Source organism: Aythya ferina, assembly GCF_964211825.1.
Source record: "Aythya ferina genome assembly, chromosome: 2".
Lineage (NCBI taxonomy): Eukaryota > Metazoa > Chordata > Aves > Anseriformes > Anatidae > Aythya > Aythya ferina.
Window position 1 is genome coordinate 35,307,379 of NC_140297.1, and position 143,613 is coordinate 35,450,991.

The window sequence follows — 143,613 nt, forward strand, 5'->3', positions numbered from 1 at the left end:
TTCAACTGTTAATTTCCCTTTTTTTGTTGTTGTCAGTTCATACAGCACAGTATGCTCGCTGTTCTTTATCTCTTGGCAGCAAAGACTGGCAGGTACTGCTAGATGCTGTTTTAAAGGCACAGAGCATGATTACAGTACACCAATTCAAAAAAATATTAATAGCTTCTTCCACTCTAGGGCCTGCAGTGTTTTATTTGAGAGGAACTGTAGTCTAGAGCATCCCATTTAATGCAAGAAAATAGCTCAGAAATTACATTCATAGATCTCCTGTAAGCCTGCCTACCAATGCTGCTTTGTTTACTGACAGACGCTTAAGGCATTGCATTGACATGAGTTTATTTATCTATTCGTAAAAAAAATAAAAAAATAAAGAAAGAAGGAACAACAGACATATTTCATTCTGAAATGGTACCACATGGTCCTGTAATTAATTGGGCTCAACTGCTCTGTGATTTCATTTGTTCCTATTAATGTAGAGGCTTGTCAGAGCTTATAGAAAGTTAATCACTGACACTAAGACATAGAAGATATTATACAGCACAGTGCATCATTTCCCTGTTTGTGCTGAATACAAATTACTGTGCTGGGAGAAACATGAATGATGCCCCAGATCCCTCTCACCTTTGAGTGCAAATGTGCATCATTTTGACATGAAGTGCAATGCATTAACTCATTGCTACTTGCCTGCTTGGCGGAGTTAGGCTGGGGATGAATCTGACCAATTCCATGCCCAGCACAGGATGGGTTGGGTGCCCTGCGCCAGCTCACGGGCAGCTGGGCAGCTGGAATATCCCCAGCTTTGTCCTGGTGGACAAATGACAGGGGAGTGGGACTTAGATGATCATTAAGGTCCCTTCCAACCTGAGCAGTTCTATGATTCGGTGTCTCACCTGCTCCCCATACACAGACATATAACCAGGTGAGCTAAAGCCAGAGCCGCCATCCCTCTTTTGCACACAGCCTAGCGAGGCCGAGGATTTCCCTTCTTGTCCCACAGGGTTCAAATTCCTCTCTTTTATAGCCAGGAAAGTACCTGGCTGCTGGCTGCGCTGGTGGTTTGCTCAGCCTTTGAAGCCATGCCACCATGCAGCAATGAATGAACCACAGGTAATGCCAGCACCTGGAGCACAAGGCTCCCGCCTCCCTGCTCACTGCCAGGGGAGAGCGGCTGGATCCCCATCAGGGTGTCGTCTATTTGTGCCTGTGTGCTGGTCATTAAGGTGCTCTCCAAGAGACAGAAGGTTAAACCTCTTTCTTACGGGGAGGAAGGTCTGAAATTCAGGGTGGATGTCTTAACCAAGCCAGCCGTTAACTTAAAGGTAATTTAACCACACCCACCCACACTCCCCTTTTAGTAAAATAAATAAAAATATGTGTTCCCTGTGTTGGAAGAAAGGAATACTTCTCCACATCTTCTGATCCCGCTCTGCGGATTTGGGGTGGCTGGCAGTGCAGACCGGCTGGCTGGAGGGGGGCAAAGGCAAAATCCCCAGGCTGGAGCTGGTCCTGCTCCCGAGATTACAGGCAGAGCGAGTAAGAGAGGAGACAGAGAGGGGGCTTCCCTGGGGGACGTGGGTAGGGAGCAGCTCTGGGTTTTACAGCACCAGACAGAAGAGTGGAGGTTTCTCAGAGTTTGGGGCAGAAGCTGGCTCTTCAGACTGCCTTAAAACACCCTTGTGTGCAGAGAAAGCTCCCTATAAACACAGTGCCCTTTCCAGCAGGGATTTCTGCCAGGATTCTTTGCTGGAGACTGGTGTAATCGAGGACTGCAATTCCCGGCAGCCCCTGAGTTATTTTTTTTCCTGTGGCAGCTGAAAGGAAAGTAGCTGTTAACCCGCTCTGCCCGTGGGGCTCCCACCACGTTCCTCACTAGCAGAGATGGATGAAAAAAGGGATTCCTTTTTTTTTTTTTTTTTTCCATAGGAATTCCCAGCTGCTCTGCTGCTTCTCCTATGCCTTATTCCCCAACTTCCCATTTCTTCTCATTAAAAAATAAATTATCACTGAACCTTGTCCACAAAAGTTCCCTCCATCCTTAAAGGGCCACACAAGATTGGCATAGGGGTACCATGTTAAAGCTTGCCTGCTGAGGGAAAGAGGATCCGACACCCAAAGAGCAGCATTTCTGGGTGTGAGGACTGGCTGTGCTGGCTGAAGGAACAGGCCAGGAATGGGGGGAATCGTGAGGACTCTGTTAGATAATCACTTGGAGACCCCTTGCAGTGAAAGACAGCAACTCTGGTGTCCCTGATTTATTTTTGACAGCTGTTAGTCTTCCCAAAGTCACAGAAAATATTAATGCCATAGGAGGGATAATGAAAGCGCAAAGGCCTAATATGATTTTCCTCGAGGTTGTCATGAATTGCTTATGAAGCCGGCACTGTCCCTTCTGGTGGAGAGCAGCAGATGTTTGCTGTACCTTGTCTGTGCACACAGATGTGGTTCTGCTCATCAGGTAAGTTTAAAATCTAGAAGGAACCCGTGCTCCCCACAGGGATTCAGCATGAAGCATCAGCAGGTCCTTCACGTCCAATCTGCAGAAATACAATTAAAACATAACAGAACATCATGATAATGATATGGCTAAAAAAAGAACAAAATTATGGCAAGTATTCAATGCTGTGTTAAGCCATAGGGTTATCAAATATTTTAATATGCCTCACCGTTATAATTTTCTGCCTGCTGGAAGATGTCATCATGCCTTTGCTAGATGCAAAACTTCGTTGACTCATACTGCAATAATTGCACCTTCAGTCACCATCACTAACAGCTGGCAGACGGCCCATCTCCCAGTAAAGATATTGGACTGGGCAATCGCATAAAGCCCTGCATTTCTAAACATTAATTATTTTACAAGATAGATTTCAAGGTATCATGGCCCACAGTGGTCAGCACTGCCAGCATTTGTGGTTTGAACTCAGTTCAGGTTCTGACGTGTTTCAGGAGTTCCCTGCATCTCTGTGCTGATGCTGAGTGCCATGACGAGCCTCATCTGCCACCCCCACCGTCCCCAGGGGGGTGACTGATGGATGCCCCAGGCTGGGGCTGCTCCCCTCACTGCCCTCCCCTGGCTGGCGATGGGACAGATCCTGCCCGTGGGGTCCTGCCCATCCCACCCCCTTAGCCCCCACAGCACCCTGGCAATTACTGTGCACTGACCATGGAATTTTATTATACTGATTCATTCCATAAATACTGAAAAATAATTACGGCTGATTTTTTTTTTTATTTTCTGAATTGTAGTGAGGAAAAAAAAAATGAAAAAGACTATTTGCAGCAGTTCTTGGTTGCTCTTGCAAGTTAGCCTAATCCTAGAAAAGCCATTACTGCAGCAAAAGGATGCTTGAAGGCAAACTGAGCTGGCTTTGTCCTAAAGCAGTGCACAAACTGGGGAAATCTACAACAGTAACAACTGTTGGAGGAACCCTTCCAGGTGCCTCGTAGTCAGCTCTCCTGTTAGTAGTGAAGTGTAACCTGACCAAATAAAGGCACATAAAACCCAGCGGTATTTACTACTGAATAGCTCAAGTTTGTGTATATCCCTCAGGTTTGTGTATATCCCCAAATACTTATTTATGTCCCTCCTACACCTGACTTCAGCAGGGCAGGTGTCTGAAGGCTTGGGCTGAGAGCTCTGTAGCTGTATGACCACCACAGCAAAAGCAAATAAGGAATGTATTTTTACTCTTTGTCATAACTCAGATCATATGATATAAGGGACAAAATTGTCAGACAGCCCCAAACAGTATGGGAAAACATTGTGGAGATGTAAAGTGGAAATGGGTTGAAAAGGGAATTTGATAAATTTATAGGAAATAGAGCCATGGGCACCTGATAAACATGATGGCCCAGACACAGCTTTTGGCAATGGAAGACCCTATGCTCCTTACACTCTTTCCACCAGTGCTGGAAATAAGTAGATGTAATAAATGATATAACTCCAGTTTATAGGCTGCAGCCATCCAAACAATAAAGAACAGCAGCTGAAAGCCCTATTACTCTTAGAAATAGTAGTGAGAATGTGAATTAAAGTTTTTTTCTGACAGAGCTCCAGAAAGACACTTCCCTGCAGAACCTGCTGCAGGAAGCTCCACGCAGAGGCATGTGTTGTGACACCTAGGTGAGTGCTACAAGCAGGGCCTGGGAAGCTCATCACCACTTCGGAGCAATGCTGAATGTTTTCCAGTCCTTCTCTGAGACATGTAACTCTTTCCTGCACCACTAAAGAAATACTTTCCTCTGTGTATGAATTTTTGTATAAATTTTTCATAAGTTGTTTATACGACAGATGGATCGCTTGAGTCAGTCCCCCCCCCCCTTTTTTTTATAGTAAAATGTGATTTATTTTTTTTCCAGAAATTGAAAGAATAATTTTGATAGCTCTTCCATGAGATCTCCTATATTGCTGAATAAAAGGATCAGAATCATATCCTATATAAGATCAGCAAAACAGTCCATTCCAGAAGAAGAAGAGTATTTCTGGCTTTAGCTGTCAGGACAGTTGTTTCAAAAATCTGTATAATACCATATACAAATGCAGATTATAAATAGCCACATTTGGGAAAGTGTCTTTATTCCTCATTTATCTAGGGCATATGGACTAGTGTGATGATAAACTCAGTACATGCACATTCAGGATCTCTGGTTAGGCCAAATGTTTGCCTGATTCAGCATAGCATGCTTTAATAATGTAATTCAATTCTTCCTCATTTTTAATGTTATTTCAGCCCATTAATATAATTTGGTGAGCTATTATAGTTGTTACAGCTGCTAGTTTTGCCCTTAATACTGATTTCACTTATGACCTCAGTCAGAACTAGATTTAAAGTTTGAGATGATGTAAGTGAATAAGGATTATTAGATTTATTCATATGGCAATTTAAATAAGAAACTGCCTGGCTTAGAATAAACGGTAAATGAAAAATGCATGTGATTTATAGACCTGTCCATTTTAAAGATTTATACGTGGAGTAGGATGATTAAGTAAGAGACAGACCTGATTATATGAAATATGTAATTTTTGTAATGCAATATTGGAAGCAAGCTGCTAAACAGCACCAGCATAACAATGATTGCCCAAACAGCTTTTATTACAATATTACTGTACAGCTGGTATGCAGTCATGTAAACACAAGCAGCAGGCCTCCGACCATTGCTTTTCCTTGACAACTGGTAGATGGTGTTATGTTCCCGTGAAAAGCATCATCCTCACTCAGTCACTGCCTTGCAACCTCCCCAAAACAGGCTCTGGGCTTTGTCTGTCCCTTGTCTTCAGGACTACAGGGGATTCATATGTGTCTCTGCTTTCACGGGAATGTGCATTCAAGTACTCCCAAGGCTGCAAGCCAGCATTACTGACCTTCTTCCATTAAACTCTCCCTTATCAGAAATATAGAGAGGTTTCTGAGAGCTAGCGGGAGCAATCACACCTCTCCTGCAGGACCTGAGAAGGTCCAGATGCATCATCACAGAAACAACAGGATTGGCAAAAATCATTTCACTCCTACTACATACTAGAAAGGGCAAGCTATTTTTTTGCTCTCTGTTAAGCTTGAAGAGCAGAAGCAAAAACAAAACAAAACAAAACAAAACATACCTATATTGCCTCTCATGTGTTTTAAGGCTAGAAGAAGCTGTTGTACTTATTTATTCTCCCTACATGTATAATGCAAGCCACAGACCTCCATTCCTCTGCCCATCTTCCTCTTTAGTTTAGGACTGAATGAAGTCCTAAAGCTTCACCATTAATAGTAAAAGTTATTTGTGAATAACAAAGAATGGTGCTTTAACACGTTCTAGTTAGAGCATTACTACAACCTGTTGTGTTTCCTAAGGCATAGTCTGATCATGGAAGAATAAAACAGCAATGTTACTTGTGGTTATTGCGGCATTTTTATGTGTACAGATGTGGAGATTTGAAGACCGCATGGGAAATTGTGTGTAGGGATACTAGGCTCTGCCATTCTACATGAATTAATACACTTTTTATGAGAAAGCTTAATAAATGTGTTCCAAACCAGGGGGTCTTCCATAACATAATTTGCATGAAACAGAATTGACCCAGAAAATTTTAATCTAAATCCCAATCTGATTTGTATAAAGTAATTTAATTTCCTCCCTCGTAGTTATATGGATTTTATCAATTATACCAATTAAATTGTCAAGCAGATTTATTGACCAGTCATCTACAAGACACTTTCTTTGATGTACTATTCTTGTATCATCAACTGGTCATGCATGTGTAGCCTTGGTTTTGGGTGTCATCACGTGCAGCTGAATACTCAGACGAGAAGGTTCTAATAAATGAGTTGTGTGCACCAAATTTTGAAACAGGAACGAGAATGGAAAGCTCCTTGTTTTTTAATGCAGGCACAAAACTACAGGTAATGGCAGATACGATCAATTCAGATGCTTAGCCATCCTATGTGGAAAATACACATCTGATTTCTGACCTCAGATTTGGACCTCCATGCTATTATCCAAATGTAATCATTCTTGCTAGAATGCACATCCAGTTAATTTTAAATGTAAAAAGTGAGCCATAAAATTAAAGGTTGGTTTTGAACTTGGTAACCTCTGTTTTTCAGTCCGTTTGATTTTCTCTATTGCCTGGGTTCTAGACAAGTGGCAAATCTTTCTGAAATAACCTTATTATCCATCCCGAATAATTTTGTTATTAAAATAAATTTTAATTTGTCAGAACAAATTACTAGAATCAGACATCTTGCTTCCACTGAGGGAATCAGAGTGCAACTTCTGATTTCCTCATAACCTTTTCCTAATTTCCTTCTACGAGTCTGCCAAGAAAATGAGGATAATACTGGAAGAAGAGTAAACAAGTTCCATATCTTTATAGTCAATGAAAAAAAAAAAAAAATCCACAAATATGTAGTTGCTAAATAGGAGGACTGCTGTGGGGCAGATTAAAAAGTCTAAAAAAAAAAAGCAAATGTGAGTAATAAATTTGACACTTAATGGGAGTCCACGTTTGATAACAGCAGGTAAGGAATGCACAGTGGCATGCAGGCTCCTTTCCCTCCACACGTTCAGAGAACATGAGAGATACCCAATAGCAGGTTTGGTCTCTTGGGATATTCTTCTAGACTTAAGTTTTTTAGAAATACTAAGGGCTCAACAGGAATAAGAGAATATACAGTTGTATACATCTGTATACGTCTGAGAATATACATCAATGTATATTGATGTGGTGTTGGTTACAGGGACCCCCAAATCCGGTGGTTTGTGTTATCTTCTTACAGCGAGAGCTAAAATTTTGTTTTTCACCGTTGGCATAGGAAGTCTGAATTTTTGGTTCATGTCACTGTAATGCTCAAACTCTGTTCCTAAAATGTTTTGAGACATTTGTCAAAAGCAATAAGCGGCATGATATGGTAAACAGAGCTGACGTGAAAGACAAAGACCTTGTTAAGCACTGAAGAGCCACTTGGACTATTTCTGAAATACTTGGCTGCATGCACAATCTCAGTATTTTTGGTAAGCATGCCTGTGAATGTATGCTTTGGCCAACAGCTCTGTATCACTCTAGTGAGTGATGTAATGAAAGATATCTCATGATGAATACGAAACATAAGTAACAGCTAGCTATGTTAGTGCCAAACACAGAGCAAATATGCCTCCTTAGCTGCCTGATGGCTTGGAACCGTTTCCTCTTCTAAATCCGCAGCATTTCTTTGGCCTTTACACCCATTTAAAAAATAAATAAGGGAAAGAAAATGTTAATGCACAAGCTACCTCTAGCAAAGAGTGTGTGAGACTGATAGAATCATTTAGGTTGGAAAATACCTTTATTATCACCAAGCCCAACCACCCACCTAACACTAAGAGTCCATCGTCAAGCTTCCTCTTTGGACAAGCCAGCAGTGGCTGGCTGCTGACCATTGTGACAGCAGTCTGCTGGTGTCCGGCACAGCAAATACGGCTCCTGCAGGGACTATCCTGAAGGCAATAGCACCGAGCCTGGGCTGCATCAAAGCCATGCTGAAGAGATTAGGAAAAAGGAGAAAAACATAACAAACAAACAGACCCCTGATTTTCCTTTGTAGGACTTCAGCCACCAGGCTGGTCTCCCGTACAGAATAGGTGTTTAATTCAGAGGTGTGCAGGGCAGGAAGAAATCACACTTGTGCCTAAAGACAAAAGAGCCATTGTAACACGTATTTTCTATGTGGTTTCCTCCAGTTTGCCACCTGTTTTGTGTAGCTGGAGCAGCACAAAGCAGAAGAAGTAGAGGGTACCTCTGTGGCTGTGCTGGGGCACAAAGCAGATGCAATATTGTGGGATTACCCTAGGAATCCTTCACATACTTCAGGGTGCAGAAACTTAAGCAGCAGACAGGCAGTGACTACAATCCCCTTGTTTCTGAGTCAGACATCTCACCTTGAGAAAGGCAGAAATGTTTTTACTGGGTAGTTTTGTGAGGCTTTCCTTCTAAAGTTCAGGGGCAAAGCCAAAGCATACACGTCAAAACGCAGGGAGCAGCTGAGCTCTTGTCATGCAGAAATCCAGGCGCCGTTTCAGGGACAACAGAACCAAAAGTGTTATTAACCTAGCTGGAGGATGCCCTGCCAGAAAAATAATGCTTTTCATTATGAAGATGACAGTGTAACACCCTGAATGGTAGGGAATATTATTTTTTTATCTACTGCAGTTGAATACTGCAATAGGTTTGATTTCAGTGAGTGCAAATGAAAGAGAATATGGCCTTCAGTGCTTAGCCTAGCTGTAATTACATGGGGCTGTGATTTAGGAGACAGTGTCTCATTCCTTTCTCCTCATCTAAGAGTAGCTTAAAAAACTATATATTATTTAAAATGAAGTCAAGAACACCCTGGTATCATTTAAATGACCTGAGCAGCAGATACGGCAGGCAAGAAAGAATTATTATTAAATTAACAGTTTAATAAGGTGGTTCAGCATCAGACACAGTTGGAAAAGGGAAGCAAAATCAGGAGGGAGGTTTCAAGAATTGTTCAAGCAGCTGGCAATAATATAACTGCAGCTTAAGTAAGAAACCTCAGAGCTGAAATCTTCTTTCCAGGCATAACAAAATATTTTCTGACAGGTGTGGATTCCTAAATGCTGAAGAATCAGTCTTTACACCCAGGAGTGTGCCTCTGCCTAAGAGAAATCATCACTTTCCAGTTGAAATCTTCAGTCTAAACTAAGCTCCTAAAATGGCTAACTCATTTAAGACTGAAGAAAGTTTCAGAGCTATGTAACTCTTCTTGTTTCAGCAAATCAACCTGAGTCAAAATGTATTTGTCATTTAGCTGTAAACACGATTGCCAGCTGGATACTGTCTTTCTAACTGCTGTGGCTGCAAAACACAATCCAATCTCCCCCTTAAACCCTGCACCATCTTGTCTTTCAATCCTGAGTTTTGCGGTCTTGGTGATAAATTTTTCTTGGCATACCACTGCATCAATAAGTAAAATGAAAAAATATATTAAAAAGTCTTGTTTCTTCCAAGAGCTTTAGATGTAAAGCGAGCAGACCTTGAAAGCATCAAGCCTTTCTTATTTTCCTGTACTTTGGTAGTTAGGAGCCAACAGCATTACAGTGCCTCAGGCTATCAAGATTATCAAGACGTTGACTGCCTCCAAAAAATATCCAGACCTCTTATCACATTAAATATCCTTGGATCCCACAGATGTTACTACCATGAAAATAACTGCTTCATCTGAAAAGGAAATAAAAGAAATGGAAATGTATTGATTTCTACCTGTGAGTGCAAACCACATGAAGCAATGCATTTTGTCTTCTCCCCCTCCCGACTCCCAGACAAAATCAACCCGTTCCTGCTACCTCTATCAAGTGATTTTATTTTCTGCATTTTGGCCTATTTTGTTCTGGTTGAGATTGTTTCGAGGATTTCCTCCTTGGATTTGTGTGTGTGTGTGTGTGAATATCTTCTTTTCCTTGGCTTTCAGCTAGTGCCCCTGCTGGGAGTTTAATGTTGCTGGGTTTTGGTGGCTTAAATGCATTTATTTATTTATTTTATGGGAGGATTGGTCACTTCTTATTTATCACCTTCCCTAGGAAGACAGCAAGCGTTCCTCAGGTCTCAGCTGTTATTTCCACTAGCCCTGTACTCCGAGTGTGTCTGTGCACAGTCTCCTTCACACATGCCATTGGGACTGCATTGGTAGGACGAATTCCTGCTGAGCTGCAGCCTCAGCTGGCCCCCAGCTACTATGTGAAAAAGGAAGAAAGCGTTAAGGCACAGATTCAAAAAAAGCAAGCAGGTGCCTAATGCCAATCTGTAAAGAGCCACCAACTGTCCTTATACTGAAATCAGTTGATGTAAAGTAAAAATACCCACAGAAGAAGAAAGGGTGCATTTTCCTGCATGAAGGACACTGGGCCAGGGCAAGTGGCCTCCCTCACGGAGGATGAATTGGGAGCTGGATGTTGAACTTTGGAGATCTGCTGGATTTTGCACTTTCTGTAAATGAAAGAACACATGGTTTTAAAATGAATTCACTTTTTTTTTTTTTTTTTTTTTTTTTTTTTTTCTGGACGATAGGGAGAAATACACAAAGTAGGTGGGCAAAGGTATCAGTTGAAAGAGAAAACCTGGCCCATCACTTTGCGGGAGCCTGCTGTGCATCCACAGGGTGCCAGCCACAGGAAGGGAGGGAGTTCAGGTAAGGACTTGGAGAAAGAGAGTCAATGGCTTCAGATATCAGGATGAACGGCAACAAGTGAGTTACAGCTTCACGTTACTTCTTGTTGCACGCTTAACTAGTTGAATCTGAGTGGCTGACATGATGTCCAGGGGACAAAGCATTTTACCTTTTCAATATATTCAATTATGCTGTTATATGTTGAGAAACAATTGACTTCTCACCCCTGAGTATAGATATTTGTATATATCCTAGACGACAATCCATCATTTACCTGTTTCTGCTATTGAGATTATCTGCCAGAGATGGCAAGGGGACAAACTGGGGGATGAGGCACCAAAGCATGTGTGCATTACATATCCGTATGGTATAAGAGAATTTAATGAGCCTCTCTTATGATCTGTGTCCAGCCCTATAAAATGTGGCCTCCAAAGCACTACTGCAGCTATTTCAGGCTCCTGCCAAAGGATTTGTAGTAAGAGCTTAGTAAGATACATGATCCATCCAGGTACTTATGTGATGATTTCACTGGTGTAGTAACTGTGTATCTAACATAAAGAGCTGTATCTAACATCAAGTTGTGGGGGTAAAAATTTGAAACGTAGGGAAGTGGGTCCCAGGTGTGTGATCAGCTTTTGTCATTTGATTCAGAAAACACCAGATCCAGCCACTGCAGATTCATTCTCTTTTTCCCATTTCTATCCATGCAAACACCCTTAATAAATTAAACTTACTCAAAGCAAGGAGCAAAAAAATTGGAAACAAGTTAACTAAGAATATATATATATTTTCTATGCATGCGTTTTGATAGCTAACACTGTTAAGTCTGATAATTGATGCCTTTAAGCCTGGAAGGATTTTCAAGAGAGTAGTTATAGTACCATTTAAAGGATCACTTATGCTGAAAGAAGTATGAAGTAAAATTAAAACAGGGGCACCCATTAGGAAAGTAATAAAAGTGTTGTTACTTGTTTACAGTCAGAATGACAAGCAAATGGAATGGTGAGAAATCAGTCAGATAATAAAGTAATAAAGTGATTATAGTCTAAAACCAGGAGACAAATTCTTGACATTCATATGTTTGTGACTGTCAGTACCTGCCTGCTCTGAATAAGAGCCTGAACTTCAACACTTGCATTACTCTAGATGGCTGCTGCAAAGGATTTGTATTCAATTGCTTGGCCTCCATTGTAAACTCTTTTACCCTGAAGAGGCCATTCCTCCTTTTCAATGCTGGAAGGAAGCAAAAAGGCATGCTGGGGAGTAATTCACCCATCTAACGCAGCAGAATCAATACCTAGAAATTAAATAACATACTTATTAATGCTAATGCTTCTCTGAGAGACAATTATCTATGAATTACTTATCCTGATTAAAAGCATGTTTCAAAGGAAGTGTATTTCTAAATTGAAACAATAAAAAAATGATTCATGAAATATCACATGGAAGAAAATTTCCTGATATGTTACTAAACAAAACAAATTATTATCAGGAGTTAGTGATAAAGAAAGGAGAAAAAAACAAAAACAAACAAACAAACAAAAAAAAACCAACATGACAACAACAACAACAAAACACCTATGTACTAGATTGTCTTTATTTAAAAACAGCACAACACTTGAAATTGTTAAGAGTCTCCTTTGGAGTAAACGACTACAAATGCATTTAAGAGCTGTAAATGGCTGAAACGTAATCTAGCCTCATGTGCAGCTCCCAGTCCTGACACCCATACAGCCTCTGGTGATTCAGAGCTTGGTGCTCACCCAGGCTGCATGCCCTGCTTCTCCTTCTGCAGGGATGAGTCTGAGGGACCGCATACCACAGGGACCAAGTCTTCTTTCCACTTGAGTAATTCAGGTGGAAACACAACAACTCTTGTGAAGTTACTCTACTGCAAACCTGAAGAAAGAAGTCTTCATTTTTACTTCGGAACATTTTCACCAACTCAGATCAAGCCTTCACTCAGATTTACAAAAGTTGTTTGTCTCTTCTCCCTCATAAATGAGCTGCCAGACCACAGCAAACTGCTATCAGCTGTCACATTTGCTCTTGTGTTGAACTTGACTAAGAGGCTGGAAGAGATCTTTTGATTAAGGGATTTTGAGCTAAAAGAATCATGCTACAATATCATCTATATAGTGGGATTTGCATTGATTTATTAGCAAACATGCACAGAAATAACACTGACTTTGCAGATCAGGATGAGAGGGGACGACTTTTCTGTGGCCAGTGTTTGCCACGCAGAACGGCTGTGGCACTGACCAAGACAGGGCACATAAGATCTCTGATGCTGAAACCTCCTCTGTGGGACACAATTTGAGTGTAAGATTTTGGAGTCCTGAATTTCGGGAGCCAAAGAAACCTGAATACCATCCCTAAATCTGCCATACAATATTCTCTGCGTGAAGTTTATTTCCAGCCAAAGTTAACTGGGAGAGACTAACAGAGGTTTTGGTCCCTCTCCAGTTGCTCATGTGTACTGCTGAGGACTAGGACGATACCACCCAAAAACAACGGTACAGAGTTTCTATACCCTGATAACCATTTTAAATCCACCACTTTGTTAAAGGAAAATATTAAGTGAATAAATGGGCCTACTAATGTAAAGTACATCGTTGTAGTGGTTTATGGTGATCCCAAACAGGCTCATGTCTCCTTTGAGGTGAGATGTGCCATACCATGCACCAGGAGCTGGGCCAGGCAGAAGAGTGCCATATGCTGTAACACAAATATCTCTCAGGTGGTACTGGAGATGTTGTATATTGCCAATATAACGTTGTGGAATATAAGGACCGGTTCTAGTAATGTTTGTCTTTGCATTTATCCTGTGAGATGTAATGTGAAGTCCCCTGTATTTGGCTTTGGACACATAATTTATGATAGCAAAATAAGCATTGTTACTTTTGGTTACGCTTCTGCTTAAAAATCAAGGTATGTCACTTTGGCCTGGAAAAGAAGACAATAGAATCTGACAATCAGATTCCAGTTCCTTTCAATTCCTGAAAGAAAAATATTTTTCTAATAAAAAATATTTTATCGGAATTCAAGAAATAAGGTGCAAGAGAGCACCAAGAGCATTGTAACACACCCACTGCATAGCATCACACAGAATAACATGAAAAGATGAGATGTCATTTGTGATGACAGAAAACTGAGGGACTGCATCTGTTACACACGCAGATGTTGCTGAAGAGGTGACACTGCCCAGCCAGCCTCACACTTCACAAACACTAAAACTCGTCTGAGCTGTCCTGATAATGTGCAGTGGCGAGAAGCAGCAAACGGCTTTTTCAGAGCACGGAGGAGACAAAAAGTTTGGTTACAGAAACAGACGGAAAACCTCTTTTTTCTTTTTCTTTTTATCTTTATTTCTCCCCCAAGCTAACGAACTTCCAACGCGTCCCCTTCGCTCGCCGCCCTCCGGAGGCGCTGAGGCGGCGGCGCCCCCCGCGGCTCCCCTCGCCTCGCCTCGCCTCAGGGCGAGCAGCCGTTGGGGAGCGACCGTTGGGGAGCGACCGTTAGGGGGCAGCCGTTGGAGGGCGGCCGTTGTGGGGCGGCCGTGAGGGGGCGGCCCCGGGCTCTGCGCCCCCTGAGGAGCGGCGCTGGGGCGCCGAGGGGAGGAAGAGGAGGGAGGCGGCAGCCCCATGGCGGAGGTAAGGGGGGCGGCGGCGCGCCGTGCTGGCACTGCCGCGGCGAGGGAGCGGGTCCGTGCCCGGAGGTAACGCGGTGCCACGTTTTGTTCACCCAGGGGCTGGCTTTCGAGGCGCAGGAGCAGCGAGGGTTGGCTCAACCCCCCCCCCCCCCCCGGTGAGGGCACTGGCGTGTCCCGAGCGTGGTGTGTGACCTGCAGGTCGGGATTGCAAGGTGGGATTGCAACTTTCGCTTGTACTCGGCGTTTCCCCCTGAATTGCCCTCTTTTTCTTCATGCGGGCATACAGGCAGCTCAGGAATGTCAAAGAGCTGCAGAAATACGGCTTCTCCACAGCGTGTCACAGCTATCGACTTAACCCACGGATCACCTCTTGCAGGGCACGTGTATGTCACAGTCTTGTCTTTAGGCTTGCCAGTAACATTTCTCAGTGTCACTCTTCTTACAGTGCTGTGGCTAAACTCTAGCCTCATTTCATCTGCCTCCGTTATCAGTGTGGCACCTTTAAAAAGTAAGGTAGGCAATGAATGCCTGGTGGTGATGGCCAGTTTCAGTTGCAGAGGACGCAGTTCTTACTGCACTTCTGTCTGTTCGCCCCCGCTCAGACCCCACACCCGTGGAAGTGTTGTGCACATCTGTAATTTAAAGGAGATCAGCAGAGCCATTCAGCTGCAGGGACTGCTTTTCTGGATCGAGTCACTGGCAGGCACAGAGTTTCGTTATGCCTGAATAATTTATGATCTAATTTATGATCCGATACTTCTGTGATACCCTCTGCAGATAGAAAATATGCTGTAATGCCAAGAAGATGGTTTTGTGACCTAGAAGGATAATCAGTACGTCTTGAAATCTCAAGTCAAACTACTGAGATTTTTCAAGTTGATTTTGAATGATTATGAATACCCGTGCTTATTATGAATTACAGGACCTGCATCAACTAATACTTGCTAAATTTGTCTTGTATAGTAGGTTTTCGTTTTTCCCTTCCTTTTCTTTTTCCTCTCTCTCTTTTTTTTTTCTTTTTCTATTCCCCGTGTGTTCACTCACTTGGCTAATTTTTTGAAAGGTAGTTGCAAAATTAGTTTCCACACCCTAATTGTAACGGATCACTTGTTTCTGTAGAGAGATGATGAATTTCTTTGCTAAATGTAGGTCTGGATCTCTCTCTTTAATGCATGTTTTGTTTAAGTTGAAAGAATGATTGGACCAAGGCATGGTAGTGTTAAGTTCTTAAGCTAAGATATAAATGGACTTCTAAGTGAAAACTACCATGTCTGTTCCATCAGGTTTCTTTCAAAGTGCGTGACAGGTCCAAAAAAAGAAATGCAAAGGGAAAAGTTGATCTTAGTTTTAAAGCTGACCTCTGTAAGTTTGAATACATCTACTTGTGCTGTCAAAATGTTATTGCAACAGAAGAATGAATTTCAAAGTGTTCTTGCTGATTTATAACCCTTATTTTGCCTTTTGTAAAAGTATACCAGAGGTATTATTAGCCTTTCTTTTATCTCTGTTAGATCAGGGCCAGACTTAGGGCTATGTGTAAACAGATCAAAGTGATGGTTTTGTTCCGCTTGTTATTGCGTGATTGCTAACTTATCAAAGCTTTAAACAATCAGATTAATCCACTCCCGGATTCATTTCATTCATTGGGCTCTTGAGAATGTTGTTGGCAACACCACGGGAACTGGTGATTCTCATCCTTAGGGAACTGGTATTTCAAATGACTCTGGAAGACGAATGCAGATGAAAAAGAAAATGAATTCAGTGGCTGAAATAAACAGTTTGGGCATGCTGAAGTGTGTGGGATTGCTTTACTTTTTTTTTTTTTTCTGTGCTAAGATGTAACGCAGTGTTATAAAACTTTGAGCACTTAGTCTGACAATGAGTAAAGCTAACAGGTGTGTTTCTGCGTTTAGCTTGCTGCCCAACAGACTGAGATCAGCTCTCACCTTTGTATTAACTGTTTTAATCAAACTATTTCATTCAGCCCACCTCTGTAATAGAAGTTTGCTAATAAAATGTAAACTCCACAATGCTTTTTATTACCTTGGTAATAAAAATAACAAAATACATTTATTCTGAAATACACCTTTTAACCAGAAAAATAAACATATGATCTCAGTCTTGCTGCCTGCTTTCTTAGATGGATGTATTTAACAGGGTCACGAAAGAGTGTTTGTACCAAAGCTGAGACAGAATTAAAAAGTTTCTTATTCTGAATTCTATACTTAATTCACTGTCCTGCATTACTGCAGGTCATAACAGATGGTTTGTAGATCTGTTCATAGGGCTCAGGAAATAGACTGTGGTCTTGTTTTTTTAAGGAAGAATTTAAGTTGGAACCACTTACACCTTAAATGCTGACAGTGTATTCTGTCTGTTTGAATTCTGCTGTTGAAAACCTGTTTTTGTTGCCTGCTCACACAAGGAGGTCACATTGGGTAGGTTATTGACCTACTCATACAGGTAAAGACAGGGAAAAAATAACCAGACATTCCTGTGTGCTTGCAAATTATTATTGGATTGCTCAAGGAATGAGTTGTAATGAAAATACTAAATTGAGACACTATGTGGGGATGTACATTTTAAAGTTTTAAGCATAGAAAAAGCAATAAAACATACCGGGGGAAAAAAAAAAAAAAAAGACATGCAGCTGACATGGGATGTAGGTGTGATACCCATGGGAAAAGGAGATAGGCTATCCCACAGGCATGCAACCTGGGATGCTGTCCATACCCCACTGTGCCAAAAGAAGGCTGTGATCTTCTTAGGCTTCCTACTGTAAACCTGCCCTGACAACGCTTCTCGAAGCTGTCAGGTTGAGCCACAGGCCCGTATGCAAAATGAACAAGATGGGTTTTCCAGAGCAACTTAGAAACTGTGCGTGTAGAAGTAGTAGGCCATGGTGCTACAAGATGTGTGTAGCATAGATAGAGGTCCAGTGTAAATGGTAGTAGTATTAGCAAAACCATAGAAAGTCGCAAGGAGCTTGTAGTACAGAGTCTTGGCCAAATACCTTGCAAGAGTGAAGAGCTGCCCTGCTTGATTCAATACTTTTATACTTTTTGCCCCCTGTCTATCTGTGTACAGATAGTTCATGTGTATATTAATGTGTCTGTATATTTATGCAGACATGACGTGAAGAAAGGGAGTATAAAATTTGGATGAGTTCTTTATCTCTCAAGGAATATACACGGGGAATAATTCAGATTACCAGGGATGGACTATGGAGCTCTTCAGTTTATCTGTGGCCTGAATCTCATTGGAAAAACACTTTTATTTTCCAAATTGCATGAACCCCTTGAACACTGATGCTGCCCACGTCAGCCAATGAGCCAATCTCTGAGTGAGGGCAGCAGTTGCAGTGCTCGGTCATTGTGCAGTACAGTACATAGGGCAGACTCCAACTTGGGGCGAGACAGAGAAGGAAGTCTGCCCCCACCCAAACCAAAAATATTTGTCATATGTGGATGCATTACATTCTGTACAACAGATCCTGTAGCCCTTTATAAGGGCTGAACTCTGGTGCTAGGTTGAAGATTGTCTGCTGTATTTAATACTTAACAGCATAACGTTGCTGTTGTTTATAAACTAATAAAGTTAAGGAAGAAAATGTACGGTGAATAATTGTTATTGTTTGCACTGTAATCACTATGTTCATATTTTGGCAAGGCATTTTGAGCACGATATATAAGACCTTTTACAAGCGTAGGTTTTTGAACACAGTGCAAAGGCAGAATTTCACAGTATTAAAAATGGATTGGATGCAGTGAATCCGTCTTGGATTTTGGGCACCATTTCAAATATTTACACTGACTGAGAATACTTTGAGATACATTGTTGTTGTTCTGTTTTGTTTTCTTGGAAGGTATCAAAACTTAGTTTAAAAAAGAAAAAAAAAAAAAAGTAGAAACCAGGTAGGCTTTTTTTCTGAAAGCTTTTCTCCCTTTGAGAACAGTCACACAGAAGAACATTTTTTCAATTTTATTTATTTATTTTTAACTTTTTAGAGAGTAGGATATAATAGTGTTGCTGTGGAGCAATATTACTGTCTGCAAGTAGATGAATGGCACTGGTTTGTGCATTGGATGACTCTTCCATATTAGCCAGAACTTACCTAGGTTTAATAAGAGAGAGTGTGAAGGGCTGAGTGATTTCAGAGAGAAGTGGGCTAAAAGAAGAACCTCACACATTTGAGGTCTTTGGAGATTGTGATCTTGATTTTCAGTACAGTGTGCTGCAGAAAGTACGAGGGTTTTAAAAAGTCAAGTCACATAGGTGGCCAAGAGGAGTGTCGCCAAATGAGTGTTGTGGGGCTCACTTATACCACCATTTTCCTGGTACCTGGAGATAGGGGAACATATTCTGCGTGCATAGTGTGCATGAGAAGTGTACATGAGAGGGGATGAGGGGAATAGCATGCACGAAGAAGAAAGAATTAGCATGATGAGCGTGGATAATAGAAGAGGAATTATGTATGGTGGGAAAGGAGATGTCATGATGCTCACATCTCAGAGGAGCTAGGATATCAGACTGTGGATTTTAACAGCTCTCCTTATTCAGATCCTATTCAGAGTTGGCAGGGCATTTGTTAACTACAGTGAGATGGATAACTTGAGAAAGTTATGAGCTGGGTACCTGGAAAAGTATATTAGCCTTCAGGGATCAAAAGAAAGACGTCTGAAAAATTGAACTGAGTTGTGGACAGTTTTATCTGAAGGGGTGTTCCCTGAATGCTTTTGTGTTTATTCAATGCATCATTTAGTGATTATGTTGTATTAATGAGGATATACTACCGATGCAGCCTGCATAAAGGTGGAGAAAGTCTCTTATAGAATGCCACTGTTGACCACAATAGAAAGCGTCTTGGGACAGCAAAGGCATAAAAAGAGCTCTTTTTTGTTTGTTTGTTTGTTTTTAAACTATACTTAGTCTGGAAGAGTGACTGAATAAATGTAATAACCTTCATATCAGGCTTACTGTCAGAGGTGTTGCATGCCTTAGGATGGATTCAATTGCTGTTGCAAAAGCTCAGCACAGGACCAAATAGAATGTGAATGTGGTTTATGTTCTAGAAGTGGTTTAGAAGATTGATATTTAGGGGATATCAAACCACCTTCAAGTCAGCTTTATGAAAACTGATGTCTTAATTTAAATTAGTGATACAATTTGTGTCTGTGTCTTCATCTGATACCCATCTGTGCCTCCATTCTGGAAGTAGGCTGGTGCTAATTCCGTGTATGTGTTGAAGATGGAGAGTGCAGAGTATGTCTGTTTTATAATGTCCAACATAGCTGAGCCATGCTCTGTAAAGTTTTAGTGCTTTAGTTTCAGAAATGCATGTGGCTAGGTTCTAACAACTCTCTGAAACAAGTAGGACTGTCTTTAACTGTGTGCATTTGTTTGCAGCAAAGGTAGTTATATTAGGGTTTAGAATAGACATCATGGAGATTTGACAGGTGCCACATTTGGACTCACAGTTCTGCAGTTTGATTTACTTAATCGAATACATTATTTAGTTAGCATGGCTTTAGTGTCATTTTTAAGCCTATCCATATACAATAAAAATATAATAAATATTGCATATCATAGTAATTTTTATTATGTGGGGATATTTGGTGTTTCCAACTGCCATTCCACCTTTCTTGCCTCCTAAAAGCTGGTCACATTTCACACAATGAAATTTACTCTTCTGTTCCCAGGTATTAAGGGTGTTTTAGAGCTCATTATGAATATAGAGGGACAGCAGAGTACATTTTGCATTTTAGCTGAAATTAAGTAGATATCAATTTATAAGATTAATTATCATCACATATTTAAAGCACACAAGCAAAGAGCAACATCAGTAACCCGAGAGCTGCATGAAAATCATATTTAAGTCTACAAGGTTGTAAAGTACATGTAAAACTGCTGGTTATATTCCTAGATGCTGTAACCTTGCTGAACTTGTACTGGTGTGTGACTGTCTTTTGAAAAGTTACTTAATGGTTTAAAATGTGGAAAAGATCACAAGGCCTGTGACATCTTTTCAGCTAATACCAAAGAGCGTGTGCCAGTTATATAGAAAAGTGCAGCTCATAAAGGAGAAGGGATACAAGTTCACAGAAAAGCACATCAGGGATCAGTGACAGTAATGGAGCAATTCTGTTTGAAACTGGATAAATAAAATAAGGAAATTGTAATTTGAAAATGGGTAATTAGAAGACAGCATGTGAACAGAATAAATTAATAATCAGCCAGAAAAAGTAGTGTCCTCTTGCAAATAATGATAGTCATATACCTTTGCACCAGTGCAGCAGACAGTTGTAGAGAGAACTCAAAATCTCACTGCGGAAAACTCCTTGTGGGCTAGTCCACCCTGCCTCCTGGTGTCTCCTGTACACCAAGACAAGTCACCCTGTGTGCTCTGCCCAGCTGCAGTGAGGTGTTTCTCTATCTTAGGGAAAGATAGTTCAGATATTTCTATGCACTTGTAGCCATGAACTGTGTGGTTTTAGCCCTGTTTGCAAACTGCATGCTTACCAATAGCAGACAAGAGCTTGTTTATGTTTTCTGTTGCATCTAGAGGGGGATCTTATTCATCTGATCCAATGCATTGCAACAGACCTGTTCATATTTTGTTATCTTTACAGGTGCTGCTCCTTCCGTTTTATGTTACAGACAGCAAATAATATATGGATGGGGTGGCAAGGGGAGGAGATAAATGCAGACAGTCTGATGTACTGTGCACCCAATTTATACCGAGATCAGTACTCCAGTGCACTTAATTGGAAACTGAAGTCTTTATATTTAACATAATAAGATGTTTTGGAAAACTGCTGGAATAGGCAACGTTCTTCCAATTGAAGCATAGGTTGGGCTACCCATAAAGTTGTAGTTCCTCTCACCCCTGCATTGATTTCGGGGCCACCTTAATTAGCAGTTTTGATACAAATAAATATTTTTCATGTTTCAAAGACTCACAAACTGAAACTGATAGTTGACTTGTGGCAAGTCATATCTCAGGAAAAGGGCACAGCTGGAACCCAGCCCTCTGTCACATGAGGCTGATAGATAACTCACTAAATCAGACAATCTCAGATTGTGTTCTGTAGCCCAACCAAACAAGTAAATGACAGAAGTAAGATCAGAGTTTGAGATACTTGGATTTTTTTATTTTGTTTTATTTTATGTACTGTAAATCTCCTGTCTTCTGCTTGTGCAGAAATCTTTCCAAATGTAAGTAGAAGTGTCTTCAGTTACTGTTTTAGTTTGTAAACAGCCTGCTGTGCGTAAGGTGTGAACTTCCACACCTGCTGTTGTAATAAATGTACTTGGCTGTAATACTAAGCCTTCCACAATCAAGAGAGAAGAGAATTTGTTGTCTTCTGTGTGCAGAGACTGACTGATGTGATCCTGATCTAGATTTTGAGCTCCTGGTGATTGTATTATGACTATTTCTGTTTCTTCTGCTACCATTAATATGAAATAAGAAACAGGACAGAAACACAAGGTGTGGCAGTGCAGCACTGAATAAGTGGTGTTTACACGTAATCCCTTTTTGTCATTAGATGTATATTCAGACTGAAAATTAAGCTATCTTTAAAGAAATGCTGTATTCAAGAACATTCTATGGTTGTTTCTGGAGGAGGCCTTTCTGTTCTCCCCATAGCAGCAGCCCAGCAGTCATCCCAAGCGATACACAGGCTTGGAAAAAAAGCATTCAGTTGCTGAGCAGTTTTTTCCAGCTGTTTTTCCTCCACTGGGAAAGACTAACATCAAAGAGTAAATGTTTAGCAGCATAATCCACGAGATTTTTGTTAAAAAACAAAACTAAGTAATGAAGAGGAAAAGCTTCCAGTTGTGTTATATGATTTCCCTGTAGAGCACTTCACTGAAATGACCCAGAAGTTCAGAAATCCAGGTTTCCTTGTGATGGTGCTGGGAAGTACTGTCTCCATTGTATACTTCAGCAAATTGACTTGTGAGGGTTTTGAATGATCTGTGGGGCACACTGTGGGCTTTTTACAAATTTCTGCAAGCCTTTGTTTTCCCTGGTGTTAGAATAGATTCGTACCCCTTGTCATCTTAATAGAATCCATCAAGTTGTTATCCATATACTTCCTCTGTTCAAAACCTGTGCTTACAATTAGGTTTTGAGGCATCACGTTATAGATAATAAGTTTCTTTTTCCTCCATTTACCTCTTAATCAGCCAGTAGGGTGATGGATTTGCTGTGTTATTCAGGAGGTGAATGCTCGACCTTACAGCAGCAGCTTTCTGTGCTGCTCAGCTCAAGAGGAGCTGTTTAAGGTCTTTAATAGCTGTTGTCCTTGACTTATTTGTTTTTGATGATGATGGATTTTATCAGTTAGGATGATAATGGAGTATATTAATTGAACAAGTATTAGGACGGTGCTTTGTAATACTAAAGACTAGCCCTGATCCTGCAAATGCAGTTGAAGGAATAACTTCATGCCTACGAGTAGCTCCATTGGACTCATTTAAATGTTTGCAAGTAGCTGGTTACTGCGTACGCAGCGTCTTCTGTAGTGAGTTCCCTCTCCTGCTCCTTTACTAGATAGAGGAGTACTGCATTTTTGTGTGATTGTATTAGAAAAGCACATTTGTTTTCTGAGATTCAACAATAACTCAACTGGTCAATTTTAATTTCAACTGGCAAAGAAGACTCGATATATTGGAATAGCATTTTTAGTAAGTAGAAATTGTGTTGGGCTTTGTTGAAGGAAAGTATTTCTTACATCAGAGAGAGATGAATGGCCATGCATATCTATTTGTTAGAAATGACTGCTTATAAAATTAAATGTCCCTTCTTATTCATGAAAAGAAATTAAGAACAAGTGAAATAAAGAGTTTAAAAATGCTAATGTTTTTAAAAATAAATATTTGTAATAGAATTAAAACAAATATTAATTTATTCTCAAATGTTATTTAACTCTGAGTCTTATTTTTAGAGTCTCGTGTTATATTTATGAATGTGTTTTGTATGAAAATAATTGAAAAAATCTCATACACGTTTTGATGACTGTTACAACTGCAGTTTTTATATAGTTTAGGCTTTGATCTTGAGAAGAGAGGACATTAAGTCATTACATTTGCTGCTGTTGAGAGCTTTTCTGCAACGGCCATAGCATTTTCCTAGGAATGTATAGAACTAATGCAGAGTAGCCACCTGGTTTCCTGGCTGCCATTCCGCAGTCTCACATTTTAATAGCTCAGACTTGCTCTTTAAAGCTGGAATATGACAGTTTTGCTTGTTTGTTTTGGTTTTGCTTGTTTGTTTTTTTTTTTTTGCCTTCAGATATGCAAAATGCTTAGCAGTGATCCCTTTTCACTCCAGCAATACCCCAGCCTTAAAATAATAATAATAAAAAATCTCTGCCAATACAACTGCAGATATAACTTGAAAAATGCTTCTGAGAACACTAAATCAGAATAAATTCATCCTTGGAGATGAAAAAAAAAAGTATTTTTCCCTGAAAGAAGAGGAGGATTTTGCTAACTGGTCATGTTTCTAATTGCCTATTTTAAAATTCCATCACTTAGTATGTAACTGGTCTGGATATGTTGTTATGCAATGACATCCAGATGATACTGAAAGCCTAGACTCCCCATGAAATCACAGCATGGCATGTCTGTTTCAGAATAGTTTGTTGCCAGTGAAGTTGTTTATGTTTGTGAGATGTTTAAAAATTAAAAGTGTGCTTAAAGATGAGTATTGTTATTGTGTTTCTTAATAGGACTTTTATTTTTGTCTTCAGGATGTTGATTTGAAAGCATGTCAGGAAGCTTTGGATAACTCTTGTCCACACCAAGAAAATAACCAGTTGAAACTGGAAAAGGAGGAGGAGGAAGGAGACATAAATCAAGTAAATGATGAAAAAAAATGAAAGAAGGGAAAACTTTAAAGTGGAAGTAATGGAGAATGTAGATTTTATCACTGAAGTAAAAGTAGTGCAAGAAACTGAGTAAATGGTTTGAAAGGAATATTTGATTTCTTTCATTAGGATTTGGAGGTGTCCTTTGCAAGGACAGGAAAGGAAGACTGACTTACGACTTTATTTTTTAAAATATGACCTTGTTCACCTTCCTGAAAATCTCCCTGTTCCAGTATAGTTTATATAGTTGAAATATTCTAAAAGTTACAGAAAGTACTTGTAACTAACTAATTACTCTATTAATTTTTTACATCATGAAGGTGATGTGTGTATGTTTTTTGTTTTTGTTTTTTTAATGCAAACACTTGAGACATGAACACTAAATTACACTGCTTTCGCTATTTTTGTGAAGCTTTACGCTCAGTTACAGAATGACATTTGGGAAACTTCATTGTTTGGATCTGAAGGTACGTATTGTAACCAGAAGTTAGAAAAAGAATCTAGTGTTGTTAAACCAAAACAGATGCCCTTCGTCTTTTGTTCTGTCTGAAGGCTACTATGCAAAGTGTTTTCTTATTGAGTCCTTATGAGGGTTGAGAACATCAGATCTGGTTTTCTTGTCAGCCCCTCTGTTCACTACTGCCCTGGTACTTTGGCTTTTTTTTTTTTTCATCACGGTAGTGGGTGGTGCAGCCCCAAAGAGAAGGAAAGCTCCGTTCTGCTTATTGGGGCAGAGCAGGGCGCTATTGCCATGGAGTTGTTCTGCTAAGTGTCTCAGCGGGATGAAGACTTGATAGTGGGGTTTCAGCTGGTGTGTTGCAGCTGGTGAAATCCCAAACACCAGCTGTTCGGGGCTGGAGTTAGATGATCTGGTGGTGTTTAAGACCAGGTTAGATGAGGCCCTGGGCAACCTGATCTAGTGGGTGACATCCCTGCCCATGGCAGATATGTTGCAACTAGATGATCTTTAAGGTCTCTTTCAACCTGAGCTATTCTGTGGTTCAATGATACACAGCTGTGGTCTTTCCTGGACTGTGTGTTTGGTTTTTGTTTGTTTGTTTTGTTTTTACCTTCTTTTGTGTAAGATAACTGTGTGCTTTACAGAGTGTTTCTGTTTTTTCTGTCACAGAGCAAGAGCAACCATGTAGATTTCCCTTCTGTCCTTAGAGGATTATTTCCAGCTTCTGTCATAGCAGACAGAACATGTGCTAGAGGTAAATGTGTAAACATGTGTATAACTAATGGATTAGAATACACTCAGTGGTTATTGGATAATGATTTACTCTGTTTTATCTAATTAAAAAATGGGAAATATATCAGCAAATTAATACAGTGAAACTTACCTGAAGAATTTAAACAAGCTACTTTGTATAGCAGCTGTCATTGGCTTGACTTGAAAATTTTCCTCAGTAACTTGTTGGGATTTGAAAACTACAAAGTCCTGTCTTTCACGTGACCTAATGTTCAAAGTTGGATGGAACTGCTATGGTTTACTTAATTAGTTCAGCTAATGATTTCCTTTCTGAAACCTAATACCAATTTGTATTTACATAGCAGGTCTTAGTGTATTTCTCTAACACAACACTAAGTTATTCAACGCTAGTAGCTAATAAGCGCGTGCAGACAAAGATTACTGTTGTATGTACTTGACCCTGTGTTTATGATGAGAAAAGTGTCTTCGAGAACAAACCTATCTTTACTACAATTCAGGTTAATCAGCCTTAGCAGCAAAAGCATTTTATTTACTTTGTTTACCTTTTGGGTTTCTGGTACTATTGTTTACTTTCTGGATGTCCATCCTCACCAAAAGAAAAATAGTTATCTTAATTGGAGGTACCCTCTTCTCCCACAGCTCATAGCTGCAATCATTAGCCTCGAAGCCAGTCCCTACATTGCTTTTTTGCAGCACTCCTGTGGCATCTTACATATGCTTCCTGTTCTAAGAGCCTTATAGGTTCATTAGTGTTTTCCATACAGTTTCTTTCTTACAGCTGGAACACCTGGTCTTGGGAATCTCCAGGTTGGATAGTGCCTCCTGCCCCATAAATTAGCTGCCTCCTCTGTTCAATTTTGGTAATGCATTCCACATTATCGGGGCTCAGAAGTTTGTTGGTACAGTTTTCTCTGTTCTTTCCATAATTCAAAAGGAATTTGGCTGTAGCCCTTATGCAGTTATAACAATACATGATTACATATTTTATTTAAGACTATCAGTGCACTGCCATCTTGTGACAATTTATCTGTTGAAAATTGAATGCTTGTTTTTACCAGGTAGCAAGTTTTTACACCGTGGGGGATTTTTTAGGTATATTAACTTGCTTTTAAAAGAAATAAATTCTTAAGAAATGCTTAAATGAAATTATCGGCTCTGTCTCTCAGACTACAGGTGGCCTAGGAAAAATACAGCAAGACTTCCTTCTGTTACCTGAACTCCCCGTAAGCTTAGAGAACTTAAGACATTCTGGTATTTGCAGTGCATTGTTGCTTTCCTATGGAAAGTATGATTTGTGATGAATGTTCAGTGCATTGCAGGCAGAAAAGCGTTCCCCTGCACAGCAGTAGGGGTGCTTAGTTATGGTGGAATCATAGCATATGGTTTTTATGTGATGTATTTACAATCTTTGCTTTTTTTTTTTTTTTTTTTTTTAAATAAGTGTATTTTATGACTGCTTGTCAGTGGGTACCCTGATGTAAATTTGTGCAGTGGTTTTGTATTTCTAGGAGCCAGAAACTCTAACACAGGCCTGCAAATGGGGGACCTTAATTCTGCTGCAGTATTCGTTTATTGTTTGGACTTCAAAGCTGAGGAATCATGTAGCAGCTTTATTTTTGTAGACAAAAACTGAATAGTAATTCCCAGTCAGAAAACAGGTGCAGAAGGCATGAATAACATGGATTTGAGGGGATATTTCCTTCAAATGGATTAGTAAAGAAGTTGAGTTAAAATCTGAAGATGATAGACCTGAGTTAAGAAGTAGCTGAGCCAAATGTATTTAGCAGCTCCAAAAGCTTTGAGAAGAAAAGCAGTGACACCATGTCAGCACAACCTTAAAATCAAGTTCCAAACCTCTTTCCCTCTCTTACATCACTGTGCTCACTAGTTAAGTTCTGCAGATAAGCTCTTTATCCTCATTTTAACATTAACTTTCTAACACTGGGGCAGCTTGAACCAGCTCACCCTGGAATGAAATGATGATCATCTGCCATACCACTGCCAGGAAAGGGGCAGGGCCAGCAGCGCTCCTAGAGTGACCTTTTTGTAGATCAGATGTAATACATAGGCTGCAGTTTGATGTGCCTTTAGCAACATTTCCATCTCTACCTCTCCCCATTCATCAGTCCTTGCTGCTCCTCTTCCTCACATAGAATCTTTGAATATCCCAAGTTGGAAGGGACCCATGAAGATCATAGAATCAAACTCCCTTCACATTTCTTCATTTTCTTTCTGCTTTCTCGTGCCATATGCCAACAGCGGTTGTGTTTTGTACATTCATGGTATAAAAGATCCCATTTCCCAGTAATTTTTAAGGCAGTTTACTGGAAGATACTGGAGCATCACCAACAGCTGTGGATTGAGAAACCAAAGTAAAAATAATACTGGGGGGAGGGGGATAACGAGGACACCAGGCTTCAGATCAAAATTACATAGAAGAAAAATGTGTTTTAGGCCCAAGTACTTGATTTTTAACATCCAACATCACCTTATTTTTTTCTGTTATTGTTGTTCAGCAATGAAAGACAGTGTAGCTTAAGTTAATTTTTAGTGAATTTATACATTTTTAGGAGAGATGCTGTGCTTTAGGTTTGTTCAGAAAGGTTCCACTTTTCCTTTGAGGAGAGAAGCCTAGGAGACTGTTGCATTTTTCTCATGTACTTTGTTCTAACTATATGCAAACGTAACATACTAAATAAGATTACAACTATTGTGGTCATTCTGCAAATAGATTCTGAAAAGTAGTTAGTACCTGATTCAATACTCTCTTACCTCTGCAATTGCGTCATTCCCAAGCTTTTTGAGGATGAGGTGGGTGATAAGTTCCTATTCTGTGACATTTACTTATGTGCATTCCATTTTTCCTTTCCTTTTGGATACCTTTCCCAACACAAATACTTCAGGTTTTCTCTTTAACTTTTTAAAACTGGTATTTTGTAACTACCTAATATTTTCAGTTTATGGATGGCGAAAAACACTTTTTCAACACCTATCTTTAAACAACTGACTAGAATTTAATTTATTTATCTGTACATGTAATGATGAGGTTCCACTTCTCATAATGGCTTTGAATGAAGAGATTTACCTGTTGTTTTTGATGTTTATTTGTGCTACAAAAAGAGACATTTATCCCTTTACATGCTTATTTACAATAGCTTATCCGTTTCTAAAAGATGGCCTAAAAAAAGTCAGACATGTACTAGTGAGAAAGGAATGTTAAGAGGGATACTAGTTTTTGAGATGTTAAAATCATCATTAAGAAGTAGGTAGCAACACATACTTCTGATACAAGCAAACCCCATAAAAGTGGTATTAAAAGACAAGCTCTTAGGGGATGATTGCAATATAGCAACTTTATGCTCTGGCACGTTAAAGCACGTGCACCCACCAAACAGAAAAACCAACCATACATGTAATATTTTAAATATGACACGGTATCTCTCAAATAAATGAACTATGTCTTTAGCATCTAAATAACGTTTGCACTGCCGTTCACACTAGTGAGCAGCAGATGCAAAGCAGGCAACTGGTATTTTCTAAAAAGGAAGCAGTGCCTCAGAGTGCAAAATACAATAAATTACCAAGATTGGTCACTTTGAACAATTTACCTTTTGTATTAAAAGATTTGTTTGTGTATGTGGGTATCTGTTGTTTTACTGCTCAATTTTAACACACCTTCAAATTGATAAGGGAAGTTCAAAGGGGAGTTTTCCATCAGCAAGGCCCTGCAATTTCTTGATGTTAGTTAATGATCACTGTGAGGCGTATCTGTGCTTGCTGGTACTTACCAGGACTTTCTTTAATCACTAGTTCATGAACTTCTGCCAAAATCCAGAACAGGTAACAGATACATAGGATTAAATATAAGTCTCACTTCTAGAGCCAGATATTTTTTTTTAATTTTATATGTGAAAGTCATCACGGTTGTCATCTTAGAATTAAATGACATGCATAAGAGGCATTTCAGACTCTATGCACCTAACCTTTCCAGGACCAGGTCTTAAGGTTGATTTCCTGGCCCCTGTGCACAAATTCTGATGGTTATTAAGTTAGTCCCATAACTAAACCAGAAGCCCTAGTATTTCTTTCAGGACCTCACAAAGCAAGTCCCTACTATAAAAAAGGGAGGGAAAAAAAAAAAATGTAAACACTGATGCCTGCTCCTTCAGTAACAGAAGTAGAGTGGTTCTTAGAACTCCAGCAAAGGCAGCCCCTAACGAAATGAAGCATGCATCCAGCTGGGTAAGTTACATGGTTAAATTTGGGTACATGCTGAAAATAAAGAAGCATATTGAACTCTTACAGAGAGCAATACTACTAATCAAAAGCAGTGTACTACAGCTCATACATACAAAATAAAAGCCCAATTCCACTGGTTCCAAAAATACCTGTAAGTTTGCAATTGGAAATTAGCATGAACTGACCTTAGCCAATTCCACTTCTATTATTGATCAACAATTCTGTTATTTACCAAGTATCAATTTGTAAGAACTCAGCTAGCAATGATACCCCTTTACAACAGCTCTCAAGTGAATTATTGAGTGGACTGCAAGTTGTAACCTTCAGGTACATACCCCCAGGAAAGACAAAATTATAGGCAGAACTCAGAACAAGCTCCTGATTTTTTTTTCCTTCCAATTAGTAGGTTGCCATTAATTTCACTTAAAAGCTGCCAGTACATCTCTGAAGTATCTTCCCTTTCTGCAACTAACCTGTCACTGACATGGGAGTTTCATTAAAATCACTCCTATGGTAAAGCAGTCTCTATAATCCTTGAGTGCTAAAAATTTGTTAAATTAATCATGGAAAGTAGTATATACAGTTAGAATAAGGTCAGATCAAAGTATAGAGAAAAACAATAGATGGTGGGACTGGACTTCCTGCATTACTGCTGGTAGCAACACTTACAGGCACTATGGATTATTTGTCAGAGGAGAAAAAAAGACATAAGCATAGTACTTTATTAGAATGCAGTGCCCTCAGAGTTATGAAACCAAGGCCGAACACTTAGACAGAGGAACACTGCAAACAATCCCTCGCAGGATACAGCCTGCTGCCCCAACATTGCACACACGTTGAAAGACCAGTAGCAGTACTGCAACAAAGTGCAGCTTTAGCTTCGCATCTGTGTTTTATTCAATAAACCTTTTTTTTAAAACAGAAGATGAATCTTATAAATTAAGACGGTTTCTGCAAAAGAGCTTACAATCTAGTTTTAGGTCTGGTAAACAGGAGTTACAAACTTCAGAGAGGAAACAAAGGACAACGCATCGATGTCAGTTTGAAAAGTTTGGTACTTGTTCCAAAGTACACACGACCTATCTCAGAGCCTTCCTTTGTTTTCCATACCAAGAATCTTGACAACTGAGTATGTAGAGGCCTATTAATGAGGCAACAGGACACACGGCACCGGCTTGTAAAGAGAAACTATTTATTATAGGTAAATCAAGGACCAAGATGACACACACAATGAAGCCTTTGATTACTGTAGTGTACCTTGTAAACACACTGCAACTTCAGTGATGTAGTACTGCTACAGGAAATCCACCAAATATATGGGCCACTCATTTTCATACAAGAATGTCTAGATAGTGACCAAGAGCGAGTGCGCAAAGGAGAAGAAAAAAAACAAACACGTATTGGTGAAAACTTCAATGAAAGAGCAATACTAAATGAACTTAGCCACAAGCCACCCTGTTCACACAAGGTAGCAGCATGGGAGGTCACACAGTATGTTGGTGAACTACACGGTCCCCAGTCACTACTGACCCAGTATGTTCATAGCAGTCAGTGTCAGACACGGTTTCAACTGTTCATTTTTTACTGCTGATAAATTAACTAGTTCTTGCTTTCATACATTTTAATAACCTCTGTGAACACAAACTCCTACTGCAATGCAAATGGACACTGCTAGCTACAAAGCAAGAGGACAACTGTTAAAAGGGACAGTATGGCTTCTGGCAAGACAGGTCAACAGGACATGAAAGGGGGGTCCCAGGGAAGCTCCTTGCTACCAGTATCATTGTATGAAGGAGAAGAGAACCTGGCATCTCCTTCAAGAGAGAGAAGGGAATTAAAAAAAAGTAACAACACTTAAAGATTTCATTTGCCTCATGCATTCTGCTTTGAAACAGAATCAAAACACTGAGGTGACAGGGAATGAATGTACTGCTTCGTTATGTTCTCTGCTAGTCATCCTCTTTCCCTAACGCCAAGTTGTCAAAATGAACTCTGCTGACGGCACTCTTCAAAATACACGTGTCTTTCAGGGTTTGGTTTCAAAGCCCTTCCCCCAGCCCCCAGTAATATGATTTCATCCCCCAGAAAATACGCATGTTAATCAAGACTAAAAGAATGTGATCTTCCCTACACATGACGAAGTTTCATCCCTACTAATTTTATAGTATCCAGAAAACTCTCTCATTTTCTAAGCAACTTTCAATGCAACGCTTAAAACTCAAATAGCAGGGAATGTGAACAAAATTCAACTTTCATTGTTAATAACTGAGATCACAGACAACCTCCCCCACCCCAACAACAAGTTATATTGTCTTGCACGTTCAACTTATTTGCGGCAAAGGTTTGCTTTAGCAAGCTGTGGCTACAACTGACAACCTGATTTTCTGTTTTCTTAAAGTATTTCAACATACCAAACAGCAACATTACTTTCCATTTTCAAAGTGAAGTTGAGTCTATAGAGGGACATAAAACCAACTTATCATAAATTAAAAGAAAAAACACACATTATCTAAAAATTAAGGAGCGGTAATTGACCAATTCAGTTTTTATTCAGAGTTGCTAGCTGTATTAGGTCGACTCAGTGATGACACGTCTCACTGAACTCATCAGCAAAACACTGATTTGCTTTAACTCTTACGCACCAAGAAAAAGAAATCAAGGAAGTTTTAACAGTAAGACAACAGGAAACTTACTCAAATGCTCCAAGCTTTCAAGACTTCAGACATCCAATAACTTAAGTTTTTGCATGCTACTACCCCTAGAGATAATGCCCATTCCCAGTAGATGGAAAGTAAAACATTCACATGGAAAATGTAACATACATAATTAAGGAAATTTGGAACCTTGTTGCAAAGCTATTGAAAGAGCACACACATCAAACAGAAAGAAGAATTACTCCCCTTTGAAGTACTTTTTCAGTTAAGTGATCTGAATGTGGACTTGTCAACTGTAAAGAAAACTTCCATTAACTAGAATCTAAGTTCCAGGAAAGAAGGCAAATTCCTAATGAACTGGTCAACTCATTCTGCTGGAAAGAGCAAAGTAAAGCAGATTTTGAACGTCTTCATTTTCTGCTTCCGTTGCAGCCCACTGGACACCTATGCAAATATTTCAAAGTTCAACTTAAAAAACATACCAAAAAATATTTTTGAATCATTAAATAGTACTTTTGAGTTATATAAAGAACGTTAAAGACATCACAATTCTACTAAGCATATACATTTCAAGTTTAGAATAAATTATGCAAGCAATACATTCCCAACTGGAGCTCTCCCAAGCTCATGCTTGTTTTTTTCAGAAGATGCAGCTATCAGTAATACAGTTCTGGTACAGCAGGAACTCTTTTTTCCATTCCGTCTTTCACTATTGATGCTAAAAACTCTTTAAAGGTAAGAAGGAAAAAGTTATTCACCTAACACATTTTGATGAACTGTCTTGTGGTTAGTTTCATTAACAGGAAAGGAGGAGATATTTTTAAAATTTGGTAAAAAAAACATAGCTATTTTAAAGCAATTTTGTCCAAAAGCAAAAAATAATAAGCAGGTTTCATGTGTAGCACTGTTTCTCCCAACAGAGAACAGGTGCCTGTGTTCAGAGGTACAAGTTCTGTGCATACACTTGCCAAATTAATGTGGTTTTTAAACCCACCTCAAAATGGCATGTTTCGAATCATGGAAGGTCTAAAAGCTGCACATCAACATTATTTAATGTTAGACACACACTAAGTTTTATTAAGCATTACACTAGAACTATTTTGGTATAAAAATACTTTATTTTAAAGCTATGAAAGTTATAAAAATATGTAGTTAAACCTTCAACTCACAGAATGTTTGCTATTTTAACATTAGTAATTTGTTTCTCCTACCGAATCTGGATTTTATTCGAAAGGTTTACAAGACAATTATTACTATCATTTAAAAAACCCAGCATTACAGGGAGCTGTACTAATTGTGATATTTTATCAGTATTCATTTAACCTCTAGGTTTTTTAATGAAGGCAGCAAAAACAACTATTTTCTGATGATACAGAATTTCTTATTTCTTGAAGCGTTTCTGTGGTTGACCACTTCTTCATTAGTTACCTGCAGCATGGCACCTTCCTGCCAAAGAAAAAAAAAGTGTATCTGAAGATGTTTATCACATATGTCTAAACCAAATTACCAATAGGGGAACTTCAGCCTTTTTTTTTTTTTTTTTTAAAGTAATAAGCAGTTCACTGGTGTGTCTAACACAAAAGGAACAGGACTTCTGTTAGCTGAGTCCACGTTCTTCAGTAGGTAGTAGCCTGTCAAAGGCAATGGAACTTTGAAGTTAGGGTGTGGGCATTTGTTTTGTTGTTTTTGTTTTGTTTTCTTGGTGGGTTTTGTTGATTTTAATTTAAAAAACAGATCTAGAAGAGTATGCCACCCATACTCGGAATAACTCATTAGTTGGTGAGTTTTCATTAATTTGAGGAGCAAACATTGAATGCATTTGCGAGTAAGGCTGACTGAATTTGGCACTAAGGTTTATTAGCTGCAAGAACTATAAAAAATGGTGGAAACCTCATCATTCTAGCCAAATTCCAAATTAAGTAATTACATTATACACTCATAAAATACCACCTGCAGTTTCATTTGAAGTTTTCACTTCCCCTCCTAAAGAACTGCTTATGCAGTTGCTATAAGAATGGACGACACATTCCTTCACAGAGGCAGATGTATTCTGTGGTGCAATATTTTTTCCTTACACGTAAAGTCTAAAGTTACTTGGGAACCTTCAGGATGAAATGTGTTATATAAAATAGATTACAGTAGACAAGACACATAACAACATCGTTCATTTTCAACAGCACAGAGCTACCTTCATTGCATTACCTTGCAACCACCATAACGCATAGACTCCCAAGAAAAATAAAATGTTGCAGGATGCAAAAATAAAGTTGTATGATTTAATTAACTTGTGACCTACCATTTTAACTACCAACACCAGGGATGGAACCCTTGCAAAGCTTTACTAATGGACACTTGCAGGTCTCATTTGTTCAACTGTAGCAGAGTACAGTGGCAGCAGTCTATGCTTGTCCAGGGTTCATATCATAGCTAGATTCCAGTAGGAAAAAAATATGTTAAGTAGCTGAAATTAACAAAAATTTGTTTGTAAAAAATTTAATAATACAAGAAAACAGGATTCACAAATTTCTCTTCAGTTGGTAATTGTTAACTCAATTTATTGCTATGTTAAACTACATAATGATAATCACTATACTGAAAGAATACTGTCATATAAAATTAGTTTCTCATTTTTTGAACAGTAAGAAAGGAAAAAGTAAACAAGATCTTACCTAAAGAAGTTTAACTGATGCTTAGAACTAGTTTGCTCTACACCCTCAGCCTTCGTTGGCATCCTTATAACACTACCGTAGTTAAAGCTTTGCAGAAATACAGCGCAGCTTTTTAAGACTGGCTGAACTTAGTGACGTTTTCAAGAGTTCTCTTGTACTAGACCTGTGTCCCTGGAAGAGTACCTCGCTGGGGATATTTCCTTTCCTTGCCATTGAAGAAGCAGCATCTAAAAGATCTAAAAACGTGTTTCTCCTTGCAGAGATATCCCTTAAGTTATCTAGATATTTAAATCTGATCATTTACAGACAACATACTTTTTTTCTGACCAGCATTTAATTTTACATGTACAACAATAAGCTTTATATTATTTGTGGGACCTTATGCTACCCACTCCTTGCCTTATTTTACAATATTAAAAAAAAATCTAAAATTACACAATATTTCCTTTAGAATTATTTTATTAAATCATAAATGTACAACAGCTTCTTAACTCTACACACGCACTTAAATTTTTAAAAGGAAAACGTTATGTCTTATTACACCATGATCCTGGCTAATAGCTTTTCAAAACTTTGAGAAAAATCTTAAAAAAGGTTTCACATGTCACCTGAAACTTACAAATTTAACATTATCAAAGGAATGCTTCTACACTTACAAAGACCACTAGAAAGAAACAACAATTAAAAAGCTAAGAAACTGTCTCAAAGGCATTTTTACAATCCTTCCTCCACAGTAAGGTAATGTTATTAAATAATCCAAATCCATTCACAAAATGGCTCTCTGCATCTGCTCTGGTGTCTTCTGCCATATCACTGCATATTTATGCATGACTGAGATAAGTGTTTCCTTAACATTGTTATTTCGATAACCTGAAGCTGTTCTGTTACCTCTGGGCTCTCATCCTCTCCTATTTATACAGTGAAGCCTGTTTCAACAGAAGTAAAGAGTAAAAAAAATAGGTTATGAAATTATTCATCTAACCATTTTTTAAAGGAAAGATAATATCCTAAAAAGCTTTTAACTCCTGCAGCTACTCTCACGAATCACTGCAATTTTAGCATTTAAAAACATACTTACCCATGGCAAGCTTGCAGAAGCTCAATAACGGCTCCTCCCTCCATAACCACCACTTCCTCCACTGCCCCCTGGACCATAGTTTCCTGCAATTACAGGAAAGCAAGCAACAGAAGAGTTACATCTGTACACTTCTCAAATTAAAAATGCTTCTGATCACTCTATCGAGATTAGCATCCAATTTACTTCCAGAGATATCCAACTCAGATTTTACATTTCACTGTCTGCACCTTACTAACACCAAAATAAACTGCCAGAGGAACTACAGGTTGAAATCTTAGATTCAGCAGGGCCACATGTAATTTAATGCCCTGTACTGTCTTGAGACCAAGAAAGGGTTTCTTCTTTCAGTTTCCATTTCACAGGCTTTATACACCATATTAAATAACATTTAGACAACTAAAAGCAGGAAATGACAAAAAAGAATTGGCACTAAAACGAGAGAAACAGGAAAAATCTCAGGAAGTTTAGTGAACATTATTAACTGGAGTATGAAGTAGACTATGAAGAGTATGCAATGAAAGCAAAGATAAAGCTTTCCTACCAATCTTTACAGATTGGTATCTGTACAACATGTTGTAATAGTTGTGGGGGAGGAAGAGGGATGCATTTTCCCCAGTACATGCTTTACAGTCCAAAGAACTGTAAAAAAAAAATTGTAGCCAACTCATATAACTACACAGACAAAAAACAGGTACTGTGCATCTGCTAAAGAATCTAGCTATTAAAGACTCTAGCTATTTTTACCTATCAATCTTCCCTCCCACCTCCCCAAAGAGCCAGAGCTTGCCCCACTCTGTTTGGCTCAAAGGCAGGTCAGGACACAAACAATACCTCCACCATATGGTCCCCCCATGTTCCTGCTGCCACCAAAATTTCCACTCTTCATTGGACCATAATTGGATGGCTGCTGGTTGTAGTTTCCAAAATCATTGTAGTTTCCGCTTCCGTAATTGCCTGCATTATTAACACAAGAGTAGAAATGCCCAGATAAGCTAAAACATGCATGGGATTATCTCATTATTATACATTTTAATAAAACAAGATTGTACAATGATTCCAGCAGCATATGAGCTGCTTTTTTTTTTTTTGTTTGGAAAGTTGAGCTTGCTAACCCCACCCATACACCTCCCAAATCTCAACCGACTTGCACTAATTTACAACTGAAACACTTGATCCTTTCAAGCCAGTAGGTTACCTCCTCCATAGTTGTCATAACCACCTCCATAGCCCCCACCCTGGTTGCCATATCCAGGTCCTCCTCCACCGTATCCTCCTCTTCCTCCTCCGTAACCAGGACTGCCACCGAAGTTGCCACCTATGACAATACAATCCTTTAAAATAAACCTTTCAGTGTAAAAGGCAACTCAATTCTAAATGGAGGATATGTTTCTGTTTACAAGTCTACAGAGGAAGAAAAGGGTGGGAGTTTTATGAAGGCATGTATCCAACTCCCACCCTAACTGAATTGTGAGTGAAACCCACTAGTCAGACTGCCTAAAGCATCAATGAAGGGACTTAAATCTCTTTTTTCCAGACAATTTAAGAAATGCTGCCATTCTAAAGAAAAGGGCATACATAGTCATCAAGATGCATCTTTATATGGTAAACCATATGGTTGTGGTGTGAGCCAACACTTAGGTGTGCTTCTTAAAGCCAACAAAATAGCTTTGGCAATTGAAGTAAGTTTTATATGAATAGTAAGTGAAGGTATAAACATTTCAGAATGAAGAAAAAGAATAAAACTGGAAAAAAAAAGCAAAAACAAAACCCCACAACAGAAGTAAACTAACCTCCAGGTCCTCCACCATATCCATTATACCCATCACCAAATCCACGGCCACTCCCATATCCATCTATTGGAGGAAGAAAAAACAAGTAATTTGGTACAGGTGAATTTAAGTGAATTCTTTTATTATCCAACCCCTATGACCTTAAGAACCAAATCTCACAGACACATGGATTTAGAAAAATGCATGTCAAACACCTCATCTAATCACTCCTCTACCTCTTGCATTTGTAAAGGACTGAAATCCATTTGGACCTAGCATACACAAGTTAGCTTGCACATAATTTGCATGTTCAAGAGAGAACCCCTCCACCATAGAGCTCATGAGTGCCACATATGATTACAGACACTAAGTCTCTGAATTCCTTAGCAGAATCACTGAGTTTAGGTTAATTTTGGCATCTAATAAAATTCTTTTAAAATTAAGTCACTTGAGTTACATGAATAGCCACATAGTCAATTTGCATACTATGCAAGAGGTCTACAAGTTATTCAAAAAAATTAAAAACAGAACAAAACAAAAAACACAACACTTTAGCAGTTACAGCTGCATTTAAAGTGAACAGAAGTAGCTTACAAAGTTACCCGAAATCTGAAGGATGATGTAAATGAGAAAAAAAGGTGCTACAAACATGCCTGTCTTACCGGCTCCCCCTCTGAAATTGCTGCCAGGCCCTGGACCAAAGTTGCCACCACCTCCACGTGCATCACCAAAACCAAAGTTCCCTATTAACAGTTGAAAGTTTTAAAGCAGTGAAATCACAGGAAGCGAACACAAAAATGAACTACAAAGCACTAAGCATTACTTGCACATACCTCCTCTCCCACTCCTAGAGTTCTGAACTTCCTGCATTTCCTGTCTAGAGAGAGCTTTCCTTACTTCTGCATTATGGCCATTGATGGTGTGATACTTCTGCACTGTAACCACAAGAGATAAAATACGATGAGCACTGAAGTGCTCCTCTGGAAACAGACAAGAACCGCCAACTACCAAAAATGAAGTAATTTCCAAATTAATCCATACACTTCTCATCATTGTTTTAAAACCTTGAATGCCAAAAATATATTTAAACAAAGAATCCAGTACTTTATTTAATAAGTGTTCCCACACAACTCAACAGAAATATGACATGGCAAACGTTCATGCATTTAAAAATTTAGCTTCATACAATTACCATGACTGTAAGCATTAGTATTATCAGATGGAACAGTGACATGAAGATTACTCACATACGATTTTATCCACAGGATCATGGTCATCAAATGTAACAAATCCAAACCCTCTCTTTTTACCAGACTGTCTGTCAGTAATGATTTCAATAGTGTCAATTTTTCCATATTCCTCAAAGTAGTCACGAAGGTGGTGCTCTTCAGTGTCCTCTTTAATACCACCAACAAATAGTTTTTTCACAGTGACATGAGCACCAGGTTTTCCAGATTCCTGTTACAAGAATACTCCAAATTACCACAAAGAAAGGCAATTTTTTCAATTGCTATTTTGCCAGGATTTCAGGCATGCAATACTAATAAACTAAAACTTTCAGACACTGAGGTATTTCTCTTACAGCGTATGTCCCTAAAACCTCTTTGTAGGGTGGAAGGCAATGCTTTTACTCTCCCAACCTGCATGAAAGTTTTGAACGCCCTGACAAAGACACATTCAAGTGCTACTAAATGCCTAAAGGTAAATAAAAAGCCTTCAAGTAGATTGAGAGAAAAATGTGAGACCAACTGCTTGAAAGAACTGAAGGTATCCAGTAACAAAAAATTAAAAATTGTGCTCTAGTTTAATTAAAATGGAAGTGCGTCAGATTTCTCTGTCCACCTCCCAACCAGCAGTGAAGCCCACATTCCACATCTCAACAAAGCTTCAACTACAGCAAATCCACAGTCATGCTCTTCAGCCTCTCCAAAATACAAATACACAACTCCTTGCATTCCTTTTAAAAAATAATGGAATTAAAAAGGAAAAAAAAAACAAAACAAAACAAAAACTTTGTTTTGAGCATTACATTCAAGCCACTGCAGTAGTTAAGTATGACAGCCCTAAAGCTCGTTAGCAGCTTTGCGTGTATAAACAGTATGTACATACACTGCTTTAATTATGTTTTCCCAAATACTAATTAACCCTGCATTCTTCAGGGAATGCGAAGAAAACTGGGATCGTTAATAATAGAAATGTTTGTGTTTGTTTCTGTTTTCCCTGACCTATGGGGCACTTCATTCAATTCCACTTCATCAATCCAAATACATTAAAAAAATGGTTCCAATACTACTCTTGAACTGGTTAAATCCTCCCAGAGCTCTGACGAGGCAGTGAACAGAAGTCACTTAGAATCTGTACTTGCTCCTCAAGTATCTCTGTGCCCCAGTAACCCAGCTGAAAAGCCTACAGGTATGCTACGCTGCCTTCCTGTGCACCCACCTCATTTATAGCCTGGAGTTTAAAACCAAATATGCCTGAAGCAAAAACGTGAGTAGTCCCTAAGTTGATTTTGAATACTACCACTGGGGAAAAAAAAAAAAAAGTTCCTGCACTATATGTTGGTCACTTCAGTCACCTTTGAAGAATACCCAGAAGACTGACAGGAGCTCATTAATTTAAGATGTAGTAACGATTCCAGAGAAGAGTTGGTTTGGGATTTGCATAATTACATTCAACACGTTTCAGCTAACAATACTTTCCAGACCCCAGTTGCACCCCTTGCAGACATGATTCACAACCAAAATAACTAAGAATTTACTATAATAATAGGGGTTTATGTAATATAGTCAATTAACAAACCAAAACCGTGGGAACCGTGCCCCAGCCACACCCTTTAACCAAGAGCACTTAAGCCCAGACAATTTCAAATAAGAACAAAGCAGAGGTTTGTTTGTTCTTATCTGTACTCTGACCAAAACAGAGGTTCATTTCTCAAAGCATGAGGATCTGCTTTCAAACACGTATTTACCTCTCTAGCCACAGCTCTCTTAGGCTCCACCACCCTTCCATCAATCGTGTGAGGTCTTGCAGCCATGGCCGCATCAACTTCAGCCATTGAGGAGAATGTTACAAAACCAAACCCCCTTGATCTTTTGCTTGCAGGATCCCTCATTACCTAAAAACAATGAGCAAGTTTAAACCACATCTACGTGTCTCATGTGAAGCTTAACAGTAACGATATTTGGAGAAAACATACAAACCTAATTCAAGTATTTCTTGGTTTCAAAATACATATGAAGCAGCAAGCTATCAAGGACACAAGCAGCACTGCTTAGCATCACAGAAGTTCAGAACATTGCTCATTCTCTACCAGTAACTCAGAAATGCTGCTAACAAAAACCCCATAGCTGTGATGCATGTTTAGATTTGTATTTGCTTTCTCTGAACTCAAGTATTTCTTTCAAACTCCCCGGAGAGCACACTTAAAAACTGGCTCATGAAATACGGATTTACTGCTTCCAGAACAAATTCACTGGAACGACTTCTGCAATAGAAAAAATAAACGTAGAGAAGGTCCCAGGCTGCAGAAAGCCATCCTCCCCAGGTTCATGGGGCTGCCTACCATGGTATCAGCTTTCTGCCAAAGGTTACAGATCACACTGTTGCAGATGCAGTCATGCTCTATGTGCTAATTTCAGTGTCATCACTGGAAGTGCATTTTGAACAGTTGTAACAAGTGGTTGTAAAACGAGAAATTTTACAAAAAACAGATTGTGAATGCTTGCTAATATTACCAGCAGACTTCGCAAGACGAAACCTGCAAAAAGCTTTGATGCACTGTTACGTATGAACCAACTGTACGTACACTGAAGAAAAGTGCACGCCCTCTTTGTTAAGTTGTTCAAAAAAAACAACTCCCCATTTTTATAATTTCTACAAATTCCATGTCATCGCTGTGCACTAATATAACTTACCACGCAATCTGTAAGCTTGCCCCATTGCTCGTAGTAATTCCTCAAGCTTTCCTCTGTTGTTTCAAAGCTTAAGCCGCCAATGAACAGCTTGCGGAACTGCTCCTTTTCCCTCTATCACAGAGAAAACGATTACGTTAATGTAATTTACAATACTTGCCTGCACCAGCATAATCAGACAGTAAGAAAGACCTTCTTAGAAGTCAAAAACTTTCACTAGGAGATGTTTCCCAAAATTAGGTTTGGCTCTTCAAAGCATTCTACCAGTATTCGAGAAATTAAGCAACATACACGATTCTCTGGGTCCAACTTTATGAAACAGATCTTAATAATGTGCTTCTCTTCCCATCTCTTCCTCCAAATATTAAAAGCAAAGGGCCAAATTTAAATATTTCCAGGAAAAAAGTCCTCCCAAAGACCTGTATTAGACAGCTTTTAAAACTGTGTTGGAGAAAAAAAACACTCCAAAGTACCAAAGTGTCCTTATTAGAAATAACAGAAACCCATTTGCAAATTTTTTGCATTTTGCCTCTTTTTATTCATTCAATTTTAAAAATCATTATGGTTAAATTATTGCACATGGATACTATTTAACCAAGGCATTAAAAATATATAAATAAATATGGCTAAATATGTTCTCAAATGGGTCACTGATTCATATCTCCTCATTAATTACTAAAATGAAGGAAGCTGGACCACCTGTAAAATTTGTTTTGTATTCTGAACCGCAGAATGAGTTAGTGCTAACTGCATCCCCTCTCAACATCAGGGATATCAGAATTCCGTGGAAAAACTACATTTCCCTTTATGGGTACAAAGTATGTTTTTAATAAAAGACCATTACATTTCAGAGCAATTTTCATTGAACTTAGTTATGCTGAATATCTACAATGACAATTGTATCATTTGAAAAAGCCCAAGACCAATAAGAAGGTATTACGTTTACTATTTTGTATGCAGTACTGTAACACAAAAACATCAGCCTTCCAACCCTCTAAAAAATATACTAAGAAGATATCACATCACTGTAACAGGAATACCACTGTATCACAGATTTCACTAGTCCACACGTCAAATACCAAACTGAAAAAAAAAAAAAAAGCACTGAATATTAACCCTCTTTCACAGAACGTAATAATTTCATAATCTTGTTTGATGGAGTCAACTGTCCTGCCAGGTTTAATCCCAAGAGAATGCAAATGCAAAGATCGCATCAGCTTCATATTGGTTGGTCACTCTAAAAACGAAGAACGTTTGCCTTTTTTTTTTTTTTTTTTTTTAAAAGTAACATCTAGTAAACAAGTGCGGTGCACAAATGCTTTCAAAAGCATTAAGCCAGCCCACAGAAAGACCAACATGGTTTCTGAGGTTGTCAAAGGTAGGCATGATGTAAAAACACGTAGCATGGAACAACACCATTACCAGAGACAACAACATCCCCTCAGTTTTTGTTATTGGCCTATTACCAGCTGACAAGAACTCAAACTGTTATAAAATCCATTTTTTTCCTTCCAATTAACTACTACATTTGAGAAAATTCTATTTCAGTATCACTTAAAAGCACGACATCCAACAGCAGATTCCAAGTATTTTTTCTTCTAAGAAACACGCAGGAAGCTAATACTATCTCCTCACCGTGCAGATGACTAAAATTAGATCAGATTGAGTTTTTAAGCAACAAACCCATGCTACATGAAGCTTCCTTTCATATCATCTCCTAAATGGAATAAAGGAAAGGATGCTGCATACCACACTTGGTCTGAAGCCACACCATCATTTCTCGTTTGAGCAGACTAGCAGAGAAATTTTAAGCAATGATTGCTTAAAATGTCAAAAAAAAAAAAACAACCCACAACTAACTGCCAAAAAACTTCCTCTCTTTAAATTGCTCCAGTACAACTGCTTGAAGATTAGGGACTACTTTCTAGTTTCCTAGGCCCACAAGAGACACTTTTCCCTATAAAATCAATTCTTTTATATCTAGTAAAAGAACTAGGATAAAAAGGGTGAGAATTAGACAAAATTAGAAGGCGTAGTGATTCTTCCAATAAGTATTAGACTTACTTTTAAAAATATTAATTCAATAGCTTCAAAAACTAAGGCCATCTTTGAGATGGCTGTAACAACTACACTTGCTTTTTAGAAGGCAAACATATACCACACATTACTAATAAACATTAAACAGAGTAGCAAACCTCTGGGAAGTTCCTAATAATCTGTCACAGAGCACATGCTCTACCTGAAGCAACATCTAGACACACACAGGTCTGAACATGGCAAAAAGGAAATTCAGTGCTTCTTAAATGAAAACCTGTGTGTGACAATGTCCTAAACACGCTGTTCTGCTCATACACATGCACAGCCGCTCAATGCAGAGGGGCTGTCTCAACCATGTCAGTTTTAGGAGACTCTGGCTACAGTCTGGGATTGAACTCCCATGAGGGTCCAGTAATCTTCGATAATCCTAAATTTATGCTAAAACGGTAATAAGCCTGGAAGAAAGTATGATTACGCCAGTCCCTCTCAGAATCTTGATGAAAGCACTGAGTCAGTAAAAAACAAAACAAAAACATTAGCCATTTCCCACACCCCCCAGTATAAAAGCTGGAAGAAAGACCTCCTTAGAAGTTTCCATAGTACATGCTGTGGCAGGAACAGAGTGAGACAGAAAATATCTTATGAACTCCTTGGCATCTTCGTTAGTTTGTGTTAAACCTTCTTTTGTAGCCTTAAACCGACGCTTCACAGGACTGCAAAACGTGAAGCCCTTACTGGAAAATTGACCATCAGAGCAGTGAGACGCGTTTCACGCAGCAGTAACGCGTGCACCAACACGCCGAGCTGTCCGCAGAGCTCTGCGGAGCCGGGCCCCGAGTAACCACAACGGTTAACGGCGGGAGGTGGGTGGGATCTCGCAGCAGCTAGCGGCCAAGCCCGCCAAAAGCCCGGCAGGCCCTAAGGAGAAGGCTCTCCCGGCTCTCCAGCCCGGGCAGCAGCCCCGCGGCCCCCCTCCGCCATGTGGCGGCGCCCAGGCCGGCAGGGCCCCGCAGCCGGGCGAGCAAAATGGCGCCCGGCAGCTGCCGCCGCCCGCAGCCACGGCGGTGCGGCGGGAAGGCGGGCAGGGAAAAAGGCAGGGATGGCGGAAACGCCGACCCCTGGCGAACACCCGGGGCGGCGGTGAGACCCAGCGCTGCGGGTCTGTGCGGGGGAAGAGCCCGCAGGAGCCGCTCCCCGCCCCGCAAACCCCCGAGGACCGCAGCGCCCCCCCCCTCCCCTCCCGGCCTCCCGCCGCCATTTTCCCCCTCCCCCTCAGCGCCGCCATTTCTTAGCGGCGCCACCGCGGCCCGGCCGCGCCTCGCTCCCTGACCAGCCCCCGCGGCCGGGCCGGCAGCCACCGACAAATTCCCGAGCCCGCCGCCCGCCCGCAGATCCACCGCTCCCTCCTCCTCCTCCTCTTCCTCCTCTCAGGGCTGCGCGGCGGCGCCAACGGCCGCTTCCAGAACCTTCCTCGCCGCTAACGCTCCCCCGCCCCCCCCCTCTTCCCCGCTGAGGGAGCTCGGCTCCGCTCCCCCCCCCCAAACCAAGGCCCGGGGAGGTTCGCTGGGTGCCCCCCCGAGGAGCCGTCCCGCTGAGGAGCCGCTCGCCGCCCTGCCCACGTACCATGTTCTTCATGGTGTCGGCGTTCCTGCCCGGGAGCACCGCGCAACCCGTCAGAAATGGCCGCCCGAGCTGTTACGTAATTTGAAATTGAGCTCCGCGCACTGCTAGCGCCCTCCTCCTCCTGCCTGCCGACGGCTCGGTTTTAAAAAAAAAAAATTAAATAAAAAAAAAAAAAAAGAAAAGCTCGGAGCCGGAGCTTAGATATCTCCGAAGGGGCAGTGTTTCTGCGTAACGCCCCTCTGTGTTTTTATCACGTAATAAAAAGTCATGGGCTCCGCCAGGAATGGCCGTCTCCGGAATGAGCCGAAGGAGCCCTCGTCGCCGAGCTCATCCGCTTCGGCACCCGCCGGAAAGAGCCGAAGCGCGGCCGGCGGACCCTTCGCCTCGCTTCGGCAATTTCCGGAACGCTCCGAAGCGGGCTACGCGGCCGCTCGGCTCCCGCTCGGCAATTTCCGGAGAGAAAACGCCGCAGCGCCCGTAGACCGCGCAGCCCGCTCGGCAATTTCCGACGGCGGACGGCACCCGCCAGGCGCGCCCGAGCGCCTCCGAACCGGCTCGGCAGCGCGTCCCGTGCCCCCCCCCCCCCCACCTCCGGAAATTGCCGAAGCGCTGCCCCTCAGGGCTGGGGGGGTAAAAGGGCCTCACCCCCCCCCACACACACACAGACACACAGAGAGCGCGGCCCCTGCCCCTCACGGCCGGGCGCCATCGCGCTGCGGGGGGGCACCCTCCCTTCTCTTCCCTTCCTCCCTCCCTGCCTCTCCACACGCCCCGCGACAAAGGGTGAGTGCCGGCACAGCGCTGCGGCCGCCCCCCGCTTCCTCCTCATCCTCATCCTCCCCCCTCCCCGAGCGGCCCCCCGGCGCCCCGCCGCCCTCCTCGCCTCCCTCACGGCGCCGGCCAAAATGGCGGCGGTGGCGGTGCTGTCGGGGCGGCCGGCCCGGCCCCGCTCCTCACCCAGTCGCTCTCCCTGTCGCCGCGAGGCATCTTCCTTCTTTTGGACGCCTGGCGCGGTCCTGCGCTCGCCCCCCGTTGGAGAGACGTCTTGGCCCCCCTCCTGTGCCGGCGGCGACGACGGTAGGCAGCTCGCAGCTGGCGCGGAGGCGGCGGCGTGCGCTCTGCCCCCTCAGCCGCCGGCGCGCTCTGCTCGCCCAGCCCAGCCCTGCGCCGCCGCTCCCCTCCTCCTCCTCCTCCTCCTCCTCCTCCTCCTCCTCCTCCTGCTGCTGCTGCCGCCGCCGCCGCTGCTCCCTTCCCCCCCGCCTTCCCCCCGCCCCCCGCCCCAGCCCCCTCGGATGTCGCTGCCGCCGCCGCCGCTCAGTGCGCGCAGGGCGAGAGCCGCGAGGAGACGGGGGAGCGGCGCGGCCGAGCACCATTGAAGTCTGTATCCTTCAGCTCCCCCCCTTCCCCCCCCCCCCAAACCCCGCCGCGGGGCCGGCACCCCGCTTCTTCCCCCTTTTTTTTTTTTAATTTTAATTTTATATTTATTTATTATTTTTTTTCACCCCCCCCCCCCCCCTTTTCGGAGGGATCCGCGGCAGGCCTCGGGAAGGGAGGGAGAGAGGGAGGGGGGCGGCCCCGCGGGCTGTGCCGTGGGGGAGGCAGGAAGGAGCTGGGGGGGGTGAGGAGGAGGAGGAGGAGGAGGAAGGGGGGCGCCGGGCAGACAAAGCCGGAGCCCGCCAGCTCTCCGAGGGGCGGCCTCCGCAGCCCGGCCTCCGCCAGCAGCCTCCGGCCGGGGGAAACGTGGCGGGGTGGGGTGCGATGGGACCGGGGACGGGGGGGGGGGTGCAGCACCCCCCCCCCCACCACCACCACACACACACACACACACACACACACTATTTCCCTTTTTTTTTAATCGTTATTTATTTATTTTCCTCTCCGTTAGCGCTGTTGGCTCTTCCTCCCCCTTCCTGCCCCCCCCCTGCCTTTTCTCCTTGCTTGCAAACGGGGACGAGGCGAGCCCCGGGAGGGCCCCGCTCCCAGCGCCCCCGGGCCCTGCCGGCGGGGAACGGGGCGGGATCGGGGAGCCCGGGGGGCTTGGCCGGCCTCGGAGGGCTCCTCTCTCTGCGCCTTGCCCAGGCGTACGTGGAAAATCTCAAGTTTAGGAGTTGGCAGTGGGGCAGGGACACAATGCACGCCGAAAAGAGGTGGCCGGTGATGAGAAATGCCGTGGAAAAGGGGATGGATTGTGGCCGACACAGGTTGAATCTGCCCAGGTTAAATCTGCACACCGTAGCTGAGCTGGTTTTGGCGTAGGACCTCGGTTCTTGCAACCCTGAGATTCAGAAGGCAACGTTACAGTTGCATTAAGATAAATACGTGTTCATCAGCACTCACTCCCACCTAAGAGTGATGGGTTACACTGCAGATGTGTAGCTGCTCCCCCCCAGATTCGCAGTTAACACATCCAAGCATGTGTTTTAATTAACTGCTAGAATCTGAACTCTTGTTCCATTGGGTTTAAGGAAATAAGCATCCCTGATGGTCCTCCCCCCTTTCCCTAGAAACATCTCTGTGCCTTAGTAGGCCTTGGGAAAAGCCTTTTTTCCAACCATATGTACCACTTTGTCAGTGTCATTTAGCCTGGCTAGGTAAAAGTGTGTTGCTGGGTTATGCCAGACAAAGTAGTAATCTACTTTTTGTCCTGGATTTAATCCGTGTTAGAAATGTTATATGCAATGAATACCTGGGGGTTGGAACAAGGACCATGCTTGTATTGGGATGCCTTTCTTTGAGTAATGTAAACTTCCTTTTAATTGTCATGCATTTTTCTAGTAAAAGCTCTGCAAGTCTGCAATAAAAATGGCCTCCAATAAAACTACATTGGTAAGTTCATGCACACCTAAAGTATGTAAGGATTTAATCAACATATTTTTCTTCAAACTTATAACTTGGCATCTCCATTTAAAAGATACATCCACATCTCCCCTCCCCAGCATTGTTCTGACCAAAATTTCAGATCCAGAAAGTAAGGCTACTAGAAAGGACATTTATCTTTGGCTTTAACAAATCTGCCATTTCTGCAGAGATGCATTGGGAAAAAGACCAAAAAAAAAAAAAAAAAAAAGCTCTGCACAATTTCATGTGTCCTACAGTAGAAAACACTAAGGATTTTTTTTTATCCTCCTTTCAGGATACCATGTAATTTATCATATACGTAAAAATGAAATGAAAGCAATGTATTTGTTTAATTTCTTCCAGTTTATTCAGAAAAAACTAATTGTCTGAGAAAAGGCAGTCCTTATAGAAGAAAAATAACTATTGGGAAATGATGTGGTGTAGTTAAGATGCCCTTTTACATGATTGTTAACAAATAACAGTTTCTTTGAATTTCATAGGAGCAGAGATTATCAGATGCCAACCCCTCCTGGACCACTTTAATGATGCATTCATGGATCTCAAGTCCTGTAAAGCTTTGCTTGATGTTAAAATATGAACTTTTAAGGGCAATTGGTTGCAGAAGTTGATGTAATTGCCGTTTAACTAGATATTTTGTATATATGCATAGATACACGTGTGTGAAAGAACTGAAAAAAATAGAGCATGAGATGCATCCAAGGTTGGTTGAGGCAGGGAGCTAGGGAAGAATGCACACACACACAAGTCACCATTTGGGTAGCAGAACAACTGACTTGCAATGCGCTCAGAAGGCCTGTTCTTAAATTTCCTAAAATGGTTGCTAATTGACCCAGATTGAGGCACGTTAAAAACTTGCATCAACTCATGGCTTCACAGTGCAGCACGGTGCTTGCTTTACATGATATGATAAAAACAGCTGTAAGGATTTCATCAAGATGAATGTCTGAACTTTGTGTCAGTAATTGATGGCCCCCTTTTCCCTAATTTGAGGAAGTGTAGTGGTTAGCCAGCTCAGGGAGGAGGTGCCTCAGGGATGGGAACGAGTCCGTGAATGCAGTATTTTTAATATTTTGATGTTGTTCAGGGTTTTGCCGCACAGGTCAGGAAAATCAGTTATGGTTCCCATGGGAACCGTAACTAATTCTGCTTCATTTTGTAGTTCATGCGAAACCTACATATATTAGGGGATAGCTCAGCTCTGGAACTGTAATCCTGATTTTGTTACCTCCTGTATCTTGAAACACTTCACCACAACGTCGTGGCAGCGTTCTCATACTGCCCCTCAAAGAAAGCGCGATTATCCACTGAGGAACATCTGTATCTGGCACAGGTGGCTTCTGAATGCAGGGTGGGAAATGTGCCATAGATGAGTATCCAGTGGTTAAGTGCCCAAAATAAGGCTCAAAACAGGTCACCCTAAAGAAGGGACCCTTCAGGGCTATATTGGACATTTCTACCTTTAGAGTCAGCTGCTGCACTTGCCTGTAAGCTGAGATTTACATGGGCTTGTATAATCTCAGAACTTAAAATTTTTAAAGAACATTCAATATTTCTCCAGGCACTGCAGTTAAATATTATTAACTAGGTTGAAAAGGCTCAAGAAGGCTCACTTCAGAAAGTAGTGCCGTTCAGAAGATGTAATTAAACCACTAATATTTAAAATGAAAAGCAACGTACCCTTGACATCGCTTTTGCTTACTGAACTTCAAGGGAAAAAAAAAAGCAGATCCCATAATGTTCATTTTCTTCTATGGAAGGTTATACAGATACTTAACGGTCTTTAAAAGTTTTCAGAAATAGAGGTTACTTTCATACAGAGGTCCAAACCATTTAAGCGACAAGAATGAGTGAAGCTGAAAACAGTATTAGAAATTATTATATTATTCCACGGAATTAGAGAATTTCAGTCCAGTGGAGAGCACAGATTGAGATGTTCCACTTGTAGCCTGCTTGCTTCATCGCCAATAATTAGTATAATGCCATGCTATAGTGAGTCTGTGTCACTTTTTTCCTGCTTTTTTTGTTGCTGTTTTCCTCATCTCTACCCATTTCTCTTTTTAATACTTTAATTTCTCGAAATAAGTAGCCTTCTTAGATGAGTTGGGCATATTCATGTTTTTATTTAATTTCGGTCTTGCGTTCTTTTTTCATGTGCAGGCAAAAAAAAAAGCCAGTGTGGTTGAGTTGACGCTTCTCAGACATGAATACTGTCTTCCAAAATACACCTGGAGTGTGCAGGCAGTTAAAATCTGATTGGAAGTACATGCTCTGTTTTAAATAATCTCGTCTATACTCCCAAATCGAAACAAGTGTCACACAAATTGTATACAGAAAATTGCTGTTTGAAAAGGAAACTAGAACCTTTTCCTTGCCTTACTTCGTTGTTTGCACCTTCAGTTGCAAATCAGAGTAAAGGTATTTTGGGGAGGGAGAGGAAAAATTGATTACAAAAAAAGGAAGAGCACAAAGAGTAGGCTTTGGAAAGACAGCATCAGCTTCTTCAGTTTACAAAAAGAAGACAGTTTTCTTCGCACCTAACCGATATTTTTTTCTGCCTTTCACCACATCAAGACAAAATTCAGCAAAGTCGAAAAATTAGTTTCAAAATTGCTTCACGGTATTCGCAAGCTAACCCAAGTTAATTCTAGAGAAGGCTAGGAAAATGCCATAAACATCAGTGATCCATGATTTTTGCTTGTTTGCTTCTGATGGGTAGGAAGTGTGTTAGTGAGGAAGTAGTTTTCATTTAGGGTGCTGCGTGACTATGTTTTTTGGAGCTTAATAATGCTCCCGTTAATTTATGGCTGCCATTTTAACAATTTCCCTATAAGGAGCAATCCAAAATGGCAACCAAACTTTTTTTGGTCTGTTTGTGCTCCAGAAATGTGATATGGCGATGTTACAGACCTGTTCCAACCTTTTCAAGACTACAAACAAGGAAATTCTGAAATGTGTCCTTCTATAACTATTAAATTGTGCCTTATTAAACTGGGAATGCCTTGAGGATGATGTGGATGTAATATTTATTTTAAGAACTTTGAAGAATATTATTTAAAGTATCAAATGTAAACTTAAAACACTTAAAAGTTTTTTTTAAGTTAGCAAAACTTCATTTACATGTTAAGTGCTGTACTTTAAGTGTAGCTGTCTTAAAGTTTTGCGCCTTTGTGACACCTGAATGTAAGTTACATCGGTGCGTGGCTGAGAATGAGGAGGGACTGCAGTAGTTGAATGCTCCTAGCATGCATCCTGGAGCATGCACCCCGTTCAATAATTATCACTCATTATTGAATACTTGTTTATAGTAGCACTACATCATGAACTTTGCTCCCATCAGCTTCTCCTTTTTTGGAAAACGTAGTAACCACCTTTTTTTTTTGAGTAGCATCCCCTTTCTGTTTTATGCATTTTCACAATTCCCTTATTACTTTTCTTTACTCTGCCTTACGCTGTTTCTTGCCCTCTGCCCTTTCACAGGCGTAGAGTTAACTTACAGAAGCTTTATAAAATTTCGAGCATGTAGCACTCTGGGAATGAAATTTATAAGGGGAGTGGAGGCACCAATTGTGTGGACAAAAATATTTCACCTTTATAAAAACTGCTGTTAAGTGTTGGGTATCTCGTTAAGTGACTGAAGAAAACCCAAAATATTAACATGTCTTGCTCAGGTTACCCGACCTCATGCACTAACGTGAAAAGAGTCTGAGCTCCTGGCTGTAGTGTAAATAAGTACCCCATTCCTTGCTGTTTGTTGACCAAAGTTGGATTTGGCCAGTGAAGTAACTGTGTGAAGCAGGAGAACGAATAATGGCAATCTGAATTTCTTTTGTAGCACAAAATGGGAAAGAAACAAAATGGCAAAGGTAAAAAAGTTGAAGAGGCAGAGCCTGAAGAATTTGTTGTGGAGAAAGTCCTGGACAGACGTGTTGTGAATGGAAAGGTGGAATACTACTTGAAATGGAAAGGATTTACAGAGTAAGGCATTCCCCAGTATTTTTTTTCTGATGCAATGCTAAATACTAACCATCTGTTTGAAATAACTGCGTGGATGGGGGGTTGGATGGTGGGGGATGCGTTTTATAGAGTGGAAAGGGGAGGACATCCATAAACATGTATTCAAGAGGGGCAGTCGAGTATGAAAATAAGATAGAAGATATCTAGCCTAGTGTTTATGCTTCATAAAAGTGCTCCAGGGTCCCTGCTAAGTCTTCAGTGATCATTCTTTTGCCGTTGTTCTTTGATTTAGCCTGTGTCAATATCTATCAAGGTAAGCTAGACTGACAGTTGTCATAATATAGGTATACTTACACGTGGGGTAGAACGAATATTGTTTCTGAGAAATAAATGTTGCAGGGGTTTAAACTGTAGGCAGCTCTGAAGTGGTGCATTCAAGGCAGATACTTTGCTTATAGTTTACTTCTTTGAACTTCTCTCGAATTAGGTGAATTTACCAAAGGAATTCTCTGGCATGGTTGCCTGAATTAGACATACCCAAAAGGTAGCTGTCAGTCTCTTTCCCAGACCTTGTGTAAGCACAACTGTGCTTTACCGGCTGGAAAAAGGGGGTGCATTGAATGTTTGTTACCTAGCATTTGAAAATAAGTAGTTAAGTGTGCAGGTCCTTTATTGTTGCGTAGCTCTCAAAGCGGTTGCATTGCAACTTTCTGCAATTCTGTCACCTAAAATCTGTGTGAAGATGAGCGCATAAACAGCAGTGTGTTGGCATGCAGGGGCCTTGTTTAAAGTTGCAGAAATATGTTTTAGTCACTGAAAATAATTTGTAGATATCTTGTTCGTGCTGTAGTACTGTGTCAGTATTTGTGTGTGAGGACTTCTGATGGAGTGTTAATTCTTGTAGGGAACATTCATGGATGACTTGAAAATAAATAAAGAAATAAGAATAATAAAGTACATACTGGAGCATTTTCAGTACCCAGCTCTGGACCTGGAGCTCTTTTTCTCTGTAGTCAGCCAAACAAGGGAGATAGAGTTAAGCTCAGAGACAACTTTTGAGAGCATTTCTGGTACAGAGAAGGTTAGATGTATATACTTATACCACTTACAGTGGGTGCTGTATATTCTTTGTTCTCCTCAAGTCTTAGTTTATGCTCTTACAGCATAGTTGGTTTGCATGGACAGTCTTTAGGGAAACCAGGCAGGGAGTCAGTTTAAATGGATGGGTAGATTTTGGTAGGTTGAGGGCTGAATGTCTGAGCTCCCACCAAGATCACAGGACTTAACAGAGCTGCTTATTCTGTACCTTGTGTTTAAGAAGAGTTCAAAAATATTCTTCACGCTAGCAGAGCTTACTTCTTTCCATCTTCAAGTGTTCCATACGTGAAAGTTGTGAAAGATGATGAGAGGCATCCTTACTTAGGTTTAAGAAAGATGACTTAAGTAATGAGAAAAAAGTGGCTTGCTTAAGGTGAGCCATGTGGCTAGTGCTGTGTTTTTCTTCTTTTCCTAGTTTTACATAAATGTGTGTATGTTTCAGTGCTGACAACACGTGGGAACCTGAAGAAAACTTAGATTGTCCAGAGCTAATTGAAGCTTTTCTGAACTCTCAGAAAGCTGGAAAAGAAAAAACAGATGGTGCCAAAAGGAAATCTTTGTCAGATAGCGAATCCGATGATAGTAAATCAAAGAAAAAACGTGATTCTGTAAGTATATGTTTGTGCACTAAGCTTCGTTTCTCCTGTGTCTCTTCCTGTCTGTCCAATCCCTTGCCCTCAAAATTCTGTTATGACTTGGAGAGTTAGAAACAAACGTGGGTTTAAAACTGTAAAAATTTCACAGTATCTGGAACCGTGGTTGGAAATTGTAATGATACGTAGCGGTCAATGAGAGTGTCAAAATAGTGGGTAAAAGATGATCACTTGCCATTCCTCTATATGACCAAAAGTTCTGACACTGTCCCTTGATGCTTGCTGAATACTTAAAAGCAAGACTGGTTCACAAACAATGTGAAGTGGGTCAGTTTGTATTGGAGCAAAGTGCTCATGAATGGAACGAGGTGAAGTTGTGTTCTGGCTCCTGTATGGTGAAGTATATGCTTAAATAGGTGAGTGGAAAGGTGGCAAAATGTGAAGACCAAGCAGTTATTTAGATAATACTGGACTTGATGGTGGAGAAGGTGTAGAAAGGGTGGCTGAAGAAAACTTACCTTTACGTAAAGGTCTGGGTTTTGCCTACAGTTTAAATGATTGAACATAGTAAGCTTAGTGCTAGTAGGTGCAAAATAATGTACATATTAAAACGTGTTCAGAACTTCCCATTTTCCTCTTTAAACTTTCAAACTATAAAAATTTGAATCAGATCTGGTTGGCAATATCAGTGGTTTACTGAAGACAGCTGTAGGATGTGTGCTGTCAAAAATAGGTGACATTCAAAGGCATCAGAAGGAATATTGACATACAGAAAACAAAATATTATTTGTAGTATTTAAAGTCAGGTGTGTGGCTTGACCCAGTGCAGTAGTGGTCACACTCTGAAAAAGGATGTTGTGAAACTAGAGGAAATAATAAAGGAAACAGGCGTAATATTCTGTACCACTGCTGCGATCTCAGTGAGCCAAGAGGAGTTGAGGTATTCCCTGTGGGTGCAGTTGCACAGTTGGCTCAGGCCAAGCCAAGCGCCCAAGTCTGTTGTTCTGCTGAAAAGGATGTGTTCTTCCCGCTGCCAGGACTGCATTTTGGCTTTGCCCGTTTTGTTGCTTTTCGTAGCCATCCTTGTTTTTTTTGTCTACTATAAGAATTTTAGATTGCTTGTTTCATTTATTGAGCATTCAGAAATAACGGAGAAATGTTGGTGTAGAATTCCTTTATTCTTACTCCGCATCTGAACGCTTTGACCTGAAGACCAGTCATGAGGAAAAGAAATTGTCATCTTCAGGCAATTATTATATGTAATCATAGCTTTTGTAATAATGTAAGGCTGTGCTTTGTTTTGTTCTGTTATGCATGCAGACAAATGCATGTATCTAGCTCTAAAGCCAAAATACAATTTTATCTTGAACTAGATAATGATCTTCTAACTTCTCAATAGGTTGATAAGCCAAGAGGGTTTGCGAGGGGTCTTGATCCTGAGCGGATAATTGGGGCTACGGATAGCAGCGGAGAGCTCATGTTCCTCATGAAATGGTAAGTCCTACATCCATAGTTCGGGTCCATACTACAGGAGGGCAGGCACTTAGCTGGTGAAAAAACTTCATTTCAGCAGCCAGATGCGGGTGGTCTGCTTATTAACCTTGTGTTTGTAGAAAAACAGAACTTGTGCAATCATTCAGTACTTACTCCCCCTTTCTTCCAGAACCAAAATGACTTCAGGTTCTCTTGATTCAGTTATACAGAAGTAGAAATTCAAAAGAAAATATGGAAAACAGGGATAGTTGTCAGAATAAAACACAAAGGAAAACATTAAAAAGGAGCGTATTTTTGTGTAGTTCAGTTGTAATTGATTAGTTTTTCCATAACTGATCATAAGCAAAAAGCATAGATGTATGTAAGCACAAAGCTGGTTTGTAACATCAGCATACACTTTAAAAAGGAGCCTGAAGCATGTCAAATTGGAATGGTTTTTTGTAACCCCAAGACAGCACCAGGAATGGCAGTATAAAATGCAGCAAGTTACTTGCATAAACATTTAATACAATTTGGATGTAAATAGCACCTCTTAAGACTGATGCTACTGCGTTTCACTTTGAAGTTTTGATTATGCTTTAAAAATAAAATTAGCAAAGTTACACTTACTTCATTATGTACTGCAATTCGTAACAGTACGAACAGTTGCCTTTGAACAGCATTTTCCTTAAAACAGAAAAACCTGGGAAGGAAAGGAAGATACAGCTATGAAATCTTGCCATTAGCGTGGAAATTCTTAGAGCTGCTAAGTTTCTATGAATATGTATGCTTCCTGAAACCCACTGTTGTAAAATAAAGTGCCCTGGTATGAAAATAAGGTACTGGATTAATAATTATGCGTTTTCTTAAACCCCCCTCTCTTCTACATCAGGAAAGACTCTGATGAGGCAGATCTGGTGCTGGCCAAAGAAGCTAACGTGAAGTGTCCTCAGATCGTAATCGCTTTTTATGAGGAGCGACTAACTTGGCATTCATGCCCAGAAGATGAAGCACAATAATTGTTTGCATTGCTTTTTTATATATATGAATATTAAAACCTGAAATTTGATTTATTAGCAATGTGAGAAGCATACATTCTAACAAGATTCAAATTTGATATTTTTTTGAAGTAGTGTGTTTTGCATCAACAGCAAGTAAATAAAAGCTTTCTGCAACTTGTTTCATTTATCATGAGAGAGCATTTGATACTACTACTTCCTCCATATTAGGTAAAAGCTTTTATAAAACATTCATAAACTTCCATAGTTATTACAGAATCATAATGAATGTCTAAACAAACTCACAGATGTTTTGTAGTCTTCTATACTATTGATGTGCATGTATCTTCTTTACCCAAACCTAGCCCTTAAAACCTGTAGAATCATTCTTTTTAGTATTTGGGATCACTTGGTCCCAAGAAGACCAGGTGAAAACTAACTTTGTAGTAATTTGAATGTTATCAGACTGTATATTGTTTACTTTATTGTAAATACTGGTGAACAGTGGTCAATAAAATAGTTTTATATTCTTCCTTTATACTGATAGGCTGTGACTCTTTTGAAGCGGTATGATATTTCTGAACTTTTGATATGTTAAGCTCTCAATTCGTAATGTATTTAACTGTAAGTTGTTTTTGGGGGTAGATTGATTAATATTACCCCACTGCTATTCTCTAATGACAATACCAGACCAGTACCAGGCTGTGGTTCTCTATATTTTTGGTGAACAATGCCTGGGGTATAATTTTTTTCAGTCAGGAAGGGCCAACTTTTTTGTGCTGCGAAATGAATGTGCTTTGGTACTTGTTTAAGTCACAGATAGCAGCCGTGCTGCCTGAGTATGGCTGTTGGTCACAAGGCCAAGTGGCCTCTGTGGTTGTATTGGGGGAAAAAATAATGATCTGTTGACAGCATCAGCCTTTGCTCTAATTTCAGGTCTTAGTACAGGGCTATACTATAACTAGCAATGGTTCAGGTAAAATTATGCTTCAAGCAGTGGCCTGAAAATACTTACATAGCCCTCTGCCTTTAAAGTTTAATATTTTAATCAAGATTCTAAGTCATGTACTTTAAACGAGACTTTGTTTCTCTCTCTGATTGAATTTTAAAGTGAGTTTATCATCTGCTCCTTGGGGAATGCCCTCAGAAGGGCCAAGTAAGGGGTGGGAAACTCAGGAGGAAGAAAGTTGCCTTTTTCCATTCTTCTTCCAGTTGTCATTCCTGCTTTTCTTCTCACTTGCTTTCATCTATGCTTGTTCTTTAATTTGTGTTCTGATTACTATGGCAGAGTTTGCCTTGAGCTTTGCCTCTTTGTATCTCAATGGCCAACTTCGTTTCAGAATTCCTCTTAGTTTTAGAGTTCTGACTAAAATGATCATGTGATGTGCTACTGGCAGAGTCCTAGGAGAGATGGTTAAGATTCTCTCAGTATGCTTTCTTAGAAAGTTTTTTTAAAAAAAAAAATGTATAAAAAAATTCCTGGAAACCCTCACGTGGTATTTTGAGGAGCAAATGAAGGAATTTAATCTATGCTTGATGTTCTTTTGATAGAGTTTCATAAATCATGACTAAAAATACTTGTTCTCATGTAGTTTCAAAAGCCATTTATGTAGTGAATTAAAACTTGTAAAACACTTAATTGCAGTTAAACACGGGTGGTTAAACTGATGCTAAATTACCTTTTTAATATGTAACTGCCTTATCAAGATTTTTTTCTTACTGAATTTGGGCACAGTTCAGTCACTGTGGCTGCGGGAAAAATTTGGGATCTGTGTTAATGTGGGGGTTCCCTTATTCCAGTTAACGATAAATTTCACTGCTTAGCTACCTTCTCTTGCTTCTTCCTTTGACAAATCACCCTGCATCTGTCACATGTGCAAGTCTTCTACAGAGTTCATGGCTTAATTCTTTGGGGCCTCTATTCTTAAAGCATTTCTTTTTACCCAGTTGTCTGAGAAATAGACTAAACAAGAATCCTAAAGCAGCATGCATTTTCCTGCCTGTTTCTTCAGTATGAAGTGGTTTTCAGTTCCGAGTCTTAAGGTAGTTATTTTGCAGTTTGTGTTTGATTGTCTGAACTTTGCAGTTTCTTTACGTTGTTTCAAGTGTGGATATCAAGTTCATAAGAAGTTGCTGATTTGAATCAATATAGGTTAAAAAGTCAATTTATTGGTTATTGTAAGTGGTAGACGTAAAGGTTTTTGTTGAAAGGTTGATGCTCAACAATTTGTAACCTTTAAAATGTGGTTTTGCATCTAGGTACAGCTTTTACATTATATTTGGTTCTTCCTTCTGACTATCCGTAAAAATGCACTGTATTCACGTTGAAATACTATACGGCTTGTTACACACTTAGAAATTTAATTTTTTACATTATGCTGGTAGAAATGCTGACTGGTATGTTTCCTTTTTATTTCCCCTCAATTTGTGTCAAACTGCATTTTGACGGTAATGAAATGCAACACTTTAAAGTTACAAGTTATGTAAAATTATGCTGAATGTGCTGGGTACATATGCAAAAAGACGTTATCAAATGTTATTAATTTAAAATTAACTGATTAAATAAATGAAATATCTTCTGTAGTTAGTGAGTTGTGCGGAGGTTTCTGCTCATTGTCCTTCCTGATACCGAAACAAAGATTTCAGGCTGTCTTTTCATGATCCTTCTGTGTTGATGCTCCTGTCCAAACCAAACCAAAAAAAAAAAAACACAACCCACCCCCAAAGCACCCCCCACACTCCCTAGGAAGTTGTATTTGGTTGTCTTTGCTCCTATACTACCCCTCTCCCTGAGTGAGGAAAATACCCTCGATTTAAACACAACCACGCTGTTGTTTGTTGAGAAATTTTAACTTCAGTTTTCCAGTTTGGATCACTTCATTAGCTGATCCAGTTTGGATCACTTCACAAGCTTCATTTTGACTGGTTTGTTCCTTAGAGAACTAATTGCAGAACTGCTGCTAAATGGAATGAAATGAATGTTTTTAGTATATGCAAAATAAGCAACCAGCATTGCAAGTTAATTCTATCAGTTCAGCAGAAACCAATTTTATGTGTTTAATGATAATTCTGGATTCGTGATCCAGTTCTCTAAAACTGCTTGAAGTTTCCTTAATGGGTTATATCCATTTAGGACTCACTGTAAGTTGCTGTAATTTCAAGTGTAACCAGAATATTTTTTGTTTAACTGCAAGTTATTATTTATCTTATTATTTACGCACCTAAATTAGGCTCTAGCACTCTAAAAGATTGTTCCTCTTCCCTGTTCTAAAAGCTGCCTGCAACACCCTCAGCATTTTCCTTACCTTTGATGTTTTTGGTTTGGAATCTCTTCACCAAGCACCACCTCCTTTTCCTCAGCTGTTGCATGTAACTGATGCCATGAAGATGTGCCTGCTCTGCTGAGGGAGGCCTCTCAGCCTGGACCCCTAAGGTGCCCTCAAGTTTTTGAGGTGCCTCCCCCCCTACAAAATATCCTGCTGCAAAGACTGACCACACCTCACACCAAAGTGCACCAAAACTGTAGGGTCAAGCAGAGCCACACTTCTGATGGTTTATTAAGATGTGTCGCTGGTAGCTCAAGGAGCTGTGCCTCAGCGCTTCGTTTTGCAGAGTGAATACGCTGACTAGTTGCTTTTACCTTTCTCAAATGTATGCTGTTCACAGGCACGTCCAGTTTAACAGTGTTTTGCTGTTTTCCCAGACTTTGGTTGTGGCAGCACATGAGGCACAAGTGTTTGGTGGTACCTGCGGCTCAGCGGGACCTGGGAGGAGGCTGCAGAAGCTTTGAGCTTTATGATGCTCGTGCTGCTGTTAGGACAATTCCAGCCAACAACTTGGGTAACATCAGAGCTTTTTGAAATTCAAATGGAAAACATCTCCAAAATCCATCTCAGGGACTTCTATCAAAGCATTCAGGGCTCATATTTCAAATAAGTGGTAGATGGTGGTTGGGGTTTAACCCAGCCGGCAGCTAAACACCACGCAGCTGTTCGCTCACCCTCCCCCCTCCCTCTCCGGGATGGGGGAGAGAAATGGAAAGTGAAGCCCGTGAGTTGAGATAAAGACAGTTTATTAAGACAAAAATAATAATAACAATAATAATAATAACAATAATGATGATAATAGTGCTAAGAATAATAACGTGTACAAAACAAGTGGTGCACCACCCGCTGACCAATGCCCAGCCTAGCCCCGAGCAGTCCGGCACCCCCACCATGGCCAGCCACCCCTATATATTGTTTAGCATGATGCCATAAGGTATGGAATGCCCCTTTGGCTAGTTTGGGTCAGCTGTCCTGGGTCTGTCCCCTCCCAGCTCCTGCTGCACCCCCAGCCTACCCGTTGGCAGGACAGAGTGAGAAGCTGAAATGTCCTTGGCTTGGTGTAAGCACTGCTCTGCAACAATTAAAACATCAGCATATTATCAGCACTCTTCTCATCCTAAGCCAAAATGTAGCACCCTACCAGCTACTAGGAAGAAAATTAACTCTGTCCTTTCTGAAACCAGGACAATAGTTTAAACTAAAAGCAGTACATGCAAAAAAGAAACATCAATTGCAGGCTCAGACAAAGAGCCTGCAATTGATCTACCCCCATACAAAAAGGAAGGGTGCTTTTCTTCCTTGGAAGGTGCTGTGGGATTTATTAACCTGGTGAGAGAATCGGATATGATTCCCAGTGTTCCAGATGGCACCATCCAGTTGGGAGCTCATATTCTGAGGTCTAAAGACGCTGGTGTTGATGGCGTGGTGTTGGAGAATGCAATAACTTACTGCAATGATTTTTTTAATTAGATGATGGTTCTAGTAAGTGGTCAAGTACTTACATTCATTGCACTGTCTGCAAAAAGAATTTTTACCTGGTGAAAAGATAGCCCTTCTGGGTCTTGTACTGGAAGGCAGGGTTAGTTTTCTTTATTGAATGTACCAATCACTCCCATTTTCTGGAGCAGGGGAGGCATCATTAGCTTCTGGATCTCATTCCTCCCTCCCCAAAATGGTTTCCTTCAGGTGCCCTGTTCTGCACAGAGTTGAGATGTGTGTGTATTTTTGCTTCCAAGTCTTCATCAAAAAGCACTGAGCCTTGGTCAACAATCAGAAAGTTTTGTCTTCACGTAGAAAAGACGTAATACTGAAACTCAGACAGAATGAGACAGCTAATTTTTTTCTTTAATATCTGAAATAAAAAGAATGCTTGAACTACTTCCCCACCTTTTAAAACAACAATCAAAAGGCAGGGAATTAATTGTGTTGTTGGTTTTCCTAGATCCGCAAAATGCTGCTTACACCAGATATATTGAGAAGCTAAAGAACTGAAACTACTTGCTTCTTCCATCGTTGAGCCCTGGTAGTCTAGGCAAGATGCAACATTTCTGAACAAAAGCCAGATGAAACACTTCCATTCGCCTGAGTGCCACTCCAATCTTAATAATTATAGTATTAACAAGCCAGGTGGAGGTGTTCAAAGATTTGCTTTAATAAAATAATACATTGTAGGCCTTAGATTTAAATATATATGTATATATTTGGGAGATTGTATATCTGCAGAATTCATGGGCTGCCCTTTGAAATTCTGTAGTTTTGTCACAGACCCTAGGCTGTCAGTATTTTGCTGATCACTGCTCAGAAAATGTATGCTATCCCCTCAGATTAGGAAAAAAATAGTTAAGCATATCTTTTTTTTGAATGAGATGCCGACTTGTGGGGTGGTTCAAGATGCAGTGTCTGGGTTTAAGTGTGTAACCGTGTGGTGATTCAATAGGTGGCACTCCAGGCTGAGCTGGGCATCTGCCTGCACCCTGTCCTCTCCAGCAGGTGGGGTGCCTGCACCCCTGCTGGCTGGGGAGACCCCGAGGAACCCAAGAACCCATGATGGGGAACCACAGGAGCTCTCCAAGCGCACCTGCTTGTGTACAACCCATAAGGTGATGCCTGCTTGTGTATGACAGCCATTGGAGAAGAGGGATTGTGAAAGTGGATATTTCTGTAGGGCCTTCTCCTTGTGATGCTCCTCTTGGGACATGAGTATCAAAAGTGGAATGGGAAGCAGTGCCCTGAGAATTTCAGAGGTGAACAGCAACTTCCCTCAAGGTGGTTCCAGGCACTGATGCCCCCCTTCAGGAATCTAACCCTGCTTGCTGCTTACTGATCAATTCGCTGCCAGTAGATCAGCAGTTGGAGCTCCTGTCGTGAAGATTTGTGCCTCCATTAAGAGGATGTTGTGTTCGTTTAGAGGGAAGTAACTGGGCCTGGGGAATAAAGGTCGTATTATGCGCTCAATATTAACTGCTTAGTTATGGTTCAAGGTTGGAATAAAGAGACGCTGTTTTTCTTTATCCCTTGGCAGACATGCAACATCCATGCTGAAGTTTCCAAATGTATTGTTAGGATGAACAATGACTAAATGGTAACATTTAAATACAGCAGCATTTTGAAACTTGAATAAAGATGTAACGTTAATAAATGTTACAAACCCTTAGCAGAGAGAAGATGTTGTAATGGAATAGCTTACCCCACCAATAATTCTTGTGAGAAATAACAGCTGCTCAGGGTGGATTTTGTGAGAGCCATGGCTACATTCCTGCTGCCGGTTTCATAGCTGGTATTCACATTGATGGTGGTGTGATGTCCTAAGAGATCCAACTTACTGCTTGCTCCCTTGGCATCTAACTGGCTTTACTGAACTTTTGGGCAGGAGAGCGGAGCTGTTTAACTTCATCCGGGACAGCTGTGGAGTAGCAGCAGACAGCAAGCATGGGGACTGCAGGGTAGCTGTTCTGTGGCAATGCTGAGCACTGGGAGAATCTGTTTGCTTCCTGAGTGAGAGCAGCAAAACAACCGCAGCAAATGCTGGTAAGCAGATTTGGGAAAGTTTCTTAGCAGTTGGAAATGTTGCCTCCGTACAATGCAGATATTCCAAACTGGCTGAAAGATTTCACGTTGATAAATCGCTCTCTTTCCAAGAAAGTTCTCATGCTAAAATAGCGCTTGGAACAGTTCTGACTGAAAAACTCCCCATCCTTTTGCAATACATCTGGTAAATACTGGAGTGGACTCACAGAGCTGACCTGCTGAGGCAAGGCTGGGGATGCCACAAAGTGGCTGAAGAAAAATGATGCGCAGAGCAGAGGGAGCTTTACCCATTCAGATGGAATGGTTATGGCATATACTGGGGATGTTACGTGGAAAGAAGACATAGGGAACATTCCTCATGTCTTAACATTATTACAAAAATGCTGCAATGCTGAGACCATTGCAGGCTTAATTCCTAGTCCCTCTTTCAAATGATAGATATTAGCTTCTCTTAAAATAAAGATAAGCTTTTTTTTTTTCTTTTTTTTTTTTAAGAGGCAATCTGATTTGTTAGGCAGTGCATTACAAAGGCAAAACTGAAGTTAAAGGCAGTACTAAAACTTGAATTTGTGGAGGACAATGTATGTACATAAATCTAGCGGTACTGGAGAACATTTCAAAGACACAATTACAAACTCAAGAGATACTTTGTAGTAGTGGAGAAATGAAATTCAAACAATTGAAGGCCTCTCACTCTTTCTTATCATCCTTTGTGTTACTTGCTATCTGAAACTGCTGAATTACAGCAGTACAGACTGCTCACTGCCTGCCTCTATTTTGAATACAGCAACTTTATGGGGAAAAAATCCATGCAACAAGACTTATTTCCTTGCTTAATTGCGCTAATGAAGTGAGAATGGCACAGAGCAGCATGGAAATATTTATTTGAAATTGTAGCAAGTTCACAAGGGAATCCCCTGCCGCAGGCTGATTGAAGACAGGAGGCATTGCAATCCTCCTTACTCACATTACTGCGCCAGCTAATCCTAAGGCCAGACCAAAGGGTTTTGTAGCAATTTGACTAGGAAATTCTTACCACTCTTTCCACCACAAAAGTTCCCCTGATATCCATACTGGTGATTACAAGGTAATTAAAAAACTAAAAAAAATATATTTTGAAATTTGGGATCAGAAAAAAGTAATTTAGACATAAGCAGAAACTGAAGAGTCCCTCAATTACTTGAAAGCATATCTAATTAAGTAACACATCTGTCACAGAGTCTTTGGCCTTAGCTTATTTGGCCACACAATATAATGAATAAACCTCCCATTAAAGTCATTAAGAGCAGACAAAGCCACGATGTGCACCCTAGGACTTGCCTGCACAAGAAATAGCTCAGACCAGGTACAGCAGAGGATCTATTCTGCAACACCTCCTTAGGGGAGCACTTTTTTTTTGCCATAAGTATGCATTTGTGTGGTTTCACTTAATACACATGAGAAGTGAAATATGTTAAAAGCAAAGCCATCCGTCATGTCAAACAAGTGCATCTATGTGAGGAACTGGTGCACAGTGCCTGCTGGGCTTTGAATTCCCCACTTGAGATCGTTTCACAGTAACCACCTTATATAGATCAATGCAAAGTAGCACAAAGTGCACTGCTCCTTCATTGTAAATTTACAAAATGAAGGAAATCGACCCACTGAATGCATGGCTTCATGATGAGGTAATAGCTAGCCAGAAGCTGCTTGGGGTGCTGAGATACTGCTGCAAGTCAACCATGCAGCTCACAAAGTTGAGTCTGCTGATTGCCAAGAAGCAACAGTAGTTCGGCACCACTTGCACCCTAGAATGTGTTTTCTGTCTGTTTATGGGACAATCAAAACACCATTTCAAATATACTAGTGCATATGATGTAAATTTTATCACAAGCTTAAATATTACATAAGCATAACTGCTTATTCCATACAGACTTGAAAAAAAATGGCATTTATTCAGTGCAGTGCCTTTAAGGCAATGGATGCACTTCTCTGAAATGTGCAGAGAACATGGTCAAGAAGCAGGGTGAAGCCTGCCTGATGTAGCTGTGCTGAGCAGGAGGAGATAGCTGATACACTTGACTAACTGCTGAGAGACTAAACGAGACCCTTTGAGATGAACCAAAAATAGAGTTTTCTACAGATGAGAGTAGTACCCTCATATGAGAGTAGTACCATTCTGACTACAGTTATGTCTAAAATAAATAATACAGCCTTGTCAAAGACTTCATTAAGTTGGCACTAGATAAGCTTCTATCTATGCTAAGGAAAGGGTGAGTTATACTAATTTGCAATAGCTTTAAAACAGCATAATACATTATTAACAGGAATTGTACCAGTGTATTTATTCTGGTTATATTCTGGTTTATTCTGGTTAGCCCCCTGAATGACAGGTACAAGAGCATAAGTCCATGAAGACCATGCAATAGGGCTAAGGGAAGATAATGGCATGAGAATTCTTGCAAAGTAGCAGGAATCTGCTCTTCATGCTGTGGAAGCTGCCCACAAACTATGATCGCAAAGTAAGGGAATGCAAGATGATAGCAGTCACTTAAATCCTTCTTGTTGCCTGCTAAATTTGATAGTATGATATGGCATTTACATGAACCAGCACCAGTTATTGTAAATCAGCTAATGTGTGGTAACTGTTCAGCTGCTGGGTCTTCAACACAGATTTAAGTCCTGACCCTTTGCAGTCAAAGTACCAGTGGGAAATATTCTTTCTTCTCAGTGTGTGACTAGAACAAGCATACATGCTTCAGCTGTTATGAAAAGTGGTCACTTCCCCAGTAACACCACCGTTCTGTCAATAATGCCAGGCCCACTAGGTCTTTGTCTTTCCAAACCTGCTTCTCCTAATTACCTTGCTGTTCTTAATCTTCATTTGTAGCCACCTTGCTACAGCTTCTCTTAAAATATTCACTGCCAACTTGGTCCCTCCTGTCTGTGCTCATCTCAGATAAAAACCATCAACCAAATGCCTCTCAAAACTACTAATTCCTCCTGGCTTTTTAGTGGCTTCCCTTCAGGCTTCCCCTGGTTCCCCTTGCTAGTTACTTTCAACTCCTTTTGCCTGTGGGCAACAAGAAGTTTTCTCAGCAAGTCATTGCATGGACACTGCCTGGAAGACTACAGCAGAAGTCATGGCAGCGGGGCAGCCCCACCTCTGTTCCTCTGGCTCTGGGTGAGGTTTCTGCACAGGCTTCTGCAGTGTGGTGAAAATTGTAGGTTAATCTGCCAAATGAAACAGATGCTCGTTTAGAAGTACACATGCACAATCTGCTCAGAACAGGTCTCCCTCTAAGGCTGATAAAGGATGGGTAATCTTGTCATCGTTTTTCAGATGTGGCATAAATAAATAAATGGCGCATGAGGATTTTCTTTGCATCAAAAGAAAAACCAGAATACAAATAGAGGAAATGGACTTACTAACTGAGAGTCCTTGGACTGGTAAAATTGCAAGTTTGTTCTTGTTCCACCTCTTTTTATGAACGTATCAGAACGACGGTGGGGAGTGAAGAGTAGTCCGTATGCCTTTCACATGCCACACAGTTTCTGTGCTTACCAAATGGCCAATGGCCAAAAGAAAAAAAAAACACTATCATTTACAGACAGTCTGACCCAGATGCCTCCCTCTTGAGGTATAAAATTGCCCTTGGCTGCCTTTAGAGACACTGGAACCCAGATGTTTTCAGAGGACAAATTAAATCATAGTCAACCTGAAACGTCTGAAGATTTTTGTATCTGCCCCAACCACAGAAGCTGGGGGACTACTGAACAACCGCCATACGCATCTGTTTCAGAAGCCAGCAGAGAACCAGAAAGAAACTAATGATGGAAAAACAGCACCTGAGACACTTCCAGCAAGCCACTGTTTTACACTATTATCATCTGCTCTGAAATAGTCCTAAGTATCGAGCAGGATTTGCAGGCTGTATATTTTGTGGCTAAGGCATTTGCCCTGGGTGCTGATTTTGTCAGCCTGGTGAATCTGTGCAAATAAATACAATGACTCTGTGTTAATCTGTTAAACCTGACCTAGAAAAACAAAAGCAAACAGAACCAAAATTGGCCAGAAATAAAGCGAGGAAGCAACAAACACCTTGTAGGAAACAAAGTTAGAGGGGAGAAGGGAAAAGGAGGCCTGTATTCCTCTGCTGCTATCAAATGTGTAAAGGAGGAGTCCCTTTAAAAATATTCTTGTTTATTTCATGCTGGCTTATTTGTACTTCAGAATGCCATGCAAGACTTGCAGTTTGGCCAGCTAACTCTTTGCAACAGCAAGGATGGCAATGGATTGTAGCTCTTCTTGATGGTTTTCAGTTTTTAATAAAGCATTTGGTTTCTGCTGGAGTTGAAAAGACAGTGCGCAGTTTTCACTAATTGTTCTTCTCATTTGATATGTGCCTTCCTGCTCACTCTAGAAACAGAGAGGCCTTCCATTTTAGCTTGTCTTCACATGAGATATAATACAGAAAATTGGAACTATTTAAGGGGGAAAAATTGAAACACAATAAACAGTCCTTCCTCATGGTCCATGTGAATGCTGATAATACTCTTTCTCTCCCTCCCTCTTTCCCTTCCTCCCTCCCTCTGTCTGACCCAATTTTGCTTGAGCAGACCTTGTTTTCCTATGGCAGGCACCTTTGAGACTGCAAACTTAGCAGATGCTGCTGAATACGAGAGCACTGCACTCAGAAAATCAAGTTTAAATCTACTACATTAATGGCATTAAAATTTCCAGTGTACTAATAACTTGCTTGTTCTGTTTTCATCTAAAACTCCCTTAGTTTTGCTCACATAAAACCCAAGGCTAAGGGTTTCAATCCTCCAGCAACTTTAGGTATCAGCGCATCTGTCCAACCTGCTTGAAGGAATGCTGTGTTCTTGGATACAACTATTGAAATCTATTTGATTGCTTACTGTTATACATACACATAGAAAAGGGCTAAAAATTACTAGCACCAGCAAATGTGTTCATTTCATGCTTTACTGCAAACAAGCTAAAAAAAATGAATAAATAAAAAAAAAAATCAATACTTGCCAAATACAAAATGACAACATTGTGAAGGGAAAATTGTTTTCCACCATAGAACACAAACAAATAACAGGAAATATTGGAAGAGCTCCTTTCTTTCTTCTCACTCTTCTCTTAATCCTTACACCTCCCACAACACCGAGGCACCAAGCATCTTTTAAAACTGCAGCTCTAGTTCAAGGAAGGGTATCTGGTGCACTCAAGAATTTTGTTTTGCATCTGAAATTATTTTTTTCATAATGTGATCAAGCAGTCTGGATCCAAGCAGTCCTGCAGCATCTTCTGGGTGTCGAGCTTCACCCCAGCCTAGGGAAATAGCTGAGGCCATAAACATGGGGCTAGCATCATTGTGTTTTAATCACTGTGTTAGCACGCGGGATGGCACCACAGGAAGAGCTCTGCACTGCACCCTAATTTGAGCGGGAGAGCAGCATCCACGCTGTGCTTGCTTGGTCGGGTTTGTGTTTCTAGGCTGCTCCATTTGTGGCTGGAGCACAGCTTCCTGCTACATTGCAGGTGAAATGTTTCCTCTGTGTGTCCTGGGGATGCTCCACCAAACAGGACAAAGAGGAGGAGAGGAGGTCAACCTAATTTGCTTCAAAACTATGTAACTGAACTGCAATAAAATGCTAACATAGACGCACACAGGTTTGCCCTTCTTAGGCAATGAGTGTCACAGTTTTAATCTGAAATAAGTTGAACTGATGTCACGATAGCAGAGTAGTACTTTATTTCAGTGCAAATTTTAAGAGCTATTGTAGAATCAAGTCCCTCTTGTTTGGCTGAAGCAGGGAGAAAAATATCTTATGCTTCAGTAACTGGAATTGATTTATTACAGCATTAAGGAGCTGTAGGTGTAGAAAGAGAAATCCCCTCAGATCAGCGGGTTAGATAACGTCAGCAGCAAGCCTCCACCGTTCACACCAGCACCAGAGCTGCATCCCTGGGAAGCTGTCAGAGAAACCTTGGTGGAAATCATGTCATGGCACACCACCACTGGTGTGAAAACAGTCGGGACAAAAATAGCATGAGAACTTTACAGAAAACATACAGTTATTTCCTCTATGCAAATTCAGAACTGGCAACAGAACTAGCCTAAGTCATCACTTTCCCTTATTTACACCCATTTTAGACTCCACCCCTCTCATTTCTATCCCTTTCCACAGTATATTTATTCTCTTTTCCCAGTCCTTTTGGTCTTTTTTTTTTTTTTTTCTATTTTCCCTCCTGTTTTCTCAGTCTTCCCTGGTGTTTTCCTAGGATGCTATATTTTATACTAATAGATTATTTTTTTTCTGCTGCAATTATCCCAAATTTTGCTTGTTGAATTGAAAGCTGTTTCCCCTGCTGTAGATGCTCTGAGTAATATCCAATGGGTCCCTCTGGATCTCTCACCAGACAGCATTATAGAGCTCAATGCAAACTGAGAGCCTGTTTTGCTGGCAAGAGGAAGAATGGAAAGGAGTTGGAGCATATGGCCCCAGTCATCCATGAAAAAGTAGAGAACGGAACATAAAATAGGAAATTTCAGTGCAGATGACTGAGATTAGGAAAATTTTGTGGGTGTATTGACAAAATTAAACTATAAAATGAATTAAGTAGATCCCCCCACAAAAGAACACACTTCTTTGAAGAAATTAATCTAGGAGGTCTTGGACAGATCTTCCATTTCAGAACCACAAAATGTAGATGTTGTGATGATCAGCGGCCAGTCCTTTTACATGTATGCTCTCCTGCTCACCGCAAACAGTCATCTTGGTAAGATCTGATGTTTTCCAATCTCCTTTCTTTCCTGGAAAATATCTGCTTACCATACCCTTATGGAAAGAGGTAATGCAATATGACACAGAAATGGGACACAACAACAAAAGCCTTAAAAAGGAATTGAGCACTGAAATGGTATAAACAAACAGTTCAGAAGCTTGAACAGAACTCTGAAAGAGACGTGTTCCCTATCAATAATTACTTTTTTTTCCTTTTTCATTAAGAACACTTGCTTGTACATCTTCTGTTGCTAAATGTGACTGTATCTAATTGGGATTTTTTGCTAGCGAAATTGTGTGGCTTAGAGGCAGCATTATTTCACAAATGTATTGAAATAACACAGAGATTTATAAATCTCATTGATAATCATCTTTATTATGTTAAAGTGTAACAGGAACTTGCCTTCTGAAAACTAGTTTATACTAGCAATCCTGCAGAAAGCTATTTGATTGCCAGCTAGCCTCGGTCTTCCTTTTTCATTTCTGTCTTTTCTGTCTGGCCTTTCTTTGTCAATCATTTCTCAGAACCAAAATGGTTTATTGGTTCATTGTCGAACCAAAAGTTACAAATGTTTCAGAACAAAAAGGTCACTGCAGACAATTTTATGTAACACTTCTGGAATTCTCTGTACTTCATCATTATGAATAAGTTGTTCATATTGATCTCTACATGGTTCTGTACTGTTTTGCATAATGGCTCTTATCCAATAAAGTTTGGGGTATTCTGCTGCAAGACAAAGTAATAATTTATATTTAATCCCAGAACTTGCTTCATATTTTCACATCTTATGGGATAAATCAACCCACAGATTACATAAAAAGACAATATTCTATGTTTTTCAGTATTTAGGAATGAAGTAAACATATATTCAAATCACTTCTCCTTTTTAAAAATCAGAGAAGTTGCTCAGATTCTTTGGTGATTCTTTAACAGTACATAGATAAGAAGAGTATTTCAGCACTTCGGAAGTAGAAACCCTTACTACTTGTTGTAACAGAAAAGTAATACCTTCTACTCTAAGTAGAAGGTATTTTCCTAAGGTGCTTTTATTTATTACTCTTAAAATAAATTCATCTCACAGAAAGAACCTTAGCTTTACCTTCCTGGCCTACTCATTCAGAGAATTCCTCCTGACAATAACAGGGGCTCAAAGGCCCTCTTTGTACTTTGTTTTTGCTTCCCTTTACAGCAGTAAACTGTATGTGAGCAGAGCTATTCTCTGCTAACAGAGGGCAGCTGCTCTGACACAGCCCCTGTCCAGTTCAGTAATCTTGGTTCTGCTCCAGAACAGAGGTCCAAATGAGTTGTATATTGGGACTGGCTGCTGAGCCATGCTAAGTCCTCAGACGTCCCTGGAAATTGGCATAGGCCAGAGGTGCACAGTGCTGCTCCAGCACCCAGGAGTGTCTTCCAGGACTGCCGATTCACAGGGAGGTTGCTGCCTGCAGATCTGCTCTCCCTGCGCACATCGGGAAACACGTCCAGGAGCTCCAAGTCCTTCCCTGTGTTAGCAGGTGGAGGAACTGGTGAAAAAAAGAAAAGACATGTTTATCATTAGCAGCAAGAGACCAGCATTTCCCGATCCCCCTAGGCTCATTAGGGTAGCTTTTAGAAGCCAAATTGAGCTACCTTAAGCTCCTTTTTAGGAACCCAACTGCACTACCCAAGGACGGGCTATTGCAGAGATGGGGCACGAAGTCACAATGCTGTTTCCAGGCCCATCTCCAATATTTCACACAATATCAAGCATTAAAATAAATAAATAAATAAAGAAAGAAAGAAAGAACTCTTCAAATGATAACATCTAGCTCTCAAAGATATGATTGGGGTGAAAAAAAAAAAGCGAAAACCCCAAAAAATGATTGATATTTTGATTTCCTGAGGGAATAAACATTCAGGAGAGACTTCATTCCTCCTCAAAAAGATGTATATATATATGTGTGTGTGTGTGTGTATAAAATTGGGTTTATCTGTCCTAATTACCATCACTTCTAACCCCTTAGCTAAAAGGCCCCCAGAGCACCTTTCTTTACGCGCCCCACGCCGCAGCCCAGCTCCCGCAGGCCCCCTCTCCACGCCTGCGCAGGGAGCTTCCCGGCAGTCCCAATTTTACCTTTTTTTCGCTCATTTTCGGGGCGGGTGTCCCCGTCCCTGCCTCCTGCCGAGGGGACGGGCCCCAGGTGACGGCGGCGGCCGGGCGGGGACAGGGACAGGGACAGGGACAGGGCCGGGGGCCGGGCCCCGGTGCCGCTGACGTGCCAGGCACCGCCCGGCCTAGGGGCGGCTCCGGCTGCGGTGGCTGTGAAGACGGACACACGGACAGACAGACAGACAGACCGACAGGCTGACGGACAGACCGACAGACCGACGGACAGACAGACCCAGGGTGCGTTACCGAGGCTTGCTGGCGGGGGGGGAGGGGAGGGGGTCGCTGCGCCCCGAGGTGAGGGTGCAGCGCCGGGCAGCTGGGCGCTGTGTCATACAGATACTCTGTGCACGGAATTACGTGTTACATAAATATATGCTGTATGTATATGTATTAATGCATTATAATGCATTATAATGAATTTTTCATGCATCGTATTTCTCTTTGTGTTAATCCGGAGACGGCCTTGTTTTTACTCCTCATCGCGTGCTGCCGAAAGCGCTGAGGATTTGGGGGAGCGTGGGAAGCGAGCTGGTGGCGATACGCTTAAAACATCATAAAACCTGTAAAAGGAAGGAGGTGCCAACAGCAGCTTTTGTGCTGCTGGCTTCTGCCATGGGCAGGCAGCGGAGCTGGGCACGGTGACCTGCGGATGGAGGCATGGAGGGAGGGGTGGCTGCCTCCCTGCTTCTCGTCCCGCACCCGCCGAGCTGGCCCGGCATCCTCACAGCCCCCCAGCTGTGTGACACTTCTGCTGTGGGACCGTGCTGGGGCCGTGCTGCCAAATTCTGATGGCACACAGAGCACAGAGTGGCACCATGGAGGGTTAGGGTCTGGCCCGTGCTTGGGATCCCCGCCTGGCCCACGGCCACGTCCCCGCTCGCCCCATGTCTGGTCCCTTCCTTGGACATCGCGGGAGGGGAGCAGTGGCCTGGGTTTGTGTCTGCCACTTGTGTGTCAGATGGACAGGACCTCGGGGTAGAGGGGACATTCTTCCTGTACCTGTGGGGGGAAACTGAAACCGAAAGTAATGCAGGAAAAGCCTGAGTGACCCAAGCTGAACACGCCATCCCTCAGAAAAACTGAAATACTGGTGTCTTCTAGGTGCAGAAGATGAGAGTAACACTTGTGATTTGAAATCCAGAAGCATGTTGCATATCATGGATATTTTATTCTTAGTCTATGCAGGATTTATCTTTAATTAATTTCAATTTGAAGATCTTATATTGGTGTACCATACTTGTATGAACATACTTCTAAGGGCTTGTAGTGTACGTGAACTTTATTACAGACTATTATGACTCTAAATTTTATTTGCGGAAATAAAATGCTTCCTTTTTTTTTTTTTTAAAGCAGAAATATGTTCTGCAAATATTATTACTAAAGTACTAACAACATAACCTCTATGATGCTCTACTGTAATTAGAAGAAAGTAGCACCTAGAAGCCTTATTTATTTACTTGTGCCCTGTGGTAGAAGCGGCACAGACACAGGCAAACAGGCAGTCATTGGTCCCAAAGAATTTATGAAATAAAAGGAAAACAACAGACTTTAAACATAGACCAAAAAAAATATTTGTTTAATAAGATACCTCTTAATGTTCAGACAAGTGGAAAACCCATTATAAATTACATGGGTGTCATAGCTCCTATTTCATTTATGTCTGTTTATATGGCCTAACTGCAGTTATTTGCTGGGCTGCTGGAATTAATGATTAATGCCTCTTCACCAGTGAAAAACAATATTTGCCAGCTAGCAGATACTCCTTCCTAAACTCAGGTGTTTTGTGACAGAACCTGCCGCAATAATTCTTACAGCTCCATAAGATAGTAATTGATTTCCATGCTGCATTTTTCTTTTTCTCATTTTTCTCTTTAAAGATGTGCTTATGCTTCAGTCAGTCAGGGTTAGCCCGGTAGAAAGCTGCAGCAGAACCACCACAGTGTTTGATGAAACATTGCCTGGATCCCATCCCGGCAGCCCTTCAGGTTCTGTTTTTCCCCCATTCCCTGCCTCGCAGGCAGAGCTGGGTAAACATTGCCCTTACTCTTCAAGGCCTCTCCCTTTGACCTTTCATACACTTAGAAGTTGTTTTCAGTTGTGCGTTTCCATGTTAGCTAATGAAGAGCAGCTCTTCTCAAGGCAGCACCTGGACACAGCTCTGTACATCCACTTGCAGCACAGGGGCAGTGCTGGGGTCTGAAACCAGCAGAGCAGTGCTCAGCTGCAGGCTCCGAGCGCTCTGGGGTCTCCTTTCCGAAGCAATGTGCGGTATAGAGCAAAAACCTCTTGGCTGTTTGCTCAAACAGAATATTTCTCAGGCACGGGAAGGGATGGAGCACTGAATCATCAGCTGATAAAAACGTGATGTGAATGCTCTTGGAGAACTGTCACCATCCAGCGGGGACCGGTGACATGGTGTAAGGTAGTAGCGCTGTGTGGGTGAGGACCAGATCATAGTAAGGGCAAAGGTGACGTTCCTAGACACTTCTACACAGCTCATGCTGCTGCTGCACGTGACACTCTTAAAAAACAGCTTTTCCTACCCGGAGAGGATCATGGCAGGTGCTGCTTTGAAATTTCCTGCGTCCTGTTCCCAGCTGAGCAACCCTGCAGCACTTCTTGCTGCTTCCCTCCTTTCCCCTGCTGCCTATTCCCCCTGCACACAGCAGCATTCCCGCTCACCCAAGGGCTGCACCTGCCCTGCCAAATATGCTTGCTTCACCTGTTATTCTGCTATTCCTCTGATTCTGGGTAATAAAACATTCATGTCAAGAGCACTGGTATAAAAGTCGGGCACTTCTGACAGTAAAGAGCTGAATCATGCTGTCAGCCCCATTTCAGTCAATTTTTGCTCAGTACTTTTCCCCATTACCATAATTTCAGGCAACTGAAACCTTTGCTTTTATCATTCAGTTTTATAATTTATTCATATGAAAGAAGGAAACACTTCTCTGGCATTTTGTGTGTGTGTGTGTTTTTCTTTTTTTTTTGGCAGTGATGGTGTTTTATTTTGTTATTTTTAAAATTTAATCCCAAAGAAGGCACTGAGCATCTGCTCAGCAGCACAGACTGCTGGAGGAAGCTTTCCTTGCCTCCTGGGAGTTGACAGGTAGGATAGGAAAGGTGACAAATGCAGTGCATCATGTCTCTGCAATGTATCACATGGATCTTACTTCCATGCATGTGGTGCGTAGAATGCATAGGCTTTTGTTTTTTGTAAACAGATAAATGCAGGATCTGGTTAATTTAGGATATTGTGATTATTTTTCCGCTTGTTAGACATTTTGTATCTTTTTATTATCTAAAGAAACTAACTCAGCAACTTGTTTTGTTTTTCTGTTACTAAAAATACTAAGAGGAAAGCACAGCTTTGTGTCCTCTAAGAATTTTCTGACTTGTTGGCAGAATAACTCTTGGGGTAGAGCAGCAAATCATGCTATATTTGCTTGTTCTTAAAAACAAACAAACAAAAACATAGTTAAAGAGAACTACATGTACAAGTATGATGCATGCTATTTGGCACCGGGCCTGTGTATTTGTAATATTACTTGCTAAATCTGCACAGTGTTTAAGAATAGAAATGCTTTTAATGAGCTTTCCCTGGCTTGGAACAAAAAAAAAAACAAACCACCCCCTTGATTAATTTATATGGTTATGAAACATTCACGATTTGCATACAGAGAGACATTGGGAAACAGGGAAGCAAAAATAAAAGCTTGTCATCTCAGTAGTGTCTGCATGAGTGGTCACAGCACTTGAGCACAAAGGCTGTCACCATGCTCTGCTCCTCAGCAGAAGCTCCAACATGTTCACAGCCGTGGTCAGCAGCTCTTTGGGCTTTTGAAGTCAAGCCCCTGCAGGAGGGGAAGAACAAGAGGAGGGACTGCAGAGAGACCTCAGAGCCAAGACCCCCTGCAACAGTCTGAGCACAGAGACCGAGCCTCGTGGTGGGAGAGGCTGCAGTGTGTAGTGATCTTCATGCACGTGGCACCACATTGCCTTGACACAGGTGACTGGGGCCATTCAGGGGCTGTCCAGGGGGACCCAGATGTCTGTATGAGGCTGGTGTCATGGCACTTGACCAGCAGCTGGTCCACCTTTTTCTTGGGCAGCAGCTGAAGAGTAAGTACAATATCTAGTGAGCATCCACAAAGACACTGAACACTATATTATATATATACATATATTTAGGTATCCAAATCCTACTTGTCTGGGTTTCTGCAGGACAGGGGGATTGTTGGGAGACTTAAGAGAACAAAATACAAGAAAAACATTGCAAACGGTCCTGTACTTCCCACCATGTTACTTGAATGATTCTCATTCAACTTAGAGAACTTCAAAATGATATTTCTCTTCTTGAGGTCTAATTAGTGGTAAGTCTTCACAGAAACCTTAAGTGCCTGAAGGGTTTCTGGTCCCAGAGGAGGTTTTCTAGTCCCAGAAAGCAATTTCCTCTTGGCCTTTGCTGGTCATGTTCTCCACAGAGTGTGTGCTAAAGAAGCCAGTAGCCCGTGCTCTGTCTGCCAACCTCTTTGCTTACACTGTGCTCGCTTCCAGCTCTATGCGCTCCTTCACTACTTGGGGGATGGTTGTGTAAATAATATCGATCCTTGCTTGTTCTCTTCTACCAAAGGCCTGTCTTTGAACAGGTTTCGTCTTGGGGTTGGTGTCGTGCAGGTTGGTGTCTGTGGGCTGGCAGGGTTTGCTGGCTGCTGGCCCTTCAGCACAGGTTCTTTCAGATGCCTCCCTCAGGACGTGACCCAGGAGAGGTACATTCATCGGTAGACCTGAACCTTGCTCAGACCTTTACTCAGCATGACCCTGTGGGTCTGGCCCAAGAGGAAGGGCTCAATCACTTTGAAAGGCATTTCTTTTTGCTCCAATAACTTTGTGAAAGCAGTGTTTGTGACTGACACGATGGATTGCCACAGAGTGCTTCGGCAGGGTGCAAGTTGACTAGTTTCATTTGTTTAAGAACAAATAAGCTAAGAATGATTTTGTTACTGCAACTGTTGTATTTAGAAAGAGAATGCAGTTTGCTTTTGGCGTTGGCTTTTTGTGCCGAGTGGTATGAAGAAATTCCCGTTCCCTGGTATTTAAAAGTCTTGTGGCTTGAGAAAATTACTCCTCGCTCTCCCTTTCTTCTCTGCCGGAGAGTTGTCTTGCAAGACACACTCACTCGGAGGTATTTTGTACTTCATGGCAGAACAGGTGCCTTTCTCCTTCCTACAACAAAGCCTCCATTTTGCTGCTGAGCCGAGGAGGAGCAGCACACCCTGACCCTCCTGTCAGCAGGCTCCTGGCGTTCACGTTGCTGCCCCTCCTTTCCCCCGGGGCCTAGCTGCTGGCCTACCTTGCCGCAGCAGTCACAGGGTTATAACTCGGGGCACTCCATTAGCCTCGCCATTTTAATTGCATAATGGGGCCGTGTGGGTTTGGGTTAGTCATGACTTTGGTACCCGTTTGACGAGATCTTCAGCCGCCTTCCTAGAGGGTTAGGCTTTGTTTCCCCAGGAGCGGTGTGCTTCTTCCCAGAAGAAATTAAATTCTACTCAGGAAGCATTCAGAAGCAAGGCTAGAAGTTGCGTGCTAGGGTTTGTTTACAGGGAGAAGGGAAATAGCTATGAAATACGTAGCTGTGGGCCTCGTGTGCTGTGGAGCATTCTGGTAATACCAGAGCCCGTGACACACTGGGCATCCACACATATAAACAGTCCCATCAGTGCGCGGTGTCATTGCGATCATACTCACACTGAGAACAGCCAGATAGCCTCATCTCTCATGGTGTGGAGGAGCACAGCCCAAAGTGCCCTGATGTGTATCCAGATGTGAAATATTGAGGCCTGCATGTGATGACTGGGACACAAGTTGTTCTGCTGCCTGAGGATTTACAGCTTCCTTATGTTTGGTGGGGACAGTGAGGACTGGTTGCTGCGTAGCTGTGTGGGGCTGAATCAGCAGGGCTGGTGGGCAGCCAGGAGGGGAAACTCGGGGTAAGATCAAAGCCCCTTGTCTCCCATCTGTAAAGGTGGGGGCTGCCGTGAAGATGATGGGGAAAGCAACCGGGTGGCTGGCTTACGTGGTCCTTCCACCTCCCAGACTGTGACAGTGGTTTGAGGCAGTAAGATCCAAGAGTCACAGGTTTTATAGCCAAAATGCCCCTTTGGGGGATTTAATGGAGAACTGCTTGACACAAATCCTTGCACAGAAACTAAGCCTTCTGACTAACCTTCTGACTGCTGTTTCACTAGTAATCACAGGTGGATTTGGAAGGAAGATCTCTTTGGCCTGCTGGCGAGGAAGAGAGCAGCTAGCCCTCTCAATGTGTTACACTATAGTATATGGGTAAAAGCAATGGTTTTACATGGTTTCAAAATTGATTCTTCCATGTTCTCCAGGCTCTTCAGAGCTGGGGAACTCCTTATCCAAGGCAAGCCTTTTGGGTTAAATATTTTTTATTCTACTAACAAGTCTGCTTGGAAAAAATGCAGCTTTGGCATTTACAATCCCAGCAATTTAACTGACTATGAAACCAGGAGTTTATTTATTTGTCCTGTTTCTCCAGGTATATGTCCAACCTCTCATAAAAGATCCTGCCTCTGCTTATAGCACTCTCTTGCCAATGTTCTTAAATGATGACAGTGATGACCACTAGCATGTTTCTGGACATAGCAGAATTATTTTGACCAACCGAGGATCACCAGACCTTCCGTAGTTATAACCCTGGGTGCTGACCGGCTTGCCCTAACCATCTGAGCTGTGAGTCTGCAGGCAGTGTGGAAAATGATAACGGGTTTCGGTGTATCTGATACCCATTGACTGGATTTTTAGCAAAGTTTAATTCTGAGGAGTGCTGTTATTTCCATGGCTGTTAGCCATAGCAGCCTGATTGCATCAGTTATTCAGGAAAGTTTCTGGTATGGGTTAGGATGGATACCCCCTCATCCAAAGAGGATTCCTCTACTCTTTTCCATCTACAGTGGACACGTGGCTGCTGCTGCCCGTTTTGGACCTTTCGTAGCTGAGTTGCTTTGGTTGCTGTTTGGTTTTGAGATGTGTGTTTAAACAGTGACCCTGAGCTGAAAGCCATCGTTCCCACAGCATCCTCACCTTTCTTTGGGGCAGCAGAGCTGGGGAGGAGCTCATGGGTGTTGGCAACTGCTAGCAGCCACCAGACGGATGCTTATTGAGGATTTGCCAGTAAGACCACGAACTGGGACTTCAGTTATGTCCAAACGCACAAACCAGGCTACAGCTTATTTAACTAAAGGTGTGATTATATAAATTGACGCTGTTGTTCCAGTTTCAGAGACCTTCTTCCATCCGCAGAGGGAAATCTGGCCATATATGCAAACAGGACTGATTGCAGAGTTGAATGAGTGTAATAACCGCGTTATTTGTGTTTGTCATGTCTCCTGTTCTTCTCTCTTAGCTCCTGAAAGGAGTTTTCCATACTAGAAGACTTCTTCCTATGCTGATAGTTGGCCAGGGGCTGATGCCAACCTTGTGAGGTCATGGTGTAACAGTGGTAAGAACTGTAATTGAGGTGAATGTACCCCAAATGACATCGTAATATTTAGTAGGCACGTAGAAATGAAAAGCAGAAAATCCAGTGGTAATGGATGAATCACTGATTTTCAGTCTGAATTTCTTTTTTATTGGGCATTCTCGTGAATAACTCGTCCTGCCAAATGCTGTTTGCTCCTCAGAACTGTCTGCTTCAGTAATGAGTAAAATTATTTAAAAGCTATTTGCTTCCAAAACATAGTTTTCATGCAGCAAAAGGCTAGCAGAGTTAGAGATAGAGAACAAAGCCTGTTCAACAAGCAAGCTGCCCAGCTGAATTCACCTTCAATACGTTATTAAATAGTTAACTATAAGTAAATCTAGCTGACAAACTAGTGCAATGTACGAGTGCAGCAACACAGATGCAACACAACTAAGTTTTTGCAGTAGTGATGGGCCATCTGATGAGCTCTTCAGTGGAAGAGAGCATGCATGAGTTGCCCCTGTGTTAGGGACTGCTCACATGTAGGACATCCAGCTGGATCATTGTAATGATCTCTTAAGGGCTCGGTCATCTTAAAGACCTAAGAAACACAGCATTTTGAACAGACCTGATCAAAATGCTTGGTGAACTTGCTATATTGGCTGAGTATGTATCTTCCCCGCTGCTTTGAGCTGCAGTTATTGAGACTGTTCAGGATTGATTTGTCTTGGGGAATAATTACCTAACTGATAATTTTATTTTTGACTGTATCTGTGCTCTTGCACGTCCATCTCGCCAGGTGCACGTGATTAGATTGGTAGTTTTTATGCTGTGGTTGCAACCAGGACTGTCACTTGTGCTTCACTTTCTTCTTTAGGGACAAGAACAAACACCACCACTTCCTACATGTGACCAGGTTGTGCTTCACAAAAATAACGGTTTTGTTAGAATAAGGAAATCCCCAGCAGGAAGAAAGCCAACACAAGACATGTTGTGATATCTATCAGCAATTTAAGCAGCAAGAGAGCTTGACAGTAGAGAAAAATCATATGATAAGTTAAAAGCATTTAAAATAAGCAAAAATGAGAAATTTCTGCCACGTGACATTCAAAATGTTACAAGGAGTGAGTCAGGAAATAAAGGGTCAGGTGATGTCAGCATTTGCATTTATGAGACAAAAAGAAATGTTGCAATAAGCCTTTGTTGTGTTTGCTGATTTCTGTTGTGTTTATTCAGCAGTAAAGCTTCTATCAACCCATCTTTCCTTTGGTAAGTAAAACTTAGCTATTGCAGAGTGATACCTTGGGGAAGATGGTATTTTTAGGGTAGTTTAATTTGCTTTGATGATATAAAATATTTAATTCCTATAAGAAACATGAAGTTCTGGAAGGAAGCAAACCATACATTCTCTGAACAGAGACCCTTTTCCAGAAGCAGCATTTAAGATTTTACGAGACACGATTTTAATCAGTGTTCTGGAGTCCTGATACTTCAGCATCTATCAGTTTTTCTTAGTTTGTAGAAAAGGGATTTGCAAAGTTCCCTAAAGCAAGGATATTTATTAAGAATTTATCCTGAAGGTCACCGACACTTCTATTCGGACTGCCTCATCTATGACTGGCAGTCTGAAAACACCCCAGCAACAAACCCTACTATTTGTCACGCTGCAGAATCATGTAGTGTAGTTTAAGCTTTTTATTACACACTACTTACTACACACTTCCCAGATCTTTGGGAAGAGTTACAAAGGTAGGCCAACGTGGCAGACCAGCTTGATATGCTGCCCAGAGAGCACAGGAGTCTGAGCTGAAGGAGAATTTTGAGCAGTCCCCACACAGTTTCTGGAAATCGTGACAAACATCAGCCCTGAGTAATAACTAGTTACCAAGATGAAGACTGGCACATACTGTCCTGTCAGGGTCTTTCCCCACAATTTCCCCTCTCTAGTCATTGCCTAAATCTGAATCTGCCAGAGTTATCCTTATCAGTATTTTCTAATGGGAGAAAAACGATGTAAAACTTGTTCTGGGATCAGCAACCCACTGAAGCTGCAGAATATGTGTGAAGTCCTTTGGGTGAGCTGCAATAATACGTCTGCAATTAGAGACTAATAGGAATAGGAGAGTGAAGAAACCCAATGCCTCCATGTACTGTGAATGCTTTTCTTGGTACTTCTTCCTTGTTTATCTTTAAGCTCTTAGAAGCTCCAAAGAGCCTTGACGTGTGAGTCATTCTGCTGTCCAGCAGTATGTTATTAAGCTCATGCAGTTCAAAGTGTGCTATAATATTACAGAAACTGGATATTGGTGACCTACACCTGACACTGTAATCCACGTTGTGTATTTATTGTGGAGGGTGAAGGGGAAATTGGTACATTTGGCTAATTACTTGATTCTCAAGTTTCTCCTGAATGAATGAAAATTTCTTTCATAATTGTTTTTTTAAATGGATCAAATTCATTCTCTGGATTAAACAGGTCTTAAGAGCTGGGAAGATTGCAGCACAACAGAGAAAATGGCAGCATAGTATTTAAAGAGGAGTTGTCTTCTACCTGGTGGCCGTAAACGAGCAACCAAATGGAGTGAAATCCTGTAGGGGAAGACCAGTTAACTAAGCGTCTTGACAGTGACAGCTGGAGGTCAGAATTTGAAGCACAGCCACAAAGGCATGATTTTTGGAAGTGCGTATTTTTATAGTGTTGTGGTTGGAGGGAAGGCCTACAAATTCTGCTGGTGATTCGGAAAGCTCTTGATCTTTTAAAAGCTCTTTAGATGATGTCCGTGTGTCCTGCTCAGCAATGAAGTGACTGCTGCTTCTGTGGTGCCACACTGGTGCAGTGGGTACTTTTAGCCTGGGACATGAGTTGGATTTGCTGGAGGGGTATTGAATTTTTGTGGACATTGCTAAGCAGTCTGCAGACATCTGAGCGCTGTGCAGAATTAAAATAAAATGCTTATGTTTTTCATACGTTTTTCACTTCTAACAAGCAGACCTTTAACAGTGGTTTGCAGGAGGATGGTGAAGCAGGTAACTAGCATGGTTTATGAAAGGAAGAAGGATGTGCCATGACCTGAACAACCCAAGGTTACGGTCTTCACCCTCCTGTGTATGCACTTTGTGCAGAGGAGAGCTCATGACTCCTCACCTGAATGTTGTCAGATTGACCCCAGGTATTAAACTGGCTGGACCAGGTGAGCTAGAGGGTGTCTGCTCACTCTGGGTTAGCCTGAATACCCAGGGAACAGCTTTAGAGTAGGATGCAGAGGAGGTGAAACTGGCTGCAACACAGGGTGCTGGTGGTGGGCACGCCTGCCTCTTGTAACACACTTAAAAGCTAAAAAATGCCAACGTGACAGTGCTGAAAAATGAAGATAGCTGTTTTGTGGCTGGATGGTTTTGCATGTCAGCTGGGCTGCCTTGCTAGGTGTGCTGAGATTGCTAACTTCAGCCCATGACCAGAGCCACTGCTGCCTGTCCATAGCTTGTATCCCTCCTGGGCTCCTGCAGCGCTTTGGCTGTGAACCATCCAGTTTGGTCTGGAGCAAAGGGCTAGTCCGGGGCTGGGGTTTTCAGCTGATACGACTTGTGGTGCTTTACTGATGCACACCCGTGCTCTGAAAATGGAGCCCCCTGCTCTTCCAGAAATGTTTGTACTTCTGATGTGTGTTGCTGATTCCCATCAATGAGAGCAGTAGTTCTGTGATGATGATGACCTTGTACTCAAATCCTGTAAATGCCAGGCTATGTAATGATGTGGCCATCACAAAATGTTATTTTTTTATGTATTAGCATATGCTACCTTCACACAGTTTTCAGAATATTTTCTCCAAAACTAGGAAATAAGCAGTCAAAAGTTTCTTTTTCTTATCCTCTGAGGCTCCACCACAAGTCACCAACTAAGTTGCTGCTGGACTAGGAGGACATTTCAGTTGGTAAATACAGTATAGCTGTTGTTATATTTGTTCCATAAACAGGTTAATGTTGCTTTCTGCTGCTTGTTATCCTTTAATCTGAAACAGCTATAGCAACCTTCTTCGATATGGTCATTTCTATATGGCTGAGTCTTCTGCAAATCCAGCCCATTCTCCCCAGGAGAAATCTGCATTATCCTATTCTAAGCCTAAGTGCTACTTACACTTTAGCATGGAAGTATTTCAGTTTATTACGGTTACTGATAAACTCTCCAGAGCTAGCATCTTTCTTTATTACAGCTCTATTCTTCATGTCTTTCCCTTTCTTTCCCCCATCACCTGCATGTTTATTTTCCTTACAAATCCAGATGGATGACATACCTTTTGGGAACAAGACCTAAAATGTGGGAAAGATCTTTATGCATTTAAGGATTTAATTGTGATCTCTCTCTTGGTCACCTGAAGCCTTGAAAGCAAGTTTCATTTGATACTGGTGACAGAACAACCTTGGAAGTGCAGCTGAGGACTTTGCCTGCAATTGGATAGGACTTTCGGTCATGACCAAGGCCTAAAAATAAATCACTCTTCCCTCCTAAAGCTTGAGGGCGGATATTTAGCTGTATTTTTAGAGATAACCAAAGGTGGGTGGCTGAGTGGATGGATGGATGGGTAGTTCTTGAGCTGAAGATCAACACTGGCTACGTGCCATTACCGGGCAATCCCAGAGCAGACAAACGTGCTGCCTGTGCCACTACCTAGCAATGGGCTGGTGGTGAAACCTCAGTGCAATGAAACACAGCTGCTAGCGAGGCAGCCGGGAGGGCTGTGCTCAGGTATGAGTTTGGAGACCCCGGTCCCCAGCCTGAGTCAGCTCCCAAGGCTGAGAGCCCCAGGTGCCCCTTGCTCGGCTTCATTTGCGCTGGTCTCATGGCTCTGTCATTTACTTTGCCTCTTGCTTGAGTTTTAATCTTTCATTCTGGGAATGTGGGCGAGAAGTTACTTCCTCCTGTGAGAGGAGGAAGATGAAAGGGTATTCCTCAGTAATATAGTTTCTTTTAATTTAGATATTAAAATATAAAAGCAACTCTAATATACGACATGATGTATAATACTTAATAGTACTTAGGTATTATCCCTAAGAAAAACACTGAGGCACTTGTTTTGTTTTGTTCCTGGTGTTTGTGTAGTGTTTTTTCTTTTTTTCCTTTCTTCTACAGGCAAACCATCCTACCCAACCTTATCGCTTTTGGGTTGTTGGTGTTGGCAGTTGTGAAGCTGTTCCCTAGGGGTTTCTTTGGTTATGCAATTAAGGGCTGTCAAAAACATGCACTGATAGGAACAGGTGTTACATTAAGTCTATGAAACTAAGCAGTAATAATAATAATAATAAAAGTAGATCAGAAACAGAAGAAAAACTTACTCAAAGTGACGTTTTTTTTCCAGTCACAGTACAAATGTTTATCAAAACCATACCTACCGTTGACTTTTTTGATTCTTTTTTTTGCAGGACTGGTTCTTTTCTCTGCTGATGGAATTTTTGTGAGTAAAAAGACCAGCAATCTTCTGCTTGTCTTTTGAAAGCTACTTCTCTCCATCACTGGTATTTTGGGTAGGGTTTTTCTGTAGCCAGACACATCTTAAGCGGACAGTTGGACTGTTCTGCTTCACCAACTTCTACTTACGCTAAAGAAGTCCTAAAATACCAGTCATGCTATCCAACCAAATACTTAATTCAGTAGGTTTTAAACTGCCTGCAGGGTGATTGGGGTGATCTTGGACTTGCTGAAGTCAGTGTAATTAAAAAAAATGTAGCTTTGGTGGGCTTGCATTGAGGTTAATCCCAGTGGAAGTTGCTATGTTGGCAGCCAGCCTGCCTGTAGCATGTGCAATGGAAGATGCATTTTGCTGTTCCAATATACACATTTTTAAAAGCTGTGAATGAGGTTTTGTATTTCTTTCCTAAAGCAAGAGAACCTTTGCAATTACATTAGCTAAGGGTAATATTTGCAGTGCAGCAGCTTAGAAAGTTTCTTCCCTTTTGCATCCAGTTTCTTGGTTTGTTGTAGGTTCTTGTCTACTCAGACAACGTATCTGCATGTACAGCCAAGTACCAGGGTGTGCTTCTGCTTCCTCTAATTCAGTTTTTCAGATTGCTTGATGAAAAAATGATGTGTTCTAAATATTTTAGGAAGCTTTTTTGGTGGTGCAATGCTAACTTTAGTCATTAAATATTTAGAATTGCAGTGGCTGTTTGCACTTTAAACTCTTCTTTCTAACCAGCACCAGCCCGTGACTTGGTCATTAGGAAGGAGAAGACAAAACCCCATGTGTTATTTCAGCCCAGTCATTTACTAACAGTGTCAGGAATGAGCTATTTGGGGCTTGCATAATGACTTGCTTAAATCAGTTAAGAGACTGAAGAGAAAGAGGCTGCAGAATCTGACAGAATAAAAATATATAACTGGGAAAAAAATGAGTTGCCTTTAAAAAAAAATACATTTGGGGGGGGGGAGGGGTAGAACCAAAAAAAAAGTTATTTTTTTAATTTTATTTGGTTTAGGTAACAGGCAGAAGCAGCCCTTCCTCTGGTGACAGCCTGAGGCCTGCACAGTGCTCTCCATGCCGTGGGCCGAAGGAAAGCTCCAATACCTCTGTGTTCGTAACAATAAATGATGAGCCAAGTTCTTGTGGCCTGGTTCAGCTATTTTGTGCCACTTAGCCATGCCAGATAGCTGAATATCTAACTTGATTACTTTTCTGAAGGGCCCTTGTCATGTTTGGCACTGCCAGCAAGTGTCAGGGTGCTCTTCTGCACCTCCTGCCCAGAGTGTTGCCATCACCCTGCAGATTAGTTAAGCATAAAGCCATGGAGGAAAAAAAAAAAAAAAAAAAAAAAGGGAGTTTTTAGTATGGTTCCCTGTGTTTTTATCAGTGAAGTTCCAGCTACAGAATTCAAAGAGCAGAAATAAACTGGTGGCCTCACCTTTATGGAGATGGGAGCTGTGCTGGTGGCACCCTTTCTGAAGCCTGGCGTGTGGACATTTGGAGTGAGAATATCCTTTTTTTTTTGGTTATAACTGAGCCTACAGGAATCTGACAAAGATGCGTTTGTTTCAAAAAGTAAATAAATTGTAAGGCCAGGAAATTGAGCGTGCATATGTTTGTATTTTGTTAACATAGGTAGAGTTGTGTTTTGACAGCTAGGTGTGTTTCTAAGAGGCATTGAGCAAGTATTGAGTTGGGCTTCACCTAAATACGTAATTATGTAATAATTTGTGTGTTTCCAAGCTCTGTACAGCTAAGCCTAAACCTCCTGTATCTCCCCTATTCACAAGTAGACGTTTGTGTAAGAAACCTGCAAGTTCATCTTTCACAATAAGAGGGTTTTGCTCAGTTGCCCTGGGTTGAGGTTTACCTGCCTGGTGTGTTCCCAGAGGGGAGCTGTGCTCTGGTGGTGCAGGAGGAGGAGGAGGGAAGCTTTTGGGTGTGTTTGGTTTGGAAAGGGGAAGCTGGCATTTAAAAGCTGATGAGGAAATTGCACAATTTTGTAGCTGGGGGGGGGGGCAGTGGATGTGTTACCTGAGGATGACTGGGTGGCACGTGGGAGAGGTAAAGGGGAATGGCAAAATGCAAATCCTTTCCCCCATGGCCATTGTATTTACACAGGAGGTGTGTATGCAAACCAGCACTAAATAAATCTGCCTTGATCTTCCCTGTGTTATCTATCCTGAGCAAGCTGGCTGCTTTGTGCAATGGCAGAGGTAGTTAAGATCTTATCAGGATTTCCAGTAAAAGAATGGATTTAAAGTGCAAGTTAACGACAGGATTTTTGGATTTGGTCTAATTATGTACTTTACCCACATGGAGATTTTAAAACCACAAATGCTGTGAAATTTAGCCAGAGTTTTAGCATGCATGCAGTCTCTGCTTTTCTGTTTCAAAGAAGCGACTTAGAGAGGCTTTTTGATTCTGCCAACTTCATGGATTTCCCGAGGAAACATCCACAGCCCAGCTAACAAGGATGGCACCGCCTTATAGTGTCTCCCAGACCTCGGCCGTAATCATGCAGACCCGTCAGGGCACAGGCAGTGCTGCCTCCGCTGCATTTTCACAAAGGATCAGCCAAGGGGTGTCTGCTGTGGATGCGTGGAGCTCTTGGGAGCTTGGTGCAGAGCATCAGTGCCACGATGAGCACTGGGGGATGGCCGGGTATGTTACAAGCAGCCCCAGAAAGGGACTAAGCCAGTGCTTCTGCCACAGCTAAGCAGAGAACCTGCCCGTCATGAATCAAAAAGGCATGGAGATGGGATCATTTTAATGAACACATTCTTATTTCTGTTGCAAATGTGTTTTTTGCCATATATAGGCCTGAGTGTGGCTCTTCCTACAGTTTACTGATGTCTAGCAAAAGCGATAATGACCTTTTAAGTAACTCTTAAATGGCATGCTGATGTCTGTTTTGTTTTTCAGATCAATTTTTATTGTAACATAAGACATTGAAGATGACACCAAAACACGAAAAACAAGTAAGTGACATAACCTTTAATAAAAAAGGATTTTATTTTGATGGTTGTGGAGTGTATTTCATTGAGATTTACAGTTTGTCATCTGTCAGATTAAGTAAAATAGTTGGTCATGGCATTTTTTTTTTCTTTTAACATTTACCAATAGCTGTGTACCGCATAATTCCAAGGAAAGCCATCTATTTCTTCAATACAGCTGACTAAACCTGAAGTCAGACTGACTTTTCTTTGGAGTATCTCCACTTAAAATGCAGTGAAGTCTCTGGAGTGCTCAGATGCTGGTGATTAAGATGTGATATATAAAAGAGGTGAAAAGCTGGGAACAAAGCATGGCATGATGCTCCACCTTGGGGTAAACACTGAGAATATCAGAGTTATGCCATGCTATAGTTCTGACAGCGGCCCAGTCCCCAGAGTAGTCCATGAGTACTGCAAGATAGAAAGGAAAGGAAAAGAAGTTTCTGTGGCTAAACAGACTGAATTTGGTTTGTCTTATATGCTGTTTCCAAACTGACTTCCTTGAAGCAATTTTAATCAACACTTTGCTATGCCCTCAGTTCCACCATTGGCTTTGAGACTGTCTGTTTGCTTTTACTTACACAAATCCATCGTACCATTGGCTGCCTTCATTTTGATGTGATCAGGAATAGTTAGCTGCCTGAATGACACAGTGCAGTCTTCTTTAGTAGTTGCCATGAACATCCTAAGGAAGATCCTGAAAATCCTGTAATTCTTGCTCTTTGGCATTTCTAGGTCAGGGTGTTCCAGACTACTCAGGAGGACCCTTTGACACCAAATGACAGTTTCATGAAACCTGTCATATTGCTTTCTTCATTGAAGAAACATGCAGGAATTTTTAGAATTATAAAAAAAACAAGACAGTCATTTTAAGGACTGATGATGTAATCGCTGTTACTGTCAATGTTTTAAACTATTTTCAGTAAAATTTGCAACCTAAACTTTGTATCATATTAAAACAAGAGGACTGAGAAGTGAAACCGACTTTCTGCCTAAACCGAGAAATGCAGTTTCCTGCCCCCCAGTCCTCTTAATTTGAGTACATGAGGGCTGATGTTAGCCAGAGGAAGACACTCGGACAGGATATTTAAACCCCACCTGATCCTACTCTGAAATTGCAGTAAAGGCAGCACTGCAGATTTTTTTTTTTTTTTTTTTTTGTCTGGCAGTGCTGCCTGGGTAGAAAAAGAAAACACATAATTGGTGATTTGTAACTTCCAGTGTGGTTATCTCATTTTAGGACCTGAATTAAATGAAATTAGAATGGATCTAGGTAGTATATGGCAAATGGTGATTCCTGCTTTGCAGGCCCAGGTCAACATGTTTGATCAATGCCAGTAAATGAAGTGGGTTTAATCAGATACAACTAATAAGGCTCTATCAAATACTCACCTATTTTACCACCATTTCTTTTGATATTTGTATTTATTTAAAATTTGTGATGCAGAATTAAGATGCAGATAAGGCCCCATTGACTTAAGTGTTCTTAACTTAAGTGTTCTGTGACTTAAGTGACAAACACAGGAGAAAGAGACCTCAAAGACCACTCACGTCCATGAGAGACAAAAGCCTTTCATTTGTGGCAGTACCCATGTCTGCTGTCACTGGTGGGGCAATACTAATGCATAACTGTAGGTAAAAGTTTTCTGAAAACAGTAATTGTTATTGAAAATAATATTTTGCTGTTCAAACCATTCAAAGTCAGAAACCACTTAATTGAAATAATACATTAAAATGAGTTTACAGAAGCATTCAAGGATACAAATTGTTTTGCAATTAAAACATATATGGATGAGTCTTTGAATGCAATGAATTTACCAACAAAATTAAATCAACAGTAGCATTCTGTAGTATTGTTTGGAGCCAGACTTTATCCACGGCCCACAGGGAAAACAGGTTAATAGGACTAAAGAGCAAACCCTGCAGGCAGTTTTGAGGAAGGATTCCTTCGAAATGCACATCTGCTACTTGCTCCACTGCTGTGGTTCTTGTCCTCAAGAACCACAGTGATGCTTTGTTTCCTCCTTTTTCAAGTGCTGTTGAGTAGGCTCCATGACTGGTTTGTTTTTAGCAAGGCGCTAATAAAATGCTTCCTTTTAATCAAGGAACACTAAGAATTGTCTGCTCCAGCTAATTGCTAGTGTGTATCCCGGCCTGGAAGTCAATGCAGAGATGCATAGGAGTGTGAGAAGCTGGACTCACCTGGCACGCAGAGAGAAGACAGTGTATATATTCCATGGAGGTACTGCTGTTTTAGATAATGGAGTTGGATTTTAGGAAACAAGCTGGAGCCCTGGCTCTGCTACAGCTGACCCTGCAGGGATCCCTTGTTCTTTGCTGTTTGTTTTAGCCCAAACCCAGCTCAGTTAATTATGCAATGGTTACAGCAGTCTAACTCCTGATTACTGATTTAGCTGGGAATCTCTGTATGAGCTAATTATTGCCACATAGGAAAGCCACGTACTTGAACCAGATATTAAAGTGCTTAAACTGACGTGCCCCAAGGTTGTTAGCACATTGCAGGAAGAGTTAGAAGCAGCTGACCACTGGTGCTTTACAGGAGCAGCACCTTCTGGACAGTCAGTCTTTTACCACTGCTACCACCAGTGAAATCAGGAGAATTGGCACTTTGCACCTTTGATATTTTGGCTGCCATATGGTTGTGTTGGGTATTTATATTCTAAATAGCAGAAATAATGTCAGTGTTCACAGAAAACTAGCATATGCATGTCTTCTTAGTTTAGCTTTGTGTGCTGTTAAATCCAAAACTTAGCTCTCAATGTCCCTCCCAGGCAGTTCCTTCCTATACCTGTGGCAGTAGCTCCCTTCCAGAAGTGTCTAAGCCTTCTTCAGGAGAGGATTTAATGAGCACCAGCAAATCTGCACAGGCTGGTCTGGACATTGCTGAGTAACTTATTGCTTGACCTGTAAGCTTGTTCAGGGCTGATAAAGAAGAAGCTTTCAGGGCTGATAAAGGAGATGCCTTCTGCCTCTCTCACCTGCATGCCAATACTGGACAAATATAATAAACCTCCTGTTGCACCTGGTTAATATGCTGGGGGCTATATCTTCTCTTACCTTCTCTTTCTCTTTATCCACCAAGAGGGTGGCTTAGGGCATTCACACAGGCCAGGAAATACTTGTTTTCTTCTTTATGCTTTAATTGTCAAGCTACAGAATATTCTGGAGTGATGCACTGCCAGTTCCTTCAATATTCAGTGGATCAGAGAGGAAGAAAGTAAATGACTCCCCATAAGTGACTCAGACACGCATGTGGGAGAGAAGGACTGGGATTTCAGTCTTCTCTCCATCAGTCATCAGGTATTTTTTAAGACATAATGATTTGAGTGAGGCTTGAGCTCTGATTTCCAGATGAATGTGGACCACAAGTATCATAAGTTGCACATTCTCTTTTGCTCAGCGCCAGCAAACTCAAAGTTTAAACAAGTCATTTTATCTCAGCTGTTCATTTCCTACCAGCCTTACTATTCAGCATGCATGGAGGGTAGGTCCCAGTGTGAAAAGCCCCATTTCATTTGTGGTTGATCCTTTTACTACTAGACAACCTGATGGGAAACTCTTTTTCTAGGATGCTTTATGGAAAATGACTCTTTGGAGGTTATTGACTAATCTGACGCGTAACAGTGGCACCGTGGAGCATGAGGCTATCACCTGACGCTGTCCTGAGCACACAGATTTGAATTAGACGCAGCTGGAATGAATGAAGCACATAATCTTCCAATGCAGGATTATTTTTATTCCTCCCTCTCGTGGCAGATTGTTCCCATATTAAAAATAGATGTTTCCATGTCAGATTTCCTATTTTCCTAATGGGAAAATAAAAAAAGACTTCTCAGAAACATAGCTCTTGTGGTCAAATTCTACATATCGGAGCTTTTAGCTTATGCCTTATTTCTGAGAAATCCCTGGCATTGTTGAAAAATATCTCCAACAGGAGATTTTTATTTTTTAAGAAAAAGTCTTCTCTTTGCTTCAGCTGCTTTTATGGAATACTCCTCTTTTTGGAGAGGAACAATTCAGTCTTCAGTGCCTGTGTCTGCATGACCTCAGTACTGCCCTTTTCCTCTGTTGGCAGCACTTCTGTCTTTGTACAGGACTGTAACTATGAGAGGTAGGTACCCACCAGACCTCGGGCTCTCTTTGGCTGTTTTGTCTTTTATTTTTGACCCTAACAGCTGGGACTGCTCCACTTCTTACGGACAGAGTCGTGAAGTGCCCATGGTGCCATGCCTAGGCTGGCAGGCACAGAAATCGCAGCCATGTTAGCCTTGAACTAAGAGGCACATCCAGCCAGAGAAGCTGCTCGGCTTATTCCTGTTTGCCAAGTAGTGATGACTGCTTCTTGTACTCATGTGTTTGCTCTGCTTGCACGTGCAGTAACTCTGCGGAGTTGTTCTACATGAGAGAGACATCTCTTTCATTTTTTTCTCAGTCATCCTCAACAGAATTCCTCACTAATTCAGTTTTGGGGCAGATGTGAAGTTGCTCATGAGGGTATTTGGGCCAGTGTGATGGCTGGAATCCAGATGGAAGTTATAGTGCTAGCAGTTTGGATAGGAAATGTTTTGCCTATGAATTTCACAATTTCCAGGGAGAAGGAATAAACAGAGATGCCACTCACTAGTAGCTTTCTGTTGAGTCTGTATAGTTCCCAATGCAGGAGGCTTCCACTGCCAAGTTTAGGCACTTTGGGCTGTCAGCAGTAAATTCTGGTCTGCATTAGGCATTGCAGAAAACATGCTGTTCTTGCATGTATAATAGACATGTCCAGAATATTGTGTCCCTCAGAAAAAAAATAAAAATATAATAATAATAATAATAATAATAATAATAATAATAATAATAATAATAATAATAATAAAACACACAGGCAAAGTATGTATAATGTGGTGTCATAGTTAGATCTGCAATTCTGGAAAAAACAAGCTGAACTGGGAAGGAGAAGACACCTTGAAAAGGATTGCAGCTGATTGTAGTAAAACTTCCCTGAAGCTTTGGTTCTTTTTGGGTTCTGCTTCCCCTTTTGTAAGGCTGGCCTGCAACACAGTCTTGTGATAGAAGACGAAGCTGGTCTTCATGTGTTCTGTGGGTGAACAGTTCAGCCTCGCCCATCCCAGGTGAACAGCAGCTTACTTGAAGACAGATGCCTACTAAAGGTATCCTGGTTTTTGTAGCAAGTTTGGGAGGGAGGGGAGTATATTCAAAGGTAGTTATTACCCAAAGATGCTTTATCTATGTAAAGTTTATGACCAGTGGACTGAGCTTACAAAAGCTGTCTCCCAGGGGAATATTCTGCCACCTACCTCTGCTTAAGCCCTAACATTGCCTGTGCATGAACATTGGCCTTGTACGAGCTGGTGGCTGTGTAAACGCCTTTTGTGGTGTCCACAGTAGGCAATTTGGGCTGCTTGGATTCAACCAGTGTTGGTATCCCAGTGGGGTTTTGTATACAGGACAAGGCTTAAAGGAGGAAGGGTGGTTCATGTGTGTAATATGGCTTTTCCAGAACAGTAGAAAGTGTAGCAAGAACTGGAAGGAGAACTTGCTGGATTCACGATGGCTGGAAGGGAAGTACTGGAGATCTTGAGAAAGGCTGGACAGTTTGGTTTTCTTTTCTAATTGCTTAATGCCTGTCTTGCTTCATTCTGACCTCAGTCTTGGTATCCATCAGCAAATGAAGGGGGAAAAAACAAGCAAACATCCAGTCTTCTGCTGAGATTAAGGTGTTTTAAGTTGGAGCTCATGCTGACTATATTTGAGCGTGGCATCTTACTGCAGTGCTCTGCTGTAACCATAAAACACTTCTACTTCTGGGGCAGTGATTTGCTACCCAGACACCCGACTACCACAACAAGCACAGTGGGTCTTATTTCTTGTATAGGTGGAGCCTGAAAGGTGTTTGACTTCTGCAGTATTGAGACCTGGGGGCCATTTAACTGGAAATTGAAAGTGCACAGGGTTTTGTGTGGAAATCACGTGGCCCGGAATCATTTGCAAGGCATCCCATTACTATCCCATGGCATATCCAATAGTAGCTTTCTGTCATAATACTTTGGTATAATAGAGGTTTTAAGGGAGTAGTTTACTTATTTTGACCCCTTGGAAAGGAGAAGGTTGCTTCGAAATGAAATAATTTGAGGAATTTAGGCAACAGCAAGCATAACGGGAAGATGATATGGCAATGGATGGCAGGAAAGGAACCCGAGGCTGGGCTGTAAGCAGGCTATTTACAGTCCAGCTGCAGTAGCTGAGAGGAAGAGGAGAGCAATGTCCTGCTTGAAGCTTCCTGGCATAATTGTGCTTCTTCTGGCTTGCAGGACTGATGCACTTGGGGCTCAGAAAAAAAAATAAAAATTTAGAAGTGTTTGTGGCTCTGGGAAGAATGAGACACAGGGAAGGAGAAGGCTGGGGAAAGACAAAAAAAAAAAGGAGAAAATAAGACTGTAGATATGAAAAGTTGTTGCAATGGGACCGAATGTATGCTATGATGGAAACTGAGGTAGGAGGAAAAGGAAAACTGGACTGAAAATGATTTTATATCCTTTGTTTGGTGCTCAGGATCTGCTCAGGAGGAGGAATAACTTTGTCATGTCTCCCACTGGTGTCGTTCTGTTAGCAAAGGCCTGACCCTCAGCTAGCGGGAATGGTTGCAACGCTGTTCTTTGGTTCCTTTTGTACCAGGTTGGCACAGGTGTAAAAATCTGCAGAGAGTGCAGAGCAGAGGAGAATCAGGCCTCCAGGCTCTTCAGTGAGGAAAGAAGCAGCAGAGGTGATGGGAGACTTTTAAGCAAGCTTTATTTGGCAAGGAACTCCTGACAGACCCCAAGACGGTACCCAGCAATAGTGCAGAAAACACCCCTGTGACTAAGAGCCAGGCTATGTGAGATAAAACTTGGGGCTCCACCAGGCCACAGGTTCCTCTTCTCTGAAACAGTTCTGCCATAAAATCAGCTGCTCCTGCATGCTAAATGATTGAATGGGGACCACAAACACCTCCCTGCCACATACAGAGGGCAATGACCAGTCAGGAAAATGCATCTTTTCCTGTCAAGGATGTCCTCGTGCTCCCCTCCTGCTGGTCTGTTCCACGTTTGCTGCTGGTGTGCGTGGTGGGGAGAGAGGGTGGGGGGGACCTGGCTGAAGAGTAAGGGTTTTATTTGTGACATTCGTGGTTTGGAGACACATTTTGAGATCTTTCAAGATCAAGATTTCTTGATTTATGAAAAGAGAGCTGCTAAAAAAGCATGTTATTTGTCAGAAACTTTGTCCTATAGTTGACTCCTGTACCTGGATTTGGAGCACAGCGCCTTCCTCTCAGCCAAAATATATCTACAGCTTAAAAGCATTTCGTTAAGTCATTATTTAAGTGGTTGGCTTAGCTCTTTGGGGTAATCATTTATTTAGACAATTGGATTTGGGCAGCCTGCTCTTTCCCTGTGGAAATGACAGGTAGTTAGAGGCACTTTCAGCCTTCATATTTTAAAGAAACCTTTTCCATCTTAGTATCAACACACAGGTTTGCCGTGTTTGTTTTTGATACAGGATTTCATGTTGTTATTAGCTGATAACACTCAGAGGCATGTGATTCTTCAGCTGCTCCCAATTACTATTAATGATGCCTAATTACGTTCCAGTAATACCCACAGGCCTCTCTCATTCCTTCAGGATCACTCTTAAGTTGTTTGGGAATGCTCTACGTTGTTATGTAAACATATGATTTATAAGGAAATAGGCTAGATATGGCAATTTCTAGGATAAATATTCTATGTTGTCCCCTGAAAATGGAGAATGCCATATTTTTCCTGTGGGAAAAGTATGCTTTTCTTGCTGGAGCAAGAAATTTTAAGTTCAGAACAAAGTCAGGTCTTCAGCCCTTTGTGGAGGTACTGAGCACTTAACTCAGATCCCTGAAATTGATGGGCTTGAATACTTGATTTTAAAAGAGGGTAGATAAAATGACAGAAGAAATTTAGGGTCAAATAAAATGTTATATGAATGCTGAATACAAGGGTGGGAAAAGCCCATTTTAATGCCTACCTAGTTCTATCTCAGATGCGTGACTTGAACGTTAGATTTTTTGTTTGTAGTTACCGAGATAACCAACTCTCCCACACACGAAGCATGTATATAACTTCACAGTATTACTTAATCTGAAATATTCCTCTTCAGCTAGCAGTTTGGCAAAGAATTTCCTGGGCATGTGGTATAGCTCAGATGATTCATTACTTTTTGCTTCTCCTTTTATAGGGTTGCAAAATTCAATAAAACAGCAGTTCAGCTTTTAATCTGAGCACAGTAGTTTGTGGAACAGCAGAGCAATCAAGAGAGTCTTTCAGGCTCCCTTTGTCTTCTGAAATTAATTGCTTGATTTTTATTATGCACTTGCAGGAATTTGTTACTGTCTTGGTGCGAGACCCCAGGACACAGAAAGAAGACTCATGGCATTCTTACATCGACTATGAGATATTTATCCATGTGAGTATAAAAACATCACTAGAGATTCTTTGGACTCGTACTGCTGTTTCTGTCTGAGCTGGGGCTCGCTTCGGGTATTAATAGAATTTCTTTACAATGCTTATGGGAGACTGCAGGTTATTATTCTCCTTTTAACAGCTGAAATGCAGTAGAACAGGTAAGGGTAGAGTGGCCAAAAAGACCATGCAGAAAAGTCTATGAAAGAGCTGGAAATAGGACCTGATATTGCATTTACACTTGCATTCCACTGTGTATTGCAACAGGCGCTATTCTTAGCTTTACTCATCAACTAGAAGACTGTCATGGTCAGTGATATCTTAACATTATAAAAGAATTTTGATGTTCAAGTGTTCACATTGAAAACAACTTTGTTTTCAGATAAGTATCTGATTATTTTTACTTTAAATTCTTCTTGACTCTTCTATTTGCCAAGTTACTTGGTGATCCAATGTATTTGTTTTCATCATACCTTGATATTCATGTTATACCACCTTAGTGGTGATGGTATATGTCAATTAAGTACATTCAGGTTCATTATTGTAGTCCACCATTTGTTAATGGAGTGCACTTAGAGTCATGGTTTTCTTTTGTCTTAAACCTGTCCTGTACATCATTTTATTTTGTTGATTGTTGTCATTTGGTGGGTGATACATGGAAGGAGTTATCCTAATTTCCTAAATTTAGATTCAGGTTTTTTAACTATAACGTAAATAAATTTTCTGAAGTGCATCAGCTCTCCAGCAAAGAGTTGGAAAGCACCAAGTTACATAGTTGATGGTTTGGCACAAGGCAGACAGAATTTCCCTTCTGTGTGGGAAAGCTAAACACTTGGTGTAATGTGAGCAAACAGTCAAATGATTGCTTGTTCAATATCTATCAAGACAAGTACTTTCACCCTGTGCGGCAATCAGCTGTTAAATCTCTGCAGCGTGGTGTAAGTACTGATACGAAAGCAATTACATTTTTGGCTTCTGCTAAAGAGACATTCTGTAGATTTGTTGGTGGGTGGGGTAGACGTTGGTGTTTCTCAATAGAAGTGTATTGCCATCTTTCTCAGCAACTGCTAAGTTGGGGTGAAGTCACTCAGACGTGCTGTTATGTGACTCAGTGCTGGGCATCCCAGAAGCTGACAGGCAACATCTCCTACCAGAACGCTGCCAGGACTACCAGAACACTGCTAGAGACCAAGTCTGGGTCAGTCCTACCACCCAGGTTATTATCTGGGTTCAAAGTCTTGCATCTGCCAGGTTCTTAGAACAGCCGGATACCCCTTCTGCCCAGCTCCTGGAGTATTTGCCTTCTTAAGCTGTGAGGTAGCCAGGATCTATTCTGGAAAGCTGGCACCTTTGGGCCCTGCACAATCTGCATCGTGTGCCTGTGGAAGAGCTGTGGCTCCTGGCAGGCTCTTGAGGGCTGGCTGGACTGCAGGCAATTTTATAATGGAGTCCTGTCTGGGAGGCTGGGTTTCGCCTAAATGTATGCTCCATCGGAAAAGTTGGAAAAAGCATCTCATTTCCATGAATTGTTTCTCTTTTGATGAATTGGCGTTTTCTAGTCGAGTAGTAGTGTTCTGTGGGAAAGTTTCCAAATGCTGCTGCTTGCAGAAAGGAGTTATGTCAGTTCAGATTTAAGGAGGATCACGCACTGTCAGAACAGCTGTTTGCAGGATTTTAACTAGAAAACTAAATATGTTTTTCTTTTCTTTTTTTTTTTTTTTTCCCTAGCAAAGTTTGGCACTGTCTGCTAAAATTTTTCTTTCTGAGATTTTTTTCTTGTTACTGCAAGTTGTGCCATGATCCTTATCTCTTCCTTTAAAAAAGGAAAAAAAAATAAATCACTGAGAAACTGTAGAAACTGTCATCAGTCCTGTCTGAGCTAAAGCATAGTCCTTAACCTAAATTGAATTAATTATCAAGCTTTCCATTGGTGTGTCAAGGGTTAGCATCTCAGATGCTTTTTGATGTCATGCCTGCATTGCTTTACAAGTAACCTTTCTTTTTCAATTTCTCAACAGACAAACAGTATGTGCTTCACAAGGAAAACATCCTGTGTTAGACGACGCTTTCGAGAATTTGTTTGGCTTCGGCAGAGGCTTCAGAGCAATGCTGTGCTCATGTGAGCAACTTTTTATGATTGGTTTGTTTCATTAGATACCTACTTAACAATCTGTCAGTAACACGTGAAAGAGGAGCATTGTTTTACCTTAATTCTGAGAACAGTAAAAATGAGAACTAGAAAGTATCCTGCATTTGTACAAGTGCATCCTTGCAGTCGTACAAGCTTATTCTGTACAAGGCACTTTCTCTGCTTTAAATCCAGAAAAAGTGATTTGTACTGATGGCCTTTGTTTGGTGAGTCCCAGTTTTAATTTCTAACATATCTGAGCTGCTGTTTTTCCTTTTGCTACGTACAGGTAGCAGAAAGGACAATCTGGGCAAGGCAGACTCCTAGGCAATGTTGAGCTGAGGTTGTTCTGCTTAAACTGACTGGTAACAACAGCACAAGTGTACCTAGGATGTGGTTAGGTTCTCCAAGGGCCATAAATGACCTAACCAGGCATGTCTGCAGGCCTAACAACTGGACCAGAAAAATCTGAGTTATTTTTCCTTTCAAGTTGTGTCAGAAGCCCCCCATTTTCTTAACCGTGCATTCTCAAATTCAGTTTCCTGAGCTTCTGGAACATGGCTCATGAATTTCAAATGCTTGGGGTTGGCATTGTCTTGCAGCATTTTTCTCCGCTGTTTCAGTTTTGGTTTTAACTGTGTGTTTGCTTGTTGTTTATAAAGACAGTTACCCGAATTGCCATCTAAAACTCCCTTTTTCAATATGAACAATCCGCATCACGTGGACCATCGTCGGCAGGGTCTGCAAGAATTCCTGGAAAAGTAAGTACAGCTTATCGCAGAGATGTTGGCATTTTTATGATGTCATCAGTTTTCCGATTGAACATAACTCATCTCCGGTGCGTGAGAGCCACCTTGTGGTCGTCTAGATAGGCAACTCATTTGGTTTTATTTTTTGCTTTATTTGCACAAAGTCATATTTCACATACATGCCTTCAGCTCTGCCGGTTGCACGGAAACCTCAACTTGGGCTTTTCCATTGTGTTTCATTGACTGATTAAAATTAATAGGTTTGGATTTATATTGAATTGTGATTCAGAACTAAGGTTGAAAGGTCCTTCATAGTGATGTCTATTTATAGCTTCCAAGAAAGAGCTAGATGTTCTTATAAAAGAAATAAACTTCTTTCCATCTTGATATTCATGGAAAATGAACACCTTTCTAATGAACCCTGTGGGCTAAAACACTGTGGGCTTGGGTAAATTCCATAGTGAGGTCTCCTAACACGTACACTTCCTATAATGCCAATTACTGTGTTTACCAGTCCCACTGACATAAACAAGCTCTAGCAGCTGTGATAATTTTCACTACAGCTGCATTCTGTATAAGATCATTCGTCTGTGTGGTTATGTAAAGGGGTAGTGTAAAGGAGCAGTGCAGTCTTAGCTAGCCTCTGACTTGGGTTACAAGGAGGCACAGTGTTAGTTTTAGTACTGCAATGCTGTAACCCCTTTATCATATGCAGTGGCAGAGACCTTGTCGGTGTAATCTTCTGCTTTCTCTGCCATTCTCTTGATATCCTGCCACTGCTGCTATGAGTGCAGATCTGTTCAGAGTTGCTACAGCAGGAACTATGAGCGAGTTTGGAGGTTGTCTTTAGCCACTGTTTGGGTTAAGGGCATGGTAAAGCAGAACAGAGACATTTGTCTTCTTTTATTATCAGTGTTTCCATGAATCAGAACTGCGTAAGCAAAGGAAAAAATAATCATTTAAGTAGGTTTTAGGGCTTGTGGTCAGGGGGCAGGGGGAATACTGGGCCACTGTTTCTCTACTCAGTATGTTATAATTATAGGTTTCCATAACAGACGATAAATGATTGATCCTAAGGCATGCATGTTAGGCTCAATAACTGAAGGCAGGAGGAGCTAGCCATTGTGGGAGCTGCAGGAATATTTCTGTGTACAGTTATATATAGGATCTGTGCCAAAGGGATGGTCGCTACATGCTGGTTGAGGACTTACAAGATGGGAAAGGAAAGCAGAAAAGGATTAGTGTTTATTCTTCACCTCACAAGAGAAAAACAGTGAACTAGTGATGGTGCTTCTAGGAGAGAGAGCACTAATGGCCAGTCAGACCACAGGTAGTTCAGGTCCCTGTGTCTGAGCAATTTTTAGCTGTGCTTACACAGCCTTAGGTGTGCTGCCCCACGGAGCAGCGTGTTTTCAAAATCACTCACATATTAAAGTAGTAAAGAGGCTCATCTGTTAACACGGGACAATACTGCAGCATCAGAAATATTTACAGCTGCTGTCAGTGCTTCAGAAGACAAGACACAGAGGTAGATTCTCTAAAAACAGATCATCACTCTCCAATTTTGTGGATGTCTGTGTCTTAAATGGGTACTGACAGGAGAAAATGACAGCGCGTTGAGCATGTTACCTTGCTGCTCTTAGTCCAGGAGTGAGAAAAGAGGCATCTCTGTCGTAAGGAGATGATTTAAATGTTTGAACTTGGATGCCATTTGGAAAGGTGTCGGCTTTTCTCTCAGCCCGGGGGAATAGTTGGAAGGAATTTTCAGAGATACAGTAGTGTTGTGATGAATTGGCTTGGCAAATTATGTGCCGTACCATTGCCCTCTGCTGGCTGGCATGTCTGATGTACTGCTATTTATAGAAGGCATCTTTTTAGTTTTTAGTGGCTGAACTAGGCTGCCATGATGCTTTTTTTTTTTTTTTTTTTTTTTTTTTTTTTTTTAATAAGTCTGAACCAAAGGTTGTGATTTCTTTCTCTTGTGGAACTCATTGATGAGCGCATTGTCTTTAAATCTTGCATGTGATCACTGCTGATTTTGGACTTGCTCCAGCTGATACCGCTGACACCATCCCACTTCTTCTGCCTTTACATATTGGCAGTTTATATAGAGAGTATATATATATAGCTTATGCAAAGGCAGAAGAAAAAAAAATGTATATAAAAACATATAGACAGACTTGATTTTACATGAAGTCCGGGTATGGATGCTACAAGTTCTCTGGTGTGGCAGCGACAGGGGAAGGCAGGACCTCCCTGGTATATTGGGAAGAGAGTGGGAAAGGAGCCAGGACGCAGTTGCATTGCTCAGAACCACAAAACTGAGTGCCTCATTCCCCGCAGCAGTGGCAGCAGTCATCGTGCACAAGCTCACAGCCTTTGCTGATATTTCTTTGTGACAGAGGGAAGGAATTGGATCCTAACCTATGTGTATCTGTCAAGGTGATACAGGAACCCAAGCTATATTCAGTACACTGTGAGAGCATCAGGATCCAAGCCATACCTGACAATGGAGTTCAGATTTTAAACCCTTTCTGTTCCTGCCTGTTGCTCAGTGTGAGAAGGTTGCTGCAGCCTCTGCCAGGATGGTAGCCACATGCCAGAAGTGTCAGTTCCTGTCTTTTATCCTGGGAGCACCTTCACATCACCTGTATGTAGGCAGCTATAGAGTCCTCTTGTCCTCCTTCACAGAACTAGGTAGCACGCTGAGGCACTTAGAAAGGGCCTTTTTGTAGCTTCTTCATGCTGAGCATGCCGACAGCTGGAAACTAAACCAAAGCCTTAGAGTTTGGTGAAGCCTGGAAGTGGGTTTTGAGTTTTGGTTTGGCTTTACCACACAAATACAGGGTCGGACTTGCTTGTCGTACAGGTTATTATCTCTGAATGATGAAGAGCTGTAAGGCTTACTTCTTGTCTGGGCATAATTTAATATTTCAAAAACCCATTTGCATTAACGGAAGCCAGCCAGCCCATTTTCAATTATGAATTACTTTGTAAGAATAAGGAAAATGATGTGTGTTTTTTCTGGTAGGTATCCTCATGGATTTGAGGATAGATTCACTGGAAAAGCTTATTCTTAAACTGGAGGTCAAAATTAAAACTACCTTATAATACTGGGTTCTGTAAGATCCCGTTTGCTTTCAGCCCTGTTTAGCTGCACAGGTTTAACTTTGCGATTTAGATTTCCTGCAGTCCCACAAGCAGAAGCTGGTGTAGGTGTTGAGAAGTCCCCATGGGGACAGGCAGATGTGGAAAGTGGGAGACTGGCTCCGAGGAGGATGGATCCCAGCCTGCCAGGGCCTCAGAGGCTCCTTCGTCAGCGCAGAACAGGCAGCAGCACTGGTGGCCGTGGGGCAGGTAGGATTTCCTCCAGTGGATGGTGGCCGCCTCTTTCCAGTGGAGCTGTTCCGAGCAAAACCTTGAAACTATTTCCTCTCTGGCGAGGGAAGCAAATCCATTGAAGTGAATAATGCTTTGCAGGCATGTGTCGGTTAATTCCTAAATGTATTCATTATCAGATCCTAAACAGTTGCTTCACAGTTGCTTGCTATCAGTAACATTTCCTCTGTTATAAAAAATGAATGAGGAGACACAGTAGGCTTTTTAAAAGGAGGAAATGAAGCTTTGTTTACTGCGGAGCCCTGCGCTCGCTGCGAGAGGCTGAGCGGATGTTCAATAGAGGGCACCACAGCCCAGGCTGTGATCTGTTGTCTCTCAAGTTTTATTTTCCCCTTTCCCTCGTGATATGATGTAAATGGGCAGAGTAAATTTGTTGAAAACAAAATCGGAGTGTTAACCTTCCACACACATACAAGTGTGCATCTGTCATTGTATTAGGTTACAGTAGATACAGGAAATCTTTAGTTAGGATTAAGTTGTACTGTTCGGCCATATGTTGCTCTCCTCCAGCAGAGCAGTGTATAATATACCTAATAAAATCATGTTGAAGAAAACCAGATTTTGGACCCTGTCCAAATAAGACAAAGCACATGTTTTGTCTTTTGTAAATGCTCTGTTGTAACATGGGGAAGGAGAAATGCTCCTCATGTACTGCCCGGCGTTTCCTCAAAAATGACATTATTTCTTCGGGTTGGAAAGTCGCATTTTCTGCCCTTCTTCTTTAAAGGCCTAGAGATCACGGGCGTTTACTGAAAGCTTACAAACAGAGATCTGCATGGCCACGAATAAAAAATGATTTTATTAACTGTAATTCAAATGTAGAGCCTTATCCTGCAGCCCCCTTAATCACATAAGCAGTCATTATGCATGTGAGCAATCTGGCAGAGAGGAGTGAGATCTCTGACAAGTAATGACTACTGATGTGATGAAGACTTGCAGGATTTAGCCTTGCATTCTTATTCTAGGCATGCATAAAAAGTCTGCTGTTCCCTTGAACGCGGCCAGGCAGCCTGTAGGAGTTAGCAGAGGGAGCCGTGACTCCTGCATCAGCATGGCTGCGGGGAGAAGCGACGCGACTCGCTGCAACGGCGGCTCGGCACTGACACCCGCTGCAGTAAAACTGCTCGAGAAACACTCTGCTACTGGTTGCGTTCAAACCACACACGTGTATCTGAGTATTAACATCAGGGCATTCAGCCTTTCCTCCTGCCTTCTTCATTTTGAAGGCCTTGGAGCCAAACCTGCTTTTCCCACCAGCTCCCACAACGTGTCCCTGGGACAGCGAAGGCCCTGAAGGGTGACTGCTGTACCAGCACTTAATGCCACCACAGCATCTGGTGACAAACGTGTGGTCGTTTCCTTGCAACGGGAGCATATCCAACAGGAAAATGTAACCCTTACGGATAGCACAGCATTTATTTTTCATGTTGATCGCTTGAAGGATGCAATTAAAAAGCGATCCAACCTGTTGGTTCAGGTGAGGGGGGGAAGCAGAAGTTATTTTTTAATTAAAAGAAGGAAGAAATGTTTCAAGGGTATGTGACTGGGTGAAAGGTGTGGGTATATTTGCTTGCAGGAGGGTTTTAAATGCATTGCAGAATGCTTTGTGTGTTTGGTATCCTCCAGCCCGCCCCCAAAATGTGCATGTGGGATTAGCCTTGTGCACATTTAATTTCATTCCCTCGGTTTCCCTTCACTCTTTCCACCTCCAGATGGCACTGTGAAGCAGAGAAGAAAATGACTGTGAAATAATGAGTCCAATGTAAAGTAAAATTGGAAATTGAATTATAGCTGCAGAAAAAGGACGGTAGCCTTGAGGTCCTGATCAGTCTGTACTCTTATCACTTTTGTTTGCTGTTCCCTGTGTTAGGTTACTGCTGAGTTAATAACACGGCTTTAGCAGTTCAAGGCTTAGCAGAATTGTACTGGACATGAAATAAAGCTAAAATGAATTTGTGTCCAATATCATTGACATTAGTGCTCATTACTTCTCTGGTGTAATGCCTCAAACCATCTAAAATCAATTTTAAAGATTACCCATTATTTTATAAAGAAAATAAAATACATTTCAAGCAGCAACAAAGCTGTAAGTGTGGTGTAATCTCATGAGCAGTTAGTTACTCGTCTTTTCGCTGGTTGGCAGGAAACTTTTGAAGGTAGAGGAAGAGGAAAATCTGTGAAACTGAATGCCATGGGCAGAATTTAATATCTTGGCTTTTGCTGTGTTACTTTGTATTAGACACGCAAATGTTAGAATTGCAGCAATGTGCATCCCCTCACTGTGCTCCCAAGCCTGGGAAAACTAGTAACTCATAGTTACTCCAGAGTAAGCTCCAAGATGTTATTTTTTTATTCTTTTTTTTCTTTTTTTTTTTTAAGAGGAGGAAGAGAGGGAGGAGAAAATTTACTCCTCCAAGAGCATAAACTATAAGCATGGATTTATTGTGTGGGATGGTTATTTTTTCTTTTACTTTTTGTCGCAATGTTTGTCGTCTTTGGGAATTTATGTTTATCAAGAGTCAAGGCTGAGATCCTCTCTTAGTGGCCAGTGAATGATGACTTTCCAAACTATTCATGGGGCTGTTGCTGTCAAGGTGTGTAGACTTGTAAATTCTGTGCTTTGGATCATTTTTACTCAGCGTTTGGTTGCTTCTTTGACTGCGAAGAAGTTTTTCAGTGTATTTAAACACTGCATGCATTGATTTCACGGGGGTATACTCTATTTGCTATATTTATTTTAAAGTAAAATTGCGAGACTTTATATAGGATTAAAAAGACTAAGGTGGTATGAAAATGTGTTCGAGTTTTAGCAAAATCTGGTCCTTCTGAGACTGAATTTTACACGCACCTGGTAAATCATTAGACTCATTGGAAGATAACAAAGTTTGAATTATTTGGCTGGGAGTGCGTGTGTGTTTTCCTAGGCAAATGTGAGTACAGAAATATCCTACGTTTTCAGTTAGATATCTCTTATTATTTATTTTGATTTGACAGAATTTTATAGGCTTAGATAAAGTCAGACATTTTTTAGTATATTAATTAAATGTTGTTGTAATGTTGGCTACTTTAGAGCCCGGATTTCAGAATGTATTTGTATTTTAAAATGTTACAGTCCAAGCACATCATTAATCTTTTTTGATAGAAGGAACTAATCAGTTATACATTTCATTTTAGTTGGAGTACCTATCAAATGCACAATTTCTTACTGCTTTTACTACTTCTTGCATTAATGTCATTTCTTGTTTCCTCTTGCATGGTGTGATGACTTTTTTTGGGTAACTACTTGTAACCTAAGTGGGTAGAAATAGGTAAATAATGACTCTAATAGTTATGGTTTGCTTAAAGATATTTAAGTAATTTTCATGGAGAATTATTTGACATGGTTATAGGCTCTGATGACTTTTAGTCATACAAATAAAAAAAATTACATGTACACGCAAGCAAAAAGTCTCTTGTTATATATTCTGGGATATATGTATTGAATAATTCCTTCGGTAGATAAATGCTGCAGGAAGGTGGCATTTTTTTTTTTTTTTTTTTTTTTTTTTCAAAATAGTGATAATGATCTGCAGTTTTCACTCCTTGTAAAAGTACCTCTACAACTTTCTGTGTTACTGGAATGTGTTGTACTTTCTTCACTCGTACTGTATTTAAATGCTCTGTGCTAAATGTATTTGAAGACTTGGCTTGGAATATATATAAACCAAATATGAAAATGGACTTTGAAAAGCATAGCTAGAATGAAATAGTATTCAAGGTTCCCTGAAAACAGTTTATAGGTGCATTTAAAATATCGTTCAGTATCAGCATTTTCACTCTAGCTTAAACGTGTGTATCTGTAAAAGTGTAAACAAATTTTGGCGAGTGTCAGCTCTGTTGTTTACAGGTATTTCAAAATCCTGGCACTGAGTGTGTCTGAAGTCCTCTCTCTGTGCACGCTTCTTTCCCCCACCAAAGAAAAAAGAAAAGCTTAGCCATTTTAAAATGTATATAGACAGTTATCAATCAGAGAGCAAATTTTCATAAGAGTATATACCTCCAACTGCCTAAAAATCATTAATTGATCCATGTGGTAATAACAGATGGTTAAATGGGAGAAATGTCCTTGAAGTTATTCTTATAGCAGATGTGCTTAACTATTAGCCTCGTGTTTTTACTCACCTAAAACTCCAAATAACGTAGTAAGCAAGTAACACACACCTAATCATTTTAATATGTTCATTACCTTCTGCAACTGATTTAGGATTCATATAAAAACTTAACAGTACAACATCAGTTAGAATTTGTACTGGTAAAATGCTTCAGAATGCGTGTGTGTATCTCTATAAAAACATTTCGCTTTTCTTTTTCTTTTTTTTTTTTTTTTCCAGGATTCTACAGAATGCATTATTGCTTTCAGACAGTAGGCTTCACCTCTTCCTACAGACTCAGCTAAGCCCAGAAGATATGGAAGCTTGTGTATGTGGACAGACCAAATATTCTGTCGCTGATGCGATTCATAAGTTTGCCTCTTTGAACAGACGTTTTCCTATAGAAGATGAAGAGGAAAAAAAAGGGAAAAACGATGCAGATTCTGATTCGGAGAGGTGATTTCTGTATTTCCTTACTTTCTGAGATTATATATACATACACACGCGCATGCTTCACTTTTTTGTTGATGTAATACTAAGATAATGAAAAAATTAATTGACTGAGATTTTATTGAGCTGTGACAGCTCATCATAGAAGTCTTCACACACACCTCCACACTGAATTAATGAATGCAGTAGAAATTCAATTATCTGCATTCTGATTATGTGAATTTCATTTAGTCAGACTTGAATTATTCGCGTTTAAATTATCTTGCTAAAAAAAATATCCAACTGCACTCCAAATGGCTAATTAAAAGTCCAAATTTCCTGTCTCTCTTTGTGACTGGAGATAATTAAAGTTCTCCTCTGTTACTCAGGCTTTGAGTGTGTTGTGAAAACCAATTTCCTCCTTTTTTTTCTTTTTTTTTTTTTTTTCCCTCTCCCCTTTTCTGCAGTTCATCCTCCGGGCTTGGACCTAGTGATGACAGCATTTCTTGTGGATGTAAAGCAAACCCAGCTTCTGAAGAATCATGAAAAATCATTTCTGTATTCCTATCCCAAGGACAGCACAGAGTAGTTTCTGATGTATTTCCAAGTTACGTATGCCATGTAAATGCAACTTATTAGTAACACGTACCTAAAGGACTCGTTGCCAATACAACCATATGTCCTTAGAGAATTTCCCAAACAGACCTTGATGTTATTCCTTTGATTTATTATGTGCGTCGATTCAGGTCTACGTGTTTACCTATTACATTTAGTTTTCTGTAACTGTTAAAATCTCAATATTGGGTCAGTCATGTTCCATTGACTGACATGGCTGTGAAAATATTTCTCACAGTGAGTGCATGTCTTAGATCTGGAAAAATAAAGATAACTTAATTCCTCAGCTTGAAAGTTGGTCATATCAAATATATTCAAAGCATCTTTTTGTAATTTGCAACAGAGAAGTTTCATCTTTAGAAGTCATTTGACATTGGTGATGAAATTACATACCCCACAAGGTATTAACTTTTTCAAGTAGCTCAGCAACATCAGCAAAACAACATTTGTACAAACTATATGCTGCTGACAATTTGAGATATAAATATATCTTCCTCGGGTCTTTCTGTAATGTTTATGGAAAGCCTAGTTTTATCGCGTATGAGAACTGAAGGCCAAAATTCTTGAGTACGGTTGCTTAGAAGTTGGAAATGTTAATAAAAATGACATCATTTCTGGGGTTGCTGAAGATTCTCAGTTCCCAGGGAAATCACGGGTACTCATTCCCAGTGAAAAATCTTGGATGAAGTCCATTAAGACCAGCGGCTGAATTTTCCACTGGCTACACGAGGGCCAGGGTTCCGCCCGATGTGCTCTAACTCCGGGCACCTCCACGAAGATGTCAGGAGGGATGTTGTAGTTCGGCGGCTCAGATGGAGGCTCTCTGCCACCCCGAGATGATGATGATGATCCTCGTGCAGCTGTAACGTGCTGCACAAACGTGGGCCTCCAGTCCTTGGGAATAACTGGAGCTGCTGCTTGCATTGTCGCTGTAGTTAGCACGTTGTGATGCTGATTTTTTTTTTCCCCCCCACAAACAAAAGGCAGGCTCGAGCACAACGTTGCAACCACCAACGCTTATTTTGATTAAACGTCAGTTTTGTTCTTTATTGTTAACAGCAGCTGTGCAGTGTCTTGTCCCGGGCTCTGTCAAAGGAGTATGTTTCACTGTGGTGTTGTATTTATATTTGACATTTAACTGCTATTAAAAAGAGCTAGGGGATCCGGCCGCCCCAGCGCAGCTCCCGTATACTTCAGCACCCAGCCTAAAAATGGAAATCCGTATATTTTTTAAGAAATACATACGTTTTTTTAGAAATCTGTGGATACTTTCAAAGAAGGAACGTTTTAAGCCCGTGAATTACAACAACAATAGATTAATAAATGGCCACCTAATAAAGGGTAGCCTAGGCATGTGTGGGCATGGTTTTTTAAAGCATCCAGCTGGGAATTTGTGTAATTTTAGAAACATGTTTTAGTAGCCTGAGGATAACATCTCTTAGGTAACTGCTTTAAGCCACTGTTTTCTGTTGATGGTAGCACTTTCGTAAGATAAATACCCCTGTTTCTTTTTGCTTAGTCTTATTGAATTGCACAAATGTATCTATTCACCATCTCAGCTTGTGTGCGAGTTAGCAGCAAAGCTATTTTAATGCAAAAGGGATAACATTTAATTAAAGCAACAAGTTATCACTAAAAGTAGCTTAAAAATTGCTATTACTGCCACACGGAGATGGTTTGATTGCTCAATTATTTTTTTTTAAGGTGGTAAATTGCTAGAAAAAATCGTTTAGAAAATTTATTTAAAAGATGGGGAAAATGTAAAAACCAAAACCTGGAATTGTATCTGAGAAATATATTAATGCTTTTATTTAACACAGGACTTGGGTAGTGTTTTTTATTTTATTTTTAAAAATTTTTAATGATTATTTTGTTTTAAAAGATGGAGCTAAACGATGCACTTTACAATGCTGCCCTGCTACCACGTCTGCAGTATCTGACACACATTGCAGAAACGCAAGGACTGGCCAGCCTTTGGGGCTATTTTTGTGCCATTCTAGGAGTTGGTCTGTGTTTGTGTGCTGGCATGTGTTTTCCAAATGGAGATGTTTCTGAAATAAATATTTGTTTTCTAATAGCTCTGTTGTTATTCTGTTATTTCCTTTGTCACTGCTCAAAAACCAGAGTACTGTAGCAGAACTTTCTTCCTGCCTTTGACATAAATTTGTTTAAATATTTATCTTTTGGATGTTGTTTGTGTAGCTAGTAGTGCTGGAATTTTTCCTTTTAAAGGGGAAGGAAAAGCATTCTATGTTCTAGTATTTATTTTTGCATCAACTGCATGTAAGGGCACATAAATGCTTTAGGACATCTTAATTGGGAACATTTATATGCATTATAAATTTACAATTTAAATATAAAACATTCAGTGTCTTCTGTGACTTGAGTGATGTGGTGACTTTTCAACACCATCATGCGCTTTGATTTTAGGAAAACACCAGTGCTATTTTGATTCTTATTCCTTAGTTTTGAATGATGCTGTTTCCTGCTAGTTTTTTCAGACAGGCTGAGCTCTGGTTTGCTGGTTTCGTCTCATTGCTGTTGCCAAGTTCACTGAATGGCAGTAATTCTGTACTCAAGTGATTGCACTCAAACGCTGTGCTTTATCTCATGCGTACATGTTATATTCTCATTTTATGTGATGATTTCTTGAAAGTTTTATTTCATTAAATCATGTTACTATTTTTATCCTGTGTCTAAACCTGTCATTAAGGTTTCCTTTTTTTTTTTTTTTTTTTTAAATGAATATCCCATTCTCTTCATGACTTACCCTGTGTAATTACACTTCAACTATTTTTGTGATGTGTACATACGTAGTAAGTTGTCTTTGGTTGCTTGTTTTTAATTATTTTTTTTGTCTTTTCTTGGTGAAATAAAAATAACTCCAGTCACGTATGCTATCAAATTGTGTAACGTGTAACTTCAGGATATTATGAGCTAGTATTGAGCAACCTGTTACTTATTTGGGGACATGAAATACGCTCTCTAGGAAGATGTGAAACCGTCCTAGGGAAAGAAAATCCTAATTGAAAGAGGGTGGAGTTTTGTAAGCATTAAGGAAGTTTATACTCTTAAATCCTACTATGTAACACGGCAATGCTTTGTGCCCGAGGTTCTTTTATTTTTGACGTGTGATATGTTGCAGTTATTTTCGGTATGGTATTTAAACGATAGAGGTACCCAGCAGTTGTGATGTGTCAAAATATAGGATATAGATACCTATATCTGTATCTCTATAGATAAAGCCAGCATGTTCGGGGTGAATGGAATAAAGCTGTGGGTGTTTCTTTGTAGCTGAAGGATGAGGATTAGTGGAGGTGTCACTGCAGAGGGTTTCTCCCCGGTGGGTTTCACAGTGCTGCCCCAAATGTAAATCAGGATTTCCAGTCCCGGGCTGGTTCTCTCTGCAGAAGGCCCCAGTGCTCGGGGGAAGAGACGATGACAGAGCCAGGGCATGGCTCAGATCGGCTGGACCTCGCAGCTCCTTCAGCTCCTCTGCTGCTCTGTGCTGCCCTGGGATAAAACCTCTCTGCCTGGGATGAAATCTCCCCCCCCCCAGGATAAAGAAAAAGGGGGAAAAGGAAAAAAGAGGGAAAGAGAGGAAAAATAAATTAAAAAAAAGGGGGGGGGGGGGAGAAGAAAGAAAGGAGAAAGGAAAAAAGAGGAAAAGTTAAAAAAAAAAAAAAAAAATTGGGGGGAAAGAGTAAAAAAGGGAAAAGGGAAGAGGGGAATGGGGAAAAGGGAAGAGAAGAGGGAATAAAAGGGAGGAAAAAGTAGGGAAAAGGGGGAAAAGAGGTGAAAAGGGAGGGAAGTGAGAAATGGGGGAAAAGAAAAAAATGGGAAAAAGGAAAAAAATAGGGGGAAGGGAGAAAAGGGGAAAAATATAAAAGAGGAAAAGGGAAAAAAGGAGGGAAAGAGAAAGGAGATAAAAGAGGAAAAAAGGAATAAAAAAGGGGGATAAAAAAATGGGAAAAGGGGAAAAAACGGAGAAAGGGGAAAATTAGGAGGGAAAAAAAAAGGAAAAGGGGAGAAGGGGGAAAATGGGGAGGAAAAAAAAAAAAGAAAAAAGGGTAAAAATGAAAACAAAAAAGGAAAAAAACACCGGGGGACGCACCTAAAATGGGGACGAGCACGACCCCGGCAGGCAGCGCCCCGGGCCCTGCCCCCCCCCCCTCCATGCCCGCGTCCCGCCCTTACCTGGTCCCGCCCCGCCCCGTGTCCCCGCGTGCCCCCCCCGCGCGCGTGCCCGCCGCCCCCCGGGGGGAGGGGGGGCAGGCGGGGAGCGCGGCCCCGCTCCCGTCACCCGTGGCAACCGCTGCCCCTGGCAACCGCGGGGGGGGCGCCTCTGCGCGGGCACGGAGGGAGGGGGCGGAGACGCCGGGCCCCGCCCCGCCCCGCGCCGCCCCGCCCCGCGCCGCCAGGGGGCGCTGTGGGGCAGCGGGAGCGGCAAGGGCGGGGCGGGGCCGCGCGCGCAATGCGCGCTCCCTGAGCGCGGCGCTGCGCGGGGCCGCGGGCTGCGGTGTGCCGCGGGCCCCCGCCGCCATCTGATCGGATTTTGATATTTTTTTCCCCTTCTTCTTTTTTTTTTTCCTCCCCTTTTTTATTTTCATCTTTTTTTTTTTTTTTTCCCCTTTCCCTTTTCTCCGTTTTTCCCCTTTTTTTTTTCTTTTTCGCTTTTTTTTTTTAATTTTCCTTTTCCCTTTTTCATTTATTTTTCTTTTTTCTTTTTTTTTCTTTTTTCTTTTTTCTTTTTTCTTTTTTCTTTTTTCTTTTTTCTTTTTTCTTTTCTTTTCTTTTCTTTTCTTTTCTTTTCTTTTCTTTTCTTTTCTTTTCTTTTCTTTTCTTTTCTTTTCTTTTCTTTTCTTCTTTTCTTTTCTTTTCTTTTCTTTTCTTTTCTTTTCTTTTCTTTTCTTTTCTTTTCTTTTCTTTTCTTTTCTTTTCTTTTCTTTTCTTTTCTTTTTCCTTTCTCTTTATTATGTTTTTATTTTGTTTTATATTTTATTTCATTTTATTTTATTTTATTTTGTAATACATTTAATTTCATTTTATTTTGTTATATTTTATTTAATTTTACATTATTTAACTTTTATTTTATTTTATTTTATTTTATTTTATTTTATTTTATTTTATTTTATTTTATTTTATTTTATTTTATTTTATTTTATTTTATTTTATTTTATTATAACATTCTATTTTACTTTGTGTTATTTTCTATCCTTTCATTGTTATTTCCATGACCCAATCTAGCTGTTCCCACTCTGGCAGGGGGCTTGGCCTAGATGATCTTTCAAGGCCCCTTCCACTCCCTATAATCCTGTGAAATTTCTGTGAAATATTACGTCATTCTTCCTACGTATTTCACTGTACCCTATTTCATTACCCCTGCACGTATCTATTCACAGCATCATGTCGGGTCCTGTCCCAACAGGAGCGGTTTTGGGGAGGTCCACATGGCACCAGGCACCCCCTCAGCCCCCCAGAGCCTCCCCATGGCACTGGGGGGGCCGGGGTCCTGGTGTCACCACATTATGTAAGGCACAATCCCGCCCGAAAACGCACAACGAGTCGGGGAGGATTTGTGTAATTAATTGACCAGTCTTAACCTGTTATCGTGATGTAAGGAATTTGGAACTCATTAATTTGGGCCCTGACAGATTTCATATTAGAGCTGGCAAATATGGATTGAGCCTCTTATTCCTGCAGCAGCTGGAGTTTCCGTGACAGTGAGGATTAGTGAAGAAGACCTATTGCTGGAGTCAAGCTGCCTCTTTTGTAATCAGCAGCCCTGCTTGGCGTTACAGGGGGAATGGGAAAGAGGAGGAAAATAAATACAAGAACAAAAAAATATGAAAAAGAGAAATGTGCTTGTGCATGGAGCGGAGCATGGGAGGGAGAGGAGGGTGAGTGCTGGCGGTCCTGTGTTGGCTGGAGGTGATGGCAGGGGGCTGTGCTCTGCTCAGGGCTCCCGTCCTCCCATGGGAGGCCTGGGGTGAGGCCTGGGCTCTGTGCCATGGCCTCTGCTGGTGGCTTGGTCCTGGGCACGCGGTCCCCAGGCTTCCAGGAGGCATCACCATGCTCTTGCTGCAGGGGGTACCCACTCCCAGGCCAATGCCACTTGATGGCGGGGGGCGTTTTCCCTTTTCTCATCGTTTCTTTGCTCAGTGTGTTTCAGTGATCTCTTCATGATCACTCAGATCCTCTTGTGGGTCATTTCTGGATAACAGCTGGGGGAAGAGCACGAACAAGGAAGGGGGTCTGGCAGGAGAACCACAGCCATTCGAGGCAGTGGTGCCGGGTGCTGGCTGAGGACAGAAAGCAGCAAGCGGGGCTGCGAGGCCCAAATCCCCTGGACAGCCTCACCCAGGCCCCTTGGTGCTGTCTCCTGCCATCATGCTGAGACAATTGGACTCAGCCACAGTTTGGGGTCGAGTGCTTGGTGCTGGGACCTGCTCATGCCACACTGTCCCCTGACAGGAGGGCGAGCCCACCCGCGCATCGCACACAGCCAGCAGGCGATGGCTGGGCCAGGCCTTGGTCAGCCCAGTCTCTGCATGTTTATGACCAGGAGTGGCAAAGCACGTGGCTTCTACAGCAGCTACACACTTTGCTCTAATCCTCCTGTTAAAACGTTGATCAGGCAGAACTAATTTCCATGTTAAATTAAACGCGCCGGCGTATGTCCGAGCTTAGCATTGTTTAAAAGAACCAAACAAAGCATTTTAAAACTCATCTGGGTATTGTGATTATAAGCGTTTGTGCTTTGGCTTATTCTTTCCATGGGTATATTTTAAATATGCCAGAGCGGTGTAACTTGTCAGTGTCACCCATGATTTTGGTGCTTGCAAAATAAATAGTTAATATTCATTACTAGTAGTGTCTTCCCCTCCTCTTTTGCTTGTAGGTAAGAGAACAGTCGTCAGCTGCGATGGGTGGTTGGTCTGACCCTTACACTGATTTTATTCTTTGATGCTTATTTAGAAAACAAAGCAAAAACATGATATTGAGAACAGAGTACAGAAAACAATCAACCAAATAATCCACCACAGCTACACCTTCTGAACAAAACCATCTTTGCTTCGTATGGTTTGTACCTTGTCCCAATACAGAAGGCCTGGTTCAGTTTATGCGTAAATGCAAAATGCAAATATCAGAGTAGAAATGGTTAAGAAATATCAATGGCTGGTTCAGTTGAAGTCAATGGAAAAAAACATTGTGTTGCTTACACTGAAGTTGAAAAAATGTTGTCTTCTGAATGCCATTCAGATTAAAAATGACATTCTTGTTTGAACCAATAGGTGGCCTTTGTGAATGTGTTATGGTTAGTTTTTTTTTTTTTTTTCCTGAAAGCAGAAAAATACCTGCTTTGAATTAAAGAACATTTTCAAACAGTAATTTCCAACTGCAATTAAAATACATTTCTGTTTTTGAAAGACAATCAGTAGTACGTGAAGTTCTAGATTTATTTCCTACTATTCTAAAAATTCACGTTTTTGGTGTACTTATGTGTACTTTAAGTCCTGAGTCCTCAGTGCATGGTAATGGTTAATAATCATAGAACCGTTTAGGTTGGAAAAGACCTCTTACATCAATTGCTCTATGTGAGCAATACATACTTAAAAAGGTTTACTGCAAGGGAAATGTATCCAGTAGCCATAGGTAGGTAAGGTCTCTTAAAAGCCTGGGTCAGGTGAGGATGTCAAACACTTGACCTCGGGGCCCTGGTTTCCTCAGAACACCTCTCATCTGGGTCTGGACCCTGAGATACTTTAGCATCTCATTCCCTGCACTGGGTTTTCATGGATACAGGACTATTTCTTGCATTTGATTGCCAAATTCTGGCCTTGTGTGTTTGCCCTTGTGAAGGCAGTGTGAGGCTGAGAGCCGGACAGGTGCCCAGGGAAGGAAGCATTGCTCTGTGCCTGAGGTCTTCTCCTGGTACTTGCTGGTGTCTCGCATCCAAGAGCAGATTCAGAGGTTTTGTGAACCATGGCTATTGCTTCAACCAGTTCCTTGAGATGAAGGCCGTCGGGTGATAACATACAACTTGGTCTTCACCCAAAATTCTCACCATAAAACTGGTCTTTAATTCAGCTGGTGGGAATTTTGAGGTCTTAGCATGGGACAGGATTTTACCCACAAATCCAGTGTTCACACTCGTGTCTGTATTTGTTGCTTATGTTCATTTGAAGGCTCCATGCTTTCAATTATGAGACTGAAGTACCCAAGGTGTGGGGAGAGCTATTTTCAAAGGCTACCTTTTGCCTAGGGAGGCTGTCTGTAGAGATATTGTTGCTCTGACTCATCCTGTGAAGGAGACCATCACTCCCCTGCTATGTCTCCCCTTGGGTGCCCCAACAGGAAAACAGCTCTGTGCATGTCCACCTTGGGAGAGCAGTACTTAGCCCCAAGAAAGTTCTCTGGTGGAAGAGTAAACTGTACATATCAACAGAATGGCTTCCTGTTATATGGCAAAAAATGCCTTATATGTGTTATTTGTAGGAATCTTCTCCTGTTTTCCCCTCTGTAGAAGATTCACAGCTTTTGCTGTTTGTACAGGCCGAGGGCACTGGGAGGGAAGGTGGGGTGTGGCTGTCTGTCCATCCATCAAAATGTTGCAAACACAATCACACAAGAAAAGGAACTCCTGAAGCAAGTTTGACTTTTGGATGGCTTGAATTTTGTTGGGAAGTCAAAGCAACCCCTTGGCATCACAGCCTGCATATCAATGGCTGGATGTAGGAAGTCACTAATTCTTCTGTGTTTATGATAAAGTTTTCCTGCCTGAGGTCTCAAAGTCCTTTGCAACGAGGGACTAATTCAACCTTGCGTGCCATAAACAGGATCTGCTATTTTACAGCTGGGGAAACTGAGGAACGGCGAGGTGACGTGCGGGGATGTCCGGGGGATCTGCTGCAGACAAGGGAGGAGCCAGGACCCTTCCTCTCCCCTGACGGCTGGGACCAAGTGCCGAGCTCCTCCCAAAAAGTCTCACCCTCACCATAGGCACGAAGTGTTTGGAGGAGGTAGTGGCAGGGCCCTGGTTTTTGATGTTTGACTTGAAACACCTGAAAGGAATTTGCTTCACTCTGAACTGCGGCGCTGGGAAACCAAACTCCCCCAGACATCTGTTGCATCTGGAAGCTTGGGCCTAATTATCCCTCAGGTTGCAGCATTCGGGACAGAGATTTATGCCCAGTTTGGAAAAAGAAGGGGGTTACTCACGCGGCTCACTAATTAAAAAAATACAGTAAAAAACAGAGGTGAGAAGAAAGAGGCAATTAGGGCCTCTTGTTTACGGCGGTTAAATAGGCTGCACTGACAGGATTTTCTCAGAGGGAACCATGCAGCAGTGCCGCAGTCCTGTTAATGTTGGTGTTATCATTGGAACTGGACTGAAGGAAGAAGGGCTGACACTGCCTGAAAACTGCAGGACAGATTGACAGATTTTGGCTTGCTCTTTCAGTCTTGACTCATCCATCCATGAGAACTTATTAAAATAATAAGTTCTGCTGGCAGGGGTAAGGCTGTTTGTGTGAACAAACGCTGCAAACCCAGGCTTTAAACTTGCCGTGTAAAAGCTGTGCTCCCTGTTCTGCTGGTGCAGCTCTCCTCACACCCGGAGGATGTGTTTTGCTGATGGGAAGCATGACATGGCCTCCCATCCCACTGTAAAAGCAAGTGTCAGAAACTGACTCCAAAGATTTTTAAATATATGTTTTTTCTAGATTGCTACAACCCATTTAATTAAAACCAAGACGAATCTTGTAAGGTTCATATTTTCCTTTCATATTTTGCTTTATATTTTCTCTGGATGGTGACGGGAATTCTTTGCCAGAAGGCCCTGTGAGCGTGCGCCTGGTTCTGTGTTGTTTGTACCAAGTGACGGTGACTTCTGAGCAGGAGGCGAGCACTGTGCCAAGGCCAGAGCATTGTGCTGTGCCTGGAGCTTTAGGGGCTCTTCCCTCCTGCCCCGCTTCTTGCTAATCACAACGGCTTCCTACAAGGCATTTATCAGCCCGGGCCACTGCCTGTAAATAAGCAAGCTCTCGTCCTTCCCAAAAGCCCCAAGTACAATGTTATCTTTCCTCTTTCCCACAGAAGAGACACGTTAGGAAATGCCTTGGTTTAGTTTGTCCCTCCTTGTTCCTGGATGATGCTGGAGCCATTGTGAAAAGGCGAGGCTCGCATTTCCTTCTGAGGATGGCAAATGCATTGACATGCGGGATTGATGAGCTGGATGTGCGCTGATGTGCCGCATCCTGCTAGCAGCTGAGATTTCTGGGCTTATGAGCCTACAAAGCATTTTGCTGGGCTGTGAACCGAGTACTTGGGATTTCCCTGGGTAAAACCCAAGAAAGTGTAGGCCTGGCTGCTAAACTTAGTGAAAAATGGCTTGGACAGTCAGTGCATGGCGTCGGTGGTGATGTGCTTGCCCTCATGGCCATCACCCTCTGCAGCACCTGGAATTTCTTTGGAGGCATTGCCCCAGTTCCCAGCTGTGGTATGGGGTGATAATTTGAGAAGGAGGCTCTAAAGATATAGATTCCCGAAGTGAAATGTAGCTCCCAGAGAATATCCTCCACAGCTCTCCACTTCTGTGTCCTTCCCAGCTGGGATGGCAAGGAGGAGCCCAGGGTCTTGCTGTCCTCCACATCCCTGGGCACCTCCATGGCTGCGAGTCATGTTGGGGATGTGACCTGAGGCTGGGTAACCTGCTTCTGCTTGTCCCCTCCTTGCAGTGCTTTGATGGGGTTTTTCGAGCAGCAGTTCCTCAGGGAGCAGTGCTGAGAGGCAGCACCATCCTGGGAGCCACTTGCCTGTTTCTGCCTCTAGATCGTGTGGTGCTGGGTAGGTTGGAGGAATTCAAGCTCCCCTCTTGCAGAGGCAGGTATTGACACAGTGCACGTGCAGAAACTCCACAGGAAGATAAAGGATTTTTTCTTTTCTCAAGCCCCTGCTCCTCCTGCTACTCCGCGCAGCGCTGGCTGTGAGACAACAGCCACCTGAGGGCTGCAGCACCGGCGGGGAATATTAATCAGGCCTCCAAAGGGCTCGCTGCCACCTTCAGAGGGAAGGTTTCCTACAAAACTCCCGGGAGACAGGCGGAGAAAGCACTCCCACCAAGAGGAGCGGTGTCATCCCGTCGCATTGTCCACGTGTCACCGCGTGGGGCTGACGCGCTGCTCTCTGCCGCTGCAGCTTGTGCTGCTGGATGTAATTTCCGTGGCTGAACATCTTTATTTCAGGTTTGCATCAAAGTAGTGACTAGTTTGACTGTGCCTAACAGTTCCCTGCTTGTGGTTTAGGTAGCAGTCTCCTTAATGTGGAGGTTAGTTATATGCTTGCTTTCCACGTTTGTTTTTGTAGCACACCATGTATGAAAAAAAAAAACAAACATCTTCCTTGCCATATTTCCACCCCAGCTAAGGGGATGTGGCTGTGACAAGGAACCCAGAAACACACCTTGTCAGTGAGTTGTGAGCACGTTGAGCCCTGCAGCTGAGAAGAGGAGAAGGCAGAGACAGAAAATCCCAATGCGGACGATGGGGCTCGTTGCTCCCGGGAGAGCTGGCGCCGTGCTGTTTGTGGGGCCGACCCATGAGCTGCCAGGCATCCTCTCCCCAGCCCAGCAGCTGCCCCTGCAGAGCCTGGCCTTCGCTGCTCTTACCTCCGTGTTCGGGGAGACAACCCTTGGTTGGAGGCAGGAGGCTGCAAGCTGGCTCTGTCAGCAGATGCTCGCCGGGCAACGTGGGGCTGGCCAGCAGCTTGCCATGCCTTTTATTGCCCGTCCATCCCTCCTGCACGCATTTATATAGCTGAATAAGCTCAGTACTTTAGGAAGTTTGACTAACGTGTCTATTGCATCATCCAGACATAACTTCTAATATGGAAGAGTGCTTTGGTTTTGTGTTTTCGAGCAATAAATCCCCAACAACTGCTACATAAGGCACAGGGAGTTTTTGTTTCATTTTGTTTTCGGATTGAAACTGAGACACTGATGTACATGAGTTGGCCTGTTCTGAATCTTTGTCATCTTAGACAGCCCTGCTTATTGCCAGCTCATTTCACTGAGATCTATTTCAAATCAACTCATAAATTATTAATAGTACACGTGTAGGTCAGAGCGACACTAACCCTGACAATCACACCCTAATATTCTCTCTTTAGCATCAGAAATAAGAAAGGAGATGTGAATAATCAATATTCAGCAACTGAGGTACATCTCATGCAGATCTGCTGTATGCACGTAGAAAAAAAAAAAAAAAAAAAAAGAATCAAAAAAGAAAACGAAAAAACAAGGATCTTTGCAAAACCTGTCAGGCTGGCATTAATCTTGCATGATGAATAATGTGGCAATCTATGAATTTTTAACACCTTTAAAATGATAGAATCGTGGGATGTGATATCCAAAAGTAAATTTGTTCAAATTGGAGGATATTCTTGATCAAAAGGAGATACTGAATAACGCGTATAAAAATATTGAAGCACCAATTTAATTTGCGCAGCAACCAAGATGGTTTGTACGGGCTTGTGGCTGGGAACAGCTTTCCGTCACAAATAATTCGCCTGAAGATTTAATTATAACTCGGGGCTGAAGCGGGAGCAATCCCAAGAAGAGACCTGGCTCTGGAGGCCCCAGGTGGCTGCTCCTGCAGGGGGGGTGCACCTGGAGGAGCAGGAGCTGAATTTTGCCTGGTGTTTGCAGCAGGGCTGCACCCCAGGGGTGCTGTTCACGCAGGGCTCCTCTCCACCCCCAGGCACTCAGCGCAGGGCAGGATCAGGCCCTCGTGCAGCTGATGCTGCCTGGTGGGAGGGGGAGAATTTGGGGTTTTAGGCTGACAAAATGAACTGCTAACGTGTGGGAAATAATGGGCTGGGTGCTGTCCTGCCTGAAGTCAGGATGAATTTGCTGTTGACATTCCTGGGGACGGGATCAGACTTTACATTTGAAGTCACGTCCCTCTGAGGTTTCCTGACAAACACTAATGCAAAATGTTTCATTTAGGAACCGTCAAAAAGAAATTACTAACCTTTTATGCTTATTAAAATTGCCGTGTGCTTTCCTGGAAAGGGACTGGATAGCAGCTGGACATTTTAATTTTCACTCTATGCAAAATAAAAATGACAGTAGAGAACTTTGCCTATTTTTTAAACCCTTCTAATGAAAGCATTTTATTTTGTTTTTATTGAACAGAAAATACAATGTGTTTGTTTCCCCAGATTTGAGTAGAATTAACGTGTATCTGATTGTTAATATTTGATCCTTCTTTAATTATTTATGATATCAAGGAATGAATCTGTCAAGTAAATAATGAAATGCGTACATGCAGCATATGTAATTAGGTTAGGTGCATAAATCCAAAGTGTTCACTTTATAGTTGTCAGTGCAAAATTTATTAATAATGAGAAATGCTAAGTGAAGAAAATCCCTAACAGTCTACTCATTAGTGTAGGTTAGAGCAGTTGCCGAGAAGGAAAGTTACCATCCCTCCCTCCCTGCATTTCATCACTTCAGGGTGTTAGTAAATCGCTACCCATTCTCCTCGTCACTGCTTTATATCTGTAATAAGAACAGTCTTTAAGTTGTGCTGGGAAGGTGTGCTGGGTGTCAGGCTGCAAGCAGACAGCCCTCAGCGCGGAGCTCTTCAGCAGCTGCATGTCATTTAAAGCCAATGCACAGCCCAGGTCTCGCTTCCTTTTGGATACAGGAGCTCCTTCGGCGTGATCACGAATCCTCCCGAGCTGCCCAAGGCCAGTGGTCACAGCCAGGAGCTGCCTGGAGCTGGACTGCATGAGCCAAACTGCTGGATTTGGCAACCGGGCAGTGGCCCATGTCACCCTCCCTGCTCCTCGCTTGCCGTCAAGTTGTTCCTGCTTTCTGCAGTTTAAGGAAAAAAAAAAAAAGTCCTTGTTAATAAAAAACAAAGCAAAATTAATCTGCGAGTTTGTGCCTCTTGGGATCCTGGGAGGATGCATGAGATAGATGAAACACCTGTTTGAGAGAGAGAACTGCCATTGTGGGACCATGAAGAACATTCCTCGGTCCCAAAAGGTATTTTTCAGAGCTCCCACTCCAAACGAAGATTTGATTGCTAAATGTATATTTAAAACAATATTTCAAGATCATTTTGAAGCTTATCATTAGCACAAGCTCTTCATGGGCTAATTCCCTACATCCAAAGACAGGCATTCACCCCAGCTTGCTTTAGATGTCGAAAATTAGGAATCTCATCTGAATTAGTCACCTGGGCTCCCTGCACAGCCATTGAGACCCATGATGTGCTAAGGCTGCTGCTTGAGGCTAAGCCTAAGACACAGGAGGTGAATTGCCCTCCGGAGACACCAAGGATCTCCTTGGACTGCAGAAAGCTCAGGCTGGAAGCCCAGCTCTTGGGCTGTTCCAGGAGAGGAACTGAACACCATGCTGCAAATCTGTGCTGGACCCAAATTCCATGGGGAGATGAGAGGGGAGGGCATCACACCCTGGCCCTGAGGTAGCTGGAGCTCTTGGGGATCAACCACAAAGCCATAGCAAAGTCCTCACGCTTGCTGCACCTCATTTTATTTATTTTTCCTTCAAAGCATTAAAATAAGAAGGACTAGGCTTGCTGATCAGCAGAAGCTGACCTCAGTCTGGGCTGTCACCAAATGCCCCCAACCCGAAGCTGCTCTCCTGTATCCCTCCCTTCTTCTGCTGGCCTCAGCATCCATGCAGCTCTGCAGGCAGCTGCTCTGAGAGCTGATTTGGCTGAGCACACATCTTCGGGGGGTGTCGCAGGGTAAGCTCTCATTTTTAGAGCTCTAGCTGACCATGCAGCCCCGCCACCACTTAGTGCTGGCCCAGGGGAGAAGGTGGGAAGGGAAGGTAGGGCTTGCTGGCGTTGCGGGGTGGGAGGGTCGCTGCTGTTGGTAGCCCTGCAAAAATTAAGTGGGTTGTGAAATCGAGCCATGAGCGAGAGGGTACTGACAGCCCTTCATTACATTTTGCATCACACTGTTAGATTTTAATCACAACGTTTGGGATCAGAATCACAAATCCTCTTATCTGCCGTAAGAGCTTCTTTCGAGCTGAACGTTTTTATGCCCCATGTAAGATGCAACAATATTCATCTCTGCTAGCCAAGCTTGGAAATGCATTAAACTGCCCAACCAGAAAATCGGGAACAGGCATTTAGTGATGCAAAATGGTCATTCTGCAACCTAATGCCTAGGGGACAGATCAGTCATCACAGCCTCCCACTTCTGCCTGAAAAGACCAATTAGGTGACTCTGCCTATTCAACTATCAATACAGGATTGCTCCCAACAGGATATTCCCCCGTGCTTTCCCCAGTCTAATTTTAAATTACTCAAGTGCCAAGACTTCTATCGCTTCCCTGGGGTGACCATTACACAATTGAAGGCCTCACGGTGAGGAAATGTTTCCTGATATTCTGTCACAATTTTCCTATGCTCAGCCTCATCCCATTTTGTCTAGTTACACATTCTTGAGCAGCTCCGACTTCTTTGACGGCCACGGCGCTGCAAAATATAATGACAACTAATGCATTCTATTTTGTTTTATTTTATTTTATTTTTGCATTATCATTCTGTTAGGCATTAGACACAGGAAAAGTCAGTCATCTCCACCGCTGGCATCAGCATTGGTGCTGTTCCAGCGCTGAGGTGCCCTGATCACCCAGCACCAAACAAAGCTTCTGGGAGAGGAACTGCTGCCTGCGCACATCCTTTGAGGAAGGATGACAGAGGCTAAACAAAGGGAAGTCGAGAAAGAAAACAATCAACCTGAGGTGTTACATACTGCCGTCGAAAGGGGAATCTACTACTCACATTCACTAGTAATGAATAATTAGGATGAAACTGCTCATGGGAAAAGCTTACAGCTTGGTCTGTAGGTTTTGGCAGTCAGGTAAATGCTGGAGCACGGTGGGCTGTGGCTGGCAGGGGCGAGAGGCAGCTCTTGGGTGCCCTTGCCCAAGGGAATTGGACCTGGACTTATCCTGTGCAGCAGGAAGGTACTTGTCTCCAAACATCTTGGGCAGAGGAATGGCAGGCCTCCTCCTCACTGGTCCTTTCATGCTTGGCAAAAGGGCAGTAAGGTGATGCTGCTGCTCCTTTCATCTGAATCAATGCCACCCTGCATTTTGGGTCCCACGTGTTCAGGATGAGCTTCCCCAAGGTCATCGCAGGACCTCTCAGCCTGCTTGAGGTCACATTTCTTTAGGATTTTTTCCCCCCCCACAGTGAATGTCATATAGTCAAACCCTTCATCTGTTTTATCAGACAAGCAGAACTGGGAGTCTGATATCTTTTAAAAAAAGATACAGCTCTCTGATTAACTGAAGAGTAATAGCATGAAATTCTAGTCTCCAATAAGTAACATATTGATGCTTATGTCTAATTTAATCAGCATCAGGGGGGACGGGGGTGCCCATTCCTTCACCATCAGTTATGCAGCAGTTCAAGGTGATAAATCCTATCTGCGGAATGATATTCCGTCGACATTTCTATAATATTAATTAGATCACCATGTCAGGCTGTAGGAAATTTGCTTAACATTCATTAGAAATTTCTTATAGATAGATGGGCCTCCCTCCCTCCCTCTCCCCCCGCTTTCTTTCTCCCCTGATTGACAGAGGAGGTCAAGCTGCAGACAGCCCCCTCCCTCCCCGAGCCTGAAAAGCCGGGTCACCGGACTCCATAATGCATGGGGAGCGGGAGGGGAGGATCATGCCTCCAAGAGATATCCTATTAAATTGGACAAAAGCTCATCTGCCTCCGGGCCCCGTCGTCGCCGGCTCTCCTCGGCCTGCAGCCGGCACGCAGGACGCGGGCGAGCGCGCGCCGCACGAGCCATTTGCATTACCCTGCAGTCATTTTTATACGCGGAGGTAATGAAGTTGTCAGCGGAGCCCCGAGTGTGGCAGAGCCTGATATTCAAATAGACCTGCCAGCTCTCCCCCTCCCTCCCCGCCGCCCCCCTCACTCCCCCAGCCCTGCAGCTGATCTACTGACTCCCTGGATTACTGCTTGGCTGGCTCCCCGGCTCCTGCTGTGCTTGCACTCTTGCCCCTGTCAAGTGCTTTTGTTTCCAAGCCGGGGAGCATGCAGCTGAGGCTGCTGCATGCCCACCCGTGCCCACACATACACGGGCATCACAGGAGTCATGAGGAGCGAGCATCCCAGGTGGCCATGCTTTGCCCACACTGGATTTGCAAGGAAAGCCCCCCAAGACATCATTCTCATCCCAGCCTGAGAGCCCGTGGCATTTTGTCGTGGTCTCAAGGAAGAGGAAGGCTTCGGCTTTAGGTAGATTTGCTTGGTGAGGTGCAGGTGGCAAGGGTAGGTTTGTGTTTTGCGCGTGCTGTGCCCTCCTGCTGAACGCACGGCTGGGAGGGAGGCAGCAGCCGTGTGGTGCTCACCGGTGGCAAGGGGCATCGCTGACATACTCCATCCTCATAAAAGAAACCGCAGGATCGTAAATAACAAGGCAGGTCAGACTGGCCTTCAGTAATTTTTAAGTCAATTTTTGAAAAGAAAAAAAAAAAAAAGAAAAAAAAAAGAAAAATTCCCTGTGGCAAAGCTGCCTGGTAAGCAAAAGGTCTGATTCAACCCCATTAGCCTTGGAAACTAGTTTTTACTAAATATGGGGCTAGGCTGTCAGCTGGTGTTAATTGGCATAAACCCACTGAAGTCAATGGAATGACAGTGATTTATACCAGGCTGAAGACTGGAGGGTGGATATTTAAAAGGAGAGCTGTCTTTTTTCTGCTCTCAGTAACCGGATCCACTTGTGGTTGCGACACCATAGGAGCAAATGATGGCTTTTCGACTGGAAGAGCAGATGTCATTAGGTAGCTGGGCATCTGTGAGTTCTCCAATGTGTGCAGTGAAACTGAAGGCCACTTAAAAAAAAAATAAAATTCATCACCTGGGTAAATATTTAGCTGCCACAATTTTCACATTTTTGGATCACCGACTCATTCATTATTTGCAGAAAAGGATACTTTCTGTGCTCTTATGAAAATGATCAATGATCCTTTAGTACAGAAGGCCCATGGGATTAATTTATTTTGTAAGCAGCATGTTAAAAAGACTGGCTCAAGCATTTTTTAAAAACTTGCAGGAGGGTCAGAAACACACAGGTTACAGCCGCAGCTTTTTTTGGCCTTTGTTCTTACAATGAGATTTTGAAAGATTCCCTAGAACCCAGCAAGCTATGGATTTTTATGACATGATGCATCATTGTGCCACTGGAATCTGTATGCCTTCAGGAGGTCCTTTCTGAGCAAACTGAAATTTATTTAAGAAAGTGAACTTTGTGTCTACACTACAACAAGCCTACAAGTATTTTTAGTATACAGAGCCCCTCTAAATGCACCAACCTGCAGATTAAAGGCTCCCCGAGTATAAATTGGCACGATGCACTGTAAATGATTCACAAATGGAGGAGTCCCTAAGTGTGCATTGACTCGCTACACCACAACATCTCCTACAGAGATTTTACAGCATTGTATGCCAATGATCCATGGATTAAGGACTCCCTAAGTGCACATTGACACGATAGAGTGGAGCTGTTTTGGTCTATCGTGTCAATGATCCGGGGATAATGACAGTGTCTTGTGCAGATCCACTGAGATCGGAGTTGTTGTGGTTCCTGGCAGAAGAACCCAGATTGGCCCATTTCAGGCATATTTACCTTTTTGGGTGCTGCAGGGACATGGACACGGTTCTCATCCTTCCTACCAATTGAGAAATGTCTTCAACAGTGTCATTCTGTAGACTGGACAGCTTATATTTGTGTATGTACATGCATATACAGATTCACATAAGAAACTGTGGACAAATACACTTTTATGTTTCTCCATACAATGTTCACAAAGCAGCAGGATGTCACACCAAAGTTTTGCCACTGTCACCTAGGGTGCCAAGAGTCAAAGTGAGGAAAAGTCATTCCAGACAAAGATCAACTTCTTATGCAGGAGAGCAAAACTCTCCGTTGTACAGAGCAGGATGGGTAGGGATGGGATGGGATGAAGAGCAGGATGAGAAGGGATGCAGACCCAAACCATAATAATGCCTATTAATTATGTAATTTCCATCTCCAAAAATACCTCTCCAATATTTGTAAACCTCCTCTTGAACAGGTGAGGAAACTGGGACAAAAGGAGCTGAAATGGTCTGGTAAACCCACGACCAATGTGCAGCTAGGACAGGACACAGACTTTTCTAATATGTCCCAGTGCCGATAGCAATGGTTTAACAAGTTTAGGATAAATAGTCCTTGTGCCACAGCCATGAAAGCCATGCAGGAGAAAAAGATTGGAATGCCTTCAGAAACAGGTGGGAAGTCAGTGTTGGTGTTTATCCTCCAGAAAGCCTTTGTTGCTTGCAGCAGCCTGGGTCCTTATATAGGGTTTAGAATTGCAAGGACTGGAGAAAAGATTACAAAAAGTCAGACTGTAAATGCAACTCCAGGAGAGGCACAGTCAAAGAAAAAAATCAATAGTCTGAAGGTAGAGAAAGGTTGTTTCAGGGCCATGCTATATATTTACTCTTCTTGGCAAGTTCTACCTGATCCCATCCAGACAGCAGAACCCCTGCACAGACAGGTAAAAGGAGTCTGATGCCTAAACTACACTTCATGTTAGGAATTTCCCTTCTGACTGCTGAAGCAGATATTTCAGAGAAGATTTCTGAGTTGGCATTGCATCTTAAATCATGGACTTGTTTCTTTTCTGAAAGAAGGAATGATGCAGGAGACTGATAGAAAAAGGCCAGGAGAAACACAGTGCACAAGATGGAATGGGGAGCAGAAAATGAAAAAGGAGCAAGTTTGGAAAATGGCAGCTGCCACAGTTACAGTGAGTGTTGTTTCTGTAAAAAGAAAAAAGGATACAACTTCACTGTAGAGAAGTAGCTTTAGTGAACTGCAAGACAACCTTTATGTCCTAGTGGAACATTACTACTGCGTTATATAATACTCTTTTTTTTACTGTGTTTCTGCAAGAGTTAAGCAGATTTCTATATTAGGATAAAATTAGAGGGGGTATAGTACAAAATTAAATGGGTTGAAGTGGGCACAGGACAGGATTATAAACATCAGTGAATGCATCTAGGATTAAAGTGAGCAGGTTGATGAGCTGTTTACAGAGAATAAAGTAAGGGTGTTTTATGGATGAAGGAGAAATAAGTGCTACTGATGTTTGCTCTGAGTAATAAAATTTGAATGATCTTCAAACAAACACTCACGAGATGTCTGCCCATCTAGAAACACAACTTGTGGATCAAGCTTTTTAATGTTTCAGTTGGCCTGGCCACTGAAGTGGCCTGAAGCTGTGTCTGAAGTCACTAGAAAATACAAGGTTCAATATAAATTTCTAAAACTGAGCCTCAGATAACAACTGCCAAAGAAAATTACCCATATGTGCGCAACACCATCTTTTTTTCCAGCTGTGGTCATTCACTTCTCACTTTTCCTGTAAGAGGAGGACCTATGGAAAGTAATACTGTAACAGCAATTGCTAAGTGCAGAGCACTTGTAAATGTTAATGCATTTAGAGTGGGCCAGATCATTTTTATCATTGCAGGTAGATTTGTCTTTAGAGTGGGAAAATATGTTGGAAGCTTGATATTTTAATAAATAAAGATGATACTGAAGGTTCCAAGAGATGAGTGGAAAAGAAAACATAAAATTTTAAATAGAGATTTAAAATTGAAGGCCCACCAACCTCCTCAGAGCTGTCTCAGAAGACACTCATAATACTCTGAGTACGTTTAATTGAAAAGGAGAGAGTCTTTGACTGCAATTACAATTTAAATTAATACATTATACATTGACAACTGGACCCTATGGTGAAAGGCTGTTTAAAGTTGCAATATATTGGCTTCTCAGGTCCACTGAAGTTCATTATAAAAAATTCCAGTAGGATATACGATTTTCTAAAATGTTTAAATTCCTTGACTTCTGACAGTCAAGAGAAAAGGTGCGTATTAAGAATATTAGGAGCATTTTCATTTTCTGCATAGTTTTATCTTCACGGAAAGCAAAGTTTGACCTCATTTTATCTTCAGAGGTAAAATGCATGCTACTGAGATCCAAAGAAAACTGAGAAAGATTCAGAGATCATCACCAATATTCAGGAACTTAAATCCAAAATAGCCTTTTCTGCTTCTATTCCTGGAATGACAAAATTTATAAAGTTTGCAATTTTATTGGACGATGTCACCTTATTTATAGTGCACATAACACTACTTTAATCATGTTCAAAAGGATCAGTAATGTCTAATCAATTGCCATATTTCTTAATGCATGAGGTAAGAATTTCCCCTTCCCAGGATTTCACTAATTGATTTTCAAGAGTGATCTGCTCCAGCCTGCCCATTCCTAGAAGAGAGCTGGGGATGTTCAGCCTGGAGGTTCTGGGGAGACCTCAGTGTGGCCTTTTAATACTTAAAGGAGTCTTATAAAAACGATGGAGAAGGACTCTTTACTTGGGTAGGTAATGAAAGGACAAGGGGGAATGATCTTGAACTAAAAGATGATACATTTAGATTAGCCATTTGAAGGAAATTCTTCACTCAGAGGGTGGTGAGACACTGGCACAGGTTGCCCAGAGAAGCTGTGGATGCCCCATCCCTGGAGGTGTTCAAGGCCAGGCTGGATGGGGCCCTGGGCAGCCTGTTCTGGTGGGAGGTGTCCCTGCCATGGAAGGGGGTTGGAGTTAGATGGTCTTTAAGGTCCCTTCCAACCCAAGCCATTCGATGATTCTATGAAGCGGAAAGTGTTCCAAAATGGGAAAAAAATCATTGGAAAAGCCCTTTGCAAAATCTGTCTTTGGCTGCTTCACAATATGTCTCCATTCAAATAGTTAAGTTAGACCATCTCAGCTGACTATTAACAATGATGCTGTTGTTTAGGGACCCCAAATACCAGGACTGATGTTCTTGTTGCATTTAGGTAGAAATTACTCAACCCAGCTCTGTATGAGACAGTGTGCATTTCTTTATTACTACTGCAAACATCCCCAGCAAATGCTGTACACATATATACTGTGAATTCACCCTATCTTGATAATTTTGCAGACTGTTACTGCTCAAGAACTTCACTCCTACAAATCTTAGCACCATTTTTAGCCTACAGCCCTTTTCACTCCTTCCCTTATAAGCATGTGCATCATGAAACTGAAATCTACAAGAAAAAAACATATATACAACAAACACAGCAAAGCTTTGCAGCCTTTCACTACTGCTAAGAGGAAAGGAAGTACCCCCAAATGTTAAGCCACAGTCAGTTTAAATGGATGCTCCAGAAAGAAATCTAGCCTCATTCTGAAAACATAAACAGGCAAGAACTCCTCCACTGCCAACAGTGTTTACTTCTTAAAAAATAACTGTGCAATCATTTTGATAAGCTAACCAGATCAAACCACTTACATGTCTTACTCTGAGGTATTTTTGCCAGTCCCTAGTGTATACAGAAATGTACTAAAAATCTGACCCAAGCTGTGCGAAATCTGAGGAGTCTCTATTATTAAGTTCAGTGAGGCTGGGGTAAGGCACACACACACAAAAAAATCATGTATATTTTTTCTGTTAAGAAAGATGAAGAGAATGGTTAGCATGAAGACACAGCTTTAAATTTCTACCTTCTCCACAGACATCTGATTTTGTTTTAAATGTTTATTTATTTATTTGTTTGTTTGTTGAGCTGTGCAGTTATCTGTGCTATGCCTACATAAGCACACAGTGCTGCCCAATAGAAGCAGATGTGCAGAGTAAAATAATCAGTGCTGAGGACCTGACATGTACTCTTCATGCACGTTTGGGTTGTATTTTAGATTAGCATATAAATATAATTTTATAATGAATTCGTGAGGAGGTTCCTAGCTACATCAGTCAGTCTGGGAAGAATACCATGTTGTTTTTTTTTTTTTTTAATTTTTTGTTTGTTTGTTTGTTTGTTTATTTATTTGCCATGTTAGTAGGAAATGATGCAATGGTGTAAAACCTAACACGGATCTGATGTGGCCCATACAGGATGTGATTTCTTCTTGAGTAATGAAGAGAAAAGGGAAAGTAGTATTTCATTTTGGCAGTCAGAGTCTAACTGAATCTGAGAGAGGGTCAGGGCAGGAAAGGATCTGAGGCTTACTTTTCCTCAGAAGTGGGGAAGGGAAAGGGAAAGCATGAAATCTATAGCTACCTCAGAAGTGCTTTTTTTCAGCTGGTGAGACCCACTTTTTGGTGGGTGTCTGAAGAAGAGGGGAATCCCGATGAGCTCCAAGGGACTGAGTTATGTCCCTGTGTTAGCCTTCTGGGCTAACAGTGCACAATAAGTGTCTGAATACAGGTGGGGTGAAGTTCAGTTAGCCACAGAGAGGTGTCTAGTACCACTGGAGATGTTCTTGGCCACTCAAGGGTTCTGTTCTGGCTGCCTGGGGAGATCCAGACCCTTCTGGAGTGGCAGCTGAAGGCTAGCGCAGCTGCTCAAGGGCGTCTCAGGTGGCATCAGCCCCTTTATCTGGGTAACAGAATCGATCCCACAAAAACTGCACATCTTGTTGCAAACCTGGTGCTTTGCATATGCAATTTATAGCTATTCTAAGAACCTTTAATGCCTGTGCACATGCTTGAGATAAATATACTCTGAGGAAAAAAATCTTTTTCTTTTTTTTTTTTTTACACTTCCAGATTTTTGACATTTGCACCCATACCATTTAATTTTGAGGTGAAGGGAACCTGGCTTCTTTACACAGACAGAAGGTACACTAAAATTCTCCATTATGAACGATCTTTCAAACATTATTTGAACAATTTTTGCCCATTTGACCATCTGAGTAATTACTTTAGAATGTCTTCTCCTGCATTCCTTTGCTAGCAGTCAGACCTTTGTAGTAAAATATTATGTTCAAAATATATTTTAGAAGAAAGGTATATAATGCTATTAATGGATTTCTTTAAATTCTCTGTACGTGTTTTGCAATGAAATAAGCATATCCATAGCAATTTTTAAAGTTCTGCTTCAGGATTTATGCACTCTTAATGGACGGAGATTATTTCTTTGGATAATATAAATATCCCAGAGATTTAATGAAGCCATAAAGACATTCATTAGACTTCTGTAATTAGAGTTATAGTTACAAAAGCTTCAGTGTGCTAAATATACCTGCAATATTTCATTGTTTCAAGTTTTCAGTAAACAGCTTTCATCTGAGGAAGAACTCAGAGCTGTGAGGATGGAACTCAACTCCAACTTGTTGAGAGGGTACCCAACATCACCTCGCTTCAAACTCGGCAAACAACCTGTGAAACTACATTTATGAATAAACTGCTCCCTCAGGCCACCTGCAGTTTGCTGAAATCCTCTCCTGTGTAACTGCCATGGAGCCTGCTTCAATAAATGTCATCTCCAACTTGCAGCAACGCCTGAAGACAGATTCCTTCTTTCTTGGCGAGACGTGAACTTGATTTCAGATCAGGACCACAGATGTGTTTTGCAAGTCACTTGGAGGCTTCACACAACCATATTTGTAAATGTTGGGATGAAATTTGGCCCTAACTTCTCATTGGAACTAAGAAAAGGTCATAAATTTTTAATGGATGTTGTAAGTCAAGCCATTTCTGGATTTGTGCAGGCCATTGTACTCCCATGCAAATGTTTTGTCTGTTTTCTATGCAAAGGACAGCAACAACATGGAGCCCAGTGGTGACGTCTCAGAATCCAATCAGAAAACCTGCATAAAGATGAAAGGTCTTACCAACAAGAAGTGAGCTTGCTAAACTACACCTTTCAATGAATTCGGACAAAACTGAAAAATGTTGTTGATATCAGATCCTTAGGCTGATTACTGAAGCGTTCGATTTTTCAGCATGTCAATTCATCACTGTCTACCTGGTTATATTTAACACTTTCTCCTGTTTCCATCCTGTCTGCTGAGATAGGCAATCTCTGTCACATGGTATCTGCTTCACCAGAAGGTCAATAGACCATTGTGGAAGCCCATGAGTCCTGTTCCCAAGCCGCCCTGATTCTCTCCATGACATTGCTGGCGGCAGATGGAGCTTCCACATCTTGTGGCATCTAAAATACTAATGAGATTAGAACTTCCATCCTTCAAGCAGTTCAGTGTGTCCTTTTTGGTGCTTTGCAATTATGCAGCCAGTCACTGGAACACAAAACCTTCATACTGATGGTCGGTGCCCTGTGCTGATATTACCAAAATGTTGCATTAATTACAATTGTGTTTGTTTTCTTCAAGAAAATGATACTTTTCATTTTAAGCCAGCCATAGGTTCAAACTTTTTGTGTAAGATATTAAGCTTTGAGCTCAGAAACTGAGAGGTTTGGGATATTTATGTTTGGATACAGCTCATCTGTTCCAGCCAAATTATGCAAAATATATATATATGGAAATGGTGGCTCATAACTTCCATATACCTGCTTTTGGGGATAGCTGGGAGTAGTCCTTAGACTTCCCTGACTCTGGCCTGTCTGAGGTTACCTGTGGTACCACAGCTGTGTTGTGGGACTGAAGAAAATCGAACTACCTTCTTTCCTCTGCTGTCTCATCATCAGTGAGGAGTCAGACCTGCTGCACAACCTGTTAGGTTTCCTCCTTGTTTCTGTCAGGTTATCCTTCATTATGTACTTGGATCCTTGCCTTCTTGTTTCTGGCAGATTATCCTTCAGCATACACATATACACACATAAAGCTTTAAAAATGGGCATGTATATATATATATATATATATATATATATATATATTCTTAAAATTTACTGATAGTTTAGCATAAAGTGGCTTCACAGGTTTCATGGATTAGGTTTATGTTCCAGTGTGGGTCCTGAACCAAAACTAGGATCTGGGTCTTTCTGGATGTTAGGGAAATTGCGTTTGATATTTGGCTTCTCTTCTTTGCAAAACTATAATCATGCAACTTGCCTGGCTTTGTAAAGTGCTTTGAGATCTACGGGTAAGACATGCTATAGGCATTCTAAACATGATTTATTTCCTTGCAGGGCCTATCCCTAAGTGGCTCATTGAAGAAACAACATTTATAAATATGCATAGCTTCCTGGTATAGAATTTTTCCTATTCTTTTCAGAATATACAGGCTAAGCCGTTATTATTCACTTTTCCATTTTTAGAATCAACGATTAAATTGCACAGCACTGCTGTGTTGTACCAATTAAAATAACTACTGTCTATTTGGCAGTCCTTTAATGGGAAATGAAATTCACTTTTAGGCATATATCATGGTAATACATATATCATATGGTATACAGTTTAGATCATTTTGGAGGACAGTAGCTGTATTAGTTCGTATTCCCCTACCTAGTCCTGGTTACGAGCATCAATTTTGTTAATTAAGAATTTTAAACCCTGTGAATTTATAGTACAATTATGTTTTACTTCATAAGTAGGTCTTTACCCCTCTACAACTATTAACAAAATGTCCACTTATATTATTTGCTGACGGTTTCAAAGGCTGATGAATTTTGTATGAAGATTTGCTGTTTTTTCTAAGCTTTGCTCACTGCATATCAGCTGTTTGTCAGCAAAACATAACAGTGAAGACTTTTGACTTAAATCTTCTTTTTCTTTTTTTTTTTTTTTTTAAAGAAAAGCCAATTCATCAGGTAGGAAAGACTGCTGCTCACACTCTCGAGTCCTGCCAAAGACAAATGGCTGTAAAAATTTAAAATCAATCATTAACAGATTAGCTGTTGGTCCAAAGTAAATAGCAATCAGCTTATTAGGCATCAGGCAGAGTGAGATAAAGGGGAAGAGTTATTGAAAATGAGGATGTTTGCTGGGGCTGTGCTGATGGAGCAGAACAGGGAAAGGCTGTTTCTTTGTTGCTCTAATTACAAATGGAAAATAACCTACAGTGCTGAAGAAGTTGAGCTCCCTGGCTGAATTGAATGGAGCATAGTGCTTATGTTCTACGTCATGGCTTGATTTATCTTGATTATCAGTAGTTTGCACTACTTCTTCCCCTCCCCAAAAGGCCCAGTTTGGCATTCTCTTATACTGAAGTAAATGAAATTTTTGTTTCTGCAAAGAATGGGGTGGAGATGGAGGGGTTACCACAGTAGAAATATCCTTCTCATCCAAATCTATAATTTCCATAAAGGAAATTCTTCTCATATGATGGAATTCTGTTTGTGGCAGGATTTCATCATGGTAAAGCAACAAATTGCTGGTGACTAAATCACAGCTGGCTGCATGCCACAGTTGTACTCAGACACAACGAAATTCTGCAAAGCAGATCAATTCAGAAGAGTGGGGATGTTGTGAGAGGAAATGGGGAGGGAGAAAAAGGCTGAGAAGACAGACATGGTAAAAGTTGGGTAGGAAGTAAAGCTGACAGAAATGAAGAAGAAAAACAATAGCTGACAGTAAAAGGAGATGAGGAAGCAAAAAGAGACGTAAAGAAGTGAAGTAGGAAGTAGAAAGAAATGGGTACAAGTTAAAGTTGAGGACAAAAGCTCTTTTTTTATCAAGTTGTCAGTTCAGACAGTAATTGACCATGAGAATGATTTAAAGCTGGGGACACTTCTCCATTACCAAGCATGTTAAATCCAGGTTTAGATGTTTTTCAAACAAAATAGCATACCTGAGAATTGTGTCTGAAATGTTTTGAACTCAGTGAATAGAAAGGTGGTGTGCTTTTATGTCAAGAAACCTGGAAGTGGTATCTTTATATCAAGGATATTATTCTACACGTTGTATTTGTGAGTCCTCATAGAGTGCACATACCTGGCATCCAGGCACTATGACCAATGTCTGTCTTGCGACTGCACAAATGCATACCAGTGCTGGGTTCAGTCCCTCTTGGCTAAACAGAGCCCCACAATGCTTCAGTCAACTTGATGTAAGCAGGAGCCCCTCCACCCAAGCCCCATTATGGTCTTATGTATACATGTATGCTTTTATACAGGAGGCACTTGTATGTGCCAGGGGCCACATAGGAAAAAGAAAAAAGAAAAAGAAAAAGAAAAAGAAAAAGAAAAAGAAAAAGAAAAAGAAAAAGAAAAAGAAAAAGAAAAAGAAAAAGAAAAAGAAAAAGAAAAAGAAAAAGAAAAAGAAAAAGAAAAAGAAAAAGAAAAAGAAAAAGAAAAAGAAAAAGAAAAAGAAAAAGAAAAAGAAAAAGGGAAAAAGGAGAGGAAGAGGAAAGGGAAAGGGAAAGGGAAAGGGAAAGGGAAAGGGAAAGGGAAAGGGAAAGGGAAAGGGAAAGGGAAAGGGAAAGGGAAAGGGAAAGGGAAAGGGAAAAGGAAAAGGGAAAGGGAAAGGGAGAGGGAAAAGGAAAAGGAAAAGGAAAAGGAAAAGGAAAAGGAAAAGGAAAAGGAAAAGGAAAAGGAAAAGGAAAAGGAAAAGGAAAAGGAAAAGGAAAATCTAAACAGTGAATGAGGAAACTTCCATATGCTTTTACTTCTTTTTTTCTTAGTAGAAAAATATACCTAGACTGTGACAGAAAGAAAATTATTCATGTACTCTTTAAACTTTCTTTTTCAGATAGGTGTGGAAAAATAGGAGAGGAATTATTTCCCTTCCACCATTTACATTTATTTTTGTCATTTTTCCCTACTTCACTTTCACTGTGGTGTAAAAAATACAGTGTCTATCTGCTGTTCATTTTCTGCTATTTTTGCTTTAACTTACTGTCAAAGATATCCATGTGAAAATTCATAACATGACATAAATGTGATTTCAACAGAAAGAAAAAAGTGCAAAGTCTCAGAGCAAATACATCCTAACGATTATTTGCCAATGTTTTCACAGAAAAGAACAGTCAGCTGAAATGGCAAAGTAGCAGAAGTCTCTTGTCCACATGCCGAAATGGCTGAATAAGCTACACAGAGCAAAAATGACTTTTCTGCCTGCAATTCACCGAGTCCCAGGACAGCAGCCCACACCTGGGGGCGACAGAGCTGTGGCAGCCTGTCATCTTTGAGCTATTTCTCTATGCACTGAGGAGGAGAGCAGCGATGTTGCCTTCTGTCTGCGACAGGAATTGTTTGAATTATTTACAATGGGTGGAAGGACAGCTAGCGGGAGAGGATGAGGAGGTTGGTGCAATTCTATAGACATTGATCCTGCCAGGAAAAAGAGCAAACTGACTTGCAAAACAAATGGCTGTGTTGCAGTCATGGAGGGAAGGCCATTTTCCAATGTCACTTACGCAGGCTAAAGGCAGGCTCCATGCATATTACTCAAGTAAATGCACCTGGTAGTGTTGCCTAGGTGTCCCAAAAGCTCAAGGCAGTTTCTTGTTTTTTTTTTCATTTCCTACTTATTACTGTCCTCCAGTACGATGCAAGATGTGCAGCAAACTTTGCGTGTTTACAAAATTTCTCTCCCTGAAGAAAGGTGCCAGTTTATCACCAAATCACATGTAAGAACAGACAGGCAGAGGAAGGGTGGGGGGCTGAGGATTGCCCACTTGCTGTGATGCTCTACTAAAAATCAGGGAAGGCAGCTGCAGGACCTGGAACGCATCAAGCCATCTCTTAATAACAGAGGAAGACCAAGAGTAGTTGACATTAAGACTGTAAAGAAACAGTTATGCTGGTGACACTTATACAAGGACTGCCTTACTAATTTTTCCACAAGCGTATTCCTGCTAAACAATTTTTGGTTCTTTCAATTAAGCATTTGAGGAGAAAATAATGGGATCTTAAAGCCTCATGTATTTTGGAAAAGGTAGTAGTAAATTGTACAGTTTTGACCTTTTCAGCTTTCTGTAATTTGATTGGGTGTCTGTTCTTTTTCCTCCACTATTTACAGCTGCAGTGAACTGTGCAGAAGAGGTAGGATGGCTAGCCAGCTGAAATACGGAATATTTAAAAGGTTAAAATGCTGCAACATGCTGGTGCCTTCCACGGAGTATATGGGCATTATAAATTTCGCCGTGTTGATCACATAAAGGATTGAGAAATTAAATGAGTTCATGAATCATTTTTTGTGGGACAACAAATGTGACCAAAATGGGGAAAAATGGTATCACTCTGACCCCAGATCTGGGAAGCATATATTTTTTTGTGTGTTTATTATTTCTGCTGCAGCAGTAGATGAAGACTCCCTCTGAAGCACAGGATCATTTCACTAGGCACTGAATATCTACAAGTGACACAAAGGCAAGCCCTGCCCCAGAAAGCTTGCAATCAAAGCATCTTGAATCCATTCAACAGGTGACTAAATAGAGGTGGTGACCTTCTTAGGTATAAATATTTCTTTTTTAGTGTACCACTGGGAGATCTTAGGGAAAACACAGTATACTTTGAAAGTAATTCCTTAGCAGATGGAGACAGTAACACAGAGACATTAATGGCCATGTAATGAGTCCAGAGGGCATCTGAGGGGCAATGTCAAATAATTGGGTACCCAGGCAATATGCTGAGGAGATTGACAGAAAGCTAGCAGGGCAACAGAAGATCAGCAGAATCTCAGACCAGGATGACAGCTGAGACACTAATAACTAAAATAAAAAATCTTCAGGATTTGGTACTTCCCTTTGTCATCAATAACAAGTCTGGTGAACAGCATTTTACTCTCTCTAAGCTATTTTTTGGTGGTAAAGACTGCTCAGGGCAAATCTGAAGAAAGTCTTAGAAAAAAAAAAAAAAAAAAAAGGAGAAAAGGAGCAAAGCTTGGCTCCCCAAACTTTAATGTCTTTAGAAACACAACATACACAAAAGTAATTTATTTTGTGTGCAAGACAAATCCAGAAAGTGATAGGAAAGTGATTAGGAGTTTAGTCTCATAAATGCCAGCAAGAAGCTTTCTGGCCCTGAGTACACCATTTCTGCAGAGCACTGGCAGCTGGATCTTTGCACTGAGGCCAGAGGAGTGATCTGTACCTCAGCTCCCTGCCCTGACCCCTGTGTTCACATGTGGTTGAGCACAGGAGGAGTGTCACAAGAGCCCTGTAGGTGACAGAGCAAGAAACATATATGGGCAGAAGAAATGATGAATCAACCTGAGTTGCAGACAAAAGGGATCCTGGCCTATGCATGCAGAAAGAGAAGCCATTCAGAACTGGGTCTGATTCTGAAAATTTCACATTAGCTCTTGTTTGCTGTCCTCTTGTCAGAAACGGAAAGTTTCATCTTGTTCCAGTTACAGCTCTGGATTAAAGTCAGAAGGTTAGGGAGAAGGATGGTTACCACAGCAAGATGCTGGGAAAAATTCTTCAGAAGGAAATGCCAGCATTGCTTTTGATGCACCATTTGAAACAAACTCATGATCTTGCGGGATTTATTTTCTGCGGTCATTAAAACTGAATGTTTTCATTGATTCAGAGACGGTCTTCCCGGAGTAGCTGCAGCTGCTGAGACAAACAAGCCCCCATTCTGCTGTGCCGGTCCCCCTGGGAGCTGGGGGTGATTGACAGGGGGCTCTGGCTTGGGCAAGCTTACACCCACAGTACGAGAACCAATGCAAGCATTTCAGCCAGTGCAGCCCCTCCAGCTCTTGGGGATGGGGGGTTGGTGTTTTCCCCAGGCACGGAAAGGTGGAGGAAAGTTTCCAGCCTATCTGTAATGGCTAGGCCACCATCAGAACAGACACTCACATTATGACATACACATATGTACAGCTATACATTTATATACTCACATGGAGTTATAATTTAATAGTATTTTGGTATAATTGCATCACGTAGATATGAATCATGGCTCTCCCTCTCTGTGGGTTTGCAGTCCTTATGCAATCCCATGTTTGGGGACTGTCATGCCAGTCTAAATCACCACTCCATCCAGTGCCATCCCTGCCAGCACTGGGGCTACCTGAGTGGGTTGCCTTGTGACTAAAAGTGCCCAAGGGTGAGACAACCTGGCTGCAGCTTGCTGGGAGGGGGTTAGCAGCGAGGGGATGCCATCAAGGGCAGGTGACAGAAATATAACTGCTATAATGAACTTCAATGTGTTGTGAGGAGACATTGCCAGGAGCTGCACTCCTGAGATATGCTTGTTGTAATTGGAAATTTCCATGCTTTATTTCCACACAGAATCACAGAATGGCTGAGGTTGGAAGGGACGTCTGGAGGTCATCCTGCTCAAGCAGGGACACCTAGAGCAGGTTGCCCAGGACCATATCCAGATGGCTTTTGAAGATCTCAAAAAAGGCAGATTCCACAACGTCACTGTACAACCTATTCCAGTGCATTTCACCTTTCCGGTCTTGCTTCAAGAAAATCAATTAAAAATTATACAGCACTCTCCATCATAAGCAGCAATGGTGTTTCATCAAAGCCAGTGTGAGGTTGCGGGCTGGCCACAGGAGGTTTTCAGGATGTCCTGTGCTCAGCGTGAAAGCTCTCTCCTCATCCTCAGCACAGGGTGCAAAATGGTGGCAGCCCCTCAGCTGGCTTCTCTCCCCAGGACTGGGCGGTGGGAGAGACACCTCTTTGCCTGTCTCCATCAGCAAATGGAGCCTGTCCTTGTCCTTGGGCGAGCGAGGAAAGCCGCCCTTTGTGAGGGGCAGAGCTGGAGGCAGGCGAAGGAGGCCACGGGGCCATAGGCAGGACGAGGCAGTGAGGCCCCCGCCGCCCCCCATAACCCACGCCGGGCCGCTTCATTTCCATCCGCTTATCAGATATATTTACTTCTCGGGTATTTCCCTAACCAGAATTGACTGCGCTATAATTGCCTATTTCTTTGGTCCATTGGCTGTTAACCTTGAAGCACGGCGGGCGGAGGCGGGGAGGCCTCCCTGTCAGGCCTGACCCCGGCCGCGCCGTGGGCTGCCATGACAACGGCGACAGATGTCAGCCAAGCAGCTCGCCCCCCGGACGGGGAAAAATCGATCTCGCGACGGCGCCGCCGAGCGCGGCCGCCGACCTGCCAAGCGTCCCCGGCTCAATCATTTGTTTCATCTAGCGGGGAGAGGAAAACATAAAAGAAATGAAATGAATTTGACCTCTGTCTTTCGAGCGACTCCGGCGCTGCGCTAGAATCCTAGCGAGTGCCTTGTATGAATTTGAAAAAATTACATTAGGAATAACATTTTGAAGTGAAATGACTCTTGTAATGTCAACCCTCCAGAAACATGTTATTTCAAATGTCAGATACGTAGCAGTCATTTGCTATTTTCCGGATGTGTCCGGAGGTTATCTTCACCTCGGGTGCATTTCAGGTAAATTATTATAAAGAAACTGCCTGTGAAGTACACAGAAAGTATTGCCTGTCTTCTCATGGCCCCCCGGCGAGGAGACCTCCTTTGCAGCTGCACTGGAGCATCACCACAGCGAGAACATGACAAGCAATGCTTCACATGGACAACATTTCTCCTTCCCCAGGCACAGCAGCAGGGATGGTGTTCCCCAGTCCCAACAGTGGGTCCCCAAATGGGGGACATGGGTCCCCCACACTCAAGGTCCCCCCTGCCTCACACCTCTCTGAATCGTTTGGGGTTTGCTCGCTGCATATGCAAATGACTGTACGACCAAACTGTGTAACTCTGCAGTAGCGTTTGCCAATCTATCAATGTCATCCCGGCAATGTCATGCCTGTGTCTGACAAATAGGGAAAAACCTAAACCCCGCGGGATTTGGTTCATGCCTGCCACTGGACAGACCTGCCGGCAGATTGTAGGGGTGGCCCCTCCCAGATCTATAGAGATGGACACATCTCTAAGATAACCTTGTCCTTATAGAAGAAAGGGAAAAAGAAAAGAAAAAAAAAAAGGAAAACAGCATGCTGCTGAAGGTGATTATAGTAAAAAGGATCTCTCAAGATTTTCAATGCGATACGTCTGTCTCTCTGCTGTGGGATATTTTATTGCATTTTTGCCCTCAAGTGAAGCTGACGGGAGCCAGGCTTGCAATTTAAATCAATAAGAAGCCTTTACCATGGCCATAAAATACTTGGCTAAACCTTTGAAGTGGCCACAGTTGAATGCGCAGTGAACACAGCATAAATGTTCCTTAAGATGTATTGTGTCAGACCACTGCTACGGCAGTGCTCAAAGGAAGCGGTGCCCGAGCACCGTCTGTGCGCAGCCCGGCCTCCTTGGGTAGTCTGCATTCACCACTTGCATCGCCAAAAATAAGCCCCCATAACTGGCACATCCACACTCCCAGCTTGATGGCTTTCCTGGGATGGGGTCCAGGATCCCAAACCTGCATCCAACACCTTGTGCTGATCACCCATCTTGCTGGGGAGATGCTTGGCTGACAAGGTGCTTGTGAGCCTGGAGGTCTCGCTGGGGGACAGCTGTGTGCCCAGGGGTGGTTGGCAGCCCACTGATGTCCATGTAGCCCTGATGAGGTGCAATCTATGCAGGATGAATGCTGCCTGTGTGAATATGTGTCTGTCTGTCTTTTAGCATCTGCATGCACATCTCCCTATATATCCACAAAAAACCTTCCATAAAAGAAAGCTCTGAAGAATCAAGCCTAGTTTGAAGAGCATGAAGCATCTGATTGTTTTATTGTTAGTATAAAATACGCACAGTCTGGATATTCAGAGCAAATGTTGACACTTCACCTTTTCTGCAAAAAGCTGTAGAAAAACAAATAAAGTTTAAATCTGTGCCCTAAATTTGTAGTTGTTTTTGACAAGTTCTTGGGATCCTTTAAGGATAAGTCTGTGTTTTTCTCTTCCCTTTTGTAAAGAAACTTTTCTTTTAAAGAAAAAGGACCAAATGATACTTTATTATCAGACAAATTATTCTGCTAAAACCTGTGGCCCAGTGGCAAGGGTGGAGAAATAGGAGTGTTGCATTTTAAGGACATAAAAGGCTTGTTCTTCCAGAGACACGAGGAATAAATTCAGAAGCAGCATTACATGCACGTACTACAAAGACCACTGTATGTCCTCCGATCACAGCTCCCCAGCTGCAGAGAGTCCTGCCCTGTGGGGCCATCCGCAGGCTGCCGAACCCTGCCTGGGTTGGGATAAGCGGTCCAGCTGGCTGCGCTGTTCTTTTCCATTCCCTTCAGTGAGGGCTGGATCCAGTCCAGTGAGGTTCAGCTGTTCAGCAAATATGCTAAGAGGGAGAAGGACGGTTTTCATTTTAGTCCTGTCCATTCACAGTTTGGCATTATGCAGCTCCCAGTGTACCTTTGTATTAAAGAGGTAGCAGCAGCACATACAGAAATACTATATACTCTGCATAAAAAAAAAGAAAAGTTAAAAATTCTTTAATATACATTGCCTATAACCTTTGTTATTTGTAATAAATCCCACATCTTCTAGGTGTAAGTATATTTAGTGTTTTGTTTGTTTGTTTGTTTTAAAGATAATTTAGGCTTACCATATTTTCAGGTGTCTGATTAGGTTTGGAACATGCCTCTGATAAATGCTGATTTAACCTGTTTCAGAAGAACATACATGCAACACCAGGAGCATGTCAGAGTTGTCACAGGTGCATATTAATAGTCAAACACATCCTTCTGTGACAAGTTGTATGTAAGTAAAAGTACCTTTCCATATATACATTTTGTAAAACTCATGCTATTCACACAGTGTTTATACTGATGCCATCAATTCTTTTACACTGAAAAATGTGTGTTTGTTACACAGTTTTTTGACCTAAAAGCAATCTGGTGGCTGCTGTTATGCTCCACTGAGAAGTTTTGCTCAGTTACAACTACTC

The 143,613-nt window shown here is 41.7% G+C and overlaps 4 protein-coding genes and 1 long non-coding RNA gene across 37 annotated transcripts; 3 read left to right on the plus strand and 2 right to left on the minus strand.

Moving 5' to 3' along the window:
• Positions 1-14,105: 14,105 nt before the first annotated feature.
• Positions 14,106-34,172, plus strand: LOC311432443. 2 transcript variants are annotated; one of them, XR_014690077.1, is made up of 3 exons: positions 14,106-14,299; positions 14,395-14,510; positions 24,057-34,172. It is a non-coding gene; the product is annotated as an uncharacterized lncRNA (long non-coding RNA). The 2 variants fall into 2 exon arrangements; XR_014690078.1 differs by lacking the exon at positions 24,057-34,172 and having other exon boundaries at positions 14,395-16,091.
• On the minus strand, positions 30,796-46,516 carry HNRNPA2B1 (heterogeneous nuclear ribonucleoprotein A2/B1). Of its 22 annotated transcripts, none has more exons than XR_014690071.1 (12): positions 46,327-46,512; positions 41,713-41,823; positions 40,767-40,913; positions 39,043-39,253; positions 38,629-38,730; positions 38,458-38,538; positions 37,817-37,879; positions 37,222-37,341; positions 36,858-36,980; positions 36,027-36,109; positions 34,576-34,706; positions 30,796-32,723 (listed from the first exon to the last, which is right to left on the minus strand). XR_014690071.1 is itself a non-coding variant. In XM_084510872.1 (12 exons), the coding sequence occupies exons 2-11, from the start codon at positions 44,342-44,344 to the stop codon at positions 36,048-36,050; spliced, it is 1,038 nt and encodes a 345-aa protein (XP_084366998.1). In that variant the 5' UTR covers positions 44,345-44,459; positions 45,077-45,320; the 3' UTR covers positions 35,390-35,874; positions 36,027-36,047. The 22 variants fall into 22 exon arrangements, 16 of the variants coding, with proteins under 16 accessions (XP_084367007.1, XP_084367004.1, XP_084367001.1 ...); XR_014690072.1 differs by lacking the exon at positions 46,327-46,512 and adding an exon at positions 45,370-45,669; XR_014690073.1 differs by lacking the exon at positions 30,796-32,723 and adding an exon at positions 33,378-33,725.
• CBX3 (chromobox 3) lies at positions 45,637-56,882 on the plus strand (the record flags this gene model as incomplete). Of its 7 annotated transcripts, none has more annotated exons than XM_084510884.1 (7): positions 46,033-46,152; positions 48,145-48,195; positions 48,708-48,776; positions 52,061-52,203; positions 53,723-53,888; positions 55,273-55,367; positions 56,239-56,882. In XM_084510884.1, 6 exons carry the CDS (start codon positions 48,172-48,174, stop codon positions 56,363-56,365), a joined length of 624 nt encoding a protein of 207 aa, XP_084367010.1. In that variant the 3' UTR covers positions 56,366-56,882. The 7 variants fall into 7 exon arrangements, with proteins under 7 accessions (XP_084367008.1, XP_084367010.1, XP_084367012.1 ...); XM_084510883.1 differs by lacking the exon at positions 46,033-46,152 and adding an exon at positions 46,687-46,746; XM_084510886.1 differs by lacking the exon at positions 48,708-48,776.
• A 13,451-nt stretch (positions 56,883-70,333) lies between these two features.
• LOC311432447 (uncharacterized protein) lies at positions 70,334-76,907 on the minus strand (the record flags this gene model as incomplete). The annotated part of the gene is made up of 4 exons (XM_084510897.1): positions 70,334-71,035; positions 71,079-71,502; positions 72,093-72,451; positions 76,669-76,907. 3 exons carry the CDS (start codon positions 76,905-76,907, stop codon positions 71,192-71,194), a joined length of 909 nt encoding a protein of 302 aa, XP_084367023.1. The 3' UTR covers positions 70,334-71,035; positions 71,079-71,191.
• On the plus strand, positions 72,223-110,088 carry SNX10 (sorting nexin 10). 5 transcript variants are annotated; one of them, XM_084510890.1, is made up of 7 exons: positions 72,223-72,365; positions 87,999-88,054; positions 96,479-96,565; positions 98,580-98,680; positions 99,352-99,450; positions 107,208-107,423; positions 107,864-110,088. In XM_084510890.1, the coding sequence occupies exons 2-7, from the start codon at positions 88,031-88,033 to the stop codon at positions 107,940-107,942; spliced, it is 606 nt and encodes a 201-aa protein (XP_084367016.1). In that variant the 5' UTR covers positions 72,223-72,365; positions 87,999-88,030; the 3' UTR covers positions 107,943-110,088. The 5 variants fall into 5 exon arrangements, with proteins under 5 accessions (XP_084367016.1, XP_084367017.1, XP_084367018.1 ...); XM_084510891.1 differs by lacking the exons at positions 72,223-72,365; positions 87,999-88,054 and adding an exon at positions 90,175-90,311; XM_084510892.1 differs by lacking the exons at positions 72,223-72,365; positions 87,999-88,054 and adding an exon at positions 91,861-92,201.
• The last annotated feature ends 33,525 nt before the right edge of the window (positions 110,089-143,613 follow it).

Bases quoted from the DNA above. Each gene is read 5' to 3' on its own strand.
- HNRNPA2B1 (XM_084510878.1), bottom strand. From the start codon at position 46,356: ATGCCTCGCGGCGACAGGGAGAGCGACTGG. The intron at 39,254-40,766 runs GTAAATACGTGT...TTCTTGTAACAG, and splicing joins AGAGAGCTGTGGCTAGAGAG to GAATCTGGAAAACCTGGTGC. The intron at 37,342-37,816 runs GTTAGTTTACTT...GTATTGTCATAG, and splicing joins ATATGGTGGAGGACCTGGAG to GTGGCAACTTCGGTGGCAGT.
- SNX10 (XM_084510889.1), top strand. From the start codon at position 95,830: ATGGCAATTTCTAGGATAAATATTCTATGTTGTCCCCTGAAAATGGAG. The intron at 96,566-98,579 runs GTGAGTATAAAA...ATTTCTCAACAG, and splicing joins ACTATGAGATATTTATCCAT to ACAAACAGTATGTGCTTCAC. The intron at 98,681-99,351 runs GTGAGCAACTTT...TTGTTTATAAAG, and splicing joins CAGAGCAATGCTGTGCTCAT to ACAGTTACCCGAATTGCCAT.